The sequence below is a fragment of the Globicephala melas genome, chromosome 12 (genome assembly GCF_963455315.2).
Source record: "Globicephala melas chromosome 12, mGloMel1.2, whole genome shotgun sequence".
In the NCBI taxonomy this organism is placed as follows: Eukaryota; Metazoa; Chordata; class Mammalia; order Artiodactyla; family Delphinidae; genus Globicephala; species Globicephala melas.
The window spans coordinates 32215624-32352595 of NC_083325.1; the positions used below are offsets into that span (position 1 = coordinate 32215624).

Here is a 136972-nt window from a genome sequence, read left to right on the forward strand (position 1 = left end):
AGGTCTACCTTTGGCCATCGCTTGGCTGTAGACCTGAAAGTCTCCTCCGGGTCTTCCACACAGTCTCATAGCCAGTTGGTCTCCCACCCTCAATATCTGCTGTGGGGCAACCTGCTCCTACCAATGGCAGGCGTGATGACAAGCGCCCTAGCTCTCAGCATGGAACCAAGAGAGACTTGGTGTCTAAACTAGAGCTACTGTCGTCTTGGCCATGCCCAGCAGCTCTCTTGGACGTTTTGGTTCACCCATATTGGCATGGAGCCGCTACACAGGAGTCTCCTCCAGAAACTGGAGGAGAAACTGGAAAAGCCACTCTCCCTTCAATTTATCTGAGTCTTGCCACTGTCCATACCAAGACCCAAAGATGGGCAATCACAACACTCTCCCTCTATCCCTCCTGATTCTTTCTCTCTGCCTTTCCGCACAATCCCAGAGCTAGCATGGGTGGGTTTCCATGACCACCAGTGCTTTCTGTGCTCTGGCTTCACCACCTCACCATCCCAGCAGTGTCTTCTTTACAGTAATGATCTCAGTGTTCAGACCTTAAAAAAACTTAAACCCTTTCTCTCTCACCTTTAACTGGATTTTAAGCCTACTGTCTGGCAGTAAGTTTCAAAGAATGTCATGAAAGGAATATTACCTTATTCTTACTCTCACATTGCTTCTGTAACAGATCAAGGTTAACCAGGGAAATGATCATATACTAGAAGAGGCACAATAATACTTTTCTCTAAATGTCACCTCTGTTAAATTACATTTTTAAAAAAATACGTTACTCCTTTAATTTGGAACTAAAATCTCACACATTTCCTTCCTCACTAAGACATCACTGTCAGGTTTGTATTTCTTGTTACGGTTCGCAATGCAGAATTTAGCCTTAAATCCTTTAAGTAAGGGAGATACTCATTTTTATTCATAATGAAATCTGCCGACCACAAAAATAGGTATTTCCAAATATGGATATAATTTTTGCCCCATGATTTTCATATCTAGACTAACCACTCAAGATATTTGTAAAATTCTGTTCTTCTGAAATCCCCTTATTTCTTCTTTATGATTTTGTTTAACTGCAATTTAGTAACTTCCCTTTGTAGCAATTTTCCACACTATCAATATTCAGTTAGATGGTAAAAATAACAGTTTTAGCTCATTTTCATAAAGTTTTAAATCAGAGAACTTTTTGAAATTTAGTTCTTGGTTTCACAATTATACTTCATATGATGATTTCTATTTTTGGAGACTGAATTCAGTGTAGCAAAGTGGGTCAGATTATTATGCACCAGTTGAGTTTCCTCAAGAAAGACTTCTCCAGGAATGAGTAGATTACATAATATGTTTATGTCACCACCTAAGGATGCCCAGGCAGGATAATATTCAGTGTGGTGAGTTGAAATGTCAACTAAATGACCAAGCCTTTGATCCAATCTTGCTGGTTATTTAAGGTAGGGATTCTTTTTTAAAGGCATAAAACAAGTTGGTTTGTTTGCTTTGTTTTGTTTTACATTTTAAACAGTCTCTTCAACATTTTTCAGAACTAAATCATTCAATTGCTGCTGTCACATTGTGCAGCTAATTTATTAAGCAGAGTATAGAATTCTTTGGGTATTAAGCAATGGGGCCATGTTAGTTCATAGTGATGCTTTCATAATGTTTTCCATATTTTATTTTAAAGACACAGTATTCTTGATGACTCTGTAATGGACATCCGAATGCATCAGATCCATGCAAAATATTTTGTCTCTGAATTTAAGTTTTGTAATAAGTCCAGCATTAACACCCACCTTCGCAGGAGCATAATCATTTTGATCAGCTTACATTGAAACATTTAATTCACATTAAAACATTAATTACATTAAAACATTTTCACAACACAGGATTAAGTAGATAATGTCCAAGGATTGAGCCCTGAGACACACCATGATTCAGAAATGAAGAGGATGAAGAGGAGACAGCAAAGGAGACTGAGAAGTGAAGTAGAGGGAAAACTAGGAAGTAAAGTGAAATACTTTAAGGAGGTAGGTGGAATCAATGAGGTCAGGTGCCACTGATAAGTCAAATAATAGGACCACTGGGACCATTGGTTTGAACAATGTGGAGGTCACTTATGTGTCTAAAAAACTGATAGGTGTAATTTATTGCATTTATAAATCTAATTGGAAATATTGTTGCTCAAGGGTTGAGAAAATGCCTGAGAACTTATAGGACACATTGCATGGAAATTTTCACTTATTTGTGGTATTTCCTAAAATGGTCCCATATGACCTGAACTCCACTGATGCTCTGACCTTAACTCCAGGACCTTTTTCTCCCCCACCTCCCACTCATATTTGCCTTTGCTGTACTGGCATCCTTGATGTTCCTCAAGCATACTCCCACCTCATGGCCTTTGCACTTGCTGTTCCCTCTATCTAGAATGTTTTTCCTCCAGATATCACCATGGCTCAATTTCTTCCTTTATGTTTCTGCTCCAATGCCATCTTATTGAAGAGGATTTCCCTGACTCCTTTCACTAAAAGAGTACGCCTATCCACTGACCCCCCAACCGTTTATTCCTATTAACTAACTTTTTATGTAACCATTATTGCCATATTATAATTTATCTATTTATCAAGAATATAAATTCAATGAGATCAGAAACCAAAACAGTGCCTGACACAGTGGTTATTCAATAAATATTTTGAATGAACATTAATTAAATAAATGAAATGAATGAAAAATAACTGGCCAGGATATTTTCACAGTAACTAGATATGGCATAATTATCTGCTAAGAACGGTGAAAACACCAACTTTGGTTAAGGGGCATATTTTTAGAATCTACAAGGCAAATGTCTTGCAAACATCCCCCCCCACACACACTTCTATCTATCAAGATGTAAATGGCTACCTGAGAGTATTCTTTTCAAAGCTCTAGTGTGAATTCTTTCCCATTTTCTGAATACCATCCAGTAACAACTGTTTCTGAAGTTTTTGATTCCATTTAGAATGAATAAGAAAATATATACTATATAAGCTTTTGTTTAAACACTGGTTAATAGAAGAATTATACAATAATAATGCCTATATATTCCTTTCAATTTTCTTTCTTTTTATATGGTAATTTGCCTAAGTTAACTCTTTAATAAACTATACATCCAATATCTTATTTCGAGGTTTCACTATAATAGCTTCCCTTTAACTTTTTACTTCACTTTTTTTTTTTTTTAATGCGGTACGGGGGCCTCTCACTGTTGTGGCCTCTCCCGTTGCGGAGCACAGGCTCCGGATGCGCAGGCTCAGTGGCCATGGCTCACAGGCCCAGCTGCTCCGCGGCATGTGGGATCTTCCCGGACCGGGACACGAACCCGTGTCCCCTGCATCGGCAGGCGGACTCTCAACCACTGCACCACCAGGGAAGCCCATACCATAAGCTCTTTTAAAAAAAGAAGTTTAAGTCAAATCCAAGCTTAGGATTTTTTCAGCCTTCATCCCATTGCCTTATTTGTGATCAAACTGCGTGTTGGTTTTCTACTTCTAAATTACACAGGATTACAAAATTACCGTCATAATAGCGGTGCTTCACCGATGGAACATTCGAGATTCTATGTAGTTAAGAGAATGAGGACCAGTCAACCTTGCTTAAAATTAAATGCAGCATAAACAACCTTAATTGTGTGCCTTATCTTACCCAGAAAATATGTTTTTTATAAGTGTTGTCTAAAAATTTGGAAACTGCCCCATATATACTGAATCATTACCATTGAAGAACTTTTGCTGGACTGTCTCACCAGGAGAATGGCATAACAGGCAAAGGGCAGAAGTCTCAGAAGACAAAGGCCCAGTCCACACCAAGGACAGAGCCAGCCTTCTGGGTTAGTCAAGGAGGTCGCTGCGTATTTGTGATGCTTCTGGAAAGGTCCTTCTCCATCAAAAGGAAAATAAAACTATTTGAGGGTTGAGTTGAACTTGGTGTTTCTTGAAATGGAAGTCACAACCGATTTTTCTTTCTTGATGTACATTTTGCCATTCTTTTCCCCACAGAAACCTCTGTTTCTTATTCTTTATAGCTGAATTTTCTCTATCCTATTTCAAAGAATGGCCAGGACAAGGAGGTTGGATCGTCATGAGGCATGATATCAACATGAGAGCACTAAGTAAGAGGACTCTTTTATCCAAGAATAATCGGTACTAGGAAAAGCCCATTTAAGGAGATGCCACTTGAAAATGGGATCAAATTTGATGGTGAATAGTTAAGAAATTTTTTTGATTGGGACTTTACCTTGAAAACTTTAATTATAAAGTAAGAAACTATCATAGAATAATAATTGTGGTAGGCAGGATAAGAGCCCCTTCAAAGACATTCATATCCTATTCCCTGGAACCAGTGAATGTATTAGGCTACTTGGTGAGACTCTGAAATAGAGAGACCACTGCATTATTCAGGTGGGCCCAATGCAATCACAAGGGTACTTAACTGGGGAAGCAGAAGACAGAAGAGTCAGAAGCAGGCAGATGGCGTCAAGTGGCCATTTTTGGCTTTGAAAATGGAAAGGGATTCTGAGCCAGAGAATGTGAGAAGCCTCCAGAAATTCAAAAAGGCAAAATAAAACACAGCTTGTCCCCCTAAAGCCTCCAGAAAGGAACGCTGCCCTGCCAACACCTCGAGTTTAGCCCAGTGAGGCTCATCTGGGGATTCTAACCTCCAGAATTATAAGATAATAAATTTGGGCTATTTTATTTGTTTTGATTTTTTTTTTTTTTTTTTTTTTTTTTTACGGTACGCGGGCCTCTCACTGTTGTGGCCTCTCCCGTTGCGGAGCACAGACTCCGGACGCGCAGGCTCAGCGGCCATGGCTCACGGGCCCAGCCGCTCCGCGGCATGTGGGATCTTCCCGGACCGGGGCACGAACCCACGTCCCCTGCATCGGCAGACGGACTTTCAACCACTGCGCCACCAGGGAAGCCCTGTGCTATTTTAAACCATTAAATTTGTGGTACTTTATTACAATAGCAACAGGAAACTAATATAATAAATTTTTATTGAAAGACAACATACAATTAAATTCAAAAAGCACATTAATCTTAAGTGTGCAGATCAAAATTTTGTCTTCCACATATTAATACACAACTCCCAGTTATAGAACGTTCCAGCATCCTATAAGATTCCGTCCTGCAATTTCCCAGATTATATACCGCACCCCTAAAAGTAATCAATATTCTGACTCTCATGAACATTCATTTTGCCTGATCTTAGACTTCACATAAAGAGAATCATACAGTATATATTCTTTGGGGGCCAGTTTCTTTCATGCAACATAATATCTATGAGGGGAATCCATGCAGGGTAACAATTTGAAATATTGTCAGAGCACATTTTATTCCTGGCAATTTTTATTACTCCCTTAGGCTCTTCAGAGGGGTGAGCAGAACCCAGCTACAGAAAAGGGAAACAGTGTTCAGCTTTTAGTTCCAAACTAGGCTTTTGATACCCATTTTCGAGATAATAGTTACGAAAGCCAATGTTTTCATTAGCAAGTGCTCGGTTTTATTGGGAGAAGAAAGGAATTTTATGTTCAATTGAGTCAAAGCTGCAAGACGAGATGGAGTTCATTTAAAAGTTAACTAGACACAAGGGAAATGTCAGGGTAAGATATAGTAGGACATTTTCTGAAATGCTTTTTCAAAAATCCATGTAGGTAGGCCAGATACCTTTCCCCAACTGCTGTGATGGTGCATAGACACCACAGCCCTCACACAGGCAGATATCACCTTAGGGAGAGGCAGGGAAACAGCCCTGAGTCTGAATCTTGAATATTTAGTGCAAATGAAAAGAGAATCTAGGGATGATTCTTTTTTAAGGACCTAATTTTTGTGACTAAAGAGTATGTTTGCATAACAAAAGATCCTTCTTTTCAGTTTACTTTTTCAGCATGAACTTAAGGTGTTCTGTAGAAATCTTTGTGGCCTCAACATTTTGATCTTCAAATCATTCTCTTTTGAAGTGTCTATCTCGCATCAACACCGCTGAATTTTGCATCTTCCAATATAATCTTTTTTAACATCTTTAATAGAGTATAATTGCTTTACAATGGTGTGTCAGTTTCTGCTTTATAACAGAGTGAATCAGTTATACATATACATATGTCCCCATATCTCTTCCCTCTTGCCTCACCCTCCCTATCCCACCCCTCTAGGTGGTCACAAAGCACCGAGCTGATCTCCCTGTGCTATGCGGCTGCTTCCCACTAGCTATCTATTTTACGTTTGGTAGTGTATATATGTCCATGCCACTCTCTCACTTCGTCCCAGCTTACCCTTCCCCCACCCCATATCCTCAAGTCCATTCTCTAGTAGGTCTGCGTCTTTATTCCCATCTTGCCCCTAGGTTCTTTACCGCTAGCTTTCACATTCTTTGAGCCACTGTTGAAACGCTTTTATTGGTTTCCTAGAACCCTGCATCCTTTGGGATTCCTGCAATTTTTTTTTCACTCTATTACCAGATATTTATCCCAGCCAACATCCTGGCTGACCAACAATACAGTCATGTGATGTGAGGCCATGGACATTAATATTAAGTGGGAAGGATGTTTGAGAGGCATTTTATAAACGGTCTGCTTTCTAGTTAAATTTTTGTGTTGTATTGGGTTTGTATCCAGTAGAACCTTCTGGATTTGGTGATTGAAATAAGCAGTGCTTGACTAACGAGGACTCCCCATAGTTCACTAGTGTTTATCACAGAGTTTAAGCAAGGGAATGGTTAGAGATGAGGCTGAGACTTGGGAAACGGGTGGGATTAAATTTTCAAGAGTCCTTCATCCTAAGTGGAGGAGTTTAGAGTTAAAATAATTGACTCTGTAGGTACAGAAAATATGTTGAAGGGAGCCAATAATAAGACAGCAAAACCAGTTAGGAGGCTCTTGACAAAATCCAGGCAAGCTAATAACAGAATTGTGAAGATGGAGAAAAGAGGGTGGCTTCAACGTACATTAAGGACTTGGCAATAGCTGGACTAGGATAGGCTCAAGAAGGACAAAAGGGGTTGGGGGAATGTGTCAGTTATCAATTTGTTCACTCTCAGCCCCAGATCCACCCTTCATTGCCTGCTCCATGAAAATGGAATGGTCCCTTTAAATGATTTTCTTTGCCAGCTGGTGTGATGCTAAACTTTATCAGCAGAAAGGAGTGGACACTTAGGTTTCCAGTGTGTTCTCTCTGCAGGTTCCTGCCACACGCACCCTATCTCCAGCATCAGGCACCTACGTGCAAGATGATCAGCAGTACCCTTTGGCCAGCATCTTGCCCTAGAACCACCTGCAGGCCATACCCTAGCAGAATCCCTCCTCTGAGACCTCCCTGTGAACAGCTTTCCCCAGCATCCTGGAGGGTGGATTTCCAGCAAGTTCTACCAGTGGGGCACCTGAGTGAGGAGTGAGGTTACTGCTCTTCCACCCCTTGGTTCTCAGACACAGCATCATATAGATGTCTCTGATTCAGTTAATATTTGGTATCCTTTTATGGACCCCATCTTTGCAGAGTATTACCTCTGAACTGTCATTTCAGCTATGTTTTCGCAGGTCATTCCAATGTTCTACCACTCCAGCAGCTTCTGGATAGTATAGCATGTTATATGACTAATGGAGCCCATGGCCATGGGCCCATTTCCTCACTTGCCCCACTGTAAAGTGGGTCTACTGGTTGGATGCTATGTTGTATAGGACCCCATGCCTCTGATCAGGTACTTTGTAAACCCTTGGATAGTGATGCTGGTTGAGGACTCCAGGGTCAGAAAAGGGAAACCCACACCCAGAATCAATGCCTATTTGTATGAGACTAAATCATTGGTCCTTCCAAGATAGAAGGTGTTCAATTAGTCAACTTGCCCAGTGGCTGGTTGGTGTCCTTGAAGAATAGTGTCATACTGGGCACACAGCATCATTCTCTGTTGCTGACAGGTTGGGCATTCAGAGGTGACATTAGCTAGATCAGCCTTGGAAAATGGAAGTCAATACTGTTGACACTATGCATAGCCACCATCTCTGCCACCATGACCACTCTATTCATGTGCCAGTTATGCCAGTTCTGTAGTGACTTTAGACAAAGACAGGCAAACATCAACTGGCCAACTAATTTTAGGGTGGATGCTCTTGGGGTGTTGACATACGTACAGAAATCTTCCCACTTCAGGCCACTCCCATATGACCATACGCCACTACCCCAGAACTTCTTGGCTCTGATCTTCCAGTCTTTTTCCTTGCAGGACCCTGACTACCTGTACAGGCCATTTGCCACTGTTCACGTGCCCATATGTATCATCACCTTGGGCTGTTTCTTCTTCCACATGAAGCTCAAAGATCTGTCCATCGACCACGTCTTTCAAGGCCACCCTAGTCAGATTTGCATTGCAGTCTGAAGGCTTTCCTTACCCAGCTCTGCTTTCTTCTCCTTTTATCTTTCATGAGATTCCGCCCCCTCCTCCCCAGTAAACCTCCTCCACTCCTGATTCTGTCTCAGTTATCTGCTTTCCAGAGAACCCAGCTGATGCGTTAGACCTTTGGCAGCGGGGTGTGTGAGGGAATGGAGGAGGAGGAACTGTACGCACCTGTAGGATGAAGCTGTATGTAGACAGTGAATAATAACTGCTGTATTTTAGGGGGCAGGTGATGAGAACTAAGACAGGAGAAGAACTCAGAATGAGAAGGGATGAAAGAGTGGCAGTCTTCTCCCCTACCCTTGAGAATTTTTGGAAAAATTGGTGAGGTTGCTAAAGAAAGTTATACAAGGTTAAGTCATTTTATTTCGCTGCTAAAAGAAAGGGTAACCCTAGAGGCTAGAGAATTCCTGCTATATGGATGCTAAGGAAAGCGATGCATTTGAATGACATGCCCAGGAAGAGTGTGAGGGGTAAAAAAAGTGAAAACGTAACATTGATGAAAAGTGCAAAATCTGGGTTTGAATCCCATTTCTGCTAGTCTAATCGTGTAACCTTACTTCACCCTTCTGTGCCTCAGGGCCCTCATCTGTAAAATGTGCATCATAGGAGGAACTACCTCAGAGGTTTAGAGGGAGTTTGAAATAAAACAATCCTTGCAAAATCCTTAGCAGAGTTCCTGACCCAGGCTACATATTCTGTAAATGGCTGTTATTTTATCAAATCCTAGGAAACTCCAGTATCACATGTGTCACACCTCAAGGAAAAAAATGATAGCGTGCATTTTCCCCCAGAAGAACTGCAAGCATGTGCTTACTATAGTGCCCACCCAAATTGTACCACCTTTGCCCTTGCAAACAAATCTGCCAGTCCACAAAATAACTTCAATCCGTCGTTCGTCCCCCAAGGAAGACAAAGGACGTTAAAGAAGCAAGACCAGCATCCTTCATCATTCTCTCACGCATATACACAGTATCGCTCTAGCTCAGGCAGAACCTATAATCGGAGGAAATTTCAAAAAGAAGGACATATTCACTAAATGTCTTAGAAGGTATGCATTCTTTCTACCCGACATATGCCACATGGCAATTTAAACATTTCATGTAGCCTCACACATCATTACTTTGAACACGTAACATAGTGTTTCATCAGTGCTCATTTAAATGTATGGACACGCCACCATCAGGAAATGGGAGATTTCCAAATTGCTTACCCTCTAGTCAGGGGCAGTGGAGGGCAGCTCATCCCCTTACTTCCTGATTTTTCTGGTTTTCATTTGTAACTGGGTTACTACAAAAGCGATTGCATTGCTGCTATGGGCTTATGTAACAAAAAGAAAAGATATAACAAGTAAAAAGTGGAAGAGGCCCCAGGAAAACCTTGAGTTCCATCCCAGGACCTGGGCTTTCCCTCTGTTGCTTCTAATTATCCACATCAAAATTTCCACATCTTGTTCGCCTTTGCATAGACCTTGGTTTTTGTTTCCTGACCAGCGCCTTCAGATCAGGGGTGTATCTTGTCTCCTCAGTCCTCCAGGGTTCCAGGGTTCTCCTAAACTGGCATGGCTGATGAGCACCTTCAAGGCAATAGTCTGTACCTGAAGTGGCCAAAGACCTCCAAGCAGGAGCATCTGTTACATTGTGCTAAAAATTTGCTTTGCTTAGTGATTTCTCATCCTGGTACAGTCTTATTATATAATGATAGCTTTTTTTTTTTTTTGGATTATGTGCTGGGAACTGTCCTAAGGCATTTACATGAATTTTTTTTTTTTTTTTTTTTTTTGCCGTACGCGGGCCTCTCACTGTTGTGGCCTCTCCCATTGCGGAGCACAGGCTCCGGACGCGCAGGCTCAGCGGCCATGGCTCACGGGCCCAGCCGCTCCGCGGCATGTGGGGTCCTCCCGGACCGGGGCACGAACCCGTGTCCTCTGCATCGGCAGGCGGACTCTCAACCACTGCGCCACCAGGGAAGCCCTACATGAATTTTTAATGGAATTCTTACATTTATCCTATGTGCTATTATTTGCATACCCATTTTTCTGATAAACTGAGGCTAGGGTAAGTAACTGACAGAAGGTCACCTACCAGGAAGTAGCTGCTCTGCGGCTATACCACCTTCCAGGGATACTTCTTGGGGGAGACGGAACATCTGAGAGACCCTCCCAGTTATTATTCTGTTCATTCTACTGCTGGAACAGGCCCTAAGAATGTGGCTGAACGTCCGCCTCTCCGCACATATCCATATTTCCCGCTTCTAAAACAAGAGTATGTTCTTTTTTTGTAAATTTTTATTTTATATTGGAGTATAGTTGATTTACAATGCTGTGTTAGTTTCAGGTGTACAGCAAAGTGATTCAGTTATACATATACACATATCTATTCTTTTTCAGATTCTTTTCCCATATAGGTTATTATAGAGTATTGAGTAGGGTTCCCTGTGCTATACAGCAGGTCCCTGTTGATTACCTGTTTTATATATAGTAGTGTGTATTTGTTAATCCCAACATCCTAATTTATCCCCCCCACATGGTTACCAAAGGGGTATGGTTACCCCCTTATGGTTACCAAAGGGGTATGGTTACCCCTTTGGTAACCATAAGCTTGTTTTCTCCATCTGTGAGTCTGTTTCTAATTTGTAAACAAATTCATATGTACTATTTTTTATATTCCACCTAGAAGTGATATCATATAATATTTGTCTTTCTCTGTCTGACTTACTTCGCTTAGTATGATCATCTCTAGGGCCACCCATGTTGCTGCAAATGGCATTATTTCATTCTTTTTTATGGCTGAGTAATATTCCAGGGTGTGTGTGTGTGTGTGTGTGTGTGTGTGTGTGTGTACCACATCCTCTTTATCCATTCATCTGTCAATGGACATTTAAGTTGTTTCCATGTCTTGGTTATTGTAAATAGTGCTGCAGTGAACATTGGGGTGCGTGTATCTTTTCAAATTATGGTTTTCTTCACACATATCCATATTTTCCACCTCTAAAACAAGTATACGTTCTTTTTTAAAATCAGAAAAACATAGATATATGTAAAAGTAAAATATATTAACCTATAAGAAAGATCCTCTGATCTGCAGCAGAAATACACAGATCTTATTTTTAAAAGTGTTTAACCTTTGAAAGCTCATTCCCTAGAGCAGCTCATTACAGATTGTAATATGCATAGGACATCACCTGATGAGTCTAGTTGAAACTCATGTTCTGACTCAGAGATTTGGGTTGGAACTCTAGCTTCTGCATTTCTAACAGACTTCCAGGGGTACTGATGCTGCCAGTCCGTGGACCACACTTGTAGCCACACTTTCACATCTCTACCCCACAGAGGATTCACCCAGCTTTTGCCTACATCAGGAACCTAACCCCTCAGCCCCACTCAGCACGCTAAGGCTCTTCTGGCTACTCCAGATCCCCTCCCCGGATCCCACACATGTCCTTAACCTAGTCTATCAACACACCCTTGACCTCCTTCTAGCGTCTCTACCCCAACCTGTGTGCCCAGGTCATTTCCATTGGATTCCTTGTTCTTGTTTAGGGTCACTAAGGACTTCTGAAAGATGTCAGTTGCTTTTCTCCCTCCTTGCGCTACCTAGAGATTGATGCTCTTTACTCTCAATTGAGTCTCCGAAATACCTATTCCAAATCTCTCTCCTCAAGCTCCCAACAGTTCCTCTCCCTCAAATCCCCCTCTGCAGGTGACTTCCTCTCTTGCTTTAGAGAGATGGCAAGGGCAGTCAGCATAAGCTCTACCCTCTTTCTTCCTCATTTCCTCCTTTCTTTTCCCCTCCAGCATATTCCTACCCCCAGTCTACGATTTACAAATATTCAGTGTTCCTCTAAGAAAAAATTCTTTCACTTGGTTTTAACCAGTCCTTCGGACCTCACCTCTACTTTGATGACTCAGAGCATGCCGCATGTGAGCAAAATGAAACCCCTGATGCTACCACACCCCACATCTGCACTTCCCCCAGTCTCCCCCTATCAGCAAATGGCTCTGCCATTTGTCCAGTCACTCAGGTCAAAGACCTAGGAGTCATCCTTCATTTGTCTTTCCCCCTTATCCTAACGTCGTTTAGCAGATCTTAATTGATAATCCTACCACCAAAACGTATCTCAAATCTGACCCTTTCTCTCCATTTTCAGTGCTACCCGTCTGGTCTAAACTAACCTTACCTCTTGCCTGAACTAGCCGGCAGCTTCCCATGTCTGCAAGCTTTAATTCTTGCCTTCTCTAGTCCATTCTTGATGAAACCAAAGAGAACTTGAAAGTTGTCAATCTGATCATGTCACTTCTGTAAAATCCGTCAGTGATGTCCTCTTGCACTTAGAATAAAACCCAAGTTCTTTCCCTGCCTCTCTGATGTCTCCTATCACTTCCCCCCTAGTTTAGCAAGCATCAGACACACTGGCCTTCTTTTTGTTCCTTGATCAGGCGGCGCTCAATCCTGCCTCAGGATCTATACACTTTCTCTTTCCACAGACTGGAATGTACTTATTTCTTGCCTTGTTTTATTTTCGTCAATAGCACTTTCGGTATCTGAAGTTGTCTTGATTGTTTATGGACTATCCCTCCACGGTAGAATGCAAGCTCCCTGATCGTGGGGATCTTGCCTGCCTTATTTACCGAGCAGTGAACAAGCACTAGTGGACTCTAATTAATATGAGCCTGTTGAACAAATAAATGAATGAGTTACTATGAGTTACTATACTTCTGGAAGCTACAGCCCAATCCTCTACCCTGTAATGCACTGTAACGAACTTCTAGAATGAATCAGTCATCTGCAACCATTGCTTCCCCTTTTAACTACCCGCCCCATTTGCTCTGTGTTGCGACTTTTCCCCACACCATCCTTCTGAAACTTCTCCCTTGAAGGTCACCATGTGCTTTCGTGACCACACCCAACTGCGTTCTGGAGGCCTCGGCCTTCTCACCCACCGTGTTTTGACGCTGTGGAAGGCATGTCACACGTGCCTTCTTATGGAATCACGCTTCTCCCTAGGCTTCTGACAGTCTTCTTCTCCTGACCACACCTTGATCAACCCTTTTGCTGGCCCCTTTTCCTGCTTCTGATCTCCATCCATGGCTCTTCCCAGTTGCCCGACATAAAGCTGTGTTCATCTTAATTCTACATGTTCTCCTTTGGCGAACCCACCTCCTAGGACTGCAGGCGTTCTTTGCTCATGACTCGAAGCAGACCCCTACCTCACCAGTCTCTCTCCTTACAACAAACTCATGTCCCAAGCCCACCCTCATGCTATGATTTTCTTTTTTCTGCTAAAGAACTGCTATTCTCAGAGGATCGAAATACTACAGTCCTCTCTGATTACCTCTCAACTCTCACCATCTTATTCAGTCACTACCATCTGTGGATTCTTCCTTTGAAATGGTTGTGTTCATCCTTATTTCTACTGCCTACACTCTAATACCTGCCAGACAGATAAAGGACGAGAGTCCACTAACTGATTTCCTGGCCCCTGAGTCACCTGACCTCAAGCTACCTCCAATCCAGGCCCCCTTGAACAAATGGCTCCCCATTGCCTCCAAAGAAAAAGGGAAAACTCTAATTCTTTAGTTATTCATTCAGTATAAACAGAGCTTCAAGCCGGTGTTCTAGACTTTTCTCAACCATTCCACTTTCTTACTTTTTATGGTATTAAATGAAAGTATAATCTCATCACAGGCATCATCTATACAGTTCACGCATATTAAGCTTTATATACAGATGCTGTGGCCCAGAGGGCATGACTGGGTCTTGACTCTTCTGCCCCTGCATAAGGAGATGGTCAATTAAAGTTTGTCTAGCAAGTTTCTTTTGAAGCAGAAGTCTTCTATGTCCATTTGCAAAACAGAAAAATCAGATAAGACATAGATGTGAATTCTTATTATAATCATTAATAAAGATTGAAATCTCTGCAGATTTAACAACTACGTGTACAATCAACTGAAATTTTTAAGCTACATTTCTCTCACTGGCAAAAAATTTTTTTTCAAGTGTAGGCGAAATTCAACTAATTTTTCAACTACATAAAGTCTCTCTCATCCTTAAAGGGTGTTCTCTTGGTTTTCTATTCCATTTCTAATTATCAGCTATTTATCTATTTCTCTGCACCATCGAGAGTCTTGAAAGAAGAGTCTATAGTCCTGTTTGTCATTAAAGTACTGACCCAGGCTGAACTCACATTTCCTCAGTTACCACGAAGTGGGCACACAGTAAACATTGAATGTGTGAGTGAATGAATACACGGGCTCTTGTTCTCCCTGGACATTCTCATTCGTTATTACAGCTTCAAATGTACACAGACAAGCTCATGACTCCAAAACCTCAAATTCTATTTTGATCCTTCTTCTTTGCTCCTGTCCTGTAGATCCCTAACTGCTACTGGGCAGTCATTCCTAGATTCTAAGTAGGACTTTAAATTCAGTATTTTTCTATCTAAATAGAAAAATTATCCTTTCCACTAACTAGGCTGGGTTTTTTTGTATTTCTTACACTCATCAATGAAATGATCATCTTCCAGGTCACTAAGTCAGAAACTGGAAATCATCTTAGATTTCTTACCTTCCTGTTGGTTCTTCCTCCTAAGTATCTGTCAAATCTGTCTCCTACACTCTTTGCCTACTAAATCTTATCCATCCTTCAAAACTTCACTCAGTTATCACGATCTACGGGAAGTGTTCCCTAAACAGCCCATTTCCCCTTCTCTATCCGCCCATAATAGCACTCAGCAATCACAGGGTATTGAAATCATCAGCTTAGGGGCTCTCTGAGGGCAGAGAGTAAGGCTAGGCTACTTCTCATGCCAGCACAACTCCAGATATACGATGGACCTTTTGTAAATATTTGTCCAACTGTTGACTGAAATGGACTCTCACCTGCTTTACCTTCACGTGAGGCTGTGATTCAGTTACCTCTCACCTGGATTACGATAACAGGCTTGACTGCCACTGTTGTCTCAGGGATACTCAGCTCCAAATACCCTCCACACTGCGGTCAGAATGAGCTTGCAAAATGCTAATGCAAACACTTCACAGAGAGGGCCTAGAGAGCAAGAGGAATAGGAAGGGAGGCATAACAGAAAGAGTGGGCTGTTTATCCAACTGGATCACTCACTGTGGCAGGAAACAAATGACCAAACTGGGACACTGAGTCTTCTGGCCTTATGTTGACCTCATTTACTAACCCAAAGACGAGACAAGTGGAAGGTTATCTTCCTGTGCATCAAGACACTGCCAAAAAAGAAAAATCCACACAATGTTATTGGATTTGCCATTCTCTTCTAAATGACTGCTAGACCAGAGTCCACTTCAGAAGACAAGGAAAATCCTAAAAGATTCTGACATTTCTGGTCGTTGATCATGGAGATGTGGAGTCCAAAGAAGAAAAAAAAACTTTCATGGAAATTTGAGAGGATAGGAGAGTCAGGAAATTCACTTCTGCTGCCTTTTCTTTTCCATGTTGACCCAATCAGAACAGCTAGGTTATTAATGCTGCCATAACAAACAAACCCAAACACCAATGGTTTAAAAGAGCAAACTTTTATTTCTTGCTTATACTACTCATTCATTATGGTTTGACTGTAGGAGATTCTCCATGTTTTTGACATCCGCACTTTAGGAATCCTCCAGGCTGATGGAGGAAACACACTATCCAATAAAAACATTATACACTTTGCTGTACAGCAGAAATTAACACAACACTGTAAATCAACTATACTTCAATAAAATAAATTTTTAAAAAACATAATGCAAGTCACATGTATATTTAAAATTTTCTCATAGCCATATTTTAAATAGTAAAAAGAAACAGATGAAATTACTTTAAGGATATTTTCATTCAACCCACTATATTCAAAATAGTATCTTTTCAATAAGTAACAAATGTAAAAATTATTAGTGAGATATTTACAAGAATTTGGGTGCTACTATGTCCTTGAAATCTGATATGTCTTTTACATTTACATCTCATTTTGGACTGGTCACTTTCAAGTGCTCAGGGCTTCCATGTCACTACACAGTGGCTACAGGGTGGATGTGGACGTTGATAGAGAAAAGAGAACTCCGGAGGGTCTTACACCACAATGAAATGCTCCATCCAGAGCAGGTCACATGACAATACCCAACCCCGAGGGGCTGGGAAATGGCAATCCTACCAGGTTCCTGGAAAAGAGAGAGCTGGGACTATGCAGTGAACAGCCTTCAGGACTGTCACATACGCCTTCAGGAATAATATCTTCCTGTCATAACCATAGCTACTGTAACCATTATGTTGGAAAGCTGGTCTCATAAGAAGCAATCAGAATAAGTCTTTATTTTTTCTCTCCCATAACCCATTCATATCAGTTCTCTGTTTACAACAAATGCTAAAGGAACTTCTCTAGGTGGGAAACACAAGAGAAAAAGACCTACAAAAACAAAGCCTAAACAATTAAGAAAATGGTAATAGGAACATACATATCCATAGTCACCTTAAATGTAAATGCTCCAACCAAGAGACACAGACTGGCTGAAGGGACCGTATATATGCTGTTTACAAGAGATCCACTCCAGACCTAGAGACACATACAGACCGAAAGTGAGGGGATGGAAAAAGATACTCCATGCAAATGGAAATCAAAAGAAACCTGGAGTAGCAATACTCATATCAGACAAAATAGACTTTAAAATAAAAGCTGTTACAAGGGACAAGGAAGGACACTACATAATGATCAAGGGGATCAATCCAAGAAGATATAACAATTGTAAATATTTATGCACCCAACATAGGAGCACCTCAATACATAAGGCAAATGCTAACAGCCATAAAAGGGGAAATTGACAGTAACACAATCATAGTAGGGGACTTTAACACCTCACTTACACCAATGGACAGATCATCCAGGCGGAAAATTAATAAGGAAACACAAGCCTTAAATGACACATTAAACCAGATGGACTTAATTGATATTTATAGAACATTCCATCCAAAAGCAGCAGAATACACTTTCTTCTCAAGTGCACACGGAACATTCTCCAGGACAGATCACATCTTGGGTCACAAATCAAGCCTTGGTAAATTTAAGAAAATTGAAATCATATCAAGCATCTTTTCTGACCACAACGCTATGAGACTAGAAATCAATTACAGGAAAAAAACTGTAAAAAACACAAATCAGTTCTCTGGGGCGAGAACTTTCCCCACCCTGGATGGACTCTCAGGCCGGTTCCATCATATTTTCAGTCTCTGGGGTAAAGAAAAGTCCTCCAGTCACTTCAAGTCACAAAACCATCTCAAGTGGGTAATTAAAATGTAGCCTTCCGTACAATACTCTAAAACGCATTTAGAGGTAAGGAGTCTGCCTTTCACGGATCAGGCCTGGGGGCCTTGAGAACCCTGCAGGAGAAAGGGTGACAGTACGGCAAGTTCTGCTCCATTTCTCTGCCTCGTACCCCCGCCCCTGCTTCTTCCAGCTCCTCCAGAAGTAAAAAGCGTTGGGAGAGGGGTGGTGAGGAAGGCAAGGGACAGGAAAGGTTCTACTTTCCTGTTACCAACCTTATCTTGTGTTACTCTCCTCTCAACTTGTGCAAGTTCAAAGCTGCCTCTTCAGGGAGGTTTTGGTGGGTTCCCAAAGACAGTGCCCCCCATCTACCCCAAGCAGCATTAAGATGCACTTCTCATGAGGCTGGCCGTGTGTGTTCCCATGGTTGGCTGCCTACATTTTCTCCTTCAGCCCCTGAGGAGCCGATGGCCCATTCCATTTGTTGAGGTCATATCCTTCCTGTTCAGGCAGTCCTCTCTGGCAGAATCTTTTAAAGCCCCACGTGGCCCTCTCTCGCCTGTGACCCACACTGGGACGCACTCATTCAAACAGGCTTTGCCCCAACAATCCAGTAGAGGCTGATTCCAGAGTAGCCTCTGTTCCTTGCCTCTGCCACCAGGGCACACCAGCCACAGCCTCTGGACTTAGGCTGTTTCCAGGCGTGATCTGCCACTAGCTTCCGGGCTACATGGATTCCATCGGATACAGGTCAAGGTCAGAGACTTCTTAAAGCCTTTCATGGTCTACTTAGGCTGAAGGGAAATACCCTCACGCCACCTCCATGGAGTCAAAAGGAAAATTCCATTGCGTTGCAAGTGCTTTCCCCAAAGAAGCAGTCTCCCTGATTTCCAACTGATCTCTCCAAATTCTTCTCGTTTAGGTCTTCCAGATGGGAGAAGAGCAAAGTGTCGTACATCTGGCTTTCATCCTTCCTTTGCAAGTCCCATGTTGTTGTTTTTTTTTGTTTGTTTGTTTTTGCGGTATGAGGGCCTCTCACTGTTGTGGCCTCTCCCGTTGCAGAGCACAGGCTCCTGACGCGCAGGCTCAGCGGCCATGGCTCACGGGCCCAGCCGCTCCGCGGCATGTGGGATCTTCCCAGACCGGGACACGAACCCGTACCCCTGCATCGGCAGGCGGACTCTCAACCACTGCGCCACCAGGGAAGCCCCCTATGTTATTTTGATGTGGGAGTACCTGGACTTTTTAAGGGCATCAGCCAAATAGAGCAAAAAAGAATCCCATTTTAACATCTTGCTAAACTATTGTATGTTGACCATCCATGCCCGCCTAAATCATTTTACTTCCATGATCTCATTTAATCCTCAGGTCAACGGTGCAATGTTGGTGCCAGCCTCCCTATATTACAGATGCATATGCAAGGCTCCCTATATTACAGATGTATATGCAAGGAACTTGTGAAGGAGGTCTGGCATTTGATCTGCCTACTGACTAGGAGATAAAACTCCCTTCTGTAGTAGGGGTAGAAAAATTCACAGTCATTTAAAATTATTCGACTTCAGTGGGTTGATCTTCTGTCAAAAGTGCCCTGTTAGAAGGAACTACAGTCTTCCTTGTCTGAACATGAAGCCAACCACACTTCAATTTTAATGTGAGCTCATCAGCTAACCCATCATTTTTTCTGTCATTCTGGCCTTTCTTGGAAATGTGTTCAGCTTCACAGATTTGCACACATCAGACAATCTATTTCCTCTGAGCTGCCATTCAAAGGGAAATTTGATTATGGGAATTATAGGAAACACTTGACTGGACGAAACCCAACTGATCAGCACTCCAAAATAACAGGAACTTTCTTCTATATTACAGTTTAAAATAAAGACACAAGTCACAAGACAGCAGGTCAATATAAGAGATTGGGGGCGGAGAGAGGGCATGAGGTGTTTCAGAGAAAGCTTCCTAGTGGTGCCCTGACTCTGTCCAGTTGCAACCACTTCCTTCCGCATTTGCCCATTCCCTTCTCCTGCCCCACCCCCGGCAACGGTAGCTGAAGCCCAGAAGGCCCACCTCCAGTAAGGCAAGCTCCAGAGTCAGCAAAGAGAATCTCAGGCAGCTTCACTGCACTTCTTAGGAAGGCAGGAGCCTGGCCTTACAGCTTTAGGAAGGTTATCAAGTTAAACACTTGATATTAGGAAGCTGCCCGCTTAATATACAAAGAGCAAGAAATCTGCGTTCGCTGGAACACTCCCAAAGCATTCTGGGTATCCAGATTGTACTCTCAGCTGCTCCTCGTTCCACTAGGAAAGGAAACAAGGGAAGGTGCTTTAAATTCCGCTGACTTCTGAACTAGCCCCTCAGGAGTGCTGAGAGCAGGCAGGTCCAGCTAAAAAAGTCACGAGCAGCTACTCATGCTACAGGACACTTGTGTCTGCCAAACCCCAAATATGAAGCCTCTCATGTGCGAAGCATGGCTTTATTGAGATAAAACTGACATACAAGGAGCTGCGTACATGTAAAGTACACAGCTTGGTAAGTTTTGACCTATGTATGTGCCTGCGAAACCATCACCACAATCAAGATAAATGGACACATCCATCGCTCTCAAAAATGTCCTTTTCCCTTTGAAATTCTTATCCACCTCCACTCCTCTCTGCCCTCCTCCGCGTCCCCAGGCCACCACTGTTCTCTGTCACTGTAGATTCATTTGCATTTTGTAGAACTTTATATCAATACAGTAGGTACTCTTTTTTGTCTGGCTTTATTCACTCACCACACTTATTTGGAGATTCATCCATGTTGAATATTCATTTCTTTTTTATTGCTGAGTAATATTCCCTTGTATAAATATACATCATTTGTCTCTTTATTAACCTTTTATTGTGTATCTGGGTTGTTTCCAGGTTTTGATTATTACAGGTAAAGCTGCTATGAACATTCCTGTATACGTTTTACATAGTCACATGCTTTCATTTCTCTTGAAATATATCCAGGAGTGGAATGGCTGGCATATGTTTAAGTTTCTTAGAAACTCTCAAACTGTTCTCCAAAGTGGTTGCAAATATTTTATTTTCCCACCAGCAGCCTACGAGAGTTTCAGTTCCTCTGCACTTTTGCCCACACCCGGAGTGGTCAGTCTTTGTAATTCTGGACATCCTACTAGGCCTGCCTTGGCATCTCATTGCAGTTTTAATTTGCGTTTCCCTCATGACTAATGACGCTGAGCACCTTTCCATGTGCTTATCTGTCAACCACATGCCTTCAGTAAAATGTCCCCCTTTTTATTATGTTTTGTTTTCTTATTATTGACAAAACATGGCTTTTGACCACATAGCAGTTTTTCCGGTGATACACCCGGTGATATCAGTACAGTTAGGTTAAAAAAGTTTAAATACACAAATAAGCGCACAAGTATATATGTGTGTGTATATACACACACATATAGACACGTACACAGTAATCAACTCAGGAAAATGTTTCGCCACATTAGAGGATAAAATCCTCAGAAGCCTCAAAACCAATATCAAGAGGGCAGAGCTATTTGCATAGCTGTATCTAACCACAGAGGTTTCCCTTTAGATAAAGAAAAGCCTAGAGGGTGGCCCTGGCCTAACGGGAAATGTTGCTGCAGCTGACAGAGCATGTGTGGTGGGTGTAGTAAGCTGGGTGTTCCCATGGCAACAAGATAGAGAGTCAAATGGTGGTCAGAGCCAGATATATCCACGACAGAGCAGAGCACTTGAGCACCAGGATTCAGAAGCCAGGCTGACCTGTGTTTGAATCTCACTGGGCGACCAGCTTGGGGCCCTTGAGCAATATGATTAACCTCGTTTCCTTCATTTGCAAACTGGGGACGCAGCCCAACAAATGTCTACCCCATTTCCAATTGTTCCTCCACTCTCTGCCAATGGCATCACTTCTATAGCATGCAACTTCTCTCTTTCCCTGCCACCCTTCTTTCCAATCAAAATAATGCCCTTGGGCTTCCCTGGTGGCGCAGTGGTTGAGAGTCCGCCTGCCAATGGAGGGGACACGGGTTCGTGCCCCGGTCCGTGAGGATCCCACATGCCGCGGAGCAGCTGGGCCCGTGAGCCATGGCCGATGAGCCTGCGCGTCCGGAGCCTGTGCTCCGCAATGGGAGAGGCCACAACAGTGAGAGCCCCGCGTACCGCCAAGAAAACAAAACAACAACAACAACAACAAAAATAATAATAATAATGCTCTCCATTACCTGTAGATTAAGTATAAGGAAGCTAATATTTATCAAGAGTTTAGCAGATTAATTCGGAAAAGATGATGCAAAATAGCCTTCATCTAGACAAAGGCAGATATGGAATCACAACATGGTTGGGTTAATTCTAAGTGGGGTCATTCTACCATAAACTGCTACTAACTGTAGTGAAATGATGCAAGTTAAAATCAGAACCTGGACTCAAATATATCTCCCAGTTTTTTTTAAAAAATTGATTGTTGTACAAATTAAGTGAAAAACTTGTGTGGTATGTAGCCAAGTTCCTAGCACTCATAGTCAGCACTAATTAAACTTCAGCTCTTATGAAGGGGAAGTCTGAAGTAGGGGTTAAAAGCATGAACTCTGGGGTCAACCAGAGCTGGCTAGAAGTTCAACTCTGACAATTTCTAGCTGTGTGTCCTTGGACAAGTCCCTTCACCTCTCTGGGCCACAATTTTCTCATCCGTAAAATGGCAATAATGTGGGATAAATGTCCTAGAGTTATTATGAACATTAACTGAGTTCATGTCTGCAAAGTCCTTAGAATGGCGGTAGCAGACAGGAATTGTTTGCTGTTACAGCTTCAGTGATCTCCCTAAGCTCAAGGCGATGTATCAGGAGCCTCCTGACTGTGACTAGTGATTATTTCATTCACATTACTTAACCAACAGCTATTTATAGTGTGCCTGCTATGCAAACCACTCAACTAGGTATTAGGAGGGATTGAAAGAGTTGTAAGACACAGGTACGTTTCTTACCCCAAAGAACACAAACCCTAAATCAGGAACCATGGTTGGTAACATCAAGCAACACAGTATGCAACTGTTCCTAAATGCTTGATTCAAAAGATGATGGAGAATTTCAGAGGTGAAAGGTCTACCATGGACTTGGAGAGAAGGACAAGGGAGAGGCGTGGGGAGCTAAGGCACGGCATCGAGCTGGATCTTGAAGGAGGAATAAGAATGAGAGAGCCGGACTTCCCTGGTGGCGCAGTGGTTGAGAGTCCGCCGGCCGATGCAGGGAATGCAGGTTTGTGCCCCGGTCCGGGAGGATCCCACATGCCGCGGAGCGGCTGGGCCCGTGAGCCATGGCCGCTGAGCCTGTGCGTCTGGAGCCTGTGCTCCGCAACGGGAGAGGCCACAACAGTGAGAGGCCCACGTACCGCAAAAAAAAAAAAAAAGAAAAAAAAATGAGAGAGACAGGGAGCAGGGTGCTCTATGTCTCAGGGGTGCCCTTGGGGGTGCTGGTCTCCCAAGGACCAGAGAGAGGGCAGGTGGAGATTAGGGGGCAAAGTAGCAATCAGTTAGGAAAGGTAGGTGGAGGCCGGTTCTTGAAAAGTCTTTAAAGCTAGGCTATTGCTTCAATGTCTACACTAGAAGCAGTGGGGATTGAAGGACTTTATTGGTAGTTTTTAACTTTAATGTTGATTAAAATTACACGTCTCGTTTTTGTTGAAAAGTAGAAGTGCAAACTTATAGATCCCACTGCACACTTAGGAAATCAGAATCCCTGACACTGAGGCTCAGACAAAGAATTCCACAGGCTGTTCTGACATTATTCGAAAGTTGAAAGCCGTTGCTACAGAGCCTTGAAAACCTGGATTACCACGAACAGCTTCTATGGCAGAAAGGTCAGAAGGAAGGAAGCTAGGATTTGCTGAGTACCCACACATGCCAGGGGACTGACAGGTATTCTTTCACTGAGTCCTAACAACAGTCCTATTAGGGGGACGTTATGATTCTCATTTTAGGGATAAAGAAGCCAATAGTTGGACGTGTTGCAAACACAGTAAGCCGCAGACAGGGCTTTCAAACCCAGGTCCCAGGCTCCAGGATGACTGTACTTCCCAGTGTATCACCTGATTGCCCCAGAAACACCCGTGTGCGTCTTTCTCCTGAAACTTAGTGCAGGTCAAACAAAGTCCAGTAGCAAATGTGGCGTCATAAGCACTCTTCTCCCATCCTCATTTCTCTCCTCCAGTGAAATCTGAATTTACCTTCCCTTTGCCCTGAAGCTGGGCCAGAATCACTGAGGGCCATCATTTCAAGTGGAGTTTATTCTTGTAACCGAGCTTCTTCTAACTTTCTTTTTCCTCCACCCTTTCCTTTGTGGTATCTCCTAATTCACCCTGTGCAGTTTTGTTTTCTTTTATAAGTTTCAGGTGTACAGCATTACAGTGTAAAGTAAAACTCTGGAGAACATCAAAGGAAAATGGCCATGCATTTGCTCTTTAATGTTTTCCTACGATATATTAAAATAAAAACAAAGTATCAGTCTCTTCACAAGTAGTAATTTATATTCTCTGGATTTTTTCAGCCCACAACAAGTGGATTCTCTTTTCTCTATACCCTACAGAGTGATCACCATGAGTCTAGTTAACATCCATCACCACACAGTTGACCCTCTTCACCCATTTTGCCCATCTCATAACCCCCTTCCCCTCTGGTAATGGCTAATCAGATCTCTGTATGTAAGAGTTTGTTTTTGTTTTATTTTGCTTGTTCATTTTTTTTTGGTTCCACATATGAGTGAGATCAGACAGTATTTGTCTTTCTCTGACTTATTTCAATCAGCATAATATCTTCAGTGTGTATCCATGTTGTCGCAAATGACAAGATTTCATTCCTTTTTATGTCTGAGTAGTATTTCACTATATATATACACACATACGTACATATACACACACCATATCTTTATTCATCCATCAGTGGGCACTTAGGTTGCTTCCATATCTTGGTTATTGTAAATAATGCTGCAGTAAACATGGGGGCCAGCACCCTATGCAGTTCTGAAACTCCTCATTCATAGCAGAACACACAATGAAATCTTAAATAATTCCTTTTGTGGTTTCCTTTTTACCCTAAGGGTGACGTGGGGTGGCAGCTGGCGGTGGAGGAGGGTTTGTCCATAGGAGGCTTCCCTTGAAATCCACAGGAAATGATGGGGATGTGCTGTTTAGCGTTCTCGAACGTCTACAAACAAGCCCTGGGACACTGGTTGTTATTTTCAGCTAAGCAAGTTCCTCATTCTGCTTTCGAAAGCCATCTCCCTTTGGTAGGATTTTAGTCACTGTATGTGTGTCTATGAGACACTTAACGTCTTTCCTTAAATTAGTACTCTGTTCTCCACCTGAGTGGAAGATTCTCACCTTACAAGGCCTCCTTCTACTTTTTTTTTCCCAAAAGGGTGTTAGATTTATCAGAATAAATGCTTTATTTTTCTGACTTGCTATTAGTCACATGACGCAAGAAGGCATTTCCCCCCTTTATATATTCTTTCCTAATTCTCCCATAAATGATTCTCTTCCAATTTATTTTTCTCCCCACTCTAAATTGGAACCCTGGGTAAATGCTGAGCAGCCTTTTTCCAGCTTCTAGTGTTCTTCAAATGGAATTGACAGGTAGTACTTTCCTTGACCCATATCACTGAGGGCAATCTCTGTCTCTCTGGGGCTCAGCCCCGTGTGGGTTTGCTTATTTCTGTGCTGAAGGGGCCTGAATATGATTTCTAAGCCAAAGGGGTTCAGACATAATATGTATACCTATACTCTAAGTATTTACTTTGGCAAGTGACACCTTCATTCCAGTTGCCCCTGTTAGGAAGCCATAATGATGCTTTGAATTCTCTGCAGACCACAATATATAAATGTGCAGATTGTACAATGCAAATCCCAAGAGGTGACAATCACCTAGACCACAGTGTGACTAATGCTCCCTGGAGTTAAGCAGTGCACACCCTGCACAACCATACTTAGAAACTTCTTTTCCTCTAATGTAAATCATTTTCTGCATTCTTAAAAATAATGGTCATTTATAGACTCTTTTGCTTGCCTAAACATTATAATCAAGGTCTCATAAATTTTAAATTACTGATAAAGACTTAGGGAATAGGAAGATATACTGTCTGTATATCTTCCTTTTCCCTATGCCTTATCTTTATTTTCCCCATATTTTATTTTCCCTATCATCTTGCTCCCTAGAATATACTTTGTTTTTTAAAAAATTGCAAAGTCATTGGGATAACTTGGGAGATGACAGATGGTGTTATCCTCAGTAAGGGAAAGTAGGTGGTAAAAAGGGGGAGTCACTAATGTCAGGCAAAACATCAGAGTCATGGTACCAAGAAGACGCTAAACATGGTAACATTTATTTCAAAACTCAAAACTGATTCCATATTAATAAATACTTTTAACACTGAATATAGGAAAACTACTATGCATGTTCTAATACAGTTTACTAAAGAATCAGAGAAAAGGTAGTCTTTCATCTCTCGGCCATTGAGAAAACAGTCTGGAGGTAGGAATAGCTTCAAGGATATTGTGTAGAATTGGGGGAGGGAAAGAGAGGAGCTGATAAAACCAGGAAGAATTTTCTACTCTCCTTTCCTTACTAGGGCCTTAAAATTAAAAATCTGAAGTTGGAAAATACACCTGCACAACATACCAGATTTCCTTCTCAATTTTGGTTTAGAATCACTAGTTGGTGGACGGGGTCAAAAATTGGAAGCAGGTACCCAATTTGAATCTAGGTCAGATCCCGCTGGCTGATGATGGGTCCATGAGGCCCCTCAGAGGCCAAGCAGGAGACCGGACAGCTTGTCCTTAAAGCATCTGCTTTAAGGCACAACCACAGTATCTTTAACTCAAGAATTGAAGGCATGGCACAATGTGACGGCCACCTCCACGTGCTGTCTAGATGTAAGTCCTTTCAGAGCTGTCTTTGTATAAACTCATCAGCCAATCAGCCGGCCTGTGATCCAGCCCCTCCACCCTCTGGAGCTGGGGGGACACTTCAGGCGGGCAGCTGTCCAGCCCCTTCACCCATGGAGAGACCCCATAGAGAAAACCCCTCTGGCCACTTTTTTCTGCAAACACTCAAATGAAACAGAATCTTGCAGATTTGGAGTTCCTGCTCCTAATTAGAAAAAATGGTAGAGAAATGCTCTGGAAAGGAACAAAGATAGCCCCGAGTCAGATCAGTCTCCAGTGCGAGTGGAACACGTCTGCTTTGGGCAGCTTCAGGACGTGGAGAGGACCCTGGTTTCCTCGGGTCTTTTTCTCAGAAGACATAATTTTCCAGGCTGTCGTCACAAGGCTTCAAGCTAAAGCCACCACTGCGGCGCTGGCTCTCAGGAAGTTTCTGGGTAGGGCAAGGAAGGAAGAGGGTTCTCCTTGACCGTGATATATGATCCTGTGGCCAAGAGCAAGGGAAGGCAGCAAAAGTGAAAAAAAGAGGTTTGTACCTAGTGCTCTTAGTACAGGTGGGCAACAGTTTTAAAGGGAAGAGTTGTTTCAGGTTCTGAAGGCCACAGAGGGACTCCGGCTGCACTGCCATGGGTCCTAGAATCGTGGGGCTTTTGAAGCTAGGGAGGACCTCAGGGCTCTCCTAGTTCAACTCCTTCATTTTCCAGAGGAGGAACCTGAGGCCTGGAGAGGGTAAGCAACGTCCCCAGGCCACACAGCTTGTTATATCTGCCTGGGGGACACAGAGAGCGGCAGAGAGGCTTCAGTGAGCAATGCGGTCGGTGTAGGCGAACATCACGCAGCACGTGGTTAGTTACATTCAGGACCCCCGAAGATGACAATGTCCCACCCCTGGGCCCTTTCTCGCTGATCTGTCGCAGAAGTGGCCAGGTCCTGGACCGAGCTTATCCATGAGGTTCCCTCGGGAAGCGGGGTGGTGCAGGTCGCCGGCGTGTCCTCACTTCCCCGTCCGGAAGGCCACCTGGATGGCTTTGATCCACTCGGTACGCTCCTTGGGGGTGGCCGCTTGCAAGAAATAGTGAACTTCATCAGCCGTGATGATCTCAAAGAGGTTCTCGTCTTCACTCTTCTTGCCTGGTGAGAGAAAAAGTGACGGTGGGCATGGGCACCGGAAAGGTCCCTAGTTCACCCTCCTTCTGCAAGCAATGAAGTCCCCATTTTTCAAGCATTCCAAAAAAATTAAATATGTGATTTTCAAACTTACTATCACTGTATGATCATACATATTCATTATATGATTATCTATATAGTGCTTATATATACAGGTATGTAGTATGATTTTGTGCTTGTGTGTGTATGTGTGTTTAAGAAGTAAAACATTCAAGGAGAAATATTTTATAGTTTATAAGCAAACTAAATTTCTCACTTTTGCACACAAATAGTGTTTAACCCTGTAATAGTGTCCAGTGAGTATCTTTCCTCCACTCACAACATAAACCAAGAGCTGACCTCAATATATTTTTTTAAAACATCAAAAAAAACCCAGATTCACCACCAGTGCCATCAGTATAGCCTGAACTGGTTTTTATCAAGGGCTAAGTGAGACTCTTCGCTGAAAGATCGGAAGGCAGCACACTTTCCAGTACTGTGACAAGACTTAAAACACATCCATCTCAGATCGCAAAGCAGCACGCTCTCCACCCCAACCCTAAGGAAGACCCTACGGGGAGAGGCGAGTGAGCAGATCCAGGAATAGTAAAAATCTCAGCTTTTGCAGCTGCAGTGCTTTCCTGTCAGCCTCTATAACCTCATAAACCCAAAATGACAAGGAGAAACCAGGGTCTGGATGTCTGAACCACATCTTCCCACTGACACCACTCCTCCCTACACCTGAGGAGACACGGTCATTTCATCACCAAATCATAGACTTGTGATCAGGACCCAAGGGTCATCTGGTGCGACTCCATCATTCTCGGAGGAGATGGGAGAGCCCAGATTAGTTACGCAACTCAACGCAAAGTTGTGCCACTCACTAACTAGCCTAGACCTAACTATAACCCAGGAGCAGTTCCTGCTCCCCACACCGCCTCACGGCGCAAATGTTCCTTTTGTTGTGGGATATTTCCTGGTCTGTAAAAGGTCCCCTTTAAGGAACGTCATGGCTCAGTCTCAGGCATCAGGAGGTAACAAGTGTCTCCATCTAAGCCGGTTCTGAGGTGATGGATTTTTCTCAGCATTGCACTAGGATTTATTCAAGGCATCCACAAAACCACTCCAAGTCCCCGAAGCCCGGAGAGCCAGTGCAGCAGTTGGGAGAGAATAGCTTTGGGTCTCTCTAAAGTTTTCAGACAGTAAATTCATTCATGCCTGAGTGAGGGAGTGATGGAGTGAGTGCTGTTGACTCAGGGTGCCCAGGTGTGGGAAGGGAGCCTGGGTAGACACACCTCTCTCCCACAAAAATTCATTCTTACCATCTGGGTTGCTCTCCACTGAGGTCACCACACAGCCTCTCAGGCGAATCGCTCCCAAGGGATCTTCCCCCTAAAGGAGAGAGGAGTCCTTCATTATGTTTCCAAAGTAAAATGTATGGGTATACTTTATGCTGTTGGTGCAAAAGCCACACAGACTCACTGTGGAGTAGATAAGAGCAGAAAGAGATGAAAGAGAACCCCTTCTGGAGCCTCCATCCCTCAGTTCACACAGCTGGGGGGTGTGGAAGCTGGAAGACGAGACACAAGTCAATCTGAGCTTCACATCCGGAGGAAAGTGGCAGGCAGAGGAGGCAGTGAAGCTGAATCATCACGTCCCATGAGAGAAGGACCACATGTTTCCAGAGCCCTTTGGCCCCAGGCAACAGGCATAGTAGTATAACCTCCACAGGAGGGAATCGAAGAGCCCTGCCCTGCAAGCAGAGGCTGAGGACCCGGTCCAGATAGACATGCTCATTGTATTGAGGAAAAAGCCCTCTTCTGAATAATCAACAGCCCAAATGGCTGGACTCAAACAATGTTCTCACTGAAGTAGGCCTAGAAGAGGAATTATCACTTTTTTGCATATCAAGCCAAGAGCACAGTGTTGGATTGGTTGAGTTCCTCTGAAAATATCAGATTGGGGCAAACAAAGAAAATTCTGTTGAGTTGACCAAATAAATGACCATAGAGTGATATTTTCTTCCATCCCTGTGATTCTGCTGGCCTCAAAGCCTACGATCTCAGATCTTTGCAATAAGAAGGGGTAGGACAAGGTAGAGGAGGGTGAGGAAAAAGAAGAGGGGATCGTGAAGAGGAAAGGGGCTTCAGCAGAGCAGAAAGGGGCCTGGGAAGCCCAGTGGATAGAAGCAGCAGAGGCTTCTAGTGGGATGGGTTTAGCGAGCACAGCCTCTCACCCCAGCAGGGTCATAGTAGTGCAGATACGCAGGGTCTTCTCTCAGAATGAATTTCCTCACTTTCCAGTTCTTCCGCCTATGCCCCTGTATCCAAGATCAACACAGAAAAAGAAAGGATGAGTTCTTCGCATCAGTCAGTACACCTAGTACCTACGTGATAAGTCTTGTTGAGTTGAAATAAGAAAAAAATAAAGATGAAATCCTAACTCCAGGAGAAACCAGGCTACAACCCAGACCTTTGTCAGAGAGATAGCAGTAGATAGATGTTATTAAATCATGGATTAAGTTATTTCTAAGATTGTCTTACAGCTTTAGAATTATATAAGACAGTACTATGTACAGTGTACTGTGTTAGGTAATGGGGTGCTATCAAGAGATTTAAGACATGGCCCTGTGCTTCCAAGAGTTTATAACCTATGTGGAAATATAAAATAGCAAATGTCCAAATCAAATAACATGTATAGGTAATGAGTTTCAAAGAATTCTTTAAATATTTATTGTTTATTATTTGGAAAGTTAATTTGGGGTTTTTTTTGGTTTTTTTGGGTTTTTAAAATTTTTACTGAAATACAGTTGATTTACAATGTTGTGTCAGTTTCAGGTATACAGCAAATTGATTCAGTTATGTACACACACGTATATATATTCTTTTTTAGATTATTTTCCATTATAGGTTATCACAAGATATTGAGTATAGTTCCCTGTGCTATACAGTAGGTCCTGGTTTCAAAGGATTTAAATGAAAGGTATGTAATTGTGGGTTTGGGATGTCAAAGAGAGCCTCATAAAAACCTACATTTATCCACGTGGGACACACAGGAGTTATACAGGTGAGAAAGAGGTGGGTGGGAAGACCACTGACAACAAAAAAAGCAGCGGTGGGAATGTCCAAGGCATATTCAGTCAGGCTAGAAGGCAGGGCTCATGAGGAACAGCAGAGGCAAGTTTGGAAAAGTGGAAGCAAACAGTAAAAAATGAAACATGGGGGTATTTTCATTGGTGGCTTTTGAGTTGGAAGCGAAAAGATTACAGTGACATTTTAGGAAGATTAATATGGTGACAACATACAGGATGGACCAGCTGGCTAGATGAAAGATAAGCCAGGGGTAAGATAATATGGTAATAAGAAGATCATCAAGAAATGATTGCAACAATCCTGGCATAAAATCATTAGGGACTAACAATGGGTAGCAGCAATGGAAATTGGAAGCAATAGTGGTTGTGACAGACATGATGAAGAATAGGACTTGGCCCTTCCCCATAGAATTAACCATTGACATCATCTAGACTGTGGGTTCTGAGGCGGGATTTGTGTCTGTTTATCTTTGTTTCTCCCACGCCCAGCACCGTGCCTGGCACACGGGAGCCCCTTCATATCTGTTTGTAATTGCCTTGAATTACCCAGTTATTTCAATTAGCTGATAGCAGTTGTTTAAAATGTTAGGTTAAACCTGATCCTATGATTTCCCACAGTAAATTCAAATGACAACTCCAGAAGCTAAAAAAATTAGATTAGAAAATACATAGTTTCTATGTTGCCAGTATGAGGAATATTGTCTGCTATTTCTGAAGTACCACATGCTAAGAGGCACATATACAAATTTTCCAAAATTTTTCACTGCGCTTGTGTAGAAAGTGATGAAACGTTTGTGATTTTAGCAAACTGTGTCTCCTTCATAATGCCAGGTCAGAAGAGTCTAAAGAGAGCTTTCAGGAATGGGTCTAAGTTATCTGGCAGGTCGTCTGGTCAAGGAGCTCAGCTCCAAAGAACCTTTTACTTGCCTGAAGCATGGAGCGAGGAATTCTGTAGAGTCATATGGGAGAACAGAGAATATTTCTATCTGCAGTATCACATACAGAATGGCTTTTGTAAAGCGTCAGTTTCTAGAATTCTTGTTATGAGTGCCTGCAATTTGCCTTAGCTGACGCTGCCCGTGGGCTGAGGACACTAAGGCTTCTGCCCCACGCCGTTTCCTCCAGATCCACGGATACACAAGTCCAGTCCAGCTGGGACTTTGTCTACCCCTTTTCAACCTTCATGTTCAGTTTCCTCAGGGCTCCGCTCTAAATTAAGGCTCGTCAGATCAACTAACTCAAGAAAAGTCCTTCATGGCTGATAACAATCTAGAACTATAGAAGACACCAACAAAAAGGAAACAATGAAATTCCTCCCCCCCAAGTGATTCCTGCTTTAACAGCCACCTTTCAGCACCTGTAATGAAAGAGCCAGATAACGTAGGAACGTTTGTCAGAACAAATGAGAAATCAGGTGATGGACAAGCTCTGCCTATGGGCAGCTGCCCGATCCTTCCCTGTATAAGGCTGGCCCTGCCCCTATGCTCGTCCTTTAATCTAGTCAGTGAGCACCCTGTCATAAAAGTTATTAGAATCGTCTAGAATCCTTTCTAAACCGTGGCTGTATTATTCCCTAGGACCTCGTTCTCTCAAAACCTGATGTGAAGGTAAGTTTTCCACACTAATGCCCTACTTCCCCTAGTGAAACTCAAAATCCATATCAACGTTCTCCTTTTTAAGTATAAATATACGTTCAACTTTGGTTCTTCTCTCTTCACCCTGGAAGTTCAGGGTCCTATTATAAGTCAAGTCTCTCAGTCCCACGGGACCTGTAGACAATGCCTGGAAATCTCCTTACGGCAACCAGATTCTCTCTGCTACGTACTGAGAAGTGCCTTTAAGACAGCTCACGGCACAGCCACGAGGGCAAGACCCTGGCCTTAAAAAGCAGCTTTGGCTTCTCGACAACATATACCAGCCTCAGTTGTTTCACCCTGAATATTTGCATATTTTCCCGTAGAGGTGCTGGCCCTGAGTTCTTCACTCAGCTCCAGCCCTTGTGTTCTCTTACCTCTTGGCATCCCGTGCCTTGGAGCCCGGTAACTAACCAGAGCTCTTCAGCTCACCCCAGCCCCTGCCTTGCAGACTGACAGTGGCCAGTACTGGTGGACACCTGGTCATGACTGAGTCTGTGCCCTCTGAGCAGATTTGACCTTTGTCTGCTGCTGCTCTTGCAGAGCTGGTCTGCATTTGGTCTCACCGTGACCTACCCACAGTCTGAAATGGTACTTCCGTGCTCTCAGTGGTTTATGATGTTCCTCTTCTGGGTATGGCCTGTTCCTATTTCCTGGTTACTTTGCAGGGAGGAGGGATAGGTCAATGGAAGTAATTTCACCATGAAACATCCCTGTCTTTTGAAGGCATCTCTTAGCCAGCTGATATCCTCCAGCTAATGAAAGGGTCAGCATTTTCTTGAAACATTGATAGAAGAACAATTTCCCTATTTTATTTCTTTATTTTTAATTTTTTTGGCTGCACCGCACAGCATGTGGGATCTTAGCTCCCCAACCAGGGATCAAACCCACACCCCCTGCAGTGGAAGCGCGGAGTCTTAACCACTGGACTGTCAGGGACGTCCCGAATTTCCCTATTTTAAGGTGCTTCTGCCCTGTCTGCCTCAGTCCTCCTGACCTAATGCCCCTTTGATCATCTACTTAACTATCTATCTATCTTTCACTAGGTGGGTGTCATTTTCTAATTGACTATTGACCAAACAAACAAAACACCATTTGGTGATTTAGAATACAAAGGACTTGGTAAGGGAGAAAGGTTAGAATGGAAGAGTAGTGACCACTCACCTGTTTCAGTAAACATCCCTGCTTGATAATGACCCCTCTGAACTCTTCTTTCAGAATCACATCATCATCACTAGAATTCTCTTCACAGAAGAACCCACTGTCTGGCTATTGGGGAACCAAAGAGCAAGTTTATTTTCCCAGTCTTAGGCATATTGCTACTTATACCATCTCCATCTCCATCTCCCCTCCAGCCACTCCTTCCCCCTGTGGTTTATTGGTTTATTCCAACCTGAACTTTAAAGTTTCTGGGTTTTTTTTTTTTTGGCCTTGCAGCGTGGCATGTGGGATCTTAGTTTCCTGATCAGGGATTGAACCAGCGCCCCCTGCCGTGGAAGCTCAGAGTCTTAACCACTGGACTGCCAGGAAAGTCCCATCTAGATGCTTATTTCTTGTTGCTAGATGCTCTCTTGTCTCCGCTCAAGTGTGGTTTTTATCAATATCCTTTCATTTTCTTGGGTTCCCCAAGCTATATTGGAAGTCTAGCTCAGCACATCTTTTTTCAAAGCCTTTCTTCTCTTGGGATCTTATGGCCAAATCCCTGAAAGCAGAGTTGGCTAGTTTATAAGACACTGTGCACACGACACAATCTCCACAACGCCCTCTGCCACTCAGCTCCTCCATGTTGAGAAGACCAAGAGCACGTGTCCAGCCACATCCTCTGAGGTCAGGAGGGAACTGGGCCTTGCTCAGCTATAAGAGAGCAATGAATCACACAGAGGAAGAGGAGCCACTGTGCTGGGTATTTTTAGAGTCCCACATTTAAATGGCTATAAACAACCAGATCAAAATTCTGAAAAAAAAAAATTCTGACAGGGGAACGTCCCCAAAGTGAAATGAAACTCTCTCTGTGACAGTCACTTCATTTTTATAAGCAGCTTCCTTATTTCTGTGCTCTGACCCCAAATAGAAACAAAATTGCCAGAATCCCCCTAGAAATCCACTTTGCCAGATTTCTCATGTAACCCAAGATTAAGTCCGTATTGTGCAATACAGTGTTTCCCAATCTGTGGTAAGCATGCCACCGGGGATACTCATGGTGCAGGGGGAAGGAACCTGGATGAACACATTTTGTATTGAGTCACATATTTTAATGTTTATTTGGAAATATAAAACTGGCCCATTCTGATTTTACACATCTCCCTCTAGAAAGGAAGCTCCCAGAGGGCCATAATTTTTGCCTGTTATTTTTCTTTCCACTACTGTATCTCCTTTGTCTAGGTGGGTGCCTGTCATGTACTTGGGCCTAATAAGTTGTTTTTTGTGTGTGTGTGTGTGTGGTACGCGGGCCTCTCACTGTTGTGGCCTCTCCCGCTGCAGAGCACAGGCTCTGGACGTGCAGGCTCAGCGGCCATGGCTCACGGGCCCAGCCGCTCTGCGGCATGTGGGATCCTCCCGGACCGGGGCACGAACCCGTGTCCCCTGCATCGGCAGGCGGACTCTCAACCACTGCGCCACCAGGGAAGCCCCTGGGCCTAATAAGTTTTTAATAAAAGAATTCTTGCTTAGAATAAGAATAGATATAGCAAATTTTTAAAAGTAAATAAAGAAAACTATTCACGTGAACAATATTTTCCTTTAAACAATCTCACTGGATGTGACAGGCATGGTGGAGGGGGACAGCTGTCAAGTCAGGGACATGGATCAACGCTGTAGGGCTGGCCTCTTTCTTTCACGGCGGATATGAACTGAGACCAACCTAGAACCCGCCCAGAGCAGCCCCCAAGCCAGGAGGAGTAGGTGGGGAGCTCTCTCACTCACAAAGTAGTAGAAGGCGTCGGGGTTGTCGAGGAAAGGGTTCTCAGCAGTTCCGTCCACCGCGTATTTGGAGAGGTCTCCAGCAGGCTGCAGGTACCCTTCGTTGAGCAAGGAGGAGGCTACCACCAGGCCCTCCTGGCGATTCCGAACAGATTTATTGGAAACCAGCCAGTCGATGACACAGTTACCTGGATGGGACCATCAGAGGGAATGTTAGCTCTCTTTACCAAAGAACAAGCCACTGACAGTTGCCCCTGGAGAGCTCCGGATGACCCAAGTGTCAGACTTGTCTCATCTTCCCTGTTACTCCAAGAAGGAAAAATGAAATCCGCGGGACAGATACCTGGAAACAAAAGGAACCATGTAAAATGTTTTGAAAAACATCTACATGCTCCTCAAGGAACAAGGCGTACATAAAGAAATGGTTTTTACTAACCCACTCATTTATTCCATTAATGACCTAGAACTTCTGCTAGGAGCTAAGTTCTGTGATGGGTACTGGGGAGGCTTCCTCAGGGAATCTAAAAAGGGGATCTGCGTGATAAGTGTTGTGACAAGTGCTTTGCTGTGGATGGATACAGGGAGCTGCTGGATCAAATCTGCAGGAAGGCGTGGAGGGGTGGGTGGGGGAAGGGCTACCGCGTGCGTGCGCGCCATCAGGAAAAGTTTCACAGAGGAAGTGACACTGACTGGATGTTTGCCAACCATCTACTCAGGCAGGGGCCGAGAGGAACCAGCAGGGGCTGAGGGAGCTGCAGTGTGAACAGACTCACACAGGCATGAAGCAGCCCCGCTGGTGGGTGGGGGGAGGAGTTGGTGGAAAGAAGGCAAACAATGACGAGAGAGAGAGGAAGGCCCAGTGTGAGTGGGGAGAGCTTTGATGGTACATTAGGATATTTGGCAGTGAAGAGCTATTGCAAGTTTTTAAGCAGAAAACACCATGACAGTACGTGTATGTCCTAAATTCGAATTTGGCGATGTCCCTTGCACCGAATGTCACACCTTAGACAAGGGTCTAGCAGAGACCTTGAGAAGCCATTCAAACAGCCTTCTGCCTCAAGAGAGGATTGCAAGGAGCCATCAACTGGATTATTAGCAGGTTATAATGAAACTTTTTATGAAAAATATTCTGTACAACCAACAAGGTCCTACCACATAGTGCAGGGCACTATACCCAATATTTTGTAATGACCTATAAGGGAAAAGAATCTGAAGAAGAATATATATATATATATATGTATGTATAACTGAATCACTGTGCTGTACACCTGAAACTAACACAATATTGTAAATCAACTATATTTCAATAAAAATAAGTAAATAAATAAAACAAATTTCTTTCAAACATTTTATACACACACACACACACACACACACACACACACACACACGTAGTCTGTACAAATGTAGCCAACCAGGGAGCCAACATAACAGGTCCCAGGTCATCAAAGCAAGAGCAGTAGGATATGCCATCCTTGAAACAAGAGTGAAAGCAGTTGATTAGTGTACCTTCCATGAATTTCATATACAAAATGCTTTGCCCACTTTTCTTTCTCTAGAAGGATAAACTAATTAATACTGCACTTCTGACTTTAATCCTTGTAGTGACCCTGTAAAAGAGGTAGGGCGGTAATTACAGACCTCTTTTAAGAATGAGAAAATTAAGACTCAGAGGGTTTAAGTGACCTTAGGCCCGAGTTAACACCTGCAATGGGCCTTCACTTACGTGTTCTAATCCTAGATTCCATATGTGTTCAGCTAGGCATGCCGAAGCTCAAAAGACAATTTCAGTCTAATCTCCCCATCACCTGACATTCAAGGTCCTCCATCACATGTCATCAGTGCCTGGGTCCCAGTCTCTGCCACAGACTTGTCTCTCCGCTGAGACCACCCGAGTCCCACAGGAAGGCTCAAGCCACCTGAATTTCTAGAATCCGGTCTGACCTTCAATGGAGAGAACTTAAGTAGTTCAAGCCCAGTACTCTGGGACTCAGTAAGGCATTTCACAGGAAATAAGTCTGACCTGGACCTTGTGCCCAGACCTATATCAGAACTTCCCCTTGGTTTCTTTTTCTAGAGGCTTTGTCTTAGTGACCTCCGTCCTACTTGAGTTAGGGCCCTGCCTTATTCTTGGTATCTGGATTCCAAATCTCAGCCCTGGCTTTTCTCATGCTAATGGACTACTGCCTTGACTCTCTGAGGCTGAATTCCCCTGGGATACTACCCACCCCCTCCCCCCATTACCCCAGATCACACCCTTTATCCTCCACCTTGAGAACATTGACCTCTACCGTTTTTGTGCATTATCTATTGATTGGACAGCCCTTCGAATTCCATCTGTTGTATCTTCTCAGTGTTTTCCTCTCTTGACCTCTATTGCCACCATAAGTCAGCCATGTCTGACATCTGACAACCTAGTCCCGAACTGTACTTCTCATTTTTTTTTCCCCTAAGGAACCATCAGTCCTACCAGGCTGGTCATTTTCTTTCCCTGATGAATATTCTGGAAATCTCAGCCCCATAACTTTGTCCTCACCATCTGCTCAGCCTAACTATCCTCATCAGAATTCCTTCCCACAAACACTTAAAGAAACTCTACCCATCTTTCAGAGTAGAATTTAGGCACCATCTTCTATTCATCCCAACTACCCCTGAGTTCTTTCTCTTTTCTGAACACACAGAATTGATTGTCTGTGCAGTCGTGTGACTCCTTAATCATAATAACTGCATTGAGAGCCTGTACCATATAGTACTTAGAGTGTGTTCTAAACACATTACAGTTACAGCAAGCCTTAATGTAGGTGCACTACGATTATCCCTATTTGATAGACAAGGAAAGTGAAGAGAGGCTAAATTGTTGGCCTAAGCTTTTACAGATAGTACGCTGAAGAGCTAGAATTTGAACCAAGGAAGTCTGCCTCCAAAGAACATGTTTTAAACCACTACACCACCTCCCTAAACCCATAATGCCTAATGCCTCACGCTGTGCAGCCTCAGACATCCCGAATGTTTCCACCTAAATTTTACATTGATTCCTGTTTATCACCTTATTCACCTCTGTGTCTATTTCAACATCCTGCCATTTACTGGAAAACAAAATATGACCCTTTGATTCATATAGCTGGAACTTCTGAGATTTTTATCTTGAACGACAAAGTTTTGTTTCACCCTTCTTTCTCCTTCCACGCTGGGGAAGTTCAATGATCATGTCCACCAGCCTGCATTCCATGACCCCACTCCCCGCCCCCATGCTCTACATCCATCACCCACACGTGAGGCTGAGCGAGGCCTCCATACCGCCTGCCCCAGAAGCCCCACTTCAGACTCACAAGGCCCTTTACCTGTGAAGCAGTGATTGAAAATCTTCTTGTCCTTCTCTAGGTTCAGCTCTTTTACTCCTTTTTCAGTGTCTTTCATGGACAAATACAAGGCACTGCACAGATGAAAACACATGGGTGAGTAAGAGCTTTTCAGAATGGCCAGTCCTCTCTGGGATTTGCCCCCTCAAGGGGCTGCTCCTGTGTACAAGCCTTCCCCTCCCCAGGTGAACCCTGAGCCTAATCTCTCCAGTAGATCGTAAGTACATCATTAGACGGCAGAGTTCATAATCGCATAACTTTGTGGCCTGAGCAACATTCAGCAAAACGTACTGGGAAGGTACTTAACGTCTCTTAAATTCACTAAACTCTGCTGGTTTAATTTTTAGTGTCTGAGACGGAGAGTTGCCCCCAGTTAGGTGCCCAAGATGAAATGTTCTTGGGGCTCAATCCTCATGTCCCATTTCTTTGTGTCCTTCAAGAGACCATCTGGTATAGACATTTGCCTCCCAGAAAGTGAATGTCTTGACTAAGCTTATCCCTTTATCCTAAAAATTAGGAGATAAAGCAAAACAGCGAGACATTCTCATTTTTGTCCTTGAAGTAATGAACTAAAGATAGCCTTATCAGAGAAATTGCAAGCAACAAAACCCAAGGCCACGTTCATGGATCTCGTGGCTCCACGTAGCACAAGCATCATTCGCACTTAGCTCTGACAGCTGTGGTTAGAAATGTGGTCACTTGACCACCCCACCCAGCAGCTACAGCTAGACTAGGCAACTCCTCTTGGGTCTTTACCAAAAAGCTTTCTTGGTGAGAGAAAGTGCTCATTCTCTCTAAGCTCAATGCACAAATTTCATCAGACTCCTGTGACCTGCCACGTCCTGCAGGAGGCATGCAGAGGACTTTTTTCAGTCCCCTCCTAAGGACTCCCCTCACCCATTTTGTAAACCAATATGGAATTTAAGTAGCCAATATGGAATTCTTCCTGGCAGGGCTCCTGTTACAGGATATGTTCCACATAAAAGCAAAAACCAGCAAAAAGTAAAAAGACTCCTAGAGAAAGGGGCTCATGTGATATCCACCTTTAGGCAACAACCATCACCTGCAATTCCAGGCCAGTCAACATCAGAGGTCATTAATCTAGGCCAAGGCACAAATGGCTTCCGGCTAGGAGAGGTGTTCACCCTTGCTGAATGTGTGAACTTGAACTTGAAACCTTACCTGCTAGGACACACAGCCCGTGCCTTTTCCTACCTACCTATAGACCCTGAAGCTTTCTTTTAAGAGTAACTTATTATGGCTACTTCATATATACAATGATGCATCTCTCTCTCTCTATCTGTCTCTTTCTCTCTCTCTCCATCCCCCATCTCTCTCTCTGCCAAGACTACCCAAAATGAGGGAACTTAAATTCCACTGCCCCCTCTCCTCAGCTGCTAGACCTTAGAGAAGCCACAATCACTCCTTCAGACCCAGGTAAACATCTTAGTAAACCAAGGGCCAGTACTATGGACCTGGAAGGGTGGATACAGCCTTCAGAGGTGACCAAAGCAGGCCTTGGAGCAGGATCTGTTGTGAGATTTCCTGAAGAAGCAGGGTGGGAGGAGGGAAGAGTGAAGGGAAGCAAACATAGAAAATCACCCTATGGAATGAAGTGAGAGAGTGGCATGGACATATATACACTACCAAATGTAAAATAGATAGCTAGCGGGAAGCAGCCGCAGAGCACAGGGAGATCAGCTTGGTGCTTTGTGACCACCTACAGGGGTGGGATAGGGAGGGTGGGAGGGAGGGAGATGCAAGAGGGAGGAGATATGGGGATATATGTATATGTATAGCTGATTCACTTTGTTATACAGCAGAAACTGACACAACATTGTAAAGCAATTATACTCCAATAAAGATGTTAAAAAATAATTTTTAAAAAAAGAAAATCACCCTAAGTCAATGGTTTCTGGCAGTCGGATGGACCTCCTGGTAGATTTCCTGGCAAACTTCTGACCCCCTTCAATGCATTTAATGGCCTTCTTGATGTCCCGAACCCAGCCATCTCTCTCCTCCAGGAAGGCTGCCTGGAAGAAGTGGTCCTGCTGTTTGGTCGTAGTGATCTTAAACACAAACTGAAATCAAAACACATCCCATTAGGAATGACTCCTTTCAAGGGGCTGAGGTCTCTTATGAAGCACAGCAGTTGAGCCAACCCTGTTCTGGAAGTGCTTGGCCAAGAAAGACCCAAATGCCCAGGGTAGAGGGTGGGTGGTGTGGAGAGGGACTGGCCCAGGAAGCTCCATTCACATTGCAGGCTATGCATGGTCTCAAGGGTCAGCCCCTGACAAGGTATTCATGGTGGTTAACGACATCAACTCACCATCCTTTTGCCAAAGTCCTGGCAAGGGCTAGTCAGAGTGCTTCCTTTCAGGGGAATCATTCCTTTGGGGCTGTTATCACTTTTCTTCTTATAGAATTCAACTCCATCTTCTAACAACACAACCCACATGGGTTTCCAGGTGTTGAACATGCTCCCCTGTAATGACAACAGAAAGAGCTGGGTAATGATGTTTTCTAAAACTCTTCTATAGGTGGCAAAGGGCTTGATAAATAGCCTAGCTTTGGCCAGTGTGGACACAGGCGACCCGCATTTGTAACTCAGAGCACAGCCTTGTGTACAGGCATGGCTAAGAGGTATGAAAATCACCTGCAGAACCGTCTCTAATGCCAGCATGATGCTGTCATGTCAGTGTAGCCTTTAGGAATATCCTTACTTAAAAAGTTTTCAGTTTGGATTAATGCCAACTGTCCCTTTATCAACAGATAACTGTTCTGACTACATCAAGGAAGTCTCTCTTTTTTATCTATATTTTGGGAGGGTTTTGGAAAAGGAAGAGAACAGGGTTCTATGCCTCTTATCTTTGAACCCACGATGTCACCCTGTCATGACTACCACAAAATGGGGTTATCATCCAGTTCCCAGAAGATCCTGTTGGTTATCTTAAAATACAAACAGCCTCTATATAAAGGTCCAGTTTCCCAAAAGGAAGACTATTTATGCAAAGAAGATAAATACTTGTGGGACTATCATTTTGCTTGTCCAAGTGTTTCCTTTGTTTTAGTGACTGAAAAAAAAAGTGTTAAATTAATACACACTATCTCTTTTCTGAACATGCAGAATAATTATTCATGCTAGCACTGAATTATTTCCCTTTTTGAAAAAATGGGCAAGGTCAGACACTATGCCAACACATGAAATAATTTCAATCAAATGTCCTTCTGTTTTACATCTATCAGAGAGAAACTCAGAATATAAAGAGTTCCTGCAAATCAATAAGAAAAAATACAAATAATCTATTTTTTTTAATGGGCAAAAGACTGGAAGAGGCACTACATTAAAAAAAAAATCTCTGAAAAAGTGTTTAACATCATTATCCATCAGGGAAATGCAGATTAAAACCACAATGAAATACCTCTGCACACCCACTAGAGCATCTAAAATTTTGAAAGCTTGAGAAGAGCAAGACTTGGCAAGGACGTAACTGGAACTCCCATACGTGGCTGGCAGGAGTGCAAAATGGTACATCCAATTTGGAAAACTGTGGAGAATGTTCTAATTCTTAGAAGATATATTTTGACATATTTAGGCATGAGGGAGCATGATAAGCTGACTTATTCTCAAATATCTCAGCATAAAAATATGTGTGTATATTTATATAGAAATACAGAGATAAGACAAATGTAGCCATGTGTTAACAATTCATAAACCTAGGGAAAGAGTATATAGGTAGTCATACTATTTTCTCCACTTCTCTGTGGGTTTGAAAATGTTCAAAATAATTGGGAAAAATTAATAAATAAATGAACAACACATGATACTACTACATACTAAAATTTGGGATGTGCTTTTAGGGAAATCTATAGACAAGTCTAAAAACTTTTAAATAAATGAAATTAATAAAAGATCTATTCACAGAGCTAGGAGTAAGAAGTTGGACTAGATGACTGCTGAAATGCCTTTCAAGTCTCAAATTTTATATTCCACTTCTGACCTATCAAAGATTTATAACTGCCAGAGTCACTCAGGGCTTTTGACCTTGGAACCGGGATAAAATTAGGAGACGTCAGCCAGCACTATATTCCTTCCGTAGACCATTAAAATAAAACTACTCCCGGGCTTCCCTGGTGGTGCAGTGGTTGAGAGTCTGCCTGCCGATGCAGGGGACACAGGTTCGTGCCCCGGTCCTGGAAGATCCCACACGCCGTGGAGCGGCTGGGCCCGTGAGCCATGGCCGCTGAGCCTGCGCGTCCGGAGCCTGTGCTCTGCAGCGGGAGAGGCCACAACAGTGAGAGGTCCGCATACCGCAAAAATAAATAAATAAATAAAATAAAAATAAAATAAAACTACTCCGGAGCCAACTATTCAAAATGAGTTTGTGCTTTACTAATTCAAATGCAGCCTCAGGGTCTGACAGCTCACTGGGTGGAGGATGTGTCATTTGGGATTCAGGGGCATTGAGGAGGCTGATACTTGGTAAAACAAGGGAAATCGGACAGCTTATAAAGTGGGACTTTGTTCCAGTCTTGGTAGTGGTTAGTTAGGTTAGGATGATGGAATTCTGGGTCATCTCTCTCCTCTGCACCTGCTGGCTTCTCCCTGGATAACCTGACAGCACCTCCTCTCCATGACCGCTATATTTACCCTTCTCTGTCCTTAACCTTCTTGGTGGTCACCCAAGAGCAAACCCAGAAGTGTGATCACGGACTGCCCATGCCAGAAAGGCATTTAGGATCATCTACCAACAGCCTCATCATACACGTAAGAAAGCTGAGGCCACTTTAAGTGACTGGGCCTAGTACACCTGACCAGTTAATGTGGGACTGAGATTAGAATCCAGGCCTCCTGATTCCTAATTTTATGTTCTTTCCATTCCCCTTAGATGCCATCTTCATTTTGGTTCTCACTGAGTCATTCTTGAATCTAAATCAATTTTTAGGCCACTTAGCCAGCTATATATATAACCTCATATATGTGTATATGTGTGTACATAAAATCATAAAACATCTAAATTGTAAATCACATCATAATATGATCCTATATAATAATATGTTTTATGATACTATAAATATATAAGGTTTATATATGTAAGTAAATATATATGTGGCATATGCCTGCTTTCCTCCATTATAGGACAAAACCTATACAATTACATGTCAGAATGGGCAGGTTTTAAATGTTGAGTCAAATTTAAAGTTTCCAAGTGAGTCACTGTACATCATCATGGAAGTGGTTAGTTTAGTGCATAAGAGTCTGACGTTGCATGATACCAAAAGAAGAAATCTTAAAGCTCAAGATATTTGACCACTTAAAAAAATTGAATTTCTGTACAGTAAAAAAACAAATGAACAAACAACAACAACAACAAAAACCCTGAACAACTGAAAAGCAAATTAAAAGGTATGAATATTTATAATATAGTATCATATAATTAAAGGTTAATATCCTTAATATATATATTTTTGGGGGGGGGTTACGCGGGCCTCTCACTGTTGTGGCCTCTCCCGTTGCGGAGCACAGGTTCCGGACGTGCAGGCTCAACGGCCATGGCTCACGGGCCCAGCCACTCTGCGGCATGTGGGATCCTCCCAGACCAGGGCACGAACCCGCGTCCCCTGCATCAGCAGGCGGACTCTCAACCACTGTGCCACCAGGGAAGCCCCTTAATATACTTTTTAACCCTTTAGAATTAATAATAAATATACAAACCCTCTCAATGTTTTTTTTAAATGGACAAACAATAGAAACAGCCAGTTCTCAAAAGAAGAAATGCTTGGGTCCAATAAACATAAAAATGTACTGCTTCAACAGCATTTAAACAAATGCAAATTAAACAAAATATAAACTTATTCTTCAATACATTTTTTTAAAAGATTTATAAAATGTATTGGTGAAGATTTGGGAAAATGGGCGCGTGGGGAAAAAAAAGGAGCTCTATTGGTCAGCAGTTTGATGTGGGCTATGAAAAAAACTAAAGTCATTTGTAGGCTATATAAATAGAAGCATAGGAAAGTAACGTTCTAACTTTAAATGGAGCATCACCGGTAGGTGACCATGGAGCTGGGTGGCCCAGGCTTTTTTTTTTTTTTTTTTTTTTTTTTTTTTGCGGTACGTGGGCCTCTCACAGCTGTGGCCTCTCCCCTTGCGGAGCACAGGCTCCGGACGCACAGGCTCAGCGGCCATGGCTCACGGGCTCAGCCGCTCCGCGGCATGTGGGATCTTCCCGGACCGGGGCACGAACCCGTGTCCCCTGCATCGGCAGGCAGACTCTCAACCACTGCGCCACCAGGGAAGCCCCTAAACCTCGTTTTCTACATCTGGCAAATGAGGATAATGCTATCACCTATTTCTTAGGATGATTGGGAGATTAAATAAAATAATCCACGAACATTGCTTAGGGCAATATCCAGAACATAGGGAGCACCCAATAAATAGTATCTAGTCCCTGTAATTCTGTACTTATGGTTGCACCTGGAGAATGAACTTGACCTCAGGAAACCTCAAAGCTACAGATAAAGTGAAGGCTGTTCAAAAGAGAGTGACAGGATGGCATCTCTCTTGGGGAAATTGTTGGAACTGGTAGGTTTTAGCCCAGAAAGGGACAGGCAGGGTGGATAAGGACTGTCTTCAAGGGTGTGAAACATTTCGATTGTTTTGAAGTCTCAGTAGGTGAAAGTTTCAGAAGAAAACAGTTTGCTGCATAACTTAAGGGAGAAAGTTAAATTAGTGAGTTCCCTGGCACAAGAGGTCTTCTAGCACGCTTGTGAACAGAGTAGTAAAAGAAATTCAGGCCACAGATGAGAAGTTCAGTTAAATGCTTATCAAAATATGTTACATTCCTTTCAATCCTCAGATTCTACACATCTGTTCTAAAAACGTGTTATTACTATTATGCCTTTAGTCTTCTAATTCCAGATGCCCTTGCCTTCATCTGAACACTTGGGCTTCACCTGCAAGCAAAAACAAAACAAAACTGCAAAAAAATCCCCTCAAAAACATATTTAACATGAATACCTAAAAATGACCCCATTAGAAATTATTTTTTTAAGTTACCATAATATGAACCCCCGAGATTTTTTTGGTTTCTCTACAAATAATGAAAGATAAAGCAGCTCCCATGCTTCAGACACTGGCCTGGGTGTTGGGGTATAACCATGAACGAGACGCCATCTTTGCTCTCAAGATGTTCACAATCTAACAGGGGAGAGAGTGACCTGGACCTGCAACTCCAGGGCGGTGTGATGAATGCACAAACTGAGACAGGCCTTCCTGCGCATGTGTGGCTTCACAGAAAGAAGCCATGACTCATTGCCGAGGGAGGGGACAGCTTGATTGTGGTGCCGAGCCCCTCCCAGACATCTCCCACCAAGTGAAGACACCTCCTTTCACTTCTCCTTTTCTTCAAACTTCTCTTTTCCTATGTTGACATATAGCTAGAATTTAAAGGAAAACTATATGATGGTCAAAACGACATATTGAACAAAAGCAGAACTGTGAGTGAGTATCATCTATTCTCCCACACTCATGGGACATGTTATTTTAAGTTGGTGTTGCTTCTATGAAGTCCTTATTTCTGCTACATCATAAATTGCTTCATCTAGTTGTCCAACCTGATCTATGACATCACTTGTATAACATCCCAGATCAATGGTCATTTTGTGCCAGTTTGAATACTTTGAAGGCAAGGAAACGAATCTGTTCAGTAGAATATTTTTTACATAAAAAAACTCTTCCAGGTTGGACAAGTTCTCAATAAAAACATATTAGGTTAGCAATAGAAAAATGACACAAAGTGTCTAACAGCATGTTTTCTGGAGTCTTAGGGATTTCGGTTCAAATTTCAACTTTGCCTCTTCTAAGCTGTGTGACCTTAGGCAAGCTACTTCATTTTTCCAAAACTTAGTCTCCTCACTTATAAAATGAAAATAATAATACTACCAATTTCCCATTGTTCTAAAGATTAAATAAGATAATACACTTAAAGGGCTGATCACTATGCCTAGCTTGTAGTAGGTGCTCAAAAAATGGTAACCATATAGGCAGATAAGATGACACAGTCTTGTAGGCAATACTATGAAGTCATTCTGGCCTAAGGTTCTCCTGGGCACCACACATCACAGCAACAGTGCTTTGGAAGAGAAAATCACTGCAATCTGAGCCCATGAGGGCCACGTATAACACGGTTAGGCACAGCTCTCTGTGACACTGGGACCACACTGCTGGGTTCCAGTCAATCTCGGCCACTGAATAGCCGTGTGACCTTAGGCAAGGCCCTTTGCCTCTCTGTACCTAACTTTCCTCCACTGTAAAGTAAGGGTAATAGTTGTACCCACTATATATATATATATATAGCATTAATGCATTAAATGCTTAGCTCTGTCCCTGCTGCAGGGTAAGCTCTACATATGTTGGCTACTCTGATGACAATGAATCAATGTGTGCGAATCAAGAGGGATTATTTCATGGTGTCTGGAAGACAAGGTAGCCGTTCAAAAGAATTGCTGGGCAGAGACCCCTGAGTCCTGCCCTCTGTTTTGCCCCAGGCTTTCCTCCTTCTATCAGAACATCATCTTTTTTGCAGCCCTTTTCTTTCCTGACCAAGCCTCTTGTCCTTCTCTTTCTCACCACCCTGATTCCTGTGCTTTCCCCCAGCCTCACAGGCCACCTAAATTCCTAAAACACTCCTTGGGTCAGCCCTGCCACTCAACATGCTGGCTGTTGTCATAGAAACGACAGTTGGCTGCATAAACCTCTAGGAATGAGACTGGTTGGTGACGTGACTTGGTGGAGTCTAGGTTGTTGGTTGCGTGTAATCTGCTCCTCTCTCTTTTTTTAAGCTATGATTATAAACATATCCAAATCAGTAGTATATTTTCAAGGACCTCCAAAATATGTTTATTAGCTGGAAGTAACCCCCTAATCAGAGGAAAAGGGAGGTTGAGGTCACTACACACACTCTTGCCCACAGTACAGTTTGTCCAGGCCCCACTCTGGCTCTGCAAAGTTCATCTCACCTCCCTTTTGCTGGCTTGGGAAGCCTGCTTTTCAGAAGGCTTCCTGGGATCAACGAGATGGTGGGCTTTGTGGTTGGGCAAGCCTGGGTTTGAATCCCAGGCTGTCCTCTTACTGGCAAGCCACTTATTCTCTCTGAGCCTCAGTTTCTCATCTGTAAGATGGGGATAAGGGTATAGGGTGGATAGGATTGAATGAGATGGAGTTCATACAGTGGCTAGCTGCTACATGGCAGGCTCTAAGTGCTCTTTTTTTTGAAGTCAAAGTGGCAAGACTTTGAGGCAAGAAAATCCGGGTCTTCTTTAGAATGAAAAAGCTGCAAAATGACAGAATCATGTATTTTCCCTCCTGCTCTTAACCATCAACTCTATTTAAAGATCTCAGGAGGGAGGCAAAGGAGGAAACCTGAATTGTGAAATGTGGACAGTTATCTTGCACAGAAGAAAAGCAGAAACATTATATAGTCGATACCATTGACTACCGAGCCCAAGATTACTGACTTGACAAAATCCTTGTACTAGTATATTCTAATGTTATATTTTTTCCACCCAAAACATCTTTATATCCAATAAAATTATTTCATAAAACAAGAATAAGGAGAAATATATTCTCTATTACCACCCAGATATCTTAAACTGCGTAAGAAAAAAAGGTGAACCGGGGGAGACATATATTATCGCCTGTCGTGCTTTAACATCAATGACTATAGTCAAGGCATCTCCCAGACTTGTCAGAGAAAGATCTTCATGCTCTTTTCTTCACTATTAACTTGGCAACCAATCCAGGAAGCAGGGCATATGACCAATAGCGTCTAGGAGAGGACTGCCTATCTACTGAAGCATACAGCAATACTGATATTAATAATCATTGTGACTTAGGTACCATCTACTGTGTGCTAGGTTCCTGACAAATACTTTTTAACCCATGTATATGAAGTATCTGAAAGAGAAAAAAAATGACGTCTAAAGAAGTTAGGAAGTTTGGCACCTTACTGGGAAATTCTGACTTCAGTTCTGCAGCTGACAAAGGGAATCTCTGAATCAAGTATTTCTTTAAAATAACAAATTAGAGAATCCTAACACATTATAACAGAGAGGGTTCAAAAGGCCCCAGAGAAAAATGCAAAAAGTATGAAGATGTAAATTGTAGACATGAAAATTATGGGAGATATAAACTGGAAAAATAAATATGAAATTTCACCATGTTTTTTTCTAGGTACTTTTTCTAGACTGACTTTTACAGGCTATGATCTGAGAGAATTACTCTCACTGATTTAAAAATTTATTAATTTAAGTCCATATGCTTGCCAACCCTAACTCTTTCATCGTCATATTCTAGTGGGGCAGATTCACTTATTAGAGATTGAGTCTTTTAATCATTTGTAATTTATAGAGTTTAAAATGTAAGTATACAATATAACAGCAATTTTAATTACAAAATGCTTAAATTGTTTTTTTAAAAAAACAAACAAACAAAAAACCTTTGCAGAAAATATTTCCATTCACCTGTTCTTCTCAGGATACTAGCCTAAGTGACCAGGAAAGAAATGTCAACATTAATTACTGTTGGCTCTCAAGAGAGTATTAGTGCCTATTGCAAAGAGTCTACGTACACCTCTGTGTATATACATGTGTCTTTTCCAAAGGATGTTTCAAAATATGACTAGCTAGAAAGAATACCAGCTGAGGGCTCATTTATTCTCTGGCATCTACTCGTAACTCTCACGACCATAGACACATTACAAACCCTAACTTAGATTGAATTTACTCAATGAAAATCCCAGTGTACTGGACAGAGCTCAGTGCCAGGAGTCAGGGAGTGAGTTTCTGGTCCCAAATCTGTCACAGCCATGTGACTTGGAGCAGTCACCCAGCTTCTGGGTCTCCGCTTACTCTTGTGGAAATGAGGGAATGAGGTCAGATGGTCTAAGGCCCCTTCCAGATTTAAATCAAAACAGAATCAGGCAGCACTGTGAGCAGTTTAACCTCCTCTTAGTAGAATTTTCAGGTTAAAATGTTAAAGCATGGATGGCCTAAAACAGAGTCCCATTATGCTCTCATTCAATTAAAAACTGGAACGTACTGAGTTCAGTTCACTTCTAACGCCCTGAACTCACTTGGGTGGGTGTGAGTTACATGTTCATATAGGTGTTGTCCACAGGATGCCAACGAGCCCTATGTGTGAACTCACCCTCTTGGGGAGTATCACAGTGACACAGCACACACCCACCATCAGGAGAAAAACCAGCAGTGCTAATGAAATTCAATTTCCTGATGCCACACCAGTGAAACCAAGCATTTTTGAGTAAACTTGTGTCTCTGTTTTCTAATCTTTAAAATGGTTAATCTACCTACCAACTTAACAGCACGTTATACAAATTCACTAAGAACTGTGAGTGAAGAGATTTCAGTCCAATAAAAAAAGGATGAATAAGCTACCATTACTGTATCATTATATCCGCTCATCTTTAATATTTTCTTCTTCCTCTTTTCCAAAACAAAAAAAGAGGGGAAGAAGAATTTAAATAACAAATGAATAGTTTCGCCTAGTAACCTCTATAGAAGAAGAGTTTCAGTCTTCTAGCATAACACACATGTGTGACTCTTGAAAAGGATGCTTTAGATCCTGAAGGATTTCCAGACCCTGTCGTCTGGAATTCTCAGCCCCACAAAATCAAGCTGTGCTGACGCCTGAGCTGGATTCATTCACTTTTAAGAACCAGAAGGCAATGGAACACGTACTGGCTTCTCCGCACCACTCCAACCTTCTACAGGCTGCGATGCTCTCCCGTTTCAGCCCAATAGGTTCAGCAGGTAGAGAGTGCAAAGCTGGACTCCAATCCTCCCCCACCCTATCTCCAGGGACACCCTTTCAGGTGGCACTTTGCTTACCCTCTTCACAAGGTAGCCCTCTCTGATCCGCTTTGGTTCCATGTCGGACGGACAAAGAGATGGCCGAGTCCCGCCGCAGAAGTCGCCTCAGAAGCTCGCCCTCCTCTGAGAGCTGGGGCCGTTGTGGGCTGCTTTTCTAGAGCGAGGGCCCTTTCACAGTTTCCCCTCTGCTGGCAATCGCGTGATCACATCCTCTTCCCCTCACCGGGGTGGAAGATTAGAATAAGGAACTGCAGAGTGAAACAACCCATTCTTTGCTAACATTGGAGATTTGTCAAAAGTACAGTTGGGTCGAATATTTACCTAAGGTCAATTTTTATTATCATAAAGGAAATAATTCTCCTAAAGAGAAAAAAATGGTGAAAGGAAAAGGAAAATGAACAAGAAAACCCTACTGGTGGAAATTTTCCTGGCTTAGGAATTATATCTAGAAAGGCTGAATCAAAATGCCCAGAAATTCAGAACCGTCTGGTTAGCATAACAAAGGCAACTATTATTAAGTGAATGTCTACTTCTGTCCCAGGTGTTCTCCTAGGTGTGTTTCAGCCTACCTCATTTAGCATAGTTCTTATAAGAAACCCACAGGGGAAAGGATATTGTTGCCTCTATCTTAGACATAAGGAAACTCATGCTCAGAGAAGAAAGCAGTTGTCTTAAGGACCAGAAGAGTAGGGAGGGTCCTTAACAGGGTGCTGCTACCTCGCATCGGGCCTGTGATCTGTGTCACACACACCACTAACCCCACAGTAGAAAGAAGTTCATACCCAAACATGTTTGAGAAATTGTGTGTTACAGTCCCAGATTGCTGGCTCCCTTTCAGCTTAACAAATTAAAGACCCTCCCAAAGCACTACAGCCGAGAATCCTACTGTAATGGTGGTTAATCCTGTGTTTTTCAAATTTATTTGACCACATAATTCTTTTTTTGAGCAATCGCTATCAACATTCTTGTGACAAGTTAAAGTGGAAAAAAACCCCTCAAAAACATATTTAACATGAATATCTAAAAATGACCGACCCCCAAAATAAGTCCTAACCCCCAGTACCTTAGAATGTGACCTTATTTGGGAATAATGTATAGCAGATGTAATCAGTTAGGATGAGGTCATGCTGGAGTAGGTGGGCCCTTAATCCAATATGACTAGTGTCCTTAGGAGAAGAGGAGTGAGACACACAGAGAGAAACAGAGGCATAGATGGGAGGAATACCTCTACATGCCAAGGAATGCCAAGGATTGCCGGCAAATACCAGAAGTTAGAAGAGGCAGACCGGGATTCTCCTCTAAAGCAGCCATAGCGAACATGGCCCTGCCAGTTGATTTCAGACTTCTAGCCTTCAGAACTGTGAGACAATACATTTCTATTGTTTTAAGTCACCCTGTTTGTGGTGCCTTGTTATAGCAGCCCTAGGAAACTAATACACGTCTGAAAAACTTGTATTCTACAGAATAAACTTTGAGAATGTTAACCTGGCCATGTGAAAATGGGCAGGTTATTTCATCATCTGTGCCTCAGTTTTCTCATCTGTAAAATGGGAAAAAATAACATTTATTCAATGGGGTCATTCTTAGGTACGTATTCTTAAATAAGAATACTTGTAAATGTTTAGAAAAGTGTCTAGAACATAATGTGTCCATAAACGTTAGTAATGCCTCATTGTCAAGGAGTCTCCATTTCCTTACGGCGAGTCCTTTTCAATGATAAGTTCAACTGAGATTATAGAAGTAACATAGGACTAGGTTTTTGACTAGTTTCCTTCTCCCATTACATCAGTCAGCATTCTTCGGCTGCAGTCACGAAGAAACAAACTCTGGCTTATATAGGCAAATAGGAATTTACTAGATGAATGTGGGGTGGCTCATGGACTTGAAGGAAAAAATAAAGACTCAGGTCTCTGAAAGGATGGAAAACAGCACAGCTGTGGGATTCTACAAAGCAAGAAGTAATGGACGGTCTCTCTGAGACACCAAGTTGAAAGAAGTCCGGTGGTTTTCAGGCTCTACAAGAGTTTCCAGTGACCGGGCCTTTGGTTGGCCTAGCTTGGCTTAGTGCTCACCCCTCAGCCATCCGATGGGGGGAGCACATGAACGAACAGCCCCATCCAGTCGGAGAGGGCCTCATCCCCCCAGGGTAAAATCAAGGCACTCTTAACAGTAGAAGAGGGAAGGGCCCCTAGGCAGGCAAAAACAACAGATGTCCACAGAAGGCGTATCAGGAGCCAGAAAGTCAAGGGCAGGGAGAAGATCTGTTCCCGGGGTTTTCTAAGAGCCTCCTGATTCGCTCTCCTCCTTCCTTCCAGCTGTGGATCTAACCCAGAGTCATTGCCCCTCTATTTTTCGCTTTTCATCTTATCCTAATCGATTCCTTAGAATTATAGATGACTTGCCATCAGTTTCTCATTGCACCAAAATCAGTAAGAAATTGGAAAGTTTTGGGGGATAGGAGTGGAAGAATCAACATTTGATGGCATCTGAGCAACACAGAAACAAAGAAAAGGAGGACGGCCAGGTCCGCATTGACACAAGTATTTTGCTGCATTGGTGTTTGTACAGGCAATGGAAACTGTTCACAGATTTACCAAGTCTAATTTCATGGCTAAATGTATCTCTTTTAGTTTGATTAACCTAGTGACTTTTAATTTATAATGTTTTCTCCTTTTGTCCTAATATGACCAGAAGTCTTAACGAATCCTTACTCTGAAATATCGTATCTCTTAGATGCCTACAGTGTAAAAGCACCCCCTGCATTCTGAATAATTCTTTTCAAGAAATATGTATTGAATACTTACTATGTGCCAGGCCCTGGACTAGGGAAAAATCTCTTGCCACCAATGAGCTTCCCAGATGTGTTAATCAGGTGAGCATTACCACGGCTGGATTAGATGCTGCCACCCCTGCCTCCCCGGTCAGGGGTCCAAATGCCTGCTTAGCGACCCCTAGTGGTCACTAGAGGGAACTGTCTGAATCAATGACCTATTAGGACTTCCTTCTCTTACTGGACGGAGTCTGAGCAAATGCTCTTCTGCTCTGATGGATTCTATTCCCAGATCAGATAATTAGAACCTCTTCCAATATCTTTTTTATGTGTATATTTCTAGGCTTACTTTTAAAACTCTCTTTCTGTCCTCCTTTTAATTCTCTCACATTGGATCAATACCTTGGAAACAATTCTTACAGTACATTTTATTGGTGTAAAGAATATTTAAGACTTTGGAATAAGCAAAAAAGATTACTGCATGTCTCCAGTGGAAAACTAGGCATCATTTACAGCACACCTTTCCAGGTTATCTGATTCTATGGAGTTCGTGCTTTCCATGTATTTGAATTGTTGTACAACTCTATAAATTGTGGATACCTGATAACAATGCAAATAATTCTTGTCTATGGACATGCAAATAAATTCTGTCTGGTGGAGGTTCAACCCCACCCTACTCCCTGTGGAAAAAGCCAGTTTTTTGTCCATTTGTAAATTGATTTTACCGTTCTTTTACTCCATATCAATTTGTCTTTGACTTCTCCTTTGAACCAGTTGTGACAGCTGGCCGGCTCCCACTTTAATTCATGAGCTAAATAAAATTTTCCTTTTATTGTATGTGAGTGATGATTTTATTTTGAAACGTTTTAAATGTTTTTAATTTAAAATTTTAAAAACTTATTCTTCAGCATTGGTAACTCCAAAAAAGGCTTACATCTAGCTGAGAAATATCGGAATACTGTTAGTACTCAACCTAAATGAAGGTGTCAGAACCAGAGAAAAGTCTGAGGTGTACCTACGTGCAAGCTTACAACTAGTCTGCACAGTTTTGTGGAAGCTGCTGGAAGACACAAGACTTCCGGACCTTACAATTTGACAAAGGACTTTGTTACTCACAACACAGTAGGCAGGATAGGCTTCATGTTTGTGTCGTTCCTCTTGTCCCCAGTTGCTGTGAGAAAAGAAGGAGCAGCCTAGAGGGATGCTGCACATACAGGAGCTTACTGAGCCCCAATCTTTGACCATGGACTACAAGCAAACCTGCCCAAACTTTGCCTCAGAAGGAGACATTATCCTTATTACACTGGACAGTAAACAAATCTGCCCTTGCTCTGCAGAGAGATCCTATCTCCATCTCCCAAGGTTATTGTTCACTGTACAAACATCCTTGAAAAGATAGTGTCTCTCCTTGCCAATTGTGAGGAAGCACAAGAGGTCCATGGAGAATTATCTCCCAATGAAAGAAAAGCCTTAAGTTGTTGATTTCTTTAAACCCATTAGAGAATATCTAGTTGCTGCCCAATGGGCCTCCAGCTCAAAATGCATAACTGAGAGCACATATTAAGCAATTCTTCCCAACAGACACAGAATTCATGTGGAAATGATAAAAGAAATATAAAAGTATATATATGCATATACCCATTTGCTTCACATATATTTCCTTGCTCTGTCAACTGAGAGCCTAGAAGCAACAACACCCTGGTAGCAGCGTTCACAGTGCAATGGACTAAGTGTTTATATGTCTCCAAAATTCTAATCCCCAATGTGATGGTATTAGGAGATGGGGCCTTTGGGAGGTAATTACTCCATGAAGGTAGAGCACTCATGAATGGGATTAGTGACCTAATAAAAAGATACAAGAGAGCTTGCTTTCTCTCTCTCTGATCTTCTGCCATGTGGGGGTAAAATGAGGAGACAGCAGTCTGCAACATGGGAGAAGGCCCTCATCATAACCCAACTACAGTGACAACCTGATCTTGGATGTCTAGCCTCCAGAACTGTGAGAAATAAATCTCTGTTGTTTATCAGACACTCAGTCTGCAGTAGTTTGTCACAGCAACCTAAACTGATCAAGACACTAGTGCCCAGATCTTGATACACTATCTCCAATGAAAGGAACTAGGGGTCCTTGGAGAAACAGATGATTCTAGGACTGGGACAGGAAATATACAAGATGAGCCTGGAGCATCTTGTAGTGTCAGAAAGCAAGGAAGTGCTAAAAGTTTTTTAAATAAATAAATAAAACCACAATGATGGGTTACGTCAAAGGGACACAGGAGCCAACGGAAAGAGATCCCAATGGCCAAAGCTGGAACAATTCAAACAACAAAATAGATAAAGCACTATTGGACTATAGCCCAAAGAATAAAATAGATAAATAAATGATTGAACAGGTAAATAAATGAGGGAGAAAAGGCAGATCTATCCCAAGAATTCCAACTAATTTGTGTAAATACTCCACCTTCAAGAAGATGGAGGCTAAATCCCCACTCCTTAATCATGGGCCGCTTATAATAACTTCCTTCCAAAGAGTACAGCATGGAAAGAGGAAAAAAAGAGTAAGTTTATGGTGGAGAAAACTGACAGACACAGCCTCAGCCTGGTGATCAAGGTCAACATCAATGGTGTTAAGTCAGGTTGAAAGTATGCACTCTTGATATCTGATCATGTGGCAAGCCTCAATTGAGGAACATTCTGCAAAATACTTGACCAGCATTCCTCAAAACTGTCAAGGTCATCAAAAAACAAGGAAGTTCTGAGAAATTATCACAGCTAAGAGGAGCTTATGGAGACATGAGGACTAAATGTAACATGGGATGGGATCCAGGACAGAGAAAGGACATTAAGGGAAAACCAAGTAAATCTAAACAAAGTATCGACTTTAGTTAGTAATTATGTATCAATATCAGTTAATGAATAGTGACAAATATGCCATATTAATGTAAATGTTAATAATAGAGGAAACTGGGTAGAGGGCATTTAGGAACTCTCTGTATTATCTAAATTTTTCTGTAAATCTATAACTATTCTAAAATGTATTCAATACTGTGATAAAAAGAAAGCATTTCCAATTTATCTTCACCTTCTTAATTTTTATCCCATTCAAATGGAGATTCTGACGGGAAAATTTCCGTATTGTTAGGTTTACATCCTATTTGTTCAGAAAGGCTTTAAATTCATTCAGGACTGTTTTGCAGTGGAAACTTCATTTTGTCAGTTCTTCCTCTCCCTGTAAAGATCATGGAGGTAGAGAACACTGCTTTTTAAAAGAGTGTACCTTTGTGATCTCAAGATTTTAATGCAGTGTGTAAGTCTCTAATTGTCTAAAGATGGAAAGCACTCAAATTTCAGATTTTTAGAGATATCACTAAATAAAGGTCTTACACCAACAATGACAACCAAAAACTAAGAGGATAGGTCCCCAGAAGAATCCCACTAATACAGCCAAGCTGAGAGGACTAGCTATTGGAAGTATGGACTGCTGAAGGTCAATGCCAACCAAATCCCAGTCCTGCCAGCACATTCGGAGAAGTGCAGGAAAACAAGCACCGTGGAACAGCGCTGCTGGGCACTTACTGTCAGCTCACTCCTTGTACAGAGAGTGGATCTGAAGGAGGAGAAGGGGCAATGCTACTGCTGCCTGTAGATAGGGGCAATTGTTGGATGAAAGGGTGGGCGAGCGGGAGCTGCAGGCTCATAGAACACGCGCACAGTTTGCCACAGCGGCGAGATTCAAGGTGTCTGACAAGACCTCCAGCAGTGCTGCCCTGGGGAAGGGATGCCTTTTTCTTGTATGCAATAGTACCCTCCTCCAATTAAGCACTGTGATCCTGAGGTTGCTAGGCCCAGAGGGGGTGCCTTTTGCCATGAACAATAGACCCTTCACAGGCTAGCTGCAGCCCAAAGGAGTTCCCCAAACAACTACCAAGCGGCAACTCAAACAGAACCTTGCAGAAGCTCCTCGCTTCCATTTCCTTGCCACTATCCCAAGCAAGTAGGCTTCTGGTCTTTTAAAACAAAACACTAGTAAATCTAACATTTTTTCTACTTCCTTGAAATGGGCTTGAAAGATATGAACAGGGATAGAGCTCATTTCAACTCTGACACTGAAAGATATAGAGCTCTCTCTTAAAGAACAACGAGCAAACAAAAAAATCAGCACATTTGAAAAGATTTGATAGTGCCAACTGTAACATGTTCCTGAAGGAGCTAGACCCAGTAGGGTACAATCACAAAGCACCTATTCTTGTTCTCAAAGCTCCACTCTGACGATCAGTTAGTTCCTTCTCGGCCCCTTGGGTGAAATCTTGAGCAGTTTCCACGTATTTCCCAAGAACTCTTAGCTTTTAAAACAAACAACCCAAATCAGCCTATCGTATTAACTTGATTATAGTCCAGTCTAATATTAAACACTCCAAACATTTTTGTTTAACTTACAGTTTCCCCAGCCCCAATTTGAACCCTGGAGTGGAGAGGGAAGTTTCTGCTCAGCTTCTTCGCCCTATCCTTCTCCAATCTTATTTGCTAGGTCAGGTTTTTCTGGACTCTCCGGGATCTAAGGGGGAGGTAGATATGGCGAAAGATACATCATCAGGCCTGACCCTGGGTCAAACATCTGGGACATCTGCCTTAGCTCCTGGGCTTAGGGGGAGGGGAGAGACTGTTAGGCACTGTGCCTTAATTCCTCAGTTTTGTACATCATTAAAACTATTTGAAAAACTCTGCTTTTCATGATAACCTAAAGGGCATGAAAGATGCCCTACGGTGCAGATTCCTTTCCAGTGGACTCACTCACCATGAGCAGCGCTGCTCACTCATTCAGTTGCATTGAGCCCATTTGTGTCAGCCCTGGACTGGGTCCTGCCTGACTGGCACAGCTACCAGCTGGCACTGGCGCTCGGCAGATGCACTGTGCCTGGCTCCTTCTCTCCCAAGATGTACATCCTGGTTCCGCCATTGCTGATGATGGCAACAATCCCGTCCATGTGGACAAGGTCTTCCTCCTGGATGTTCCCCGCCATCACCCCGCAGCCTCTGGAGTTTCACCAGATAAGCTGTCCTTAAAGGGTCCCTTCATCCTTCCTGTTGGTCTCTGTGGAAAGGATCCTTCTTAAGCTACCCCAGGCAGGCTTCCCCTCAAGGAGTCTGCATCTGGCCCCAGAATCCAAGCTCTTGGGCCTCCAGGCAGAGAGACTGCAGCTTTGCTCCAGTGCGTTTCTTTCATCTCTGCCTCCTAGTGAGAAGTACTCCACCCAAGGGCTCCCTTCTTTAAACACTTCCAGTTTGGAGCACTCTGAAAGTACCCCTGAATCCTCTCCACTTGGTCCAAGGGGAAGGGAGCATGTCCTCCCTTTCCAAATGGGGGATGGGGAAGTGGGATGGGAGTACAGCACACGGACGGCTCTCCAAGGAAATCTCCCCAACCTTTCCAATCTCAATACTCAGGCAGGAGCCGGGCGATCACTGATGGGAGTAGAGCTTGTTTGCCTCTTTTACAAGCGCTCTGTCAATAGTCTAGCGCAGGGGTCAGCAGACTACAGCCTGTAGGCCATAGCCCCCTCACTACTTGCTTTTTGTAGGGCCTATCAGCTGAGAACGGTTTTTCCATTTTTAAATGGTTGGAAAAAAAAAAGGAAGATTTTGTGACACATGAAAATTTTATGAAATTCACATTTCAGGGTCATAAATAGGTTTTACTGGAACGGAGCCACTTATTCATCCCTGTCTTGTTTACGGCCACTTTTACATTAAAAGGTAGAGTTTGGCAGTTGTGACAGAGAGCATGTGACCCACAAAACCTAAAATATTTACTCTATTGCCTCTGACAGATAATGTATGCTGGGCTTCCCTGGTGGCGCAGTGGTTGAGAGTCCGCCTGCCGATGCAGGGGGCACGGGTTCGTGCCCTGTCCGGGAAGATCCCACATGCCGCGGAGCGGCTGGGCCCGTGAGCCATGGCCGCTGAGCCTGCGCGTCCGGAGCCTGTGCTCCGCAACGGGAGAGGCCGCAGCAGTGAGAGGCTCGCATACCGCCAAAAAATAAATAAATAAATAAAGCAAATAAAACAGAGGCTTAAACAAGATACATTTATTCCTCTCTCATACGACAAGCTGAACCTAAACAATCCAGTGTCTCAATACAGCTCTGGGGGGTTGGGATCCAGACCCCCTTTGATCTGGTTGTTCTACGTCCTTGACACATGATTTCCATCCCATGGCCTGACATGCCTGCTCCAGCTCTCACCATAAGGTGACTGTTTTTGAAGGCTGCCCATAACACAGACCCTGAAATCTCCTTTCACACAGATGGTGTATTCAAGCACCACCCACGCGCTCTCACATTAATTTTCGTTTCCAAAAACAAGAGTAGGTAGGAGGCAGGATGTGGTCCAGAACAAGGAGAAAGGGGCCTTGTGAGACACAAGTGTCCTACAGACTCAAGGGTCCCATTAGAGACTGACCAGCGCATAAATGCCATATCCCACTGTGATGCACGGGCAAGTTTAGGACGGAGGAAGGGAGTTTTCTAAATAAGCAAGGTCAGAAAACTGGGCGGGGCTTAAAGGAGCTCAGGAGGCCTGAACACAAAGGCTTGTGACTCCTGCAGTTCCTAGCAAGGTCTTCCCAAGCCCTTCTGAGCTCAGCCAACCCTGCTGAGAGCTCCTCCATTTGGGAAAGGTCCTCAAAGTGGGAGATGCTGGGAAACTGTAAGAACACAGACTTTGGAGACAGATTCACTTTCAGATTCCAGCTCTACCTCTCACCTTGGGCAAATGGCCTGACCTCTCTGAGCCTCCATTTCCTCAACTGTAAAATGCAGATAGCAAAGGCACCCACCTCTAGGACTATTGTGAAGATGACAGGAGATGTTGGGTGATGCCTGCAAAGAAGGCCGTATGGAAGAGTGGCGAAGATTGTGGCACAAGACCCAGCTGTCTGGGTTCTAATCCCAGCTCGACTATTCCCTAGCCATGTGGTCTAAGACTCTGTTTCCTTGTTTTTAACACTAGGGTGATAATAGTCCCTGCCTCAGTTAGAAGATGCCAACTATTATATATAGAGTGGACAAAAAACAAGGTCCTGCTATATAGCACAGGGAACTATAGTCAATATCCTGTGATAAACCATAATGGCAAAGAATATGAAAAAGAATGTATATGTATGTATAAATGGACCGCTTTGCTGTACAGCAGAAATTAACACAACATTGGAAATCAACTATACTTCAATAAAATAAATTCCTAAAAAATAAATAAATAAATAAAATAATAGTCTCCACCTCAAACTCGCTATGGGAAGTAAATGAGGTAATGTATGAACAGCTCTTAGGTGAGTATCTGTATGTATTGAATAGTAAGTGCTTAGTAAATACTAGGGTTTTGTTTTTTTTTAAGTGAAAGCATAAATGGTAGCCTGGAAAAATATTTGAAATAAGTATGAAATACAAAAAATTACTCTTCATAATACAAGAAGGACTCCTACCAATCTAGTAGGAAAAAACCCAAGAGAAAAAAAGGGTCAAAAGATATGAAAAAGCATTTCACAAAATAACTATAAATGACCAATAAAGATGAAAAAATTCCCACTTCAGTAGTAATTTTTAAAATGCAACCTAAGAAACAGCAAGGTTTTACTGTATAGCACAGGGAACTATATGCAATATCTTTTGAAACTATAATTGAAAAGAATCAGAAAAATAAAAGAAGAATATAGATATATACATATATATGTATAACTGAATCACTTTGCTGTACACCTGAAACTAACACAATACTGTAAATGAACTACACTTCAATTAAAAAATAAAATGCAACTTCAAACAATTAGGATGTACCATTTTTGCCCATCAGACTTAAATTTTTTTTTATAATGGTGAGAGCATGAGTGTATTTCCATATACTGTTAGTGAAAATATAAATTAGTAAAAATCTCTTTGGGGAACAATGTGGTTGGTACCTCCCAAAATTTAAAAGCGCAAAAGTCACCATTGACAATATGTGAATGAATGAATGAGTGTAGCTATGTGCCAGTAAAATTTTCTGTGTGAACTCTGAAATTGAGTTTCATACCATGTTCGTGTATCACTAAATATTAATCTTCTTTTGATTTTTCTATTTAAAATGTCTTAGCTTGCAGGCCACTTAAAAGCAGGTGGCAAGCTCAGTTTAGCCCATGTGCCTGCCATTTTGTCCTCTCCTAATCTGAGGGAGGGAACGCCTGCTTTTTGCAGGTTAGGGGAACAGGCTACAGTATGATCCTTTGTCCTTAACTCTGGACAGCAACAGAAAACCCCTCAACTAAATTTCGAACAGTTTTCTCAGCACTCTGTCATATGCATACACTATAATAAATATAACAAATTTCTTTTTTATAGTTTTGGGGAACAGGCGACATCCCTTAGAGGTCATCCCAATTCTAACATATTTGTAAATATACTCATGGATTTTTTTGGATTATCAAAATAGTACAAACCAGTAAACATTTTAAACAGTACAGAAAGGAATGAAACAAATATGGAAATGAAAGAGGGTGAATTGATATTTTAAGTGTTTTCCATTAAAAGCAGTGATTTTATATTTCAACAGGGTCTTTTTCATCACATCAGAGCAGGTAAATGCCAAAGTCTCAGAACTGCCTTCTTCTAGGTGCACTGCTCAGGAAAGTGGAAGGAAACACACAAAACTGTTAACCTTGGGAATTCCCAGGCGGTCCAGTGGTTAGGACCCTGTGCTTTCACTGCAAAAAACTAAAAACTAAAAAACCAACCAAACAAACAAAAAAAGAACTGTTAACACAACCCCAAATGTTTTAGGAAGTCGGGGAAGTCAGAAGGCTTTCACCTTCCACTTTAATCACTTATGATTTGAACTTGTTACAGTGTGCATGTATTCTTGCAGTAATTACATATAAATGAAGAAAGCATTTATTTTAATGATTTACTCAGAGTTGTCAAGAGCGTGGTAGGAGTGTAAATCAGTCCCACCATTGCAGAGGGCGACTAGATCGTGTATAGCAAAAGCCTTAAAAAAATACAACTCCTTTGACTCAGCAATCAGGAATTTTCCCCCTTAAGGAAATAATTATAGTTGTGAGGGGGAAATATAGCCATGAGGATGTTCTGTGCAGTGTGGTTTATAATATGGCGCTCCATATCCACAGGTTCCAAATCCAAGGATTCAACCAACCGCAGATAGAAAATACTCAGAAAAAAAAATTCCAGAAAGTTCCAAAAAGTAAAACTTGAATTTTCTAAGCACCAGCAACTATTTACATAACATTTACTTTGTATTAGGCATTATAAGTAATCTAGAGATGATTCAAAGTATACATGAAGGGTTTCCCTGGTGGCGTAGTGGTTAAGAATCCGCCTGCCAATGCAGGGGACACCGGTTCGAGCCCTGGTCCGGGAAGATCCCACATGCCGTGGGGCAACCAAGCCTGTGCGCCACAACTACTGAGCCTTCGCTCTAGAGCCCGTGAGGCACAACTGCTGAGCCCGTGTGCCACAACTGCTGAAGCCCGCGCGCCTAGAGCCCGTGCTCCACAGCAAGAGAAGCCACCCTAATGAGAGGCCTGCGCACCGCAATGAAGAGTAGCCCCTGCTCACTGCAACTAAAAAGAAAGCCCGCGAGCAGCAACGAAGACTCAACGCAGCCAAAAATAAATAAATAAATGTATTAAAAAAAAAATAAAGTATAGAGGAAGATGTGCATAGGTTATGTGCAAATACTATGCCATTGTATATAAGGGATTTGAGTGTCTGCCAATTTTTGGTAACTGAGAGGGGCCCCTGGAACCAATTCCCCACAGGTACCAAGGGACCACTGTAATGAGAAGTTAGGGGGAAATCTAAATGTGCAAGAATAAAATGTTGGTTAAATGAATTACAAAGCATGTATAGACTGAAATAAAGGCATTCAATAGAAATAAGTGGGAAAAAAAACAGGACGTGAACCAGTTCAAAACTTTATGTGCTAATTTTTGCAGAACAAATTTGGAATTTTTTTTAAAGGGAACTTTATTTTAATTTTTTTTTTATTTATTTTTGTCTGCGTTGGGTCTTCGTTGTTGTGCGGGCTTTCTTTAGTTGCAGCGAGCAGGGCGCTACTCTTCATTGTGGTGCATGAACTTCTCATTGTGGTGGCTCCCCTTGTTGCAGAGCATGGGTTCTAGGCATGTGGGCTCAGTAGTTGTGCGCACAGGCTTAGTTGCTCCCCGGTATGTGGGATCTTCCCAGACCAGGGCTTGAACCCATGCCCTCTGAATTGGCAAGAGGATTCTTAACCACTGCGCCACCAGGGAAGCCCCAAACTTGGAATTTTTATTAGGCTGAAAAGTTGTTGAGTTCTGTGATGATCTAGGTGCTGTGGAATCAACTGTCGATTTTTTAATAAGAGCATGTTTAATAATGGTCTATAAAAATTTTAATAGTAACAGGTATAGATTGCTGGAGATTTGGGGGTATAGCTTTGGTGTCCAATGAACAGATAAATATGCCCTCTGGTTTGGAGTTGCTTCAGCTACACTGAAGGCTCCAGAAGACTAAGCACAGCTTGTCAGGGACTGGCAGTGGCACCCTCTGCAAGTGGCTATGCAAGTGGGGGACGTGCTCTCAGTGCAGACATCAGCATCTTTGGCATTACGAATCCTCAGCCTGGATGCAGCAGACCTAGGGAGGCATGGCCTGCTGCGGTGGCAGCCTGAGCTGCAGGAGAGAATGCTAAGAAGGGCCAACGGGGGAAACACACGGTAACTGATAGAGCTGTCCATGAGTCCCCATGAATCATTTTCTGCAGAATTTCCAAAACACACAGGGGACCAGAGAAGGGAGCCAGAGCTCCTATCACAGAAGGTATGTGCAGAGCTTGAGAAATACCATGTACAACTGTTGTTGTATAGCTAGATTTTCCCCAGACTTGCAGGGCTGGGGATACACAAGTTCTATATCTACATCACAGTCACTTGATACCAAGTGTATCTTCAATCTTCAACTTGCTCAGACAAGTTCTTTCCTAAAATGGGCTTCTGAAGATATAGCTGCTTGGAGTTCCAGTTGTCACCTATCCTTCTTACATTTCCTGCCCATGTCTAGATGAGCTAAGTGGCATTAAGTATAGCTGAGGTCACGGAAGAGATTTTTAAATAAGCTATTTTAAAAGTTACTGACATCATCAACTCAGAGCTGTTATTCCCGGGTCAGCACAACGTCCTCTCTGCAGCAGCGGCAGTGGTTGCTGATTACTGCCTGGTTGTGCAGGACCACAGTGGGTACCAGATCTGAGTGGGTGCCAGGAGCACTGTGAGATCTCCCACCCGCTAGCAGCTAACCTCCCATGAAAGATGGAGGAAATTGTTTCCCAAAAGAATTAAACCAAGTGAAATATCAGATCCTGATTTGGTTCTGTAAATATTTGACAAATTAGAAATAATAAATATACATTTCGTTCCGATTCAAACTGACTTCCCATTTCTTTCAAAAGACACCGTAGGGCTTCCCTGGTGGCGCAGTGGTTGAGAGTCCACCTGCCGATGAAGGGGACGCGGGTTCGTGCCCCGGTCCGGGAAGATCCCACATGCCGTGGAGTGGCTGGGCCCGTGACCCATGGCCACTGAGCCTGCGCGTCCGGAGCCTGTGCTCCGCAACGGGAGAGGCCACAACAGTGAGAGGCCCGCGTACCGCCAAAAAAAAGACACCTGAGTCTCATTTATAGGGGAAAAAAGTTAAAATTGGGGTTTATTTAAATATTTAGCAAATAACTCTGGGAAGGGAAACTGGACCAAATAACATCTAAATTCCTTTCTGACACCTAGATTCTATGATTCTATGAAATGAACAGGATTCACTCACATTTGCTTTGTTTGTTTGTTTTTTGACAGTTTGATCTTTTTCAAGCCCCTGGTTTCTAGGATGTTAAGGACAATAGCAAAAGAGAAATAATTCAGCTCCTCCTGGGAAGGACAGATGTCAATGCATCTAAGACTTACGTTAATCTTCCAAATGCTATAAACCATTTTTAAAATGGCATACTTCTTAACACTTTGATCAACACGAATCAATAATAATAATAAGCTAAGATTTATTGAACGCTTACTATGTTTTGGCATTGTGCTAACCCTTCATTTATTTTAACCTCATCTAATCCTCCCAATCTAACGAGGCAACTGGTTATTATACCTGGCTTGCGGGTGAGGCAGTGAGCACAGAAAAGTTATGTGACTTGCCTAAGGACCTAGAGATTATCATATTAAGTGAAGTCAGTCAGACAGAGGAAGACAAATATAATACGATATCAGTTATATGTGGAATCTAAAAAATGATACAAATGAATTTATTTACAAAACAGACTCAGACACAGAAAACAAACTTATAGTTACCAAAGGGGAAAGGAGGAAGAGCTATAAATTAGGAATTCAGGATTAACAGATACACAGTATTATATATAAAATAGATAAATAACAAGGACCTACTGTATAGCACAGGGAACCATATTCAATATCCAGTAATAACCTATAATGGAAAAAATCTATATGTATGTATAACTGAATCACTTTGCTGTACACCTGAAACATTGTAAATCAACTATCATTCAATTAAAAAATTATTTAAAGGACAAACATTATTCATAAAAATAAATGAGAACACTCAGATAATAAATAAATAAATGGCTTGCCCAAGGCAGCTCAGCTCATAAGGACAATTGGATGGGATTTGATCCAGATCTGTCTCATTCCAGAGCCTACAAGCTCCACACAATACCTGGCATACCGTCCCTCAGGCGCTTGGCAGCCAAGAGAAATCAATCATTAAATTCACATCAACCCCACCCCAAAAAGAGTCACCATTTCAAAAGAAGAAACAAAGCTTCATTGACTCTTCATTTTTAAAAAAAAAATGCTTACTGTGTTTTTTATACAGAAGTCACTGAATAAAATATCTCTACGATAAATGCAATCTTGGATTTTGTATAGCAATTTCTTAAAATCTCTCAACAAATCTGAGGTAAGGAAATAAACGCTCACCTTCAAAGGGCTCACCTTCTTAGGGCTTCCCTGGTGGCGCAGTGGTTGAGAGTCCGCCTGCTGATGCAGGGGACACGGGTTCGTGCCCCGGTCCGGGAAGATCCCACATGCCGCGGAGCGGCTGGGCCCGTGAGCCATGGCCGCTGAGCCTGCGCGTCCGGAGCCTGTGCTCCGCAACGGGAGAGGCCACAACAGTGAGAGGCCCGCGTACCGCAAAAAAAAAAAAACAATAGGAGTTATATATAAAACTCTCTGTCTTAATGCAGAAATAAAACTTGAACACACACACACCTATATAAAATCTCAGAGGAATATCCTTTAAACAATCTTCCACGTAAATCATCTTTCATCAAAGTGCTTAAGATAAAAGTTTAGCAGTAAAATTTTGAGATTATAATCTTTGGCAAAGGCCTAAAGCATGTATATTCTAGGTGGCCAATTAAGAGCAGATGTATATGCTCTGAAATTATATCAAGTTGTTATTCAATAAATCAAAGTGATGATAGACATATAGAAAAAGCAGATATATATATTCTACAGATATATATATATTCTACATTTCACACCTTATGTCAAAATAAATTCCAGAGATGGATCAAAATATAAATACTAAAAATGATATCTGGAATTTCCTCTCAGAAAACATGAGATAAAATTATTTTTATAATCCCACAGTGGTGATGCCATAAGAGGTTGATAGATTAAATTACATAAAAGTTAAAAAAAAAACTATGTATGAAAAAAGCATCACATACAAAGCAAAAAAGTGTCAAATCGAAAAAAATATTTTATTACATATCCCAGGCAAAAGAATTATTTCCTTGATGTACTAAACATTTGCACAAAGAAATAAGGTAAAGACAATAGAAAATGGTTAGAGAACATGAACAGGTCATGGGAAAGGAAGTTCAAATGATTCTTAAACTCATGAAAAATGTGTGAACCCGAAAAAAGATGAGATGCAATTCTTTACATATCAGATGGCTCAGAGTCAAAAGTTAGATGGCATCCTGTGTTGCTGAAGATGTAGGGAAATAGGCACGTGGCTGGTAGGAGTATAAAGGAGAGCAAACTCTACAGAAGGAAATTTGGCTAAATCAAAATTCCAAAAAGCTCATATTCTTTGACCCGGCAAATCTGCTTCTGAGCAAAAATCCTACGGATATACTTACCGGTGTGCGAATAACAAGTATACAAGGACTCCCCTCCTCAAAGTATAAAGTAGCACCTTGCATCATCCTCTATTTCTTTCTCCTTCTTGGTCATCATAGCATCTACCGATACACAATTTGTTTTGTCTGTCTCCCCCTCGAGTGCATGTGTGTAAGTAAAGGGTGAGTAGCAGACTTGCTTGGGGAGCTGATCCTGGGTTTGCTTCCTCACAGCTCTACTTCCTTGCATAAATGTGGACCACTACATACTACATTTTTGTTATCTGTCTTGTTTACTGAGAGAGCAGCAAATGGGCACTCAAGCCTTGGGCTGACATAACTGGAATCATATAAAGAGACAGGAGGGGAATTAGGGCAGAAAAGTCTCTTTTTCAAGATGAATCACACATACCCTGACCTTGTTCATGGAAACTATGTTTGGACTCCCTACTGGATCACTGATGAGCCCAAAGAAGTTTGTGTGCTGCTTTCCATGACCTGTTTCCATCAACAGAGTAACCTTACTGCTAGACTCAGTTCCCATTGAGTCCTGCCAATTGGATTGCCAGGAGCTACTCTTGGTGGCAAGACAAACATCAAAAGGCAGGCTGCATGCCCAGCATCTAGAACAGGACCTGGCACATATTAAGAACTCTATAAATAATATTTAAATGATAAATGAATGGATGAATGAGTATGTTGCTAAGTGGAAAAGAGCAGGGTACACAACTATGACACTGCATATTATCCTTTGTGTAAAAAGATTAATATTGCTTCCATCTTCACAGGCTAACTCCAGTCAAATGCACAAATAATTCACACCTTACAGATGAATATACCACTTCTGCATTTGGTGGTTGCAGGGTTTTTTTATGCCAGGACAGAGATTCTTCTTGGAAAACAGTTGGTGGTCCACTCTACCATATATATAAATATGTGAATGATTAATCAAGGTTGTATATCATAGGCAATAGTGATTTTGAACTAGAAGAGTACAAAAGCAGACATTACTAGGATAGCTCTATTATCTGCTTCCCGAAGGATAGTGTTCTAGATGCTCTTAGGGACATGAACATGCCACAGTAAGAAAAAAAAGTCCCTGAACAAAGCTGGGAGTGGGATGCAGTAGATAGGCGGATGTTAAACAACACAGAATCATAGTGATCCCACTAAGACAGAAGATTGAAAAGTAATATACCAAAAGTAATTAATCATCTTGGTCTTCCCTATGAAGTTGTTGAATACCAATCAATAATTTTGAGTGGAGGGATGCTGATAAAAAATAATGGCTTTTAAGGTGTTTGTATTAAGCTTTCTGATCGTAGTTAGATAACAGCTAAAAGTACATATATTGAAGCAGAGAAAGACATATTTTTTTTCTATTTCCTATATAACAAATGGACAGATGAGGAGAAGCTTACAGCTGATCCAAAAATTGTTAAAATTCATTGAGAAATAAACTTAAAAGATAGGGTTACAGCATTGCCTATCTTTATATCACTCAGAATGATGAGATTTAATAGAAGACGGTTCCTGCTAACCGGTTATCATAGGGTGGGCTCTGTATCAGGGCTCTAATTCAGACAATACTTATCTACACAAGTTTTTTTTTTTTTATAGACTTTGGCCCATTAACTGCTTATTTTCACCAAATCAAAGGTAATGTACAACAAAGGAGCTGCAACTATTACAAGGTCTTTCCACTCTGGTTGCTAGCAATGCAAACCATTCCCAGCCTTGTGTGAGTTCCAGGAATTATTCAACCTAGTGCTTTCTGGTGGTTCTTTCCTCATCTCATGGAATTTCACTCCACACGATCAGTTAGCCAAAGATTCTCAGCGACTGCCCTGCAGATATCCAGAGCATCCTCATTCTCTCTCTCTCCCCACCACCGGTCCCCCTGCCAATCCCCCCCTCACTGATATTCTGCCCTGCAAATTCTAGCCAGTCTCCAATAATTCTGATCTCTGCTCCTCAATCCAGTGTGTCCACTAGGCTCTGTTTCCATTCTCCTTCCTGCACCACAGCCTGGAAGTGGCCACAGACGGCAAGCTGGGACTCTACCATAGGGCTCCCCTTGTGTATTTCACAGTCCTATGCTGCCTGCCATCCACTGTCTAGCAATAGTTGTCACATATATTTTGTTTAATTTTCTAGTTTTTTATTACAGGAAAGAAATTCTTGTTGCAGTTAAACCTTCATGAGAAGAAACACAAGTCAATAATTTTATTCTCCATAATTTCTCCAAGAGTGATGAAGGGTATCTCCAAGGTCATTGTAAATGGTATTGTGGTCCTGTTTTACACACACACACACACACACACACACACACACCGATTCTTATCTTTTAGGGATTCTATTGAATTATTTATGGACTAAGTGATACAATTTCTGGGATTTGCTTCAAAGATATGGGTGAGGGTGAAATTGCAAAGAGGTAAACATTGGCCAAGAATTGATAATTACTGAGGTTGGGTGATGAGTAGTGTCTACTTTTTAATGTTTGAAATTTTCCATAATAAAAAGTTTTCTGAAACCAATTCTAAGAAACCTCTAAGTTTAAGGCCCACTACATGACTTCTACTATGTCAGCTGAGTAAGAACAAATGAGCTAAGAGCAGGCCTTTGATGGTAGAAAGGGCAGAACACGAAGGCATGTGATGTAAAAAAGAAACTGAAGGAAAGTGAAACAAAAGCTAATGGCAAACTTCAACTGCTATATCTTATCAGTCCAGAAGACAGCCCCTCCTAAAAAGGGTACAAATGAACTTATCTACAAAACAGAAATAGAGTTATAGATGTAGAACACAACCTTATGGTTACCAGGGGATAAGGGTGGGGCAGAGATAAATTGGGAGATTGGGATTGACGTATACACACTACTACATATAAAATAGATAACTAATAAAGACCTACTGTATAGCACAGGGAACTCTACTCAATACTCTGTAATGGCCTATATGGGAAAAGAATCTAAAAAAGAGTGGATATATGTAAATGTATAACTGATTCACTTTGCTGTATACCTGAAACTAACACAACATTGTACATCAACTATACTCCAATAAAAATTAAAAAAAAAAAATAAGAAGACAGCACCGGGACTTCCCTGGTGGCGCAGTGGATAAGAATCTGCCTGCCAATGCAGGGGACACGGGTTCAATCCCTGGTACGGGAAGGTCCCACATGCCGCGGAGCAACTAAGCCCGAGCACCACAACTACTGAGCCCACGCACCACAACTACTGAAGCCTGTGCGCCTAGAGCCCGTGCTCTGCAACAAGAGAAGCCACCGCAGTGAGAAGCCCATGCACCACAACGAAGAGTAGCCCCCACTCGTCGCAGCTAGAGAAAAGCCCACGCGCAGCAACAAAGACCTAACGCAACCAAAAAAATTAAAATATATATATTAAAAAGAAGACAGCACCAACCCAGGCTGACAATAGCTTCTCCACTTACTGCGTGACTGAGAGGTTGCAGAAGCTCTACCCAACACCATGTTGTTACTGCTGCCGTGACTGCCTGGTCCTTATTTTAGAGAGTGAGATTTCACAAATCGCAAAACCAATCTGTCCTGTCACAAACTCTGGCTAAATGGAACCTGGATCACCATGGTAACAGCAAAGGCAGGCAGTGGAGGAGGGATGCTACTTTGTCACAGAGACGAAGAAGCTGGTGAAAAGCAAAAGTCAGAGAAAGCATCCCATCCATCCCTCAGGATCCAGCCCCGAATTCTGCCTCCTCTCAAGCCCCATGGCCTCCTCCAAATAACTAGGTTTATAAAGCACCTAGTCTGTGCATCCAAGGAAGGTATAATTTTCTCCATTTAGCAGAAGGGAAATCTGAGGCTCAGCAAGACTAAGAAACTCTCTAAAGTCTGATAAGCACCAAAGCTGGGATTGAAGCCCAGACCTACCTAGTGCCAGGACCCATGTTCTCCCATCTCTGATCCTGTAGCATTTAGCATTTGAGAGTGCTCATTTAGAAATTATCTGTATTTGCTTTATACTATTTGTATAAAGCAAACACAGTGGACAACATCAAAAAGGAAGACGTAGACATAAAAATAATTTTTAAGCATTTAAAGGTCCAGAGTGTTTTGAGAACTCCTATTTCACTTCCCTCCTCTCCCAAATTTCAACCAAATAAGATCAAAATATTAGAATATAATAATAAGGGGGAAATCTCTTTCCATCATGGAAACCTGAGAAGAGACACATAAACAAAGAGATGCATTAAGGGACCAGCCAAACAAGCAATATTCTAAGACATCGATTTAAATATCACCGGGATAGAAAAAAATTATACTGTTCAGTTCAGGTCTCCTTAGATAACTCCTCAAACAAAGAGTACAATGTAAGTTGGTCTTATTGTTGTTCAGTGTCTGTAATAAATCCTTTTTTTAAACATTTTAAAATGTGGTAGAGAAAAGAATATTTATCATCACAAACTGGTTTCTAAGGAAGGTGTTTTCGTTTGTTGTTGTTATTTTGGGACACTGTTTAGGGATTTTTTATGTTTTGTTGAACACAAATATAATTTTTATCTTCAGTATAGTTGTCATACTTGAAGACAGAAACCTAGGTGTTCTGGAAGGAATACTATGGTCAAGAGGCTGCTAGTATAGAGCATCCAATACTAACCACCCCTGCAGCTGATAAATTCTCACTATATTTTGGTCTTTGCATCATTCATTCAAGATTTAAATTTTTATTTTTAAAATGTATTTTATTGAAGTATTGTTGATTTACAATGTTGCATTAATTACTGCTGTACAGCAAAGTGATTCAGTTATACATATATATTCTTTTTCATATTCTTTTCCATTATGATTTAGCACAGGATATTGAATATGGTTCCCTGTGCAATACAGTAGGACCTTGTTGTTTATCCATTCTATATATAATAGTTTGCATCTGCTAACCCCGAGCTCCCAATCCATCCCTCCCTCACCTCTACCTTTCCCCTTGGCAACCACAAGTCTGTTCTCTATGCCTGTGAGTCTGTTTCATAGATAAGGTGATTTGTGTCATATTTTAGATTCCACATATAAATGATACCATATGGTTAAACCTTAAAATTTTTAAGACCTATGACTCACACCTTATATAAAAATTAACTCAAAATAGATAATAACTCTAAATGTAAAGTTTAAAACTAAAAAACTTGCTGGGCTTCCCGGGTGGCCCAGTGGTTAAGAATCTGCCTGCCAATGCAGGGGACACAGGTTCGAGCCCTGGTCCAGGAAGATCCCACATGCCACAGAGCAACTAAGCCTGTGCGCCACAACTACTGAGCCTGCGCTCTAGAGCCCACGAGCCACAACTACTGAAGCCCGTGTGCCTAGAGCCCGTGCTCTACAAGAGAAGCCACCACAATGAGAAGCCTGTGCACCGCAACGAAGAGTAGCCCCTGCTCGCCGCAACTAGAGAAAGCCGCGCACAGCAACAAAGACCCAAGGCAGCCAAAAAGAAATAAATAAATTAATTTAAAAAAAGAAACTTGCAGAAGAAAAATAGGAAAAAATTTTGTTGAGATCTTAGATTAGGCAAAGATTTCTTAGATATGACAGCAAATCATGATCCAGAAGAAAAACGAATTGGAATTCTTCAAAATTAACAACTGAGGTCCTCAAAAGGCACCACTAAGAAAATGAAAAGATAAGGCATATATCCGGAGAAAACATTTGCAGATCACTTCTGTATTAAGACTAAAACAGATGAAGAAATCTCAAAATTTAATAAAAAATACAAAAATTGACCCCCCAAAATTAAACACTTTGCAGTAAGCTGAACAATGGCTTCCCAAAGATGTCCACAGCCTAATCCCTGGAATTTGTGAATATGATCCTATTACCTTACATGGCAAGAGAACCCCTGCAAGTGTGATTAAATTAAGGATCTTGAAATGGGAGATTATCCTGATTATTCAGTTGGGCCCAGTGTAACCACAAGGGTCCTTGTAAGAGGGAGGCATGAGGGTCAGAATCAGGAAAAGGCGATGTGATGACAGAAGCAGAGAGAGACATTGGAAGATGCTACGTTGCTGGTTTGGAAGATAGATGACGGAGCCACGAGCCAAGAGTACAAGTGGCCTCTAGAAGCTAGAAAAGGCAGGGAAAGGGATCGCCCAGAGCCATCAGAAGAAACATTTTGAGCTCCAAACTGTAAGATAAATTTATGTTGTTTTAAGCCACTAACTTCGTTGTAATTTGTTACAGAAGGAAAAAGAAATAAACTCATACGTATACATAGATGTGTATATATACATATGCATATACATATGTACATGCATATACATATATACATGCATATACATATATACACACATTCACTTTGTAATTTTTCTTTAAACTGTTTCTATGTTTTATTCACTACTGTGTATATATACACATATATATGTATATATGTATACACACGTTTTAAAGAAAAACATTAAAACTTTTATATATATGAATAAAACATAGGAACAGTTTAAAGAAAAATTACAAAGTGAATGTGTGTGTAACCATCACCCAAGTCAAGAAATAGGATATTCTCAGCAGCCTAGAAACCACATATGCCCTTCCATAGCATAAACTTCTCCCTCTTCCTGGAGATGACCATTATCTTGACTGTTTGATAATAACTGTGTTTTCCTTTGTAATTTATATGCACATGTAAATGCACACACAGAAGTGTATCTCTAACCACTATAGTTTTGTCCGTGTTTATGCCCAAGAGTGGGATCGCTGGATCATATGGTAGTTCTATTTTCAGTTTTCTGTGGAACTTGCCTACCGTTTTCCACAGTGGCTGCACCTTATTGGCCATTTTTATATCTTCTTTAAAGAAATGTCTATTCATGTCATTTGCCCATTTTTAAATAGTTATTTGAGTTTTTGTTGTTGAGTTGTAGAAATTCTTCATGTATTCTGAAATATTAACCTTTATCAGGTATATGATTTACAAATATTTACTCCAATTCTATGGGTTGCCTTTTCACTTTGTTGATTGTGTCCTTTGACACAGAGAAGTTTTTAATTTTGATGTAGTCAAATTAATCTGTTTTTACTTTTATTTCCTGAGCTGTTGGTGTTATATTCAAGAAATCATTGCCAAATCTAATGTCACGGAGATTTTGCCCTATGTTTTGTTCTAAGAGTTCTACAGTTTTAGGTCTTACATTTAAGGCTTTGATTCATTTTTAGTTAATTTTTTATGGCATTAGTTAAGAGTTCAACTTCATTCTATTGCATGTGGATATTCAGTTTTCCCAACACCGTTTGTTGAAAAGACTATACTTTGCCCCACTGAAAATCATTTGAGCATATATGCAAGAGTTTATTTCTGGGCTCTCTATTCTCTTCTATCGTCTATATGTCTGTCTTTATGCCAGTACCATACGGTTTTGATTACTGTAGCTTAATTTTGCTTGTTTTAGAACTATATGGAATCCTATTATTTGTATTTCTTCAGGATCTTGTTTCTTTTGTTTGGCATTGAGAGATGCATTTATATTATTGCATATAGCTCTAGTTTTTATTGAAGTACGGTATTTTATTGTCCAAAACCTATCCATTCTACTGCTGGTGAATATTTGATTCTATCCCCAAATATTTTTTGGAAAGGGATTGCTGCTACTTGGTCTCATTGACTCTAAACTTCTTTTTCATAGCCACCTGAGTCTATTTTATAGTCTCTTTTGACCTACCACATCATCGTGATTTCATCTTTTGTTTCTTTAGACATTTCATCCATAGTTATTTTATAGTTGTTGTCTGATATTCTAATATCTGGAGTTCTTGGTAGTCTAAATTTGTTGTTTATTGTTTGTATGGAATCTCATTCTTTTCTTTTATCTAGATGGCTTTGGTGATCTTTGATTGTAAGCTGACATTGGGTTGATATTCATCTGTTTAAAATCTGTGGCCCAAGTTGAGGATGCTTCCTCCAGATATGATTTTTATTCACGTCTTCCAGGAGTTTGGGATTGCTGCGAACCTGCAACCACTTTTAACCCATATTTGGACCATCAGGAGTCCTGGGCTCATCCCTCCCTTCCTCTCCCTCCTCCATCTTGCCACTGACCTAACAGCTTAGTTTCTGGATTGCAGGGCTGATATTGTAATTTCATTTCCCTCCTGTTCAACTCTGTCTTCTCAGAGGCACGAGAGTCACTGAGGTTTTGTTTTTTCCTTTGGAAAGTTCTCTGTTTGCTGTGATACAAGTATTATAATAAAAATTGTGCTTTTTGTGAGTTCTGGTTTTTTTGTAAGAGGAGATATCTGGTCCACCATCATGTCAAAAGCAGAAGACTTTCAGATCTCATTTCTTGGTAGGTTGGTAAGGCATTAAGGGTCTTGCTTGAGAACAACAAATGGAAATTATTCCACTAACCAAACTAGGCTTTTGTCTGATTGAACAAGACAGACAAGAGCTGGATTGTCTTCAACTGAGGACAAAAGCTAAACCTGGAACACAGAGAGTATTTGTAGTAATCTGGGGAAGAGAAAGGACAAAATGGAGTAACTGGAAAGAGGAACAAACTCTACTGGATGAGTTTGATTAAGTTCTTGCTGTTTGGTGAGGGATGTGAATCACAAACCGACCACAAATATGTCCATTTTTTATAATAATGTGAATTTGGATCTACTTTGGAAGAAGCAATGAATTCTGAATTTGGCTCTGAGGTAGGTGAGAGTGGGGGCCAGGGCCTATTACTTGTATCGGGTAATATCTGGAGAATGAAACTTACTTCGATCTTATTATTTTGGTCTCTGGAAGAAATGTTTCCACCATATTAAGATGTCTCATAGTTTTTACAGCATGCTAATCTAAAAAAATCATCTTAAGAACATTCTGTCTTTTGCAAAAACACATCTTAAGATATCTATTAGATTACTCAGTGTACCTTAAACAAGAACCCACACATACAAAATTCATCCTCAAGTTCAGTGCCGGGAAAAACCTTGTCTTCTTAGAAAAATATGTGTCCTTCTTTTTATCAGACTAAATAACCCATGTGTTTCCTGTCTCAACTTTTTTCCTTAACTCCCGAAAAGGTCAGATCTAAATTAAAATCACTTGTGGTCACCAATGCATCCCAGCTGCCCGGCCCCATCTCTGTCTCTGATCCCAATTGTAAAAGTAGTTTGATTATCTTTTCATATTGTATCATAAAAGCAATACATTATTGCTTTTATGATTATATTTTCATATTGTATCATAAAAGCAATACATTAATACAATATTCATTATTCATTGTGGGAAATATAGACACAACAAATGAAGAAAAATAGCAACTGTTACTTTTGAAACATTAGTGTACATTCCCTGGTTAGACCACCCCCACACCCATCCACACTTTATTATTATTTGGTTGCCAGTAAGAAAAACTGACTCTGACCTATGCAGGGGAGGAAATTTTCATTTTCTTCTACTCATCTTAGGTTCATTGACTGGGATCCTGCAAATTAGACAGACAAAGATAGGTTAGCAAGGGAAAAACAAACAGAGGCTTATTGACAGGCATATCACATTTGTACCTGGGAATACACGGAGAGCTTATATAGCATCTTAGCAAAGAACAATAATTTTCTAGTAAAGTGACAAGATTAAAGAAAAAGACTTTGAGTTTCTAGGGGCAGGCAGCAGATTATGGGAAGGCAAACATATGGGAAAGTCAATAGTGGATAAGAGCTAATTTCAGCTAGGTTCGTTATGTAGATTCTTCTGGTGCCTTCTCTGGGTTGATAAGGGTCTAGAATAGTCTCGGTGGTTAACTTCTGACCTTCCTGATAGAGAGAGGAGTGGGGTACATCTTTATAAACTTATGTCCTACTTTTAGGCAAATAGGGGAGAGCAGAGAGCTTTTCTTGTATCAGTTCTTCTCAGATGCCTTCGACTCAAGTTAATCATTATGCCAAAGTGCCGTATCTGGGGGTGGCAAATCCTGCTACCCTTCAGTTATTTAAATAATAAAAAGTATTTATTAGGAGGACACTAGTAAGTTCCCATAGTTCAAGTAGAATGCTCAGGCCTCAAAAAGCACGGGAACCTTGGTGGCCCTCAGCCCGCAGCAGTGAAAATCACCATCTCCCTAGGACTCATCTCCAAACTGCTTTTTTTCCCTGCATGTTGGCCAGCACGGAGCACTGTATTTGGCAACCCCACTAAGACTGCAGGGAATCAGGCAGGGCCTGAGAGCCCGTGCAAATGGATGTGCGGTGGTTCTGTTACAGTCAAAGCAGAGTGGATAAAAAGGAGTGTTTCAAACCACTGGGCCACCTGTTTTTCCTCCTTTGTGTGGTCACAGTCAAATGTTCATGAATTTATGTTGCCCCACACCTATCGCCACTGCTGTGAGAAAGAAACCCTGGGCTGACTCTCATTCTGGTGGATTTCCTGATTGGGTATCAGTTGCTTAGGACTGTGGTTTTCTGCTGCCTCCATGCCCTTCCTGCCTCTCATCCCACCAAAGAGAGCTGGGTGACCCAGAGGAGAGAAGAGGAGTCCACACTGGACGGGAGGCCACAGTCCCCCTAAGTACATTACACATAATTAAAGCAAAATAGAGGTTGATTCTATTTATTTAAAACTTACTAGTAGATGATGTGAGTCTATTCTAGACCCTCAACAAATGACACTTAAAAGAGAACATCCCCAGATGTGTATCCAACACAGTATCTCTCAATACTTATGGGAACACTCATTTATAGAACACTAGTGCACTCGGTGATATTAATATTAATTTTGAGGAAAGAGTTTTGGCAGTCAAACTACATTTGGGAAACACTGTATACTATATTATATTTTTGGATATGTAAAATGTACTGTATCAAACTAAAGGATCTAGGAAATGTTACAATTTCTGTCCTAATATATAAATATATACACTAAAATATACAGTGATTATATTCCACAGGGTAAGTGAAACTGTAGACATTTTTTCTTTGTTTTGCTTTTATTATATTCTGATTTTGATATTATACTCTGATTTTTCTGTAATACATATATTTAAAAAGTTAACAACTTATACAAAATAGATGACAATTTAAAGATTATTTTTTAAAAAATAAAGATTAAATCGATGTTAAATACAACAAATAAGGAGAATTTGTTCTCATCAAACACCAGAAGTGTTTAAAAATGCCTCCCATTATCTATTGAAGTATAGCACATTGTCCATTAAATATCTGAATTGGATATATGCCGAATGAACGTAGAAATATCAGAGTGCCTATAAGAGTTAATATATTATTCCTATGTCATTACACAAATATTAATCCCTAAGATATACTCTACTATCAATTTTTAAAGTTCTTCATATTCTTTTGCCAATATGAGTAACAAGGACATTATTTTAAATGTTTTTTTAAATCAGGGATTGGCAAACTTTTTATGCAAAGAGCCAGATGGTAAATCTTTTAGAATTTGCAGGCCATACAGTCTTGGTTGCAATTACTCAACTCTGCTATTTCAGAGTGAGAGCAGCCGTAGACAATACCTAAACAAGTGAGTATAGCTGTGTTCCAGGAAAGTGTATTTATGGACACTAAAATTTGAATCATGTCCTTCTCACATGTCATTAAATATAATTATTCTTTTTATTTTTTTTCCAACCATTTGAAAATGTAAAATCATTCTTAGTTCATGGGCCATGTGTAGTCCCTTCCCATATCACAATAGCATGTGGGAGAAGTGATGTTAAGCGTCATTTCTAAGATGAAGTTATAAAGACTATAAATTTCTGTCTCGGATGCATGCTCTCTCTCTCAGATCTCTGCCATGTTGTGTGGTGAGGCCCATATGGCAAGGAACTGAAGCCTCCAGCCAACATCAGAGAGGAACTGGGGCCTCCTGACAACACCCGTGTGAGTGAGCTTGGAAGCAGATTTTCCTCTTCCAGTCGAGCCTTCAGATGACTGCAGCCTCAGCTAACAGCTTGCATGCAACCTTATGGGAGAGGAGACTCTGCAATAAAATCACCCTAGAACCCTAACCCCACAGAAATTGTAAAATAATCAGTATGTATTGTTTTTAGCTGCTCAGTTTGGGGGTAATTTTTTATGCATGCATATTAATTAATAGAGCACCTATGTTAGACCAAGATCTGTTGGGCTCCTAACACTAACCCTTCACGTATTGCTGCTCTCAAGACTCCTCTGCTCTGACTCAAAACCCAACCCCTTGTCTGGGTGCCCAGCCTACGAACCCTGCTGTACTAAGACACTCCCTGAAACCAAGACTTAACTCCAGCCTTTGGAATGTCTGTGTGTCACATATGGAACTAGTAAAAGAAGAGGGGGAATTTTTTCCTGCACATTATTTTCCATAAAACACTGGTCAGATTTTCTGAATTTTGTGGTTTAAAGCATCTTTCCCTCTCAAGAAAAAAAAGTTTATTCACTGCTTCTTAACCTGCTGTGTAACTCTCCAGTTCTCCTCAGTCACTCTTTTCAGTATCTTTGCAGACAGTATATGGTGCTTTAAGTGACAATGCACAATCTATCCCACTGTTTATTGCTTCTTACTTGTCAGTATTAAAGGTCCTGTGATTGTTCAAGATGACATTTTGAAAAACATAAGGCAGGAAAAGCAAGAAAATAATGATCACTCTGCCAAGTCAATCACATGATCCTAACAGAAGCTTGGAGCCAGGCCAGCCATTAGCAGGAAATCATCGCATTGTATTCTGTGGTTTCAGGGCACTGGAACTTCTTTATGTCCACAAACACGTCCTATACATTTAGAAAGTGACTGGGACTGTGCATTCCGTTCCAGTGTGAAGGGGTTTCAGTCACCTGAGCGTGTGGGCACATGTGTGCAGGAGGAGAAGAGAGACGAGGGGTGGGAAGTGGGAAACACCCAGTTGTTCTAACTTCCCTTATTCAATTTGTTTCTTAATTAATCAGAGAACTCTAAATGCAGAATAAACTTCAAGAGATCATCAAAAATTCCCATTTGGTCTTTGAACTCCATCGTCATATTTTCTACAAAGTTAGGCAGGGTCAAGGGAGCTGAATCTGACTAACTTGACAAGGGCTATCCATGATGACAGGGTTACCAGGCACTAGGCTCAGAGTTTGGGCACCAGACTTAGACCCTCTCAGCTCAAATACCCCTCCATCATTTATTTTTGTTCTTGTATTTGTTTTCTTTTTCCTGCCCATCACCTTCACTGGGCCTTCTTTGGGAAACAGCACCCCTTATTTTGGGAAATGATTCTCTCTCTCCAAACATTTGGTTCTAAAAATTCTAGTTCCAGTTATTCCTGAGGTCCAGTTGACCCTTTCCCTCTGCTATATATTGCTTCATCCACTCTGCCTTTTGTTACATAATATACCCAGACAGTCTTTCCCTAAACTGGTTAGAATTGAGTTACCTTACTTGCAACCACTTGCAAATGAATCCCATCTAATTCAGGTGTAGTATTGTGGTGTAAGTAAAAGAATAGGAAACATAAGTCATACTAAAAAGAAAAAAGTACAGAATTATGTAAGAGTCTGCAAATATAATTATTATAGTAATCAATTATCTGGTGGTGCACTATGTGGTTTTCAGCTAAAGTGCATTTAAAAATACATTATTGCATTTGTGAAAAAAATTATTAAAATTGCCATAACACCTGCATGTTAAAAGACATGTGTTAGTTATTATCATGTGCCTAGTATTAAACACCTCACCAATCAGATACAACCTATAATACTGTGTTACAGCCAGACATTCTGCCACTGTTCTGAGCATTCACTGAGTAAGAAAGAAAGGTTGAACTGGGGAAGATGAAAACATTCTGGAGATGGATGTTGGTGATGGTTGCACAACAGTGAATGTGCTTAATGCCACAGAACTGTACACTTTAAAATGGTTAAATGGGGCTTCCCTGGTGGCGCAGTGGTTGAGAGTCCGCCTGCCGATGCAGGGAACGCGGGTTCGTGCCCCGGTCCGGGAAGATCCCACATGCCGCGGAGCGGCTGGGCCCGTGAGCCATGGCCGCTGAGCCTGCGCGTCCGGAGCCTGTGCTCCGCAACGGGAGAGGCCACAACAGTGAGGGGCCCGCGTACCGCAGAAAAAAAAAAACAAAAAAAAAAACCAAGGACAGAAATTCAATTCAACAAATATTTACAGAGCACCTACTATGTGCCAGGCACTACTCTGTGTATTCTAGGGATCCAGCAGTGAATGACACAGGCACAAATGCCTGCCCTCAGGCTTCCACAGTTTGCCACTGTGTAGCTGCCCCAATTTTATCATTAATAGTTTTAAATATACATGTTTGCCAATAGAACATACAACTTATTTTTAACAGTGGCATAAATCCTATAGTATGGGTGTATGAGAACTGTTCCAGCCATTTATTCATTGCTTAGCATTCAGTTTATGCTTGGTTTTGATTTTCACAATCAGTGCTGCAATAAACACCCATATTACAATTACATATATCCAATTATATACAATGTAATGATGCCTTTATTTCTTTTGAAGGGCAGGTTTTTTTAAAGTAGGATTTCTGACTCAAGATATATAGATAGACAGATATAGATATATACACATATATATGGTTTAATTTAATAAATTCATCGGATTACTTCTAAGAGGGCTGATTTCCCTACATCTTTACCAACATTGAATTTTAAGTCTTTTAAAATGTTTCCAAGCTGATAGGCCAAATAGTTTGATATTACTGATTCAATTTGCTTTCCTCTGGCTCTTCTGCTAGCGATGGTGAGCATCCTTACATATGCTTATCGACCATTTGCATTTCCACCTAATAATAATTGCAAATATTAGAGTCAGGCACTGGAATGTGCATTCTCTCATTTGATTCTCACAACAACCCTACCAAAAAAGATAGCATCTGCTTCCCTCCCTCCATTTTACAGATGAGAAAACCATTTCCAAGAGACAAATCACACCTTCGAGATGACGCTATTTCTAAAGAAAAGTAGTACTACCTTGAGTAAACAAAAACCACCAAATAGACGCATCCCTACCCATTCGTCCTCACTAACCCGTTTCTCCATTCCCCAGGTGTGCTCACCGGCCCTGGTACTATCCACCAGGCGGTGCTGAAGCAGGTGACCACGCTCCACTATCCGAAGTCATTCCCAGTGGAGCCATAACACCCTTGGTTTCCCCTTGTCTCCAAAATCGCGAGCTGTCAACTGACTTCATGCTTAATATGCAAACCTAAACCCTGCGGGTGTCGCACCGGGTGCCCTGCCATTAATCTTTTGACCGATCCCTCCCCTTGGCCACTGTCACCACCTATGTATGCCTTAGAGACATGCCAGTTACCTGTGACAGGATTAATAGCTCATCCTACAAGATCTGTGTAAATATATGTGATTCATTACACGGTGTCATTCTTGAGACAAGGACATGCATAATGGAAATAAACACCCATGAGAAGATGTAACCCCTTGAATATATATTGGTTATTTTCTTTTTCTTGCACACATTCCTAGTTCAGCATGGCGTGCAGTCCACATTAGATGGAATTGCGCCTTCCCTCAGCCATGTCCCCTAAGCTTTGGAAAGACATGTTTCCTGAGATTAAAATCACTGGCTAACGGTTTCCAGCCCCGCTTCCCGTCCCCCTTTCGCCTCTCAGCCTCCTCCTGCCTGGTTGGGGCTCGATCTGCAAGCAATGGTATCCGCAGTCCTTCGCTGACAGAGGGGGTGTCCAGATTCCGAGGTGTCACCCTTTGGTGTAGTGCCACTTAAACCCAGGACCTACCCACTCCCTCCCAATCCTCTCCTCCCCCCGCCCCGCGCCGCTCTAGGAGGAGTCAAAATGTCCTCTTCCCCAGCTGGAGTGGATTGTAGTGCGTAAACAGGATTAACTCTCTCCCACCCAGCTGCGCTGAGCAGCCCGCGGCCTGCGGGCCGGAGCGAGCCCCTTGGTGCGCGGAGGGCGAGGCACGGGAAGCGGGGGATGGTGGAGCTCGGGACCTCGGAGCTGTCCCTGGGGCGCGCTTCCTCGCCAAGGGGGGCGGGGGGTCACAGCCTCGGGAGCTGCTCCTCGGAAGCCGGGGCTGACGGCCGCGACGGCTCGGGCTCCTAGCCGCAGCCTCTCTCCACCACCTCCCTCTCCCTCCGCTCGCTTCCTCTCCGCCCACCGCGCTCTAGCCGCCAGGTCGCAGCCAGCGCAGTCCTCCGCCCCCCCTAGCCGTCGCGCCCGCCCTCCCGCGCCCAGCCATGGGGGACCTGCCGGGCCTTGTGCGCCTCTCCATCGCGCTGCGCATCCAGCCTAACGACGGCCCGGTCTTCTACAAGGTGGACGGGCAGCGCTTCGGCCAGAACCGCACCATCAAACTGCTCACGGGCTCCTCCTACAAGGTGGAGGTGAAGATTAAGCCCACCACGCTGCAGGTCGAGTGAGTGCGGGCGCGCGCAGCGGCTGACCGGCCCCACTTGGGGTACGCGGGGTGGACCGAGGCCCCCGGGACAGCCTGAGCCTCTCCTGGGCAACTCTTGCCTCGCACCGCGCCCAGCGGGCCCAGGAGGTTGGCGGGGAGGAAGTGGGGGGCGGGTATAAGGTCAGCTCCCTGCACCCTAGGTCCCGTCCTCTGCCTTACACTACTGTCTCCGCTGTTCTCGCTTCCCTCCACGCCTCGCGGGGTGGGATGTTTAAAACAGCGACAGGAAGCCAGGGGTTGGGGGCTTTTTCTTTCCTTGTAGAATTTTCATCCCTTCTGTGCAGCTATCGGCGCGGACCCGCAGGCGGCCGGGGTGGGGCAGAGGGGAGAAGCTCGCCGCGGGGTTCACTTACCGCAATCTCGGTCCTCTGCCCCGTTCTGTGAGGCTGAAGGAAGGAGAAAGGCTGAGGAATGAGGTGTAAAGTCGGGGGCGGGTGATTATTGGGGCTCCCTGAGGGATGCTCCCCACTCCTCCATCAACCCTTATGAGCCTGGGACCCCGGAACTGGAAGACCAAGACGGAAGGCAGCCTCCTCTGCTTAGGCCTAGTTTCCCGGTTTTCCTTGCCTGGTGTTTTTCTTTTTCTCCCGAATTGTCTGTTCAGCCTGGTGATTAGCAACATCCTGACAACAAAAGGATGGTTTTTTTATACTTATTTATTCGTGGCAGGTTTATCTCTTCTCTGCTACCAGAGGTTGATGCATCCAGTAGGCTCTGGCTGGCAAGTCAGCGTAGGAGGGTGCAGTAGCTTATGGGGAAGTATCCAGGACTGGAACCCTTTACCTCTCAGCTTCCACGTAAGCATGGTGTAAAGTCCAGTGTGGAAAGAGGAAATAAACCATCCTATACTGTATCTACCTTTGGCTGAGCTTGGGAGGTGGGGTGGAGAGGGCTTTGACTCCACCTGGCACCTTTTATAGCTTAAGTGTCCTCCAGTAGTTGTTAATTCAACAAACTTGTATTGGCCTTCTAGATGCCAGGCTCCAACTGAATGACCTAGAGCCAAACCTGAGGTGTGTCTAATGCTCTTGGTCCATTTACTTGTCCCCATCACTGATAGCTCCAAGCACCCATTATCCTCACATTCCCCAGTGTTCTGTGCATCTGGTTATAATGCAGACTTTTTCTTTCCCTTCTTTCCTGGCAAAACCCCTTCTACCAAGTTATCTGTTCTATTTCCTTCAAGATAGTTCTCTATTTTTCAAGTGAATGTAAAAACAAATTTGTGTTAATGATAAAACTATTTTTTGGGGTTACACTTTAATTTTATCAAAGTTTTTCAGTGCCCTAACCCAGTGGTTCTCAAACTTGAGTCTACGTCGGAATCACCTGGAGGGCTCGTTAAAACACATGTGGCTGAGCCCCATCCTAGATGTAGTAAACTCTAGTTTACTATATCTAGAGTGGAGCTTAAGAATTTGCTTTCTGATGGTTGGCAGGTGATACTGATACTGCTGGTCCAGGGATGACACTTTGAGAACCATTACCCTAACATGAAGAAATGATGCCAGTGAGAATTTTTGGTGTGTGGCTGGCTTGAGGAAGAGTACCCCAAATTATGGGACCCCTGATTGTTGGAACAGAAGAAAAAACCATTAGAGAACTAGTTCAGTGATTCTCAATCCTACCTGTGCATTAGAATCACCTATGCAACCTTAAAATAAATTTTCTAGTGCCCAAACCACACCCCAGACCAACTGAATCCTATTCTCTGGGGTTTGAGATGGGGTGGGTATAGGTAGGTTTTTAATAGCTCCACAGATGAGAAACAAAAGAGGAAGACCATTAACAGAGTATAACTCAGCCTTGTGCAAGTACTTTGGATGAGAATACCGATGTCAGTCCAGAGAGATTAAGTAGTTGACCTAGGGTCACATGACTGGTTAGCTGGGGAAGTCAAGCCCCCTAAACTCTCAGAACTTTCTACCACACCACAGTGTCTTTGTTAGCCACACCCTATGGGGTTTTTGCCTGGAGTTGTGGTCCAGACCAGGACAGGGCGCCTAAGCTAATTCCTACCATATGTGGTCAACTCAAGTCCATTGCAGGAACATTTCCATTGGTGGTGTGCTTGTCCCGCTGGAACTGAAGTCTAAAGAGCCTGATGGGGACAGAATCGTATATACAGGAACATATGAAACAGAAGGTGTGGCCCCAACCAAGAGTGGAGAACGGCAGCCCATCCAGATCACCATGCCGGTAAGGCCTGCCTGGGATTGTGGAGTGTGGTGCCAAGGCAAGTGGAAACCATGGAAAAGAAAATACGAAACATTATTTCAATTCATGGTTTCATGTTCGAATATATTTGTTCATAATGTCCAAGTACAATTAATTAAATGATCCATGCTTCTCCAGTGATCGGTTTCATAGTAATTTCTTATGTGGCAAAAATTTAAGTCTCTCCCTACATTTTGGTAATCTGTTCCATTGATCTGTCTACACTTATGCCAAAGCTGCATTGTTTTAAATACATTGCTTTGACAGTACGTGTTTGTGTATTTTGTAATTGGTCACCTTACTGAACTTGCTTACTAAAATTCTTCATTCGACGATCTTGGGTTTTTCAGGTAGACAGTCATAATCTACATATAATTGTGTCATTTTTTGATTTTTTTTTCTGGCCTTCCTGCGTTGGCTAATGTTTCTAGAATAATGTTGCCTACTAATAGTGGTAATCCTTGTCTCCAGGGTTTCACTGTTAGATACAACGTTAGTTTCAAATATTTATTATGTTAAAGCATCCTGTTTCTAGTTCACTAAGAGGTATTTTTTTTAAATTGGGAGGTGTGTGAATTTCTTCTAATTCCTTTTCCCATCTACGGAGATAGTTTTTCTTCTTTGATATATTAATGGAATAAATATAAAATATACTTTGAAATACTAAACTTCCATTTATTTCTTAAAATAAACACTACTTAATGTCATTTATTATTTGTAATATATTACTACATTCAATATGCTAATATTTCATTTAGGGTTTTAAAATTTTTGTTTGTTTGGTTGATTTATCAGCAAATATATAAGGATTTCCTATATATGTCAGGCACTGGGAGAAGAGTGGTGAACAAAATAGATATCCCTGGCTTCATGGGGCTTCTTATCTAGAGGAGGAAAACATACTTTATACATGATTGTCAATAATAAAGTAAATAATTGTTATTAGACAAAATGTACTGAAACAGTAGTGGCACCCTTGGGATATATACCAGGGGTCTTAGTCTAGCTCAAGATTTAGGGGATGGCTTTCTTGAGAAAGAACTAAAGACATGTAAGAGTTGAGGGAAGAGGGAGCATTTGAGGAAAAAGGAGGTACAAGGATCAACAGCTGGGGGAGAACAGAATGTGTTTCAGTGAATGAGTAGAAGCCCTGTATAGCTGGAGCAGACAGTGAGGCAGAGACTGACTCAAGATTAAGATCGAGTTAACACAACAGTGTAAATCAACTATACTCCAATAAAAATTTTAAAAATTAAAAAAAATAAAGATTAAGCTGGAGAGGAAAGTAGGGTTTAGATGTTACAGGACCTTCTTTCCTTATTGAATTTATCTTAATGCCTGTGGGAATTCATTGAAGGTTTGTAAGTCAACTTTGATAAGCAATTTACATACAAATTGTATGTAAATACATTAATACACCAATTTAAAGTATTCAGTTACATAGATTTTAACTACTGTATAATCACCACCCCAACAAAAATATAGAACATTTCTGTCATCCCCCAAAATTCCTCCAGGCCCATCTGTAATCGATGGCCCCAGGCTTAGCCCTCTCTGACCTTTTTGTCTCAATAACTTAGTTTTAACAGTTCTAGAATTTCATGTAAATAGAATTGTAGCATTGTGTCTGACTTCTTTCACTTAGCGTAATGTTCTTGTATAACGTCATTGTAGCATAATGTTGTCACATAAATAGTTGGTTCCTTTTATCACTGAGTAGTATTCCATGGGAAGGATATACTACAGTTGATTTGTCCCTTCACCAGTAAATGAACAGCTGGGGTGTTTTCAGCTTTTGAGGTTATGAATAAAGTTGCTATGAATATTTGAGTATGAGTTTTAGAGTGAGGATGTTTTCATTTCTGTTGAGTAAATACCTAAGAGGAGATTCGAGTCACATGGTAAGTACATGTTTAACCATATAAGAAATATCCAGACTGCTGTACCATTTCATATTTCAACCAGCAATGTATGAGAATTCCAGTTACGTTACATACTTAATTATATATCAATCTTTTAAATTTGGAAATGCACAAGACCTAGAAGAGCCCAAACAATTTTGTTTCATGGTCTATAATGTAGTCTTTAAATCAGATAGCCTAAATCTTCCCTCTTTGTTTACTCAGTTATTTTGACTATTCTAGGCCCTTTGCATTGTTATATAGATTTTAGAATGAGCTTGTCAATTTCTCCAAAAAATGGGGTATTAATTGGGTTTGCATTAAATCTAAATGCCAGTTTGGAAAGATTTGACACTTTACTGTTGAACCTTCTGATACATGAATATATCTGCCTATTTAGGTTTTCTTTCATTCATCTCTATAATGTATTACAGTGTTCCCTGTACAGATTTTATACGTACTTTGTTAAATTTACCATTAAGTATTTCATATTTAAATGCTACTATAAATGGTGGTTATTACTAGTATGTAGAAATAAAATTGATTTTTTTCTATACTCATCTAGAATCCTGAGGCCTTGCTGATTTCACTTATTAGTCCTAATAGTTGTTCGGGATTTTTTTTTGTAGAATCCCTAAGCTTTTCTATGTATGATACATTTTTTTTTTCATTTTTTAAAAAATATTTATTTATTTTTTTGGCTTTATCGGGTCTTAGTTGTGGCACGTGGGCTCTTCATTGCGGCCGGGCTCTGTAGTTGTGGCACACGGACTTAGTTGCCCCATGGCATGTGGGATCTTAGTTCCCCGACCAGAGATCAAACCCACGTCCCCTGCAATGGAAGGCAGATTCTTAACCACTGGACCACCAGGGAAGTCCCTCATTAACATTTTATTGAGGATTTTATATCTGTGTTCCTGAGGAATATTGGTCTATGGTTTTCTTTTCTTGTCATTGTCTGGTTTTTGGTATCAGAGTAATAATACTAGCTGCATAAAATTATTTGGAAAGTTGTTCACTCTACTGTTTTCTGGAAGAGTTTGTATAGAATTAATATTATTCTTATTTAATGTTGGATAGAATTCACCAATAAAAGCATGCATTTCACTTTGTCTAAAGGTTTTTAGTTACAAATTCAATTTCCTTAATTGATATTGGGCTATTCAGGTTTTATTTCTTGAGTTAATTTTTTTTTTTTTTTCTTTACGGTACGCGGGCCTCTCACTGTTGGGGCCTCTCACTGTTGTGGCCTCTCCCGTTGCGGAGCACAGGCTCCGTACGCGCAGGCTCAGCGGCCATGGCTCACGGGCCCAGCCGTTCCGCGGCATGCGGGATCTTCCCGGACCGGGGCACGAACCCGTGTTCCCTGCATCGGCAGGCGGACTCTCAACCACTGCGCCACCAGGGAAGCCCTGAGTTAATTTTTTTTTATAAATTTATTTATTTTTGGCTGCATTGGGTCTTCGTTGCTGCACGCAGGCTTTCTCAGTTGCAGCGAGCGGGGGCTACTCTTCGTTGCGGTGCACCGGCTTCTCATAGCGGTGGCTTCTCTTGTTGCGGAGCACGGACTCTAGGCGTGAGGGCTTCAGTAGTTGTGGCACGCAGGCTCAGTAGTTGTGGCTCGTGGGCTCTAGAGTGCAGGCTCAGTAGTTGTGGCACACGGGCTTAGTTGCTCTGTGCCATATGGGATCTTCCTGGACCAGGGCTCGAACCCGTGTCCCCTGCATCGGCAGGCAGATTCTTAACCACTGCACCACCAGGGAAGTCCCTTGAGTTAATTTTTGTAATTGGTCTTTGATATCATTCATTTATTTCAATTAAATTGTCAAATTGTTGGCACAAAGTTGTTGGTAATAATCCTCCACCATTCTTTGATGTCTTAGGATCTCTAATGATGTCCACTCTTTCATTCTTGATATTAATAATTTGCCATGCCCCCCCCCCCACCAACCAGTCTAGCTAGAGATTTATCAATTTTATTGGCTTTTTCAAAAACCCAGCTTTGTTTTCATATGCTCCACTGGCCCATTTTTCTGTTTCATTGATTTCTGATCCTATCTTTTTTTTAAAGTTAGTTTTTATTTGTATGTTTGTTTGTTTATTTATGGCTGTGCTGTGTCTTTGTTGCAGCCCATGGGCTTAGTTGTGGTATGTGGGATCTTAGTTCCCCGACCAGGGATCGAACCCAGCTCCCCTGCATTGGGAGCCTGGAGTCTTAACCACTGGACCATCAGGGAAGTCCCCTGATCCTATCTTAATTATTTATTTCCTTCTTTTGTTTGCATTAAGGTATTTTAATTGAGGCTATACACACACACACACACACATATACACACAGAGTAAAATGATCTCTTTGTATATTGTACAGTTCGGTTTTCCATAGTTGGACTATATGCACCAAAGTGTGCATTTCTTTGAATCTTTTCTTCTTGGGGCTCACTGAATTTCTTGAATCTGTAAGTTAGTGTTCTTCCAAATTTGGGTATTTTTAACTGTTATTTTGTTTCAGATTTCTTTTCAACTTTATTCTTTTCTTGTAGTTCCTCAATTACACATTGGACAGCTTGGTATTATCCCACAGATCTTTACAGTCCTGTCCAGTTTTCTAAAAGAAAAGAAAATTGGTTGTTCAAATTAGATCATTTCTATTGATGTATACTCAAGCTCAGTGATTTCTTTTCTTCTGCCATTCCCAGGCTACTCTTGTGTTTATTTTCTGAAATTTTTTCTGTCATTGTACTTTTCAGCTCTAGAGTTTTTTATTTGTATTTTCTATAGTTTGCATCGCTCAAGATTCCCTATGTTTGCTCATTGAGACCATGTGCCCCTTTACTTCTTTGAGCATGTTTATAATTGCTGGTTTGAAATACTTGTTTGGTAGATCCAGTATCTGGCCCCATTTAGAGTAGGAATGACTTTTTTTCCTGAATGTGGGTCATGCTTTCCTGTTTTGTTACATGTTTGATAATATTTGATTAGAAACTAAACATTGTAGATAATATATTATTGATTCTAGTTTCTTTTATTCTTCTGAGGATTAGTCTCTTTTTAAATTCTAGCATGCGGTAACATTGCTGGACTCAAACTACAAATTCTGTCTTCTCAGCAGGGTAGCAGCTGATATCTCTGCTTAATTTTTTTCAACTTCCAGTTGCTGCTTTTCTAGCCTGGTTCCCTTGTTCCAGTGGAGTTTAGCAGTCAGCCAAGGAATTGGACAGTTTATACTAAGATTTTGGGATCCATCCACCCTGAGGTTTCTCTAAATTTCCAGCTGCTCTGCCAGTCCTGAGCCCTTTGCTTTGATACTTTCAAACCAGTAAGACTCCAACTTCTCAGGTTTGGGAATGCATTCAATTAAAAAAACAAAACAAACAAACAAAAAAGTGAACTTACAAATCTTATTCAGCATAATTTTCTCTTTCAAGAATAAAGTCTTCTCTTAGACGAAACCAACCCTGCTGACACCTTGATCTGGGACATCTAACCTCTCAAACTGTGAGACAATAAACTTCTGTTGTTTGGAAAAGAAAGAAAAAAAAGACTCTACTGGTTTGTCCGCTTTTTCAAGCAGAAAAAGCCCCCCTCCCACCAGCCCATACAAGCAGTTAGGGAAGAATTATGGCAGAGTTATAGTCAGATTTGGGGTCTCACCTCTTCCGTAGCTCTCTTGTTTCCAGGATTTTCTCCCTAAATTTCCAGCTGCTCTGCCATCCCTGAACACTGTCTTCTGCCACTTCTCGCAGATAAAGCTGCCATTTACTTGGGCCAGAACTGCCGGGGGATTGGGGAGTAACCTCAAGCAAAAAAGCCGCAGGGACAATTCTTAACTGTTATAGTTGAGATCTTTCAAGGGTAACTCTGGTTTCTGTCCTGCTTTTAGTTGCTTTTTAAAGCCTTCAAATAGTTTTTGTTTATATTTTGTCAGATTTTATAATTCTCTATGTAAGTTTCACCCACCAACTCCCCATTTTTAAAAACATTTCAATGTAGGACTTCCAGTTCCTGATAATGTGACAAGATTTGCATGTTGTTAAAATCGGTCTAGTAGCAATATGTAGGAGATAGGCAAAGGACAATTAGAAGGTTCTTCACCATTTAAGATGTGGTGTTAGGGTTAATAACTTAATAAAATGAATTGGGCACATTTTCATAGTTTGTGCTCTGAAACAATTTACATAGCATAGAATTTAGCTGTTACTTGAAAGTCTGACAGAATTTCCCCATACAAGTCAGGATCCAAAATAATGGTATTTGGAAGGAATATCCCTAACTTTCAACTTAGTCCATAATGTTTGCCTTTGGGGGGCTTTGAAGATTTTACTGAGTCAATTTTAGTTGTTTTTCTGGGGAAATCATCCATTTCTACAGAAACACATTTTAAAAGGTATTTTTAGACTTCTAGGAAAATATTTGAAGATCACACATCCAACAAAGGACTGGTGGATCAAAATAAATCTCTTTTAAATCAAATAAGTGTCCTTCTACCATAGTGTATCGAGAATAGCATATGTAATTAGAGTTGAAAGGAAACATTAACTCGAAGCAGAACTGCAAATACTAAAGTTATTAGAGGGCTTCCCTGGTGGCGCAGTGGTTGAGAATCTGCCTGCTAATGCAGGGGACACGGGTTCGAGCCCTGGTCTGGGAGGATCCCACATGCCGCGGAGCAACTAGGCCTGTGAGCCACAACTACTGAGCCTGCGCGTCTGGAGCCTGTGCTCCGCAACAAGAAAGGCTGCAATAGTGAGAGGCCCGCGCACTGCGATGACGAGTGGCCCCCGCTTGCCACAACTAGAGAAAGCCCTCGCACAGAAATGAAGACCCAACACAGCAAAAATAAATTAATTAATAAAAAAAATAAAGTTATTAGAATTTTATTTTTGTTTATTTTTTAAAATTTTCTTGAAGTATAGTTGATTTACAATGTTGTGTTGATTTCTTCTGTACAGCTAAGTGACTCAGTTATACATATATATAGATATATATATTCTTTTTCATATTCTTTTCCATTATGGTTTGTCACAAAATATTGAATATAGTTCCCCATGCTATACAGTATGACCTTGTTGTTTTTCCATCCTATATATAATAGTTTGCCTCTGCTAATCCCAAACCCCTATTCCTTTCCTCCCCTACTCTCCCTCCCTCTTGGCAACCACAAGTCTGTTCTCTATACCTGTGAGTCTGCAGTTTCATAGATGTGTTGATTTGTATAGTATTTTAGACTCCACATATAAGTGACATCGTATGGTATTTGTCTTTCTCTTTCTGACCTATTTCACTTAGTATGATAACCTCTAGGTCCATCCATGTTGCTGCAAATGGCATTATTTCATTCTTTTTGATGGCTAAGTAATATTCCATTGTGTGTATGTATGTATGTATGTATGTATGTATATATATATATATATATATATATATATATCTCACATCTTCTTTATCCATTCACTGTCAATGGACATTTAGGTTATTTCCATGTCTTGGCTATTGTAAATAGTGCTGCTATGAACATAGGGGTGCATTTATAATTTTCAAATTATAGTTTTGTCTGGGTATATGCCCAGGAGTGGGATTGCTGGATCATGTGGTAGTTCTATTTTCAGTTTTTTGAGGAACCTCCAAACCATTTTCCATAGTGGCTGCACCAGTTTACATTCTCACCAACCGTACAGAGGTTCCCTTTTCTCCACACCCTCTCCAGCATTTGTTATTTGTAGACTTTTTAATGATGGCTATTCTGACTGGTATGAAGTGGTCCTCATTATAGTTTTGATTTGCATTTCTCTAATAGTTAGTGATGTTGAGCATCTTTTCATGTGCCTATTGGCCATCTGTCAGAATTTTAATGAGAGCCCAAGGGCCAGTGAGCTAACTTTAAGTTGTTCATTCTTTCACTGAACTGGTACTGAGCACTGGGTCAAGTGCAGGAGTGGTCACCATAGATGAGACTGTACCCCATCTTCCAGATGGTCACAGAGCAGGAGAGCAGACCTCCCCACCTTCTCCCTGGAACCAGTATGGGCTGAGGGGACCAGAGGTATAACTTGCTCTGGTTTTAGAAGGGTGGAGTCATACTTCTTTTGCTATAGGTGTAAACAGAACCCTAGGGAGGAAGATTAACTTATTTTAGAAAGAACTCAATTAAACACTTCTTAATTGGATCTGTAAAGTGAGAACTTCTACATAATTTTGAATGAGAATGAAACAAAGGTATTTTTTTAATGTGAGAATGATTTAGACCGAGTCATGAAACGAAAGATTTTCTTACTCACCATAAGTCTGGATTGCCTGTCCAGGCACGGCTAAAAGGTTGGAGAGCCTTTAGATGCGTTGGGAGGATGTTGTAGTGACAAGGATCTCCATGCTGTAACTAATGAATCCTGAGTCCCAACAGTAAAACCTAGATTCTTCCATATAATTTCCACTCTAGAAGAAGCAGGTGATTGATAGTTGATTGTTCCAACAATGATCGCACATCATTTGGTCTGAGCATTGGCCATGCATTTGTATCTTATTTGTAATAGGCTGATTCTAAGGAAAACAATTGAAATTAGAGGTTTCCTGATCATGTCAGCAGCTCTTATGTTAAATTCAAATGTTCATTCTAGTGGTGAAGCTTTCAGCTAGCCTTCATCATTATCCTACAATGTTTTTAAGTTACCAATATTTCAAACTTAAGTTTTAAAAAGTATGGACATACCCCACTCTCACAGACAACACCAAAACATTGAAATATCCAGGTAAATGCAATCAATTAAGCAGGAAGTTCCTGGATTATTAAATTTACATTCTTTACCAAGGGAAACATCAGTGCTATGGGTGCCTGAGGAAACGTCTAGAATGTCAGAATTAGAACTGGAAGTTATGAAGGTATTGGGATGCCATCTACTTCTGTAATTAACTGTGATTCCAGGCAAACCTTCGTGCAATGGGTGTGTTTCCTCAATGCAAATAGGTGGATTCCACTATCTGATGACTAAGACCACGGTCAGCCCTAACATGGTGTGAAAATTACAAACTTACCTTTAGGGGTGTGGTACTAATTATTTGCTGAAGAAAGTCAGATTCTCAAATACTGTCATTTAGGATCACACCAAATAGGACTGAAATCCCACAAATTTATGTAGGATTCCTTTCTGGTTGGGCACAGACTCACAGAGAAGTGTGGGGATGCATCCCAGCATTTCAAGGGCTTTGCATGATTTTCTTAAAAAATTGTAAAATAGCATGACAAGGTTCAGAAATGTGCATAAACTTTTAAAGCACCAGTAATCCCTACATTTTGATATGGCTCATTTTCAGATTACCTTCCACATATATACATTCTGTAGTTGCAATAGCTTTTAATACATATTTTGTACAACTTCCTACATATTCATTTTTATAATTTTAAGGGTGACATAAGACTCTATCACAATATATCATAATGATTACACTCTTACCCAGATATTAGATATATTGATTGTCCCATCATAAAAAGTGCTATAATGTAAAGTTTTGTGCATATAGTTACCTCAATCTGAGTAAAAATACTTGGTCAAAAGAACTGAATCTTTATGGCTGTTCCCACATATGGCCTTTTTGGTGGTTCTTTTTTTTTTTTAAGGTGTACATACTATTTTACAATGTTACTAGCAATAAAGTCTACTGGCTTTGTTAAAATTATGACATCATTGAGAATTACTTTCAAAAATAGATTTTCTAGTCTACGTTTCACTATCACAAGAATGAACATTTCTACTTGTTAATTTAATTTTGTTTCTTCTTGTGTATATTATTCTTTCATGTTTCATCAATACTTCTGTTGGAAATTATTTTTTAAAAAACTCAGACTCCTAATAAAGGTAACCAATCTGTCATATCTGTCATATTTCTCTCACTATCGCTTTATTTTTATTTTCCATTGTGTAGAAATATAATTACATTAAAAATTTTCATTTTCTGTTATGATTTCTTCTTTTAAAATGAAGACGGTTATTTTTTCCATAGAGTTGACAGTCTATTTTGGTTTTCCCATAGTTTTGGATTTTATGAGATTTAACTTTCCTCTTATTCAAACTTGATTTATATGTTTATACTGTACATCATTTTCCAAAAGATTTAAACTGGTATTTCGCGTGTTATGAGTCCCAGCAGCAAAGCCTAGGCTCTTAAATATAATTTCCACTCTAGAAGAAGCAGGTGAACGATTGTTCGAACAGTGATCGCACAGCTTTTGGTGTGAGCATTGGCCATGCATTTGTATTTTATCTGTAATACTTGATTCTATTACAATTGAAATTAGTATTATTTTTAAAAATTTTTATTCATTTATTTTTTGGCTGCATTGGGTCTTTGTTGTGGTGCGCGGGCTTCTGATTGCGGTGGCTTCTCTTGTTGTGGAGCACAGGCTCCAGGTGCACGGGCTTCAATAGTTGTGGTGTGCGGGCTCAGTAGTTGTGGCTCGCAGGCTCTAGAGCTCAGGCTCAGTAGTTGCGGCGCACGGGCTTAGTTGTTCTGCAGCATCTGTGATCTTCCTGGACCAGGGCTTGAACCTGTGTCCCCTGCATTGGCAGGCGGATTCTTAACCACGGCGCCACCAGGGAAGTCCTAGAATTATTATTAATTGAAATTAGAGAAGGTTTCCTGATCAAGTCAGCGGGTATAACGTTAATTGAAAATTTCATTCTAGTGATGAAAGCCTTACATATGTTTTAACACTATTTTATGACTTTTGTCAAGCTTAAGTATTGTAAATTACAGACACAACCACTTTCACAGGTAATAAGGAAGTCTTGAGATCCCCAAGTAAATGCAGTTAATCAAGTAGGTGAGTCCAGCAAGGGAAGCTGAATTAAAGGTGCACCAAAGCAACTTCTTAGGAGTCTAAGGTTACCTCAGAGTAGTTTGTCAGATTTTTATAAATCATTGGCTGAATGATGCTAGGGTAATTGGCTATTTGGGGGAAACATCACTGCTGTTCTTTCTGGATGCCATACTTCAAAAAGATATTTCAGATGGATCCCAGGGTTATCTGTAAAAAGTCAACTTCGTAAAAAATCAAAATGAACAGAATTAATCTAAAACCTTAAAGAAATGGAAAAAATCCAAAGGTGAAAATGGAAAGCTTTGATGACATAAATGTAAAATTCCTGTTAAACATTGTAAACAAAGTTAAATTTTCCTTAAAAGCCAATTTAAATTAAAAGGCAAACGATGGTTGGTGAAAAACTTATTTGTAACATGGATGGTTAAGCTGTGTTGCCTCGATTTGCCACTGCGCCACTAGGGAAGCCCCAAGATGCTTATTTATACTGATTTTATTTACTAAGGAAATAACATCATGTCTCTATCAATATAATCTCATTCTGTGCTCCCAAGTCAGTGGATTTCTAAGTGACTCTATTCTTGGTGAATTTCACATGTCTCCAGTGGATTTGGGTGGAATGGTGAGTAGAGAGAAGTACTCTGGGGATTCTAGGGCATCTGGTTGTAAGACCACCATGGAAATTGTTTAACACGAGTTCTTCAGATTCCTCATTTGTTACTGAGCAAAACAAATGAGTCTCCTCTCTTTGGAAGCTGATGGGTTCTCTTTCACATGGGTTGTGAAATAAAAGTCTACCAAACCTTGCCACTTATAAGAACACTAAGGCAAATAAAATGTCCAGGTACGTAGTAGAGTGTCAGTGTCAGAATAGACTGGGTGGCTTAAACAGCAAATATTTATTTTTCACAGTTCTGGAGGCTGGAGGTCCAAGATCAAGGCTCCAGCAGACCTGGTATCTGGTGAGAACAATCTTTCTGATTCACAGACAGCTGCTTTCTTGCTGTGTTCTCACATGAAGGAAAGCAGAGAAAGAGAGAGATCATCCCTCTCGTGTCTATTTTTATAGGGAACACTAATCCGATTCATGAGGGCTCCATCTTCACACCCTAATTACTTCTGGAAGGCCCCACTTCCAGATACCATCACGTTGGGGATTTAGGCTTCAACATATGAATTTTGGGGAGCTACAAACATTCAGTCCATAGTAGTGTCCTAAAGCACTCTACACACGGCAGTTCATAGATGTTCTTCTCACTCAGGGAGAAAAAAGAAAAACCGTTCAGTACCTTTTAGCTCATTTGCTTATATAAATAATTTGGTACATTGATTATAGTGTCTAGATGGGAATTAGGAAACCTAGCTTCTTGACCTGCCTCTAGCATTAGCTGGCTGCACAGTGTAGACCTAGGCCAACTCACTTAACCTCTCTGAATATTAGTTCTTTCATCCTTAAAATGGAGATGTTACAACCAGTCACAACACCAATGTGCAATGACATATGTGAAAGTAATTGTATTAAAAAAAAAAGAACGATTAAATGCACAGAATTATACCATGTATAATTGCATAACCTGGGAGCCTGCCCGGGTAAATTTTCCTTGGAAGGCACAGATGGGTTGGGAGGGAATGGAGAGCTTGTAGTTGCTTCCTCTGTTCTTCAAGAGTAATGTCAGCTTTGGATAGCACATCTGTTCTTAGCCAGAAGAGAAGAAATCCTGAGTTAGGTAGAGAGATGCCCAGGAAATAGAACTCTAGAAGGAAGAATAGGAAGAAGGTTAATGGGAAGTTAAAACAACTAAGGTGTGGGAGAGAGGAAGACATATGCCTATTTAGCAGTTAAGTTTACTTTAATAAGACCTTGGGTCCAACATTAATAACAGAGAAACAAAGTAGAAGCACCTAAACATCCCATATCTTTAGCTGTGACTTGCTGTCAACAGACTTCTATTTTGGTCTTCTGTGTTACTGAGAACTCTTAGATTGAGACTTTATTAATTTTAAGGTCATTCAGGTGTAAGTGTAGTGCCTTAAGGCTTTTTGTTTTGTTTTGTTTTTTGCCTGTGGTCGTGATCATCTTTGTTTGTTTGTTTTTGTGACCAACTTTTATTTATATCTGTTTCAGAAAAGGTATTGTCTTTCCCACTTACCTAGCCTGATATCAAACTGCTCCCTCAAAAGTTTAGCTGGTGTTTGTAAAATATTTTTATAACTTAATTTAATTCAGTTGCACTTAAAATGTACAGTGTCCTGTGCTGGTCAAAAATAATAATAAGTCATCTTGGTGATTTGTAAAATGAGATATCAGTTTGTTATTACCACCATTACCCTATTGTAAACAAAGTTGTAATATTTTCATTAGCATATATGTATCCTTAATAGAATTTATTAAATCCCTAGGGTTCAAGGGATATATATGTTCATTTTTCAGGGGTGATAGATCCATTTCACCACTTAAAATATTCTTTCTGATTATAAAAGTAACTATTTATTGCAGAAAACCTAAGTAGAAAAGATATAAAAACAATTTCTTAGAGAGCTATTGTTAATATTTTTTCATTTTCTTTTCTCTGTACATCTTATTTTGTGTATTTGAACTCATAATGTATATAAAGTGTTTTAATCTTTTTTCTGTTAAAATTGTAATCATTTTCTTTCATCATTAAAACTAAATTCCTGTTTAGTGATTATATAAATTCATAGTACAGATATTCCACCATTTTCATAATAATTTCCTAAAGTTGGATGCTTAAATTGCTTGCAGTATTTGGAAATGTTTGCTAAGTTGATAGGTGAATAATATCTCTGTAAAGTATGTATTTCTTTAATTACTAATAATATTACATTTGAATATTTTTCAGATGTTAGCCAAGTTTTTAATGAACTGTCCAGTTTTATCCAAATGTTCTTAGTAGTTCTTACTAGTTAATTCATATAATATTTTATATTAAGGATATTAGCTATTCGGTAATACTTGTAAATACTTACAATTTGCCTTAACATGTTTTCTGATTATAAAAGTAAAATTCAATCATTAAATTTTTAAAGTACAAATAAGTACATAGAAGAAAATAAAACTTATTCCATCAGCATTCACATGTGTAATTTTAATGGAATTAACACTAGACAGTCTTGTTGGTACTCTGCTTAGTTCAGGTGACAATATAGAATATACTAGAAAAATTTTAGTAAATATTTACATTTAGAATTGTTACATAGTATTCCACTACACACATATGCCATAATTAATTAAGGATGGAAAGTTAGTGTTCAATTTTTCACTACTCGAAACCCTGTGGTATTCTTAAGGTAAATTATAAGTGAAATTACTGGACCCAGGTATGTTCACACCTTTACTTGATACAAATTACCCTTCCGGAAGGCTATGTAATTCAGTTCCCACTGGCAGTGTTCAGAATACCTGTTTCCTTGGTGCTCACTAAAAATCCATAGTTCTAATTTTTAATCAACGTTGTTGTATAGTTTACATATAACAAATGTACCCATTTTAAGTATACTGATCAATGAGTTTTTTTTTAACATCTTTATTGGGGTATAATTGCTTTACAATGGTGTGTTAGCTTCTGCTTTATAACAAAGTGAATCAGTCATACATAAACATATGTTCCCATATGTCTTCCCTCTTGCATCTCCCTCCCTCCCACCCTCCGATCAATGAGTTTTAACAAACACATACATATACTCTTGTAACCACCACCCCAATCAAGATGTAGAATGTTTCCATTACCCCAGAAAGTTCCCTCTTGCACATTTTCATCTATCATCAATTCCCTCCTCCTACCCCAGGTAACTTGGGTAACCACAGATGTTTCCTGTCAGCATAGATGATATTCTATCACTATAAATTATATGGAGATATAAAATATATGGATATAAATGGAATCATATAGTACATGTATTCTTTGGGGTCTAGATTCTTTTGCTCAGCATGTCTTTGAGATCCATCACTGTTGCTGCCTGAATCGGTATGTTCTCTTATTGAGTAGAAAGCCATTTTACTGATGTACCAAAATGTGTCTATCACCAGGTGAATGATGAAACATTTGGGTTGATCCCAGGCTGGGGCTTTTGTGAATAAAGCTGCATATATGTGCACAGGTCTTTAAGCTACGACTCTCTAAAAAGAGATCCTTCATTTTCTTACCTGGGAGAAGATTTGTGGACTCTAGGTACATCACCTACTGTTTCAGGTCAAGCAGATTTCTCAAAGGCAAGCCATACCTTGTTTTAGGGTCCGATTAGCAGGATGAGGCAATGGGGCAGGCTATGATTTTGAGAGCATCTTGGAAGGCTCTCTGGGGAGCGCCTGATCGCCCTCCTCCTGTAGCAGCCGCAAGCATAAGGCTCCTATTGCTCACAGCCCTCCCCCACGATGTCTTCTGGCTCCTGACAAGTCTAAGAACCCTGCTAAGTCAGGCCTGGCCTCTTCCCATGACGGGGGGTGGGTCAGAGGAGAAAATAACGACAGGCATCATGCTGTTTACTGCCACATCCCCTAAATAGCTCCAGGAGGCAGTGGCAGGGCCAGGCTACCCTACAGGCCACTTGAGCCCCTGCCCAGTGGCCTCTAGGGTATTCTGTGCCCTCTTCTCAGCTACATGAGAATTGTGTGCTCAGGACTCCGTAGAATTCCGTGCAGTGTTTGCAGGGCCTACCTTCTGGAAGTAGAATGCAAACTTCTTGAGAGCAAAGGATCATGCCTTATACAAATTTTTCTATGTACGAGGCGCACAGTAGGTACTCACATAGGGTTTTGGGTAATGTAAAATCAGAACCTGAGACATGGGCATGGCTTATAAACACTCAATAGTGTTTGAAAGCTAAAGTAGGGTCTTTAACAAACAAATGCTTCCGATAACATAGTTTTCCCTGGAATTGAAATTAGTGATGGAGGGCAGTTGTAGCTTTTGTTTCGTGTTGTTGTGCACATGTTATTTTGTACAGCTATTTTTCGTAAAAGAAACCAAAGACAATCATTAAACACCATTCCCTCTCTTCTCTTCCCAATCTCCCTTCTGTGGCAACCTCTGAAATTCTGAGATTCTAAGAGAAGTTTCCAGAACCTAAATATGGGAAACAGATACATTTGGGGAGTTATTTGTATTAAAGGCAATATGATAACAAATGCCATGAGTGGGATGGGAATAAGATTTTACAGAGAAATAAATGGTTTACAGACAGCTTTTCAGGAAAATCTCTCTCACAATAAAGGAAGATAGTTCAGTAGAGTAAGGGCCTAAGCTTTCAGACCACAAGAGCCTGGAGTGATGACACAGATTACACCTCATTACACAGGACATCTGTTACTAAGTCTAAAGTCACTATGCTCGCTGCATGACAGGCAGTAAGTCGGGAGACAAGTTATTGGGGGAACTTTATTTGGAAAACCAGCAGACTGAGAAGGTGACCGACTAATGTCCTAGAGAACCATCTTACCCCAGTCAGAATTCAGGCTTCGTTTATACTAACAGGTGAGGGGCAGGGGTGAAGGGGGAGTTGGTTGGTGTAAACTTCTTGGTGCCGGAATCCTTTGTTCTTGCAGCTCTCCATGTAGGTCAGGTCACGATGTTCCCGTAAACCTCCAACAAGACAAATGTTATTCTCTGTTCTGCACTTTTTGTCTTTATATGAATGGGAAAGTGTTGTGCTCTTAAAGGTCAGAGCCTTGAGAATGGGCCGTCCTGTATATTGCAGGCCATAGGCAACATTCTTAACTCAAAGCAAAAGCAATAGAATACAAAGGTTGAAGTAAAAGAAACAGATCTAATATGGAGTCAGATTTGTTCTTCCCTATTATATCTCTTTCACGAACATCAACTCTTATGTTTGCTCATGGCAGAATGAGGTTTTGATGGGGCATGTCTCTCTTCCCTCAGTTCACTGACATTGGGACCTTCGAGACGGTGTGGCAGGTCAAGTTTTACAATTACCACAAGCGAGATCACTGCCAGTGGGGAAGCCCCTTCTCCGTCATTGAGTACGAATGCAAGCCCAATGAGACCCGCAGTCTCATGTGGGTGAACAAGGAGTCCTTCCTCTAAAGATGGCGCTTTCTGATGCTGTTGGACAGTCTCTTCAAAGATCCACTTTTAGATAACCCAGCACAAGCCTTCACCAAGGCACACCACTCCGTTGCTGTCTCCCATTGGGTGCCAATTATCTACTAGCCCTGATTATTCTGAATGTGTAATTCCCCTCTGATGCGATGTCCCTGACATAAAAGGTCATGATGTACCCTGCCCAAGAGACTCCCTTTCTGTATTCTGTGTTGGTGTTCCTGCCTCCAGTTGCTCTTGCTCATGCTGGTGGCCACTTGGAGGAGCTCCGTGGAATCCGCAGGCTGTGTCCCACACTTAACTTTTCCACTGAATGACTGTGCTCTTTTGTTTCCAAGTTGAGTGCTTCCCTCTTTTTTGTTCAATGTTAAATAAAAAATAACAGTGTGCTTGGGTTCCATCCCAAGTGTGCAAGGGTAACATGTAACTTGGGATGTTTTCCATCTGTGTCAAAGTAGCCTTTGTGAAAATGTGATGCAAACAGCAGTCAATGGGACTCAAGTGTTGTGCTTTCTATAAACAGCTCGGCTATTTCAGGGAAGAATCATGACGAAAGAAAAGGACAAATATTTAAGAAGTGTTTGTAACGTATTACAACTCAAATAACGTAAGGTATTGTGCTGTGGCCTAGTGGAAGTGGGAACGAGCCTTGTGTGGACCACTGTTAAACAAGGTGACCAAAGTGACAGGGTTAACTCTTTGGCAAGTGACTGTGGTGTCCAAACAGGCATGCTGATGGCCTCCCTACATTCCCCTCCACTTGAACTTTGTAAAACTGTGTATGGAACTATAATCAACTTTTGATATTTCTTAATAAAGGCATTGAAAATCATCCCTGACTTGCCTTCTTAATTTGGGCAATATCTGTCTAGCAGGTGGACCTCTGCTCCAGGCCAGCTCTACTAAGATTGCTACTGAATCCAGGCAGGTACCGCTCACCACACGACAGGTCGGTAAATCAAGAGATGAGGTGGAGGGGCACAGAATAATGCCTTTATTCGGAAAGCCAGCAGACCAGGTAGATGGTGGACTACTGTCCCAAAGATTAGAATTCAGGCATCTTTTATATTGAAAGGGGAGGCGGTGTGGCTGTTTGTTGCAAACTTCTTGGTGCCGGAATCCTTTGTTCTTGCAACTGTCCATGTAGGTCAGGTCACGCTGTTCCTGTAAACCTCCAACAAAACAAATGTTATTTTCTCTTCTGCAACTTTTTAATCTCTCTATGATTGGGAAAGTGTTACACTTTTAAAGGTCAGAGCCTTGAGAATGGGCTATCCTGTATATTTCAGACTATAGGCAACATTCTTTTACCAAAGGTGCAGAGCCAGCATGACCAAGCACAGGCAACAGAGCACAAGGATTAGAGCTAAAGGAATAGATCCAATATGGAGTCAGGTTTGTTCTTCTCTGTTACAAGACCGCCATCTATGTTGCAGGGTGAGGGGGATATACCTGGAGTAGAAATAGCACACTTAACTCATAGATCAATTCTGACCATTAAACAGGGAATACTCTACCGGCTGCAACAAAGCTAGCACAGGCTTGGGCTCTTGGTGGACAATCAAAAAATGCTTGTTCCTATCCTCTCTCCATTCCTCCTTCCAGGGTGACCACACCCCTATCAGCCAGCTATATAGCTGAGCAGCTTTAGGATGTGGTGCTGTAACAGTGCATGTGCATCAGGATGGAGACCTCCTTGCCTGCTCCCAGGCACTGCAAGGTACCTGGCACAAAGCCTGTACTCCATGTAGATTGAGGATGAATTCCCTAAGAAGCAAAGAAACATTCTCTTGAAAGGTAACAATATTGTAATGTTCACTTGGGAAGCACAGATCCTATTGGGTTGGAAAAAGTTAGTTGGGGATTTGTTTTTTTGTTGCCTTGTGAACCTTCCATGTAAGAATATGCAAGGTTAATGGGACTATTGCAAAGAATCAGTTTCTTGTGGAAATGAATGTGGAAGGCTGGCCCCAAACCCTCTGCACCTGTGTTACTTACCTGCAATGAGGCTGTGCTGCCAGCAGGGCACAGTAATGCCTTGGATTTGGGCTAATCACGAGCGGTGTTAAAAGAGAGGAGTATGCTTCTCAATTCGCTTGTTTTTCAAAAACGATAGTGTCTATTAACTGTAGCTAAATATAAGCGCTAATCTGCTCCTAATTACTGTATTTTAAAAGCCAACACTCTTCAAACACTGAGATATTTAAAGCAATGGGTTTACCATAGACAGAGGCTTAAGTTTTATTCCAGAATATCCAGTGGAAATGCAGTTATTAGAAGGTGGGCAAATGTGAAAACTACATATCTTAGCCTATTGAAACATTTGATGAGTAAATATTTTCATTTGGGAAACAAGGACTCTCAAGCTAGTGACTCATCCATCAGAGTCTTAGTATTTGCCTTGAGGGGTGGAAGCAATATTGCGGCTTTTGCCCATTTCCATTTTTGAGTTGGGAATGACTTAAGGCAGGGCTGGGGGAAACATGGCCCATGTCACTGGACACACCCTCCCACCGAAGAGCCCCAGCCCAGAAGCTGGAGCATCGAAGTCCCGGAGACACACTGGGTGAGTTCAACTGCTCACCATCATTCTTCTTGTGGCTAAGATGAGTTCGGCTAGTAGACTTCAAAAGCACATTAAGATTTATGGTTTGTACCTCTACTTTATTCTCCTTATTTTGTTTAACTGTGTGTGTGCGCGCATGTGTGTATGTTTCCCTTGAGGCTAAGAGGTAAGGTTGAATCAAGGGAGGTGGGGAGGGGATGGAGATGAAGTAAACAGGAAATCTTAACAGCTAATCTGCCACCTTAAGTGATCTCTCCTGGCATCTACTGTTCTACTTATGATTGGACTCAAGCCCAGTCTCTCTGGCTACTTCTCAGCATAGCTCTCCTCCTACTTCCAGATTCAAGTGCTCAGCTATATCAAGCTGCTGAGTTGTAACTTTGCCCCTCAGCCATCTGGAAGGCTATTTTTATACAAGTTGTAGCCATGTCTCTCTACTTCTAAGCATCGGGTGGCTACCCAGAAGCTTGAGGAACTAGGCCATCCTTCTAATTATTATGATGACTGAAACACTTTGGAACAGGTGGGAGAGTAGAAATGCCTTGAATTTCTATTTTGTGACACCTTGCTTATTGAGAAGTCACTTATCCAACCATCTAAGCCATCCAGATCCCAGTTGAGAACAGAAAACATGCCAAAAAGTAAAGATCTCTGTCACAGATGTCACCAAGTCCATCCACTAAAGGCTTGGGTCTTCACTCAAAGCCTCATGACTCGTATTTTAAAGACGGTTCTAACTTATAAGGTGATCTAGTGTCTGGCTCTTAGGAAATTGGATGCAGAATAATTAGAGGAAAGAAGGCAATTTGTAGAGACAGATATACTGAAAATAAATTTTTTTCACAGAGAGAGGACCAAGAAAAAATGTTGAAAGAAGATAAAATAAGTCAAAAACTATAATAGATAGGGACATAATCCTGAATTAAACCACAATAGTTTCTGTGGATATCAAATAAAAATTGATATACATCATCATGACTCTAGGAAGATTATCCATTATTTTCACAAATGTTTCATCATGACCCAGTGTTTAAGAGTTCAGATTCTGGAGCCAAGATGCCGCAATTCAAATCCTTGTTAACTGTGTGACCTTAGACAAGTCACTTAATATCTCTGCGCTTACATTTTTTAAACTAATTAATTATTTTTGGCTGCGTTGGGTCTTCGTTGCTGCGTGCTGGCTTTCTCTAGCTGCGGGGAGAGGTGGCTACTCTTCCCTGCGGCGCGCGGGCTTCTCATTGCGGTGGCTTCTCTTGTGGCGGAGCACGGGCTCTAGGCACACGGGCTTCAGTAGTTGTGGCATGTGGGCTCTAGAGCGCGGGCTCAGTAGTTGTGGCGCACGGGCTTTGTTGCTCCGTGGCATGTGGGAATCTTCCCAGACCAGGGCTCAAACCCTTGTCCCCTGCATTGTCGGGTGGATTCTTAACCACTGCACCACCAGGGAAGTTCTGAGTTTAAAGTTTTTCATTTGGAAAATGGAGATAATAAAAATATTTACTTTAAAGAGTGGTTGTGAGGATTAAATACGTTAATGTAGGTAAAATTGTGACTGGCACATAACATTATTACTTGGTACATTTTGTTTAAAAAGTCAGAGAGGACAAAATACATTTTTAAACAAAAGTATTAAAAATGCAAAGAGGAAAACTGAAGGTGTTTAAAAGAATATTCCATGCATGGGTGATGGTCAAAGCTTGTGCTCTGGTCTTATACAAAAAATGAAGAAGAAGAAGAAGATGATGAAGGAGAAGGAGGAAGAGGAAGATGAGGGGGAGGAGGGGAAGGAAGGAGAGGAGGAGGAGAAAGAGAAGGAAAAGAAGGAAAGAGAAGGGGGAGGGGGAAGAGAAGGAGAAGAAGGAGAAGGAGAATGTATGTAGAGACAATATTTTTAATTATTTAAAAATAAATAGTTTGAAGTAATGTATTTTAAGGTATGTTAGGGAAAGACTTTCTCCACAAACAGGTTTCATACGCGCAGGCTCAGCAGCCATGGCTCACGGGCCCAGCCGCTCCGCGGCATGTGGGATCCTCCCGGACCGGGGCACGAACCCGTGTCCCCTGCATCGGCAGGCGGACTCTCAACCACTGCGCGCCACCAGGGAAGCCCATAGAGTCTCTTTTACAAAGACCCAGTTCTTAATAATATGCAAACATCCGGACAGAATCAGAGAACTTAAAATCTGAGAAATGTCAAGAGTGATGTCAAAAGTTCTATTTGTTATTTCTTCTTTTTTAAAAAATAAATTTATTTATTTTTGGCTGTGTTAGGTCTTTGTTGCTGCACACCGGCTTTTTCTAGTTGCAGCGACGGGGGGCTACTCTTCATTGCGGTGCACGGGCTTCTCATTGTGGCGGTTCCTCTTGTGGAGCACGGGCTCTAGGTGCACGGGCTCAGTAGTTGTGGCTCACGAGTTCTCGAGCACAGGCTCAGTAGTTGTGGCGCACGGGCTTAGTTGCTCCGCGGCATGTGGGATCTTCCTGGACCCGGGATCGAACCGTGTTCCCTGAATTGGCAAGCACATTCTTAACCACTGCGCCACCAGGGAAGTCCCTATTTGTTATGTCTTTTAATCCTCCCAACAGCTCTGTGAGGTAGGCAACGCATGTCATATGTCCGTTTTACAGAAGAAAAATGTCTCAGATTTTGAAAAATAAGGCTCAAGTTTAAACAGCTGATTTTACAAGAAATGACTTTATTTGACTCTCAGTTTTCTCGTTTGTGAAATGGTGACAATACTATCCACTTCAGAGTGTGTTAGGATTAAATAATGTCACAAGCAAAACACCTTCCTTCTCTTCTCCTCATCACCCTCCTTCTGATGCTTTTTATTTAAAACGACTTCATCCTGTGCCCACACTCCCGCCGTGTTTGTTTTTTTAACCGGTGGTTTTGCCTTCCTTTATTTGCAGTCTACTAGATCAATGACTTTCCCCCCCCAAAATTACTGTGAATTGATTAAGTCTATATAGATGATTCTAAATTATTGTCAATAAATAAAAGCATTCCATTTCTAGAAACTCTGTATTCAGTTAGAAACCTATAGCTCTCTGCACAGCAAATTACTTGAAGAGGACCTTGACTACTTGAAGTCATAGGAACTAGTGTTCGAGCACTAGATAAGACTAATTCTGTTTTTTTTTTTTTAGCAAGTATGGTATTTTATTCCCCATTTACTGACCAATGAAAAATATGACAATATTTTTGGCCTCACTCTTGTGCTGGAATAGTAATCCTGACAGGCACTCTAGCCTCTGCCCACGGTGGATTTCTGATTCTCCTTCAGGTATTCAGAGCTGGGACTGTCTCCTTGACACTGCACAGCCTGTACCCTCTGCTTGGAATGCCCTGCTCCATTTTCTTCTTAGCAGATGCCTTCAAGTGCCAACTTAAATGTCACGTCAGCTATGAAGTCTTTCCTGACTCCTCTAAAGTGTAGAGTCAAGAATAATTTTGAAATCGTGTTTATTCAGATATTTTCTTTGATGACCCTGTTTCTGAAAAGCGTCACCAGCTTCCATCTAACTTCTGCCTTTCTGGAGTTCTCTGGATGGCTTCCACATTTTCTGACTGACTCAGTGAGAATGAGCTGACTCAGTAAAAAAAGTGATGAGATTCTAGAAAGAGCTAGCTGGATGGCTGACTGGCTGGGGAAAAAAAAAAAAAAAGCCAAGGAGTTTGGAATATATTAGCCTTCAATGGGTTAGTCCTGCTCCCTTTAAAGGAGACTGAAAGAAGGCAGGTAGATGAGTAAGAAAAAGCATCTGAGTCTTCTCTCTGATGTTTCTTGAAGTGAAGATGCCTTTTCATGTTAGTATTATTAATGATGACGGGGTTAAGGTGTGCAGTGCTTTGAAGGAGTCTATTTATGTCAGGGTCGTCATTTTGTGCTACCCACAAAATGTTTCCAGCCCTCCCCTGCCTAGGCACATGACAGGACTGCACTCTCATGACTGGGGTAGGGCCATGTGAGAGGAGCTCAGGCCAATGAGTTGTGAGCTGAAACGATGTATGTTGCTTCCAGGCTGAAACAGCCGACCGCCTGTGCAATACCCAGCAGAGCTCTCTTTCCCTTTGCCATGGCAACCGTCCGCTTTCAAGATGATCCATCATCCCGCATCCTGGAGTGAGAAGACATGAAGCAGAACCCTAGCCAAACTTTACTGGACCTAGAGCATAAGTGAGAAGTAAACTTTTCTCCCTAAACTTTTATTGTGAAAAATGTTGAAATAGGCAGAAAAATTGAAAGAAGTGTACAACCGAAATCCACAACCCATCACCTGGATTTTATAGTTAACATTTTGCTATCATTGCTTTATCACTTATCTATCCATCCATCCATTCCTCTAAGCTACATCAATCCCTCTTTTTGGAGGGGGGAAGAATGAGAAACTATTGTAAAACACTGCTGAGATTTGGGGGTTGTGTATTATCACAACGTAATCCAGCCTTTTCTTCTCTACAGCATCTGAGTTGCCCCGGCCAGCTACTCTCTTTTTCTGCTGAGGACTCTATAGTGGAACTACTCCAAAAAGAAAAAGTGTTTTAAGTTGGTTTTAATTGTTTTAAGTTAGTTCTAAGAAATCATTTCCTGCCAGGGAAAGTTAAAAATCCTGGGATGAGTTAGGAGAAAGATTAAGCCATCTTTTTTCTCTTATGGGCTTAAAAATAAGATAAACGCTGACTGAGCTAGTTTGGATAGGGTTCTGTTTAGAGGCGGGCTGGGGGGGATGGATTAAATGGGGAAAAGAAACGCAAAAAATCACATTCACTGTGCGCCTGTTTTGTGGCAGATGTTCTATGTATAGGATCTTGTGACATCCTTCAAACCACCCCATAATATACATAAGATCTTCATTGTTAACATGAGGATATTAAGCTCAGAGAGGTTAATATCACAGCTAGTGTGAGTGGAAGAGGCAGAATGAAAACCCAAATGATTCCAATACATTTATCCTCCACTAGAAGTCAAGGAGGTATGGGGATATATGTATATGTATAGCTGATTCACTTTGTTATACAGCAGAAACTAACACACCATTGTAAAGCAATTACACTCCAATAAAGATGTTAAAAAAAAAGAAGTCTACGAACCCTTGATCTCTGACAGCCCCAGAAGCTGACATTTCCCTCCCACTGAAAAGGCTGTCCACAGAGAGACATGGCCCATGAGCTAAGTAGCTCTTGCTTGTCTGAGTAGGAAGGGAGAGCTGAGCCAACTTCCTTGGGAAGACAACCTAAGAACCCATTTAGAACTTGGGATTGTGAGAATCTGTCCTCATCCTGTAGAAGGAACTCAGTCCTGAATGACCATTCCCTTCAAATATTGAACACAGGTTATCTTCTTTAACTTTGCTATGGAGCTTAACCTTTCCCTAGTGATCTTTATGAGATTTAAGGCCTTAAAATAAAACTTGGATACTCAAAGGGACAGCATGAGGGAGTTTCCTAGGGGATGGAATTGTTCTGTATCCTGGTAGTGGTGGTATTTGCATGAATCTATAAAGGTGTTAAAACTCATAGAAACGGACGCAACACACACATACACACACAGAGTTCATTTTACTGTATGTTTACTTTTTCAAAACCTGAAGACACTGATGCAGAAGGGCCCCTGAGACTAGAAATCAAGCTGCCGGGGTCAAACCATCTCCACAAAGCATCAGGGAATACAATTCCAGAGGGAAGACCACTGAACAGACTTCCAAGGGGTAGGTGCCAGTGCAGTCCTCTCCTCTTTCCTTCATTTATATAAATCCTTCCGGAAAACTGACAAGTCAGATGTTCCTCATAAACAATCAGAGGAGAGTTCAGTGTTTTCCACAGACGGTCTGCTGATCCTCTGTGTCTTCATCAAGGCTGGAGTCACGAGGCTGAAGACCAGGCAGGCCAAGGAGACCACGCCTGAGAAGGCAGGACCTAGCAAATGTGGGTCAGAGAAGAACCTAAATCAGAAACTGGGTTAATTCAACTGGGTTAACCTCAGTGGATCTGAGGAAATCAGAGTCTGTAGAGCTGAGAGGCGTTTACCAGAAGGAAAGTCACAGGAATGAGAAGTCAGGGCAAGTCTAGGCAGATCCACGTGGCCGAGGCTGGAGCGCCTGGACCCTGGAGAACTGGAGCTCTGCCCCCGGTGGACATTGGCTGCCTGAAAGTCCCACCTCTGCACAGGAGCCTAAGCCGTGTCCACCTCTGTCTCTGCAAGAGCCCTTTGCTTAGTGGTTTCGAGCCTTCACTTTGGCCAGATACATGTGGTTCTTGGCAGTCCCACACTGTCTAGAGCCCGTGAATCTTTTCGGAGCTCATTTATCTCAGGAGGGAAATTGCCTGAGCAGACTTGAAGGCAGGGGTGGGAGCCACCTGCTGAAGACACCAGGGAGCATTTGGCAGGGTGGGTGGGGAAAGGAGATGGAACAGAGGAGAGGGGGCTGGGAGCTATCCCACTCTTTCCCTCCCTCCTGCATCTGGTGCCCCAGGAGCTGCTCTGAGCAATGCCTCTCGAATGCGTTGGCGTGAACTTGTACTTGTTCCTCCCTCAGGGAATGAGAGAAGACAGGCTGAAAGCTGCTAAAATGCTTGGAGAACATCCAGGGAGAGGCTTGTCAGAAATGCAATATATTAATGAAAACAGCTTGGGCCTGGCTAAATAGTGACTCTTGGAACAAAACAAACAGATGGGCGTTGACGACAATTGGTCTGAAAAAGAAAGAGTCCAGGCCTTGTATACATAGCCTGGTGCTCCGTGAGAGTCTTCACGGAGTTCACTGCACCGTGGTCTTCTTCAGCTTAGGCTAGTATCCATTTATTCTCAGGAGCGCCAACAACCACTACATCAAGGCATCCCTTATGGGCGTAAGCACATTCTCCAGTGTCTGCCATCTCCAGGAACAAAGGTTCTCTGCTTTTTCTTTTTTTTTTTTCAGATTATTTGCTTTGCATTAATAATCTGCAAGGGCCTCTCACAGGCCATCGGAGTGATCTCAGATGCTTGTTAAAATGTAGATTCCTGAGCTCTACATTTTCACACCTGACAAATTAGGTGGACTCTATGAGAGTAATTCCAAAGCATCTGCATGGTGGTTACCAAGGGGGAGGGATTGGGGTTAGCAGATGTAAGATATTATGTATGCAATGGATAAACAGCAAGGTCCTAGCACAGGGAACTATATTCATATCCTATGATAAACAATAAAGGAAAAGAATATTTAAAAAAAGAATGTATATATATATATATATGTAACCGAATCACTTTGCTGCACAGCAGAAATTAACCCAACATTGTAAATCAACTATACTTCAATTAAAAAAGATATCTGGGAAGTGGAAAAAAATCACCCCATAATATTTAGTTTGATTCCATTTCTTTTTTTTTTTTTTTTTTCTTTGCGGTACGCGGGCCCCTCACCGCTGTGGCCTCTCCCACTGCGGAGCACAGGCTCCGGACGCGCAGACTCAGCGGCCATGGCTCACGGGCCCAGCCGTTCCGCGGCATGTGGAATCTTCCCGGACCGGGGCACGAACCCGTGTCCCCTGCATTGGCAGGCAGACTCCCAACCACTGCGCTACCAGGGAAGCCCCTCCATTTCTGTTTTTAAAAACTAAGTGCAGGGAGACAGACAGATTGGGAAAGAGACAGAGAGAAGGAGAAAGAGAGAGACAGAGAGAGAGGTCGGGATTTGAGGAAATACATAGCAAAGGCAGGTTACTATTAATAAGAATAATAAGGAAGAGCAGTGGGGTTGGGAGAGGGAACAGAAGGACCCTTGACAATTTACTCTGAATTCTCGCGAGTTTTTAAACTGGTCTTAACAATGAGTTCTACTGATGTATGCTTTTTGTAAGTTTTTACAGCAATTTTTAAAAAGATACTTACATATATTCCTGGCTGCCACTAGGTGGTACCGGCGGCAGGACAGACTGGACGACCTTGAAGCTTCTTGGGCTCCTCCATGACACCTCAATGTGGGTCTAACTTCCTAACTTCAAAGAGTGAAACAAATTAATGCACCAACTATTAGAGCTCAGGGCTCCAAGCCCCAGACTTCCCTCTTATTCCTCTTTAGATGGGAGAAGAGGATTTTCTATTTAATTGGTATAAAAATATTTTCAAGTAAAAAAAAAGTTCTTTCCGTATCAATCTAAGTTGTACAGTTTGGTTCACATATATTCAGTTCATCTCAAGATCTCCACCTTACAATGATATTCCCAAGTCAAATCTTAATCAGATGCATAAAAATAATCGAACTCTCCTCTGTGATGCAACCTCATCACCCGAGGTTCCCTAATTCCAGGACCAGGCCTTTCTTTCCATCCACTTACCCTTAATTCTCTTGGGCAGTCACATCTTCCATCACCTCAGTTGATGTGGGCAGAAGACAGAAATGTTACACTTATCTTCTTTCTCCATCCCACGATAATGCAGCATTTGTGATTTCAACAGGGCTCTTCAGCAGGGCTTATCTCCTCTCCTATCCTGGACTGGTCTAAACTAGCTAATGTTTTGTTCTTTCTTCTAAAGCAATATTTCATTCCAAAATCACGTGCCTAAGGTTCCCAATCCCCAAGATAGCATAGTGAAAATACGTGCTCTCTTCAGGACACCAATGTGGCCAGCCTGGCACGCAGAAGCTACTCAGTCCCCATGGGTGGAATGCCAAGAGGTGTCTGCAGTGGCTCTCGCTTGGCTAAGGCACGCTTCTCATCGTAACCCCCACTGCACCTGGCATGATTTTTCACCTTTTTATCCCCAACTCCCACCCCATCCTTTCCGCAGGGGCATTGTGCTGAGTTGGTCTCTGGATAAAACCCAAGAAGGGCACCAAGGTTACAGAGCTGTACTTGACACTCCCTGTGTGGCCAGTTGAGCCACAGATAAACACCAGAGGGGAGGGTCAGGAACATTCCACGCAAAGGACACTAGATATTAAATGAGTATTAGCCACTATCCATCATTAATAATAGTAAAGACTACTGTTCATTCGAGTTCTTGCTGTTTGCCAAACCCTGTGCTAAGTATTTCATACATTTCATCTTATTTGATTTCCTCAGCCACCCTGTGGTTGAGCATCATTGCTCCATTTTACAGATATGGGAACAGAGACTTGGAAACTTTCAAGGGACAGGCTCAGGTTTATCTATTTTCAAAGCTTGTCTTCTTAATCCTTATCCTGTTCTGAAGCTAGTGAAGGGCTCTGATTGTTCAGAGATCTGTTTACACCCCATTTGAGAGACTACTGAGAAGCCCAAGTCTTCCTCCTCCCGACCCTGTAGTTTATTATCCTCTCCAAGGGGAGAGAAAACGTCAAGGCGAGAAAGTGAATGCAAACATCCACATGCTTTGTACTAATATTTAAACTTCATCATACACTTTTTTTTTTTTTTTTTTTTTTTGTGGTACGCGGGCCTCTCACTGTTGTGGCCTCTCCCGTTGCGGAGCACAGGCTCCGGACGCTCAGGCTCATCGGCCATGGCTCACGGGCCCAGCCGCTCCGCGGCATGTGGGATCTTCCCGGACCGGGGCACGAACCCGTGTCCCCTGCATCGGCAGGCGGACTCTCAACCACTGCGCCACCAGGGAAGCCCCGTCATACACTTTTTAAAGGTAAGAACTATGCTTTTCCGTTACTTCTTGTCTCCCCTCAGCACCTCCCAATATGCTCCACCCACAACGGTTTTTTAATACTGTATTGCCTCAGTGACTGGCTGGCCTCTTGTTCACATCTGGGGTCAAGAAGGTTAGTGATAGGATATAACCCAAGGTTTGTGATTTTCTGTGGGTCAAGATTATTTTTCCCATCTGTTTTCCCTTACCATGAATCCTTGAAAATGAAATGTCATTTGGTTTCCAAATTGAAATATTTCATCTAATCAGATGAGTCTAATTTCATTATTTTAAGAAAACCTTTTCAAGTGTGGTTGGTTGAAAGGAGTAAACAAGAATAAATCTACCACTACCTTCTCTTTCCTAGGAACTTGGAGCTTGTTTTCATGATATAATTAGGCAGGGACTTCTGTGACTCAATTTAAAAGCCTGAAGTATAATCACCTTTCTTTCTTTTTTTTTTTTTTTTTGTTTCAAAACAGTTTTCTTCTCTGCTACCCCCGGGTGAACCTGGCTCTGCTTTTCCAAATTCAGTGATGCCAGGTCAGCAGGGAGCAAATTGGAGACTGTACAATTCCCATCAGCTATTAGCTGGGGACATCTTTCTGTCCCTAAGGTCTAAGTTAGTTCTAAAGGACAGGTTTTCTTTTCAACAAATATGGTTATCCCTATTAATGGTAAATGGGTGTTTCACGTGAATGGGCAGAAGACTCCGTACCCCTAAGTTTTTCCCAAGCATGAATTACGTGAGTCCAAATTAAACACAGTTTGAATCTTTGGCTCCTTCCTCCTTTGTGTTCAGATAAACATTGATACTCGAATAAGATTCTAAGTAATGAAATGCCAATACATGTGGCTTCTGCATCTGTCATCTGAAGGATGTGCCTTTAAAAATGGATTCCTTTCTTCTCTGTTTAATTCTTGGCCTGGTAAACCACTATAACCCTGCAAGGGAGGCAAGGAGACATTTCTGAACAGTTTTTTTCTGCTCCAACATCAAAAAGCTTGTGCCAGTGAGTGAGATATACCCAGTACTGCATTAACATCCTATTCTGAAATGCTTGTACCCTAGGCTACCTCCACTGATTTGATCAGTATCAGATACTCTGACGTCAAGAAGTGAAAAAGAGGCATGAAAAAAAAAGCGACTGAAATATGAATAACAAACTGTTCAAGAGGAGACAGCCAGTTCTAGAGGACTGGCTCCACTCACTTAGAGGTGTGTACCAACGCCAAATAAGACGAAATAAGAGGCAGCCTTGTTTGTGTAGTAGTTAATAGGCCCCAGAGGGGAAAGGGACAGCTCAATGAAACAATCTTGCCTAATTTTTTCTTAGGTTCCTTACTCTATTTCATGTAACTCATGATTTAGAAAGGTCTCTAAAATATGACGGTTGTAAGAACATCAATCGGCCAAGGCTCTTGAAATGTATGTTAACAGCTTTGATCTCGTTGTCTATGAAGCTATCTATCGAAGCAATGGCATTTCACATGTATTTAAACTCAGTAATTTCTACAAAGTAAGGCCTTTACTGGCATTTATAAACTCTTCACCGGAAAAAAAAGTGGAAAATAATATGATTAATAGTGAGCTGAAGACTTTCATTTCTTCTGAAATTATTTTTAAGGATATAAACAACTCACCCCCTTCTTTGCTGGTATTAACCTACAAAACACAAAAAGTCAAATTGTGGTTATTTTTTCGTGACGGTTGACCTCAATTCCTGGCTCAGGAGACAATATAAAGCAGTTCAACTGGTTTTGTCTTGTTTGAGAAACTAAAATTAAAATCTCAGGCGTTATTTATTTTAATCGACAAACAGGAAGGAAAGTGGTCTGTGAGAAAAAGTCATAAAGACAATTTCCCAAATGTGTGGATCTTTTTAACTTAGTACCAATCTAAAAAAAAAAAAAGGTGCTTTTTAAAAATATTTTTAATGTGGGTTTTTTATGGCTCTCTCTAGTTGCAACTGGACACTTTAGGTTTTATTCTCATCTTTCAGCTACTGGCATGTCATAATCTACTCTAGGGAATGACTGCCTAAATTACTATATCCATAAATATTCTAGTGGAAAACATTTGCAAGGCTTATTTTCAGAAGTATGCTGCAGTACCTCGACGCTGAATCCTAGCTCATAAGACCAAATTCAATAAATGAGGAGAAAAAAAAAAAAGACCAAATTCAATTCTATTTTTCTGTATTATAGTCAACAATTTCCAGGTGTTACTTTGAACACGGCAACTCCAAAAGTATAACAGAAAAGAGTTATATGGATGCTACATAAACCAATATTGTAGTTTATTATGGAAAAAAACCTACCCAGTGATGGTGATTTCCATCTTTCATACTACCCAATACTGATGATCAAGGACCCTCTGTTATTTACTCTTGGCTAGGATAAGTGATTTTTTGGAAAACAAAATTTGGACAATGTATGTTTTTCTGACTCTTGACACATTCAATCTCTTTCTGTTTTTTAAAAGTCATACATCAGACTCCTGTTGTCAAAGTTTTATCCTTTGAAGAAGAAATCACATGAGGTGTTTATTTATCAAAGTTAACTGAGTTGAAGTCATAATGGCTAATTCTGGCTCTTTCTTCTAATCACAACTTACTTGGTTAAACCAGTAAATGTGCTTTATTAACTGAATATTTGAATAAGTAGCTGTGTATACACTGTGTTATCAATTATAAAACTTTCTATACTAGTCACTGGTCGATCTATAACTGGGAGGGGTATCTGTGTTTCAACCAGTAAGTCTTTACTGAGTGCCCTTTAAACACTCAGAAGAGGAGATTGTAAAATAATCTGTGGGTTACCTTACAAGTTACAATGTTGAGACAAATATCTAAAAGTAAAACCACAATAAACATGTAAATCACTTATCTGCTTAGGGAGAAAATCTTTTATTTTCTTTGTTGCTTTTGATTTTTATTGTTTTATTAAATTCCATTTTTAATCCATTTATAGGAACAATCTGAAATTTAGTAAGTAAATTTAGATCTCAAAGTTGGAAGTGTTAGTACTACCAACACATGATTTGTGATTGCAGGTGCTGGAAACAAATAGCTAACATTTTTGAGAGTCTCAGGAGGACACATAAACCACTTTCCCTCAACTATATCAATCTGAAGAGAAGCAGAAATGTTTTTATACATAAGGAACGAGTCTCTTCTTAAGTTGGAAACGCACAGGGCTCTGATTCCAACCTTCTCTGATTCCCTTTTCTGGCTGGGCAACTTCTTCCTCATATCCCCAGGGTAAGGCGCTTGGCCTCATGGAATCTTCATTTCCCTGCCTGTTAAAAGGGGAGGAGGGGTAATAAAGCTGTTACCACAGGGTGTTGGTAAAAACTAATTAATATTTATAACGTGCTCCATTAATGTCCTCAGATAGTTCATAACTCAGAATTACATGGCACTTGATCACTGCTTAAAGTTTTTCAAACCGTCCTTGGTTTTTCGATTCAGGCAAAAAAATATAACAAATCCTTATACTTCAAACAGTAGGGTTAAGTGTAGGAACACTTGTCTTTCCTAGGAACAATTATTTTCCTGAGGTGAAAATATTAGCATGTTACAAAAGCTTATTTCCTCGGCTTTAGACTATGAATAGAGTAGCTTTCATTTATAGTTGATAAAAGCCAAAGGAAGAAGGTTTTTTTTCCTTTATAAAACCCATTTTAATAGCTTATTCTGCCATCTTTGGGGATGTTTTCAACTACTCACTATTGAAAGGGAATTGGTTCGTCTATTTTACAGTGATTTAAGTCTAGCATTTAAAGGACATCCAAGGGGTCGTTTGGTTGATGTCTCCTGCCTGCAGTAATGGTATTGAGCACTTACTCTGCAAAGCCACATTCTCGTATTAGAGATGAGGAAACCGAGGCTCGGTGAGCTTAAATAACAGAGCAGAGATTGAAACCCACACAACTGGACAGTCCATGCTCTTTTCACCACCTGAAACAGCCACTTCCAAGAAGTTATACCAAAAGTTCCCCTGCTCTGTACAGACATGCGTTTCTTCTCTGTCCCCATCTTCTCTCTGAACTTAAAAATTAAACTAAGATATTGTAACAGAACTTCAGTCCCATCCCCAGAGAGCCCAAGAGCACCTCCAAATCATGTGGTAAAACTTATTTTGAAGTATAGACAGTTTATGACTTTAAAAAAGACACTTTGGGGCTTCCCTGGTGGCGCAGTAGTTGAGAGTCCACCTGCCGATGCAGGGGACACGGGTTCGTGTCCCGGTCCGGGAAGATCCCACATGCCGCGGAGCGGCTGGGCCCGTGAGCCATGGCCGCTGAGCCTGCGCGTCCGGAGCCTGTGGTCCGCAACGGGAGAGGCCACAACAGTGAGAGGCTCGCGTACCGCCAAAAAAAATTTAAAAAATAAAAAAAGACACTTTTATAAATTTTTATTGAAGGAAAAATAAAAGCTACCTATATCCTTTCTTGAGAATTGACTTAGCCCACTCAGTCTTAGTAATTTCTGATACCGAATCAAAATGCATGTTATATTATCAAAGTCTTTAAACTTTGTATTGAAGCATAATACACATATAGAAATAAAGTATACTTAATTTTTGAGATGTCTAAAATCCATCCCATCTTCATCTTGTGAAGACAAGATGCCATTTCACATCTCAGAAAAATGTATATAAGGAATAATGAGCTCTAATGATGTATAAATTAGCTCATATACCTAAGAGTGCTTTGAAAGGTTAAGCTCATTATTTATATTAAGGCATTATTGGTAAAGCATTATTATAATTGTGATTATCACTTACATGATAATAATATATTTTCTTATGTCTTTGGACAGCAGGCAAGACAAGATAAAGATAATTAAACAGTTGTAGGCACACTATCACTATCTTTAAACAGTGATTAACAACCTATACAATGTATAAATATGCACAAAATTTACCTCCACGTAAATGGAATAAATCATCTTTATTGCCTATTATTGGAATGATATGGCCTTAAAGTGCAGAAGTACCTAAGAATTTGAATAGCAATTGAGAGAAGTCAGTCTTAAGTAGATATTCATCTTTGTCCTTTCATTTTGACTCATATTCCTGTTTAATAGTCACTCACAATTAAATGGGTGGAGACCCTTTATCAAACTCACATCACTGTTGGAGGCTGGTAAATATCAGACCCCCAATTACGGAGACTCAGTGATGCTCCTGGACTGGGAACACATGTTTATTGAAATATTACCCATGAGCAGAGGTCTTTTATTGTAGTTGTTTGCACTCCTCTTGTCTCTAGACAATGAATCAACTCAACCCTACCTTTAACTTAGGTAGAAGGACATAGGCCACCAAATATCCTGCCCTATGCCAAGACTCAAATTAAATGAAAACAAAGTAGCCATTCCCCATATACTACCTTGAAAGGTTGGCTTGGACTTAATCCCTATTCTCAGTGTCTATTGTGGCAGGTGCAACAGCTAAGCGGCCCTCTGGGTACCATGTCTCAGCTGTGCAGCTCCCTTCTGGTCATGGGGCTCTGGCACCATTAGCAGAAAACACCCCGAGGAGATCCTCTGAGGGCCTGAATTCATCTTTTGTCTGCCTGGTGAAAAACATAATTCTTCTCCAACAATTCCCTTAGGGTTTTCCCCAGGGAGTAACATATAACACTAAACCAACTCAATTTGAAGGACAAGTTAGCTAGATGAGAAAAAAAACAATGTTCCATAAACTTACTGACTGAAACCTCAGTAGTTTGAATTTAACCTGCTATTAGAAGTTGATTAATTATACTCATAGCACTAAATCCTGGCTGTAAGATTTCAGGGAAAAAATCATACTTTTAAAGAGTATTAAATATAAATGCAGGTATTTAAAAGATCATAAAAACTTTTTTATTTAAGAGCTTTGTTGAGAGTAACTTATTTATGAAATTTATAGTCCAATATAATGACTTATTTAAATCATTTGATTTTCTAACTTCTCTTTAGAGTTGAAATTTTTACACTGTTTCAGTTCCCCCCCAAATTTATTTATATAGAAATAAGTTTGGGACTTCCCTGGTGGTGCAGTGGTTAAGAATCCGCCTGCCAACTCAGGGGACACGGGTTCGAGCCCTGGTCTGGGAAGATCCCACATGCCGCAGAGCAACTAAGCCGGCGCGCCACAATTACTGAGCCTGTGCTCTAGAGCCTGAGAGCCACAACTACTGAGCCCACGCACCACAACTACTGAAGCCCGCGCACCTAAAGCCCGTGCTTCGCAACAAGAGAGAAACCACAGCAAGGAGAAGCCCTCGCACCGCAACAAAGCAACAAAGAGTAGACCCCGCTCACAGCAATGAGAGAAAGCCCGCGTGCAGCAACGAAGACCCAGTGCAGCCAAAAATAAATAAATAAAAGAAAAAGAAATAGGTTTAAAGGTCTTCATTTTGTAAACATTATATGGTCGCAGAATTTAAAAAATAAAACAAATAACCAATTTAAAAAAGAAGTTACGGGGTGAGGGTTGGAGAGGAATTAGAATTAATCCATTGGTCATATAATACGTCCTCCTGCTAAATCAGACAGAGGAATTCCGGGTCAGTGGATAAAAAGCTATTCCAATTTCCCTTATAAATGCTTGCTATCACTTTTACAAATCCCGTGGTGGGAAAGTGCTTTCAAGTATCCAAAATCAATGATCAAGAATGAGGGGTCATTATCTGCATAGAAACACTGTATTTTTGGTACAATTAACTCAAAAATGAAATTCATAAAGAAACTAAAATTAAGTAAACAGAAAGTCTTTATGAATCTATTTCAGAGACAAGTCTTTTGACTAATTCAGAAAGTATTGGCCTTCCCTCCCCTTCCAACACTCACTTGATTTCCTTAACTCATCTAGTTACATAACTGATTCTAAGACTTGTAAACAAACAGCCCCATTGCTTGACAATTCTGGATCTGTGGGTTTGTACTGCTGTTTCCCCGTGGAGGTTGAGAGCTGTGTAATGATTTATTCTTTCCCCGCCCCTGCCTTCTTTTCCTATTTTGCTCCTTTTTTTTTTTTTTTTTTGTCAAAGTAGGTTTAAAAAAAAAATCCAGGGGAACTAAGTAAGTGTGAAAACAAACCCTGGTGCTACAGGACTGAGGCCACCAATTTAAACACCCTAGGTGCAAGGAATGCAAAATGTGAGGGTCTCATACTCAGATGAGCTCCCCAGAAGGAGACTATTAATATGTAGTAATTTTCAGCATCCCCTGGACTCCAAATCATATGCTTTTGTATAAGGCAGCTTAAATCCCCTGATTTCCCACGCATGAAGCTCTTACAGCTTCAAAGAGAGCTCTGCATGCAAAAGGCACATGGGGGTGTAGTTCAGGAGGAGAATGGGGCTAGTAGGCAGAACGTGGGTGAATTAACATTCAGGTCTATGCTTTAATTCCAGTGCTACCTTCCGGTGGTGTACCCCAGTTATAACACTGACTGCTGGCAAATTAGAAGTTTTCTATTTCGGTAATTAGACCTAATCAATTACCTGGAATTAAAACACACCTAATTCCACCACAGAGAAGTTAGATTCCAGATTGGTTCTTAGGTTGTGGATTCGATTTATTTTTGATAGCATCGATTAAGAACAATTTATACTATGGCATGTGTGCCATGCACACACTGTGTCGCTGATGGAATCTTCAGGAAACATTTTCATTGCGTAATAATTGAATACAGATAAAATAAATACAGAATAAATTAAGTATTTTGAGTTTTTAAAACTCTAGAAATTTATGCGGGCTTAAGTGAAGGAAGACAACAGAGCCTTTAAATACCTTAAGTGATTACATGAAATTTTAACTAATTCTCCTTTTGTGTGTGTGCTTTCTTAGGAGACCTTTATTTATAAAGATTTTCAAACTGTTTTCTCTCCCATTTATCACCTACTCTTCTAGTAGTACGGGCATTGTAAATTATTTCTACGCCAAAGATTCTCTTGGAACATTAGAGTCTAATCTACTAGTAGACTTCCTTCTTTAAAAAAGCTCCAGGGGACTTCCCTGGTGGTGCAGTGGTTAAGAATCCGCCCGCCAGTTCAGGGGGCCCAGCTTCGATCCCTAGTCATGGAACTAGATCCCACACGCCACAGCTAAGAATTGGTGCAGCCAAATAAATAAATATTTTTTTAAAAAATTATTTTGTCATGGGAACTTTTTTCTATCAGTATATTCCCTAGCTTTAGTTTTTAAATTTATTTTCAGGTGTATATCCTGAATAAGAATGCCCGATTCTCTCTGACTCTGATCCATGTGATCCTGGTTGAAATGAAAGTGGCAGGTCCCAGTTTTGCAGCCACTAAAATGAGATTCTGAAGTGAAATAGTTACTGAGCCCAGGAAATAAAGAGGAGCCTCTTTGTTCTCTCCGAGGCTGCAGTTGGAGTTTGCTGGGTTTTGTTCTGGCAGGTTCACAAGGTCTGTTAGAAACAATGGAAGCATAGACCTTTAGAGCTGGAAGGAATGAGGCTTAGTCCTCATTTATTCTAAATCCTTCATGTTAGGGATGTGAAAATGCATCCCAGGTAGGGATTGTGATCTTGAGAGGCATGTTTTCTATTTTTATTTTTCTAAAGCCATTTTTAAAATTGCGGTTCATTTCAACAATATTTATACCCTACTAACACACAGGGACCCCCAAATTTGTTGTGATTACTCCATCCACATGGTGGAGGAATTGGAGGGAAGGACTATTTTGCTCCCCTGAAAAAAGCGAGCAAATGCAGAGCAAAAGTCTGGACAAAACTTAAGGACCTGGATCTGATTCACCAACTTCCATATTAATAAAATACACTCTCTGATGTACTTTATATAATCACAAACTCCAAACATGAAATATAAAAATAAAACAGTATTATGGAGGGCTACGTGTTCAAGCAAGGAAACCATAGCTGGGTTTAAAATGAAAAAAAGATAGTTTAAAAATTCACTTTCTTCATATATCTGCTTCCTGTGTATCTTGGAAACACATTTATTTACTGTATAAACAAAGTTGTGATTTTTTTAAAGTTTACTGTTACATATGATTATCTACTAGGTAGAAACACTAGTTGAGAAGACAGAGGAGAAGATTCTATTTCTGCTATTTCTACATAATACCCCATTCCAAATAAGAAAAAAATTCCAAATGAGAAAAAGTTGGTGAGTCTGTGGTCATGAATGTTCCCAAATGTATCCATGATTTGGCTGTTTTTACAAAGTCAGAGAAGTTGGACCATTGTCTTTTCCCTCATCTCAACTTCTGGGCTTGCTCTCTGACAGACTAAAGGCTCAAGTCATTGGTAGCTTTAGTATGGCCTTCTGGGATGATTCTTTATGGAGGGAATTGACCTTTGTTTAAATATGCTTCTTAGGCTTAGGGTTGGGGCCCTGGAACCATTGTTACCAGAGCTCTCCAAAGCCTAGTGTGTTACATGAACAAAAGAGTTACAAGACAGAATTACCTTATTTTATTTGATTATTAGTTTTTAACTTTTTTATTGGGGTATAGTTGATTTACAATGTTGTGCTAGTTTCTGCTGTACAGCAAAGTGATTCAGTTATACATCTACATATATCCACTCTTTTTAGATTCTTTTCCCATATAGGTCATTACAGGTATTGAGTAGAGTTCCCTGTGTTATATAGTAGGTCCTTATTAGTTATCTGTTTTATATAAAGTAGTGTGTAAATATAAATCCCAATCTCCCAATTTATCCCTCCCCTCCTTTCCCCCCTGGTAACCATAACTTTGCTTTCTATATCTGTGACTCTATTTCTGTTTTGTAAATAAGTTCATTTGTACCATTTTTTAGATTCCACATATAAGTGATATCATAGGATATGTTTTTCTCTGTCTGAATAACTTCACTTAGTATGATAATCTCTAGGTCCATCCATGTTGCTGCAAATGGCATTATTTCATTCTTTTTATGGCTGACCATTGTGTGTGTGTGTGTGTGTGTGTGTGTGTGTGTGTGTGTGTGTGTGTATACATACACTGCATCTTCTTTATCAATTCATTTGTCAATGGACATTTAGGTTACTTCCATGTCTTGGCTATTGTAAACACTCCTGCAATGAACATTGCGGTGCATGTATCCTTTCAGATTACGGTTTTCTCGGATATATGCCCAGGAGTGGGATTGCTGGATCATATGGTATTTCTATATTTAGTTTTTTAAGGAACCTCTGTACTGTTTTCCACAGTGGCTGCATCAATTTACATTCACACCAACAGTGCAAGAGGGTTCCCTTTTCTCCACACCCTCTCCAGCATTTAGATCCTATTTTATTTTATTTTTTTGATAAATTTATTTATTTATTTATCTATTTATGGCTGCGTTGGGTCTTTGTTGCTGCGCGTAGGCTTTCTTTAGTTGCGGTGAGCGGGGGCTGCTCTTCGTTGCGGTGCACGGGCTTCTCATAGCGGTGGCTTCTCTTGTTGCGAAGCACAGGCTCTAGGGTTGCGGGCTTCAGTAGTTGTGGATCGTGGGCTCAGTAGTTATGGCTCACGAGCTCTAGAGCACAGGCTCCGTAGTTGTGGCGCACGGGCTTAGTTGCTCCGCGGCATGTGGGATCTTCCCGGACCAGGGATCAAACCCGTGTCCCCTGCATTGGCAGGTGGATTCTTAACCACTGTGCCACTAGGGAAGCCTAGTTATTATTTTATTTTAAAGGAAAATCAAACACATAAAAACGGTGAATGTGTGCATACACACACACACACACACACACACACACACACACTCACACCGGCATACACCATGGTTATGCACCAAACAGCAGTATAACATAGTGGTGAAAAGCTTGAGTTTTGGCATCACACAGACCTGAGTTGTACTTCCAGGCCCAGAACTTAACCTCCACTCTTCTTAGACCCACAAAATTATTTTCAGTCAACTAAAAAGATTAAAAATATGGTACGAGTTTCAAAGTGCTTAAGTTTGTATCTTTACAAATTGTTCATACTCATTCCCATGCCCTTCCAGTAACACCTATGATTCTCTATACCCTGCTAGACAGCCAAGCTCAGATCCCTCCTTGCTTCACCAACGCTTGGTACTGGAGCACTCTTTTGGGGTTCACAGTTCTTAAACTCAGTCTTTATAGGGCCTAATTCTTCCACCCACCACTGTGTAAACATCCTGCAGACCCTGCCTGTCCAACGCCTATTCATTCTATGACAGGAACATGCGCACTTCAGCCACTAGTTGATTTGAGTCTGCTGAGCCCCCTTTCCTGATCTCAACCCTCTAAGTCCTTACTCTTAAACACACACCCTTTGAGCACCAGGACCACTTTGTCTTCATCCTCCAAAGACCAGCCTTTTCCTCAAGGCATCTGCTAAAGGCAAATGATGAATTTCAACATCTCTGGTGTCCCGATTAATGAGGTTTTAGTCTACACTGAAAATATCCATTACTCATCAGATCTTGACATATTTAGTTAACTTAAAATGACTACTATTATGCAAAAAGTTTTCATTTTATCAAACCCTTCTTTATCCTATATCATTAAGAAGAGTTTCCTGTATTGCTGCATAACTTAGAAAAGGTAAACATGAGAGATACAGTCACAGTTTAAAAGGACCATAGGGTTTCAGCCTTCTCTGTTAGAAGAAAGTCTTTCTTCTATAGCATCAAGGTTGTTTTGTAGTGAATAGCAGATTAAAATATATCATGGTGGGTTGTGCTCTTACTTTGCAATTTATTCAACTGCATGACGGGCAGGTTCTGTTCAGTCATAGCCAAGTATTTCCCCAGCATTTAGACATCGCAATCAATTTTAAAGAAATTTCTGTAACCTGCTTTCTGCAAATAAAACCATCCTTTGGCTCTTGGGTGGATACATCCTAATTGCTAATTTTAGTGTTTTATAGAATCCCATAAAAGGAAACAAGGAAACAGGGAGACCCAGGGACTGACTGTGGGTTGGAAGAGAGTGTAAGTTGAGGATATCAAAGCTCAGAGCTTGAGATTAGCGTAGGGGCGAGAAAGGAGGAGGTGGTGAACAGGAAGAGTACAGTTAGAATCTGGATTTCTGGGTGGACCTGGATGCAGTTGTTATGCTGGACCGGAGGCTCTACTGTTTCCTCCTTCTATTACTCTTCACTGTTCCCCACTGCCTTTTGCAGAGTCCTTTTGTTTCTTGGCAAACTGTGCTTCTAAGGCTACTGATGCTGACGCTGGAAGAGGACAAAGATCCTGCTAATTGTAAATGCTTTGATAGTGAAAGAGAGAGTCTTGTCTGCTGAGAAGAAGTAATTAATGATTATAGTAGTGTCTTGGAACTAATATGAGCAGCTATTTAAGAAAAAAAATGGAAAAAGCTAATAGAGACTAAGCACAATCATCATTGACAAAATTTGTGTCTAGGGTGGAATGGGTCCTGAAACTCAATTGCTTCCGGGCAAAGGTGATCTGCTTGTATGTTAACATCTCTCTTCTTTTTGATTTGTCACTCAGAGTAGTTAAGAGAATGTTATCTGATTTTATGAAGACCTGAAGATGCTCTTTAAAATCACAGAAAACAGAATTCACTGGACGAAACTTATTTACCAAACATTTCAGCCTTACTCAAAAATATACAACTTTTTAATTAAAACACTTTCCTAGAAATACAGTCAACTTCCCCAATCTGACAAAATGCATAAAATATATCTACACTGCAATTTCAAGCTATGACCTTGAGAATTTTAACACTAGTTTAATTTGCCAATTTTATGGAACAAGTTCTATTTTATAGTATTATAAATTTTTTGTATCTCATATATGTTCATAAATTCTTTTCAAAAGAGGAAATTACTTTTTAAAAAGCATACTCAATTTTAATGATACAGTCTTGAATATGCAGGCATGGTTCATTTACTGAATATTCTTAATTTACAACATTACATTGTATATTTTTATTTCTTTAAAATATGCCTTTTTTGGGCTTCCCTGATGGCGCAGTGGTTGAGAGTCCGCCTGCCGATGCAGGGCACACGTGTTCGTGGCCCGGTCCGGAAAGATCCCACATGCCGCGGAGCGGCTAGGCCCGTGAGCCATGGCCACTGAGCCTGCGCATCCGGAGCCTGTGCTCCGCAAGGGGAGAGGCCGCAACAGTGAGAGGCCCGCGTAACGCAAAAAAATTAAAAAATGAAATATGCCTTTTTGTTTACTCTTACATTTTCTGGAAGAACAGCATTATAGAGAATATGCTAGTGAAAAATTCAAATTTTTGTTCCAACCAGTTTGTCCTGAAAAAGCGAATTTCTATGATAAATTAATCATTACAAGGAAAACTGAAATAACTAGTCAATTCTTTTTTTATAAAAAAGATATTTCTTTAAAAAAATTTTATTTATTTATTTGCCTGCATTGGGTCTTAGTTGTGGCACGCGGGATCTTTCATTGGGGCGCGTGGGCTTCTCTCTAGTTGTGGTGCATGGGCTTTAGAGATTAGTTGTGCCGCGGTATGTGGGATCTTAGTTCCCCGACCAGGGATCGAACCAATGTCCCTGCATTGGAAGGAGGATTCTTAACCACTGGACCACCAGGGAAGTCTCCAAAAGATATTTCTAATTTAAAATATTGCACAAGGAAGAACCCATTCCAGCAGAAAAACAGAATGCGAATTAACTACCCAGAATGGATCTTGGGCTTATGACTATATTTAGTTATGATGTTACTTTTGTTGAAGCAGATTGTTTTCATGTATTCATAAAATGTAAATGTAGAGGAACTATGTTGCAGTTACATTTATGTACAAATAATAGGCTGGTTTAATTTTCTGTAATTTACCTTACTTAGGATACCATGGAGAGAAAGAAAAATACAATATACAATTTTGTGTAATTTTTTGAGTAGTGTATGTACTTGATAGAGAAAAAACATAAAGTAATGTGTATCCCACATACCATTTTATAACCATATACATTGTATAGGCTATGTGTGCAACTGATACAAAATTATGACAAAATAATGCACACAGTTGACCCTAGGTCATTGACAATTTCAGAAGGTATCTTCAGCTATTTTCAGTCTCTGAAGATTTAATTTTTGGTTGCATGTATAGTTCATTACGTGGCTTTGATGCAACATTTTCATACGTTACTTTCCTCTTCATTGAAGAATATGATTGACAGATCAGTTTTGCTTCTCCTTAAGGTCAAATGAAGTTTTGAATGAATTGGATTCGCTATTCCATAGAAAACAGAGTAAGTAGCCACTTTCAAGTCAGCCTTAATTAACACATACTCTGTAAGTAAATAGTGGTTGGTAATTTACTAGTCTACCTTCCAGTTTAACCATTGAATATATATTCTATAATGTTCAGCATAGGAAAGATAGATTAATTATATGAAAAAAGTTCTTACTTAACTAGAAGGATATTTATATATTAAAGGTATGAACATTTTAATTGTCATCCATATGTTATTTCCCCCTCATATGCAGAATGGAAAAATAATCTTTAAAAATGCCACAAATAGAATCAAAAGTCAAACTACAAGCTTGGGGGGAATCACCCTAACACATGATAAGGGGATCATATCCTTCATATACAAAAAGTTTTTATAAATCACTAAAAATGACAAATTTCCCCAAGAAAAGTGAGCAATGAACAGGTATGTCACAGGAATATATTCTCAGCAGTTGAGTTAAAAGATCAAAACTTAAGAAAAATGTTCAATATTACCAGTAAACTAAGAAATGCAAATTATGATGAGGTGCCAGTTTTTTAAAAACCTACATTTAAAAGAAATCTCAGGGCTTCCCTGGTGGCGCAGTGGTTGAGAGTCTGCCTGCCGATGCAGGGAACACGGGCTCGTGCCCCGGTCCGGGAAGATCCCACATGCCGCAGAGCGGCTGGGCCCGTGAGCCATGGCCGCTGAGCCTGCGCGTCCGGAGCCTGTGCTCCGCAACGGGAGAGGCCACAACAGTGAGAGGCCCGCGTACCGCAAAAAAAAAAAAAAAAAAAGAAATCTCAATACATAGTTTGTACAGTTGTTGGGAAATGTGCACTGCTGGTGGGAGTCTACAATGGGTACAAACTTTCTTGAGAGTAATCTGAGACTCTCTCTGTCTCTCTCTCTCTATATATATGATACAAAACCTTTAAAATGTTTACACCCTTTCGTTCTATAATTCCACTACTATGAATGTATCCTAAAAAAACAATCAGAGATGTGCACAAAGATTTACAAAAATGTTTAATATACTGTTGTCTGTAATAGGAAAAACTGAAAACAACCAAAATCAAAATTAAGTTTTGGAGTCATTAAATAAATTATGGCATACATTAACATTAATGAATATATAAAAATTAAAAATCACATTCTTGAAGAATATGTATAGTTGTGGGAAACATTTCCAAAATAGTAAGTAGAAAAATATAAGACAGTAGGTCCCAATTTTTAACATATATATAATATACTTATATATCATATACATTTATATATTATACATACATAATTTTTTTCCTGTGTATATACATAGAAAAAAGATTGGATACACATCCAAATATAAATAATGATATCTCCTGCTAACATGATTACAGATGATTTTTCTTTTTTGTAATTTTCTGTATGTAAAACGTTTTCCGTAATAACCATGTTACTGATCCAATGGTTTTCCCCCAGGGGCCCTTTCGAATTAAGCTCTTCCATTTATGTCACTAAACAATTACCCAGGGTCCAGTGGCACGCAAAAGCGAGAACCAGGCTTGCTCAAAAGTGGACCATTCAGAGTAGTTCCCTCTAGTGGAAACAATGGAGGTAAAGGACAGGTTACTAATGCCTCGTATTGAGCTTCAGAGTTCCCCACTCTCCACACATCCGTCTAGGAAATGCCATCCTAAGCTATGCCCCAGGTATGGTTTACCATACCGTAAGGGCATGGTTTTCCCTTAATGGCACTGCAATGGCATTGCATTGCCTCCTCACTCCCAGGAGAAGTCTGGGGGCACTTCTGAGATCTGTCATCTAAAATGAGTAATCCCTAGTACCTGTGGGTTATAATCTGCAAAACACTCTTCCCTTTTCTAGGGCTTAGCCTGATCCTTGTGTGCCTACCTTTTCATATATCAGCTGGGTTAAGTCAGTGAATGGATATTCTATGCCAAACCAATCTTGTTTTGCCAGCTTACTCCTTTCCTTTCCTTTGGAAGCCAAGGCCTACCTTGAAAATTCCCTGAGAAAAACCCCGGTCATTGAAAGAAGAGGATTCAGTATGCTGTATGCTCAAAGTCCTGATTCAGCACTAAGGAATGTTATTTTTAGATGGACTATAAAACTGAAACCCTGATCCCTTATTTACTAAAGATCTCTTAGGAATCTCTGTGAGATGACAGGTTTCATACTTTATCCCTTATACATTTGCTTTGCATTTTAAAACTTCTCTATAGTGTCCTGATTGCTACCTGAAATCTGTATTAATGCTGTGGGTAAAATATGGAGATCAGATTACAGTAAAAAATAAAACTCTTTTGGGCTTCCCTGGTGGCGCAGTGGTTAAGAATCCGCCTGCCAGTGCAGGAGACACAGGTTCAAGCCCTGGTCCGGGAAGATCCCACGTGCCGCGGAGCAACTAAGCTCATGCACCACAACCACTGAGCCTGCGCTCTAGAGCCCGTGAGCCACAACTACTGAGCCCATGATCCACAACTACTGAGCCCATGAGCCAAAACTACTGAAGCCCGCGTGCCTAGAGCCCGTGCTCTGCAACAAGAGAAGCCACCGCAATGAGAAGCCCGCGCACCGCAATGAAGAGTAGCCCCCGCTTGCCACAACTAGAGAAAGCCCACACGCAGCAACTTAGACCCAACTCAGCCAAAAATAAATAAATAAATAAATTTTTAAAAATGTCTTTAATGAAAACAAAGTAAATTAACTATTAATTCAATGCAGTTGCTAAAAATATTTTTATAACTTTAAATTTTTTATGTTTGTTGCAATACAGTTAGATGTTGAAAAAGCTATGTTAAACATTTTAATATAGAATATATGCATTTTTTGTCAGTATAAGTACTGACAATAATCTTTAAATTTTTAATTTTTCAGTCTCTCTCTCTTTCTAATATATCCACATTGCAGTTTTTTCCTGAGATTAGTACATTTTCATTTGTCCAGATATACTTTTCTGTTTTGTGTGTGTGTGTGTGTGTGTGTGTGTGTCTATTACATGTTTGTTCAAATGCCAAGGGCACCTAAGCTAGTTTCAATTAACTTGTATTTGAAATTTGCTTACCCTCCTAATAAACAAACATTATTTACTGGTTGGTGATGAATATTTTCAGGTAAAGGACTTCGATGAGTGCTGTTCGATAGGACTTTTTGTGATGGCCAGTATGATACCCATTAGATATACAGCTATCAAGAACTTGAAATGTAGCTAATGAGGCAGAAGAACTGAATTTTATTCAATTTTAATTAACTTAAATGTAAACAGCCACAAGTGGCTGGAGGCTACCACACTACACAACACAGACTTAGATTTAAACAACTACCCAAAATTCATAAATGGAAAATTCATAATTCATTCAGAAGTGGACTGAGCCAGAGGTGGGATCAGAAGTAGGGTCTTGTGTGGAGCATGTGGGGATAATGTGAGTGTGCAAGTATATATGAGAGTTAACAAGTATGACAAACAGGTTTTCTCTAGTGTTATATCTGTTTTTCATTTAAATCATATTTTCTGTTATGTTTAGGTAAATACTGTTTAGGTAAATGCTATAAGGTAAATACTCTTCGTAAACTAGTGAAATGGAAATACTATCAGAGTCCAAATAAATGGCTTTTTCTTGGTCCTCATTTTTATGTGTAAGAGAGCAAAGAAATAAGTGAGAATTCTAATTCAGAAAAACTATTTCAAGACACACTCTAGGACATCTCAATGGATATGTATGAATGCAAACCAATTCCCTGCGCTACTCCATCTGTCCTGGTCCTCTTTGACAACACTGCTGGACCACCCCTTTCTCTCGAACCCCTCTCCTTCGGCTTCCTGAGCATCCTTGCTGGGTCTCCTGCCCTTCTGCCTAGTCCATTTTCTTTTCGGTCACTTCTTTCTCTTTCAGCCACTTAAATGTAGATGTTACCTTTGGTTCTGCCCTTGGTCTGGCCCTACTGCTTCTATGCTTTCTGATTTCTGTCCTCTTTCTCATGGTTTCAACTGTCATCTTTATGCATATAATTACTCAATTGTAACGTACTTATCATATAGAAAAATAATCAGTATAGAAATATAATAAAGTGCATCATGTAAAAGGTGTTAACATATTGCCTTTAAAAACACTGTGGATTTTTTGTTCAGCACGTGGAATTAGATGTGGATTTAAGAGGTTCAGGAATCAATCTCTGGAAGCTCCTTCACCCCCTTTCCTTTTTTGTCCAGTATATAATACAGGAATAACTTATACAGCCAATTTACCACATAATTTTTGGAAACTTTTCCTAATTAAGAAATATTTCTAATCTGGATTTCATCTGAAAAGTAAATGATAGAGAAGATTTTATTTTGAACAGATTCAATATTATTAATTCTCTTTAAAGTTGCATATGCTCCATAATTTAAAAAGTAGTTATGCTTAAAATTTAAAAAAAAAATTCCATCCAGCACTTGGTATACATTTACCTTAAACTCATTAATTCATAAAGCTATATATTTTTAACAGCACTGTTTTCTATCATTGTGTTTTTAATAACAAATACAGAGTTTCAGCTACATTATAATTTAAGTAGGCTTTTGTTAAGAAGGCCATTGTTTATAGAACTCTCTGTGAAATGGTTTCTATGGAGAAATGAGTTTCCCAGATGGAACTCAGAATCCTTGGCTCAAACCTCTGCTGCTTAGCAAGAGGGGAGCTAGCCACTTCCCTTGCCATCTCAGGTGCCAAGGAACCTTTGCTCAACCACACCTTGGAGCAGGGGGCTAGCTGGCATCCCTGCTTTCTTCTCAGTATAAAAAGGGATTCTGGGAAGGAAGGTGATTTCTTCCCCATGCAACCTTGGTGCCCACAGTAAAGAGAATTGTGTGTGAAACTAGGTGGCAGAAAGGTACAAAATATTCTTAAATCTTGGCTTCTTGAGCTGGGACATATATATTTTATCTAGGAGGAGAGGTAGACGTTTCCTCTAAATGTATGTTAACAGACGTGTACTAAAAAGGAACAGACATTACTGATAAGTTGTTTTAATTGAGTCTCTTTTTCAATTGGCATTTTCTTCCCATGTACGCGTATAAAATTAAATGTGGTTTCTCGTTGACATTAGTCAATATAATCATGAATGAAAGTGGGTATTTTAGGGTAATACTGCACCGGAATGTCTTAAATAACTACAGAAGTGGTAATTTAGCTCCTCTGCCACTCTTATATATGATATATAAGTAAATAACAGCAATCAGACCTTTATTATTAGGCAGATTTCTGGATATCACAACGATCTGGATCAAATTACCTGTGACATATCTAACTTCTTAAAGATAACCATGGAGATACTGAAGCCTAAAGCTGCTGTGGTCAAATATGACTGTAAACATTACTCTCTCTTTTCCTTAAAACTTAAAAAATTTTTTTTCTACTTAGCAACTTTATTACGATCTTGGGGTCCTTTCTTTTTCTTATCACTAAGTGAGGGGACATTTGAAGATTTCAGTTACAATCTCTATTTTTCAGTTGATTCCCACATCTCTCTGCCTTTCTACCCTGCACCTCCGGCTTCTTTCTACTTGGGTGCTTCCACAAAGATATCTCACCAGCAACACAGATTTAGCATTTTAAAATCCAATCTCATCTCTTTCACTCAGCAATCAAACTTCTCCTGATTTCTTTATTTTTCTCAACGGTAACACTATTTTCTGTCATCCAAACTAAAACTAGTCATCTTATATTTCTCCCTCTTCTTGTTCCCTACACCTGCTAGGTTGCATAGTCAGTCCATTTTTACTCCATGTCTTTCCTGTTGACCCCTTCCTTTGTCCACCATTGGTACGTCTCATTACTGCATGCCTAGCTGTTACCATTCTTGTAACTGGTAACTCTATCTTAAGTGTCTCTCCTTCCAACTCACCTCCATAATGCTTCCCAAGAATCATCTTTTGGTTGCTAAGTTTTCTAGGAATAACAATCCACTTATTAGATATGTCCTTTGCCTCTTCAGTTTTCTAATTGTTTAAAAACATGTGCGTTTTTGGCAGGGCTATTTGGTACCTGTTGCCTTAGTGGAAAATGACAAAAAGGAGAGTGATTATTTATCATACTTTCTTTTTTGACCTCAGGGGAAAAACAAGGATATTAAAGGTGCATTTTGGATTTACCTCTCTTAATGGATTCCGAATAATTTGTTTCAGTGTCAGAGATGTTACCTGCTACGTGTCTGTATTTTATGCAGTATACACAAAGCTGGGAGAATGTAAGTGGTGAACTCTGGTACCTTTGCAGGATGGGAAGAAACAAGTGAACTGGCCTTGTGTCTCTTGCTTTCATCAGTCACAGAGGCTAACCAACCTTTCACAGTGCTGAGCTCCTGAATTCCTGATTTAGGTTCACAATAGATATCTGTTAACTGATTATACTCTGAATTGGCTCAAATCATGACAAAATTATGGGTTACTCTAAACCTACTGCATCCCATATAGCTCAAATTCCTTCTTAGTATTTAATCCTCAGTCAAAATGATAAATTTGATTTTCACTAAATATGTCTGAGGGACACACAAACGCAGTTACAGTGATTATATTATCTCTGAGATGTGGAGCTGAGGGGGAGGAATGCTTAAAATATTGCACTTTAAAAAAATGAGCCTGTCTTAATTATATGATGCAAAACTAATTAAAAATAATATACCTAGAAAACGTAAATGACAATTTGCCTTAGGGATTTCCCCCTGTTTTGGAATACATTTTAGAATCTAAATAGCAATATATCTAAGTCAAGACTCTTAGATTAAACGGTGGAAGAAACAGGGTCATTTCTTGGCCTTTCCTTGATACATTCACTGTGTGATACAGCTTGTCATCAAAGTTACTTTTCCTTATTTATTCTGACACGGAAACAAAGTAGTTCTTAAAGAAACGGGGGTGGGGTGGGGAGACCTAGCGCACATCACTGAGCTTCTGTTACAAAAGATGAGTGCTTATCACAGCGCATAAGAATAAAACTCTCACGTAAGGAGCTTTAACAGACTGCCTTTAAAAACACTATAGCTTTTTATAAAACTACTCAAAAGGATTTGTCGATAAGGAGTTTCTGACCACTCAGTAAACATCTCTTGCTCTATTTCACTCACACACACGCACACACACACGCAGGAGATTATCCAGACTTGAAAAGAAGTGGTTAAAACTGTTGCAAAATGTTTTCTTCATTATGTTTATCACACCTCTCCTGGCAGCTTTTTCATAACTTTCCTCCTTATGCTTTTCTGTACTCCATTTCCCACCGCTGTCTGAATTTTCCGGGAATGCTAATTGCCACCACAGTGGATACAGCACGACTAAAGGGACAAGTGGTCAATCTGTTTTATAGCGTTTTTCCAAAACAAACACTGCCTCCCCGTGTCAAAAGGTAGCCTGGAGGGTTTAAGAAAATCCAGAGCTGGGTGACAAGGGCTTTGCGGCAGTGGGAAGCAGCCCCTCTACTCGGTTGTCCTGTGACTCCCCGCGCCTCAAGCTGCGGCCAACTCTGGCTCTTCTCCTGTCTTTCCAACCCGGCTCCTGACTGCCAACCCATATTGGAGTGTGGGCCTGCGGGTGCTGCACCGGGGTGACAACTGTCTAGATGCGACATGCATTCTGTAGGGGGTCCAAGCCATCACATTGGTGCAAAGATACCTGTCGTCGAGTGCAAACTGATTCCCT

At 41.2% G+C, this 136972-nt stretch overlaps 2 protein-coding genes and 1 long non-coding RNA gene across 7 annotated transcripts; 1 reads left to right on the forward strand and 2 right to left on the reverse strand.

Moving 5' to 3' along the window:
* Nucleotides 1-26017: 26017 nt before the first annotated feature.
* Nucleotides 26018-84585, reverse strand: PLEK (pleckstrin). Of its 5 annotated transcripts, none has more exons than XM_060309827.2 (12): nucleotides 84332-84585; nucleotides 76964-77023; nucleotides 66442-66590; nucleotides 50657-50886; nucleotides 41076-41231; nucleotides 40646-40827; nucleotides 38729-38820; nucleotides 35391-35575; nucleotides 33633-33737; nucleotides 29980-30063; nucleotides 29066-29135; nucleotides 26018-27728 (listed from the first exon to the last, which is right to left on the reverse strand). In XM_060309827.2, exons 4-12 carry the CDS (start codon nucleotides 50696-50698, stop codon nucleotides 27592-27594), a joined length of 1053 nt encoding a protein of 350 aa, XP_060165810.1. In that variant the 5' UTR covers nucleotides 50699-50886; nucleotides 66442-66590; nucleotides 76964-77023; nucleotides 84332-84585; the 3' UTR covers nucleotides 26018-27591. The 5 variants fall into 5 exon arrangements, with proteins under 5 accessions (XP_060165810.1, XP_060165811.1, XP_030733282.1 ...); XM_060309828.2 differs by having other exon boundaries at nucleotides 66427-66590; XM_030877422.3 differs by lacking the exon at nucleotides 66442-66590.
* On the forward strand, nucleotides 83349-103811 carry CNRIP1 (cannabinoid receptor interacting protein 1). Its single transcript, XM_030877420.3, has 3 exons — nucleotides 83349-83936; nucleotides 86027-86177; nucleotides 102800-103811. The coding sequence occupies exons 1-3, from the start codon at nucleotides 83758-83760 to the stop codon at nucleotides 102962-102964; spliced, it is 495 nt and encodes a 164-aa protein (XP_030733280.1). The 5' UTR covers nucleotides 83349-83757; the 3' UTR covers nucleotides 102965-103811.
* A 7305-nt stretch (nucleotides 103812-111116) lies between these two features.
* LOC132598246 (uncharacterized) lies at nucleotides 111117-114901 on the reverse strand. Its single transcript, XR_009566259.1, has 3 exons — nucleotides 113863-114901; nucleotides 113417-113523; nucleotides 111117-111462 (listed from the first exon to the last, which is right to left on the reverse strand). It is a non-coding gene; the product is annotated as an uncharacterized lncRNA (long non-coding RNA).
* Between the last annotated feature and the right edge of the window lie 22071 nt (nucleotides 114902-136972).

What these genes read in the sequence shown, in the direction of transcription:
- CNRIP1 (XM_030877420.3), top strand. Translation starts at nt 83,758, where the DNA reads ATGGGGGACCTGCCGGGCCTTGTGCGCCTCTCCATCGCGCTGCGCATC. An exon ending in CCCACCACGCTGCAGGTCGA is followed by an intron (nt 83,937 to 86,026) that starts GTGAGTGCGGGC and finishes AGTCCATTGCAG; the next exon opens with GAACATTTCCATTGGTGGTG. An exon ending in CCATCCAGATCACCATGCCG is followed by an intron (nt 86,178 to 102,799) that starts GTAAGGCCTGCC and finishes CTCTTCCCTCAG; the next exon opens with TTCACTGACATTGGGACCTT.
- PLEK (XM_060309825.2), bottom strand. Translation starts at nt 66,564, where the DNA reads ATGGCTCACGGGCCCAGCCGCTCCGCGGCATGTGGGATCTTCCCGGAC. An exon ending in TTTCAATCACTGCTTCACAG is followed by an intron (nt 35,576 to 38,728) that starts GTAAAGGGCCTT and finishes GGTCCCATCCAG; the next exon opens with GTAACTGTGTCATCGACTGG. An exon ending in AGTGGAGAGCAACCCAGATG is followed by an intron (nt 27,729 to 29,065) that starts GTAAGAATGAAT and finishes TTCTCTCACCAG; the next exon opens with GCAAGAAGAGTGAAGACGAG.